Source organism: Numenius arquata, chromosome 9 (assembly GCF_964106895.1).
Source record: "Numenius arquata chromosome 9, bNumArq3.hap1.1, whole genome shotgun sequence".
NCBI lineage: Eukaryota > Metazoa > Chordata > Aves > Charadriiformes > Scolopacidae > Numenius > Numenius arquata.
In genome coordinates this window covers 49,328,056-49,472,234 of record NC_133584.1, presented here as the reverse complement: position 1 = coordinate 49,472,234, position 144,179 = coordinate 49,328,056, and the positions used below count along the sequence as shown (strand labels likewise).

General features: G+C 39.0%; 1 protein-coding gene across 2 annotated transcripts; it reads left to right on the top strand.

Moving 5' to 3' along the window:
- The first annotated feature begins 42,277 nt into the window (after nt 1-42,277).
- Nucleotides 42,278-102,599, top strand: CYRIA (CYFIP related Rac1 interactor A). 2 transcript variants are annotated; one of them, XM_074153147.1, is made up of 13 exons: nt 42,278-42,372; nt 60,119-60,169; nt 61,991-62,059; nt 80,554-80,633; nt 91,296-91,417; nt 92,363-92,468; nt 93,554-93,690; nt 93,775-93,852; nt 94,126-94,242; nt 94,338-94,417; nt 96,252-96,378; nt 98,990-99,060; nt 100,418-102,599. In XM_074153147.1, the coding sequence occupies exons 4-13, from the start codon at nt 80,564-80,566 to the stop codon at nt 100,479-100,481; spliced, it is 972 nt and encodes a 323-aa protein (XP_074009248.1). In that variant the 5' UTR covers nt 42,278-42,372; nt 60,119-60,169; nt 61,991-62,059; nt 80,554-80,563; the 3' UTR covers nt 100,482-102,599. The 2 variants fall into 2 exon arrangements, with proteins under 2 accessions (XP_074009248.1, XP_074009247.1); XM_074153146.1 differs by lacking the exons at nt 42,278-42,372; nt 60,119-60,169; nt 61,991-62,059; nt 80,554-80,633 and adding an exon at nt 80,822-80,895.
- The last annotated feature ends 41,580 nt before the right edge of the window (nt 102,600-144,179 follow it).

The window sequence follows — 144,179 nt, the reverse complement described above, 5'->3', positions numbered from 1 at the left end:
TACAGTGGGTGTTCTCGTTGAAAAATGTCTCCTCAGTAAGAGATGGACATCTTCCTTTATTCACGTTCCTCAAAATGCTCTCTACTGTCAGTCAGCATCATCTTCATCTTATCCAGTCTGTGTTTAAGGCATATGGTATCCTTCCAAGTAATTCTCTCTGCCAGATGTTAACTTGACTATCTTCCTCTGTGCAGGAGAAAGAGATATAGTTTAAATATCTCTCAGCTATAATTTATCTTACAACATCTCAGTGACATGAATATTCTTGCTGTGGGGGTGGAGAGGGAAAGAAAAATGATGGGGTAGAAGGGGTGCTGAAGGCCTGTTAAACCTGAAGAAACTCTTAATTATGACCTCTAAGAATTATTAAATAGTTGTCCAATACCATTTTTAAGGATCTCTTCAAGTAGAATAGATAAAAAAAATCAAGATCTGAATTCTGAAAAACTTGAATAAAAAATAATCATGGAAATCACAGATGGCAGAGGAGGCAACTCACCATCAGCACTGTTCCCTAGAAAGAGTCGGTAATTTTCCTACAGTATCATTTCTAACTTGTCTTGCAAGTGTACCTCAGCCATAATGAGTGTGATAATCTGGAGGAGGAGATGCTATCATTCAAAACAGTAGCAGCTCTAAATCCCAAACCCCTCAAAATTAACGCCTAAATTCCCAAGCATTTCCAACCCAACTAGGGGCTTTGCTAATGAAGAGTTTAATAAATTCATTTTGGCCAGTAATTTACAGGAGCCTCTGCACTTTTTAATACAATCTTTAATGCAAAGGTTTCCTGAATATAATGTAAATGCAATATAGTAGCACCAGTTGTTACTCTGTGCTTTCATTACATAACTTATTTTTAAGATGATAGACAACCCTAAGGTATTTTCCTGTCAAGAGTGCATAACTCTGGAAATCCCTTGCTATTATGTATATAGCATCCAAAGGCTGTGCTTTGAATTAGAAGGAGTTTCCAAATGTAGTTTTCTTCTTCATTTTGCCAGTATAGCAGTATATGCAAATGACACATCTGGCTGGGTTTTTTCACCTTGCAATTCAGTTATGACACAAATCTGCCTCTGGTTTGTCATTCTAAGTCCATAAACAGTAGCCAGTCACTCAAAGGTGGACATTTATATTATCTATAACATCATATAGCATTGCAGAACTGCAGGAGTAGGTGGATTCAACCATAAATTTCAAATTAAACAGCAGCCTAATTACCTTATTATTTTACTATGCCTGCAAAGCACATACAGTATCTCTCTGCCATATATAAAGCTATATTTAAACAAGTTCAGTCATATACCTTGTCTTTGCTTTCTATTTCATAGTAAATTCAGTTCATTCTATTTTGACATGATAACAAAAGAATACACTAATATCATATCTGTAATTAATGACAGATACATGTAAATTATGGGGTCAGGCCAAACAAACAGTATGATTTACTGATGCAAGTAATAATGGATGTACAGTAAATAAAGATTCTTTCTTGGCTGTACTTGAGTAAGTAAGGCTACTCTTAAAATACCCAGTCTTTTACTTGTGAGGTAAGTAGGGAAAATGAAGGAGGAACCTCTGCATTCAGCAGAGATATTTCCAACCCAAATCAGCTTAGTTTTGCCATGCTGTGAGTGGAGGGGAATTGATAATCTCTGCAGTCCTAAACATAGCTCGACTAAATTTGTCTATGATTACTAATCATAATTTTGTCTACTACAGAACATGTTCATCGCATGGCAGCAGCTCACTCCGACACTTACAAAATTGCAGGTGTTTTTTGGGCTGCATGAAGCTGAAGGGTAAAGTGCTTGTTATTTTTAGAAAAGCCAAGATTACACACTGCATTTTTAGATGTTTGCAGAATAAAGACTTCAGAAGTGATGGTCCACAGGAAGTGATTCCTCTTAGGCCAGATTTTCAGTTAAAAGTATTCAATAATTAGCTTAAATGTCACCCCCCCTTTGCTGAATGAGCCATCCTTCCCTCTGTAACAGATATAGTGGAACCGTGGAGGAAAACATTGATGAAGAGTTTTTAAAAAGGTTAATAAAAATTTACCAAATCATTTTCCAATGCAAAATTGGAGCTTTTGCATAAAAGTTTCTATTTTGGTTGTATCTTCTACAGAGAACAGGCAATACAAATCATTCTAGTTTTGTTCTGATATATTTGACCTTGAAACAAACATTCTTTAAACCTGCGGACCTGGTGTTCAACAGTACCAAAACCTATGCAGATATAGCAAACGAGGAGAGGGAAGACCTACACTTTGAAATGTCTTTGTGGAAGAATCATGCTCACTAGATAAAAATTGTATTTTTGTTACAAGATTTTCGTTAACAGCAGTCTAATTTTTTATAAGATGGAATTGAATAGCAGTAGAGCAGCTTCTGCTTTCATGCCACATTCCCTCACTGAGGTCTGAAAGAACTGAGAAATATTCGAGCCACTTGTTAGTGGGATCAGAAAAATACATTTGTTCTTCTGGGTGTATGCGAAGCCAAAAGAACCAGAATGGTACAAGGGGTATATGTGCAGTTAGAGGATTGATTTGTGACATCAAACAGGTAAGAAAAAAAGGGGAATCAAGAGAACGAAATGATATTGTTGTATTTTAAGTAATTATCTCTTGTGATGTTTTTTTCCTTTTAGTTCTTCCTAGGTACTAATCCTTCAGATATATTCCTTATTTTTTCTTTCTCCTGTCTGTTGATTTGGCCTTTATCTTTTGGAGGGAAGTTATGCAATAGTTGGTCTCTTATTGGCAAGCATGAAAGCTCAGTATTTTATCATCAGTATTCACTGCACTATTCAGATAAGAATTCATTCTGAATATAACCCTGTGTGAGGAGATTTACTGCAAATTACTGCTCTCTGCACAAGCCTACAAATGCCAATAAGATACTGGGGACTCAAAGATAATGCTCCGCACTCTGCAGCCAACATGCAAGGGTCAACTAGATAACTGAAAGGCAGATCGGTTTACACCACACTGATAATTTCCATTTCATTTGGCATTTTGCCCCTGCTGAATTATATACTTTATCTAAATCACGTAGAATCTGAGAAACTTTTTCATTAAGTTTTTTCATCTAAATAAAAAATAATTAAAATAATTTCTGTGGAAAAAAAAAATTAGTTTCTATTGAACAGATGTAAATAACAACAGTGAAAAGATCTCTCTAAATTGTCTGTTCTTCCTCTCAAAGTGCAAGAAGTCGCAACGTCAGTACATTTTACTTGCAGTTTCCTCACTCAGGTATTAGTGCTGTTCAATAGTATTCAGCTCCAAAACGGATCAAAGTAGTGCATCACCATCTATTTCCTTTCACTAGATGACTCAAGATTGCCATTGTATAAAATCTGCTTCCCCTGACTCCTCTTTACCCCAGGTAAGTCCAAGCTACATATATCATACGTAAAATCAAATGACAGTGTGGAGGGTAAATAGATTTGCATACTAAAGCACTTCAATCAATTACATGACTTCCCTGTGCTGTGGTAGAGATGGTGCACGGAGGGAGAGGAGCCAGCTGGGTTGACATAGAGGGTTGACACAACCTCCTTGTTCCATGTAAGAAATAGTGCAGTCCTGCAGGGAGGCTTGGTGGTGGTCCCTGCTGTGCTATGCATAGTCCTGGTGCGGGCTTGTGAGGCTTCCCTGAGCTCTTCTGTGCTGCATGGGTTCCCCAGAGGATGGAGAAATGGTCCTGAATCCTGGTGCATAGCTACGGGACTTCTGTCTCTGGAGCAGTTTTTCAGTGACCTTTGTTTATGCCAGTACTCTTCAGTGTTCTTAGCTGTAGGTCTGGCTAAAGAACACCTTGCTGATGATCAGACCATTTGTTTTCTGATTTGATGTTAGTTTCTGATTTGCTTCGCTATTGTTGGCGCTTACAATCTGCTTGTTCTGGACAATTCTGGACACTTTGGGTGGGACTCCTTGATGTTCTACTAGTTTTTTTCCTTGTTTGGCTATCTATTTCCTTGATCACACCAAAACTGTCCTGTTGTCTGAGACAGAGTGTTGATCATGTTTTCATCTACTTCTGCTACAGCAAGAAGTTGATTAAAGTTCACATTGGAACAATGGTATTACAAGTTGGACCCACTGGGAACAGTAGTGACTCCTAGATCTCAAGGAAAGAACATCTGAAAACATACAGATCATCAAAAAGGCAGAAGCCCTTGGCAGCTCCTATTCTATATTCTCTGACATTAATCTTAATGAAAATGCTTAGACCCTTGATTCATGATGAATGAGCATCTCACTGTCTGGGATTCAACATAGAAATATATTTCCCCCTGTTGCAGAAGGAGATTCAGAAATTCAGCTTGGACTATATAAAACTGTATGTTTTTACTCTGTGCTTGACTTTCAAATTCTAATGCCTTAAGGAAAGAGATTTGTAACCAAGGAAACATGAAGTGGTATTTCTCTTATTATTCTGTAAATTTGACACAAACTACAGAAAGCATCTATCCATTAGCACTCTGAAGCTAGAATGTTGTCCTGCTTCCTTTCCTATAATTTCTCTCTGCCTTTGATAAATGACTTATAGCTTCAGTGTCAGATATCACAGATATATAAACCATGGTAGGAAAAATAAAAAAAATAAAAATAAAAAAAAAAGCAATTATTTTCCTTGGCATATATGAAGAAAGACTTATGATTTCTGTTGCCTCTGTAGACAGGATGTTTCTTGCAGAGCTATAGTATATTACCCAGCAGTTCCCTCGGCAAAGGGTCATAATGGGGGTCAAAGACTCCAGAATGTTATAATTATCTCTGTTTTTAATTATTAACCATTTTGACAGCTTTCAGTCAGTTTTTTCTAAGAAAATACTGATAAGAATAGTGATGATGTTCTGATTAACGCACATAATAAGGACTGAGAAAACCAAAGTTAATCCTATAGGTTGGTTACAGAGTTCTCTGTTCTGTTTAAAGCAATGCTCAAGATTTCTTACAGCTATTTAGACCCCAGCCAGGCTAAGTATTGAAAAGATTATGAACATGGCTTTTTAGTGAAGCAGAAAAGGTGAATAGGACTAACTAACTAATCCCAAATGAACCCGTTGGCTTCCACTGCAGAATTAAAAAAAACATCCTTCATGATTTAAAAATGTAACACTGAATTTTCCAGTGTTTGGAGTTGTGTTTTGTATTTTTCACTGTTCACAGCAGTCAGAAGTGGACCAAGTAAACTATTCTGCCCATACTAGTAGGGTTATGCATGTTGCTGTCAACGATGCGTATGCAGTTTGGGTTGCAGACAAGAGTCATCCAACTGCCACTTGCGATGAAGGTGTTGAATTGTCAAGGTGCAAGGAGCCATCAAGTTATTTAGTGCCTTTTACTACAAGTATGTGATTTATTATATCTGTCATAGTACCAAAGCAATTGGTGGTTAGTGGAAAAAGGAGGAAGCTAGACTTGGTGCACATAGAAATTCAGATTAGACCCAAGTCTTCTGGTATAGCTATACCAGATTGGCAATATGGTCTGATTTATGATCTGTTAATTAAATCTACCTTCTCTGTGTCAGACTAAATACATGTCTATAAATATCTTTATCTACGCTGATAGCAGATAGCCAAGCTATAGCTTATATGGTGACTGTACATAGCATACTGATGAAAAACTAGACTCGAACAACTAAACACTTTGTAAATATGACAATAAAATACAGTCACAAGCAGAATAAATTCCCACTTGTCAGCTATTCCTAAATAAAATTGGGCATAAGATCAATAAATAATCCTTACATTTTCTGTAATCATGTAATGAAAATAATTTTTTTAATATATTCTAAGTATTTTATTAAGGTAGAAGTAATTACTAGAATAATACGAATTCCTTGATTCTAATAGGCTGCTAAAGTTACCAAAGGTAATTTTTTTTATTTGCTAATAATTTTAAAAATATAAAATATCTAATTTATATTGCTGTATTATGATTGATCTTATGGCTATGATGTGTAAAATATGGGAATTAGTTTTGCTCAGCAGATAAGAGTCATATCTGTGACATTCAATTCTATATATTATAATCTAAGCAATCTATTTTGTAAAATGAGTTGCGCAAGGATGCATTCCTCATCACTTGATCCATAAAAGAAAACAAATTTCACCATGTGTTTCAAACTTTGTGCTTTGAGCTCTAGAAGCTCCAGACAGAAATTCAGTACCATTACAACAAATTCTATATTTTCTTCTACATAGTCTCATCAACTGGTCCATAACTTCTAGTACACACAACATCATTGGACTCCATTACGAGAAGCAGGAAAATGAAGCAGTAGAATATTTTAATAGTTAATATGCAGAAGAATATTATAAAAAGTTAGGGTTTTGTGCCTTTCTAAATAAATGTGATTTTCTTGTTCGTTTGACTAATTCAGTTTTAATATTTATGACAGTTCAGATAGCTAATGTAACTTCTTTTTGCTGTAGTATTCTGTATTAGCACAGCACCTCTCTAAAAGGGTGACTACATGTGATAGTGTTGGTCTGTATTTCTCGTTGTCTACTATGTTACATCCTATTCAGAATTATGGAAGGCTTAACACTGATGGCATTGCAATTGTGCTATTTATCAACAGAGAATAATAGTGAAAAGGGAAAGGATTATTAATAAATGTCACAAAAGGAGACAGGTGAAATTTAGAAAGCATTCCATATTTCCAGTATTACTGATACCACATTTCTGTGAATGAAACTCAAAGTACTATACTTCACAATATTCACTGGTTGCAGTGCTATCACAATTATTTTTTTTTGTAATAAAGGACTTTTGTAATAAAGGATTTTGTAATAAAGGATTTTTTAATAAAGTCATCACCCTAAAGGAATCAGATAAATAATTCTGGAAAAAGAATACAGGATGGAATGAAGAATTCTTGTCTATGGTACAAAACTTTCAGCACATCTGCACAACGTTGCCATCCATCACATCAGTTTCATTGGATTCTGTGTGCTTTTGATTGGATTTATTTTGCCTGACTTGAATTTCTTGCTCTCTATCCAAAACAGAGAGACAACAGACTTAATTCAGTTGTCTGAACATAAGCATTCATGTCTATTTGAGATAGCTTAGAGAAGCTTTCAGCTGCTGCTACAGAAGGATGCAAGCGTCTGCCAAGTCGTGTGTTATATTTGTCAACCCCATGCAGATGTTTGGACAGAACAGGACATCCCAAATGATGCTAGACATCCTGTGTTCAGGCATCTGAGTTGAGACCACACATACACATATTTTCAGAATATAAATCATCCCATTTGTTTGAGCCGTATCACTCACAATGATGAAACACAATGAGAGGAAGTACCCTTTCTCTGCATTTAGTAGAGGCAGTCTAGGGACTTCATTCAGTTCACTTCTGTGGCCATGCTTGCCACTAAATATGTGTTCATCATAACAGACAAAAATGGAAAAATTAACTTAGACAGTGGTATTTCATAATATGGACTTTGAAAATTGAACCCAAAACAGAAGCCTCCCCACTACCCACCTTCCCTGAAAGTGTTAGCAGAGGTTAAGGTTATCTTTGCATTGTAAAACCTGGATCTTAAGCTAGGAAAAAGTCATTGGAGAAAAACTGGGAACTGTGAGGTCTCATCACCTATGGGAATGTCTTTAAAAAGAGGACAGGAACACTTTTTGTGTTGTTATTACTATTACTGGATATGATAACACAGAAGATAATGCACTTTGGGGAAGAGACCTCTACTGGATAATTTTGCAAATATGTTAATAAAATATACAAAAATTATTTTGCATGAAAGTATGCTGAAGTCCCAGCAAACAAGTATTTCTGATATGTTCCTTCCTTGTGGAACCCAACATAAAATCACCAAAGTCCTGAAACCTGTTTCATGATGAGGCCTTATTGGAATTTCAAGAATTCTATTTTACCCTAATGCTACATGAGGTACTTGATGCAGCGGACATGCACAAATCAGTGAGGATTCAGTCTGAGATTAAAACACCTAAACCTAGGTCTACTTGGGCTGAGTTCTTGTTACAGAGATGTAGTCAGCACAGAGAGTGGAGCTTGGAGGACCATACAGTAACAGCCAGGATGGAGCTATCGTCTGCACAGACAGGAGGAGCTCATCAGTAGCACAGGCATGTTACGTCATCTGAGATGTCCTGGGGTACCTAAGACCTTCTGCTTTAGAAGAGCTGAAGTACTGCATAGGCTCCACTGACGGGATTAGTCTTGATCTCCATCGGGTGTAATAGGAATTCAGACATCTCTAGCTCAATCCAACAGAACATGCATAGATGTCTAGGGCATTTGAGGTGTCTTAGGATGACCACAAGGCATCTACAAGGGGCTAATAGATATGACACAGGACTATGGAAGACGTGCCTTTCCTTCCACAGTTGCAGCTACAGACCTGACAGGTTGGCCTTAGACATCTGAAATGGTACTAGATAACTGTATAGGTAACTGAATTCCATTAACAACATTCACCCAGTAAATGTAGTGGTACTTTCCCTTCCCTTTTCCTTACTATAGCAACTCAAAAGTTAGAAAATTAACTAGAGTTTAATTTCTACCTCTGGTTTAGGACTTTTTTTAAAATTTGCGATAATGTGTTGGCCACTTGGATACAATATCCTTTTATTCTTTCCTGAATGATCTGTTCAGGTTTGTATAAACATCCTTTAATAGTCTTTGGAGCATGGATTAGAAAGTCAGTGTTTGACTTCTCAGGGGACTGTCCTAACCTCCAGCCTCCAGAGTTGATGCCCCATCTCAGACTGTGGCTGGCTTCCACAGCAGCTCCAGAATAAAATAAGGCTCCTGTACAGTCACTATAGGTAAATGCTATAATAACTCATTTTTAGGCAGTATGAGAGGAACCCAAATACTCTTTCTGCTGGTTTTGGAAGGAAGATTCTGTCTATGAATATTAAATCCTATGAATCCTGGTTTCCACTACTAAAGAAAGTTTGTTTTAGTACAAAACACATTTTTTAAAAAGCACACACACTCACAGAAGTGTTGCATCTTTTCAAGACATTTTCTCCCTTAACCTTCTTTGCACAGACATTTGCTATGATCCTTGTATGAAAAATCAAACACAAAGCAATAGATCCTGAATAGAATGTGTGATTTCTGTAGAAATACCTATTATTTCTTTCTTATATCTACATTCTTCAACCTTGCTATTGGACAATAATTTTAAAATCCACTACCTTAAGTTTTATAATGTGTTGTCACGTATTTATAATAAGGTATATTCACAAAAAAATGCAAAAGATTTTTGAAAATTCATCATATCAGAGATGATCATTTTGCTAAATCCAAAGCAATTACTCAAACAGCTAATAATCCATTGCTTATTAGTACAACATGTTTTTTTCAAGCATCTGGATGTGGGTGTTAAATCCCTAACAGCTGTTAGTGATTCCCTGCTGTATTCCTCTATTTTTATTATTGTAATCCATGTATCTCTTGAATATTAGAAGCATTTTAATACACAGAGTTACCAAGCAACTGCTCAAGACAGCTTTATTTTATGTTTCGTGCATGCTTCATGAGACTGCTCTGTGAACAGAATTATCAAAGCAAGAGAACAGAAGAATAAGCTGGAGAAGTAGATCAGCTAAAGAAGACAGCAATTTTAGAGGCCCGATTCCACAAAATTCACTCTAATAAACCTCAAAGGGTGTAGAGGCCGTTAGCTTTCTACAGATCCAGGCTTCACGCTCTGCTGTGGGAGGTTGGCTGCAAGCTTCTTACCACAAATAAGTCTTTCAAGGACTTAAGTCCTTCTGTCTTGGTCCTGAAACTATAGCTATGTGGAGCATGTTCTCAAACATACAACCTTAAATACAAATTTAATGACCACAGCATAAAAACTAGCTTAAAATGACAGAATTTGTATGTAGTGGTTGTACTCATAAAACGAGGTGATGTGAGTGCCCCTCATTTTATTTACAGTCTAGATTTTGCATCCTTTAGGTGCATCTCAGCATATTTTTAGGCCTTTTCTCCAATAACAAAAGAGGTCAAAGCTTACAGCTTTTATAAAAGCTGGATATTTCCTTTAATCACATGATTTCTTAAAACTGCCATGTTCAGAGGGAAGCAACTACATATATTTGATACACAACAGTCAGTACACTTTGGTTATGGTTAGACCGGCTACGGCTAGATTCTAAGGAGCTGGCATGCCATGGTGTTTTTGGAAAACTGTGATTTATCTACATGCTAACACTGGAACTTGAAAAAAATCCAATTTAATAAGAGATACAAGGAGAAGATAACAAATAATATCATTTTGGATATTCTCTCTCCTTCTGGAAGACAAAGTATTTCTGAGAATGATGGTACCAAACAGGACTATAGGATTAAAAAAATGAATATATGAACTCTTGTTCATTGTAAGGATTTTTGTTTTAAGGCTAAGTACTTATTAAGGCAACATGATTCGGCTTAGTCTAGAAAATGCAAACTGTGTTTCTTTGCTTCTGTACTTCTAACTCTGTGTGTGGTATAGCATTTTAGCATGAATTCTCCGTAAAGTTTTTTTTTCTAGAAATAACACCCACAAGAGGATCTGCAGGAGTTAGCACATCTCCTGCAGAGCTTGTGTTCAGGCAAAATTAATAAATCTTTCTGGATAAGAGCTGACATGGAATAGAGCCACGTGTCTTTTCCCTGTAACCTCTAGAACTCCAGCTTCCAGCTGCACAGCTTACTGCCGTGATAACAGGCTGTTACCCACAGGCAGTTGTCTTGGGCTTTGCAAAGTGGTTATGCTGCTAGCCTTGGAAGCAATATAAATGCATTTACATGCAACAGTGCTTGGACTCATAATTAATAGTCCAAGCAGAGCAAGCTCCAGTGTCTAATCTGCAAGCTGGATAAACTGCCTCTGGATAAATGAGAGTTTGTCTTTTATAAATGCTATGGTATGCTTTCATGTAGTTAATCATATGGGACGTAAATGCGCTGAAAAGCTGTAACATCCATATTTCCCATTAAAAGGATGCTCACCTTACAGTTTTAAAAAGTGAAAGGCTCTACATGATAGCTTGAAAAAACAGCTGTATGGTATTAGCAGGAGAAATCTGATAGTTTTTTCAAAGTATGGTTCAGGGTGAAATTGATTTCAGATTATCTGGATAGTGAATTCACATCAAAACCCGTGGCAATCGTTTCTTGAGCAACTCAGATCTGAGAGCTGCGCTAGTGGTTGCCATAAATTGCCACCGGGGACCAGGGAGAAGGAGGACTGAAGAAAAGACAGGATGACCTTTTCACCCCATCTAAAATCATTGTGGGAATCAGAGCAACAGCTGAGCATGAGAGTACAGCGTGTTTTCATATGACGTAAAGAACATAATAGACCACGTGGAGTCGGACTGGGAGCTTTTAATGTCTAAATGGTTTATCACAACATGCAAAGTTTAGTTTTATGTTGCAAGGTCACAAAGAAGATTTGCTTATCGGGGTGGTTCATTAGATCCAGTAGTAACTGGCCACACAATTTCAGACATTACTGACTCTTCAGGCATTATCTGAAAGATTAATCTTTGTTAATAAAGAGGTCCAGTGATTTTTGAAGATAGGCCAGCAAAAGTCAGCACTAGGAGGGCACAAAGCATCATATCGATGATGCTATTGCAGACATCTTCTCTGGAATTACACTCACCAGCCTTCCCCCAGCCCCCTGAGGTATTTTACAGGATAATGAAGATGATCTGGACTTCACTTCTTAAGGCTACTCCATTTTAGCTGGAGAAGGAACACGGCACTGTAGATAGAATATGCTCCTACTAAACTGTTTTTTGTGCAATATCTAAAAAAAGAAACCAGCTTTGTGTTTCCTTTTGCCTAATACATTAACACCCTGTCACCTATAAATACTCAGACTCAACCTCCTGTCAGATTCCATTTGTATTTCTATTTAATGTTTTGTTCCCCTCCTTTCAGCACACTGTTTGATACTCTGCTTTTTTACTGGCTTGGGAGCTTGTCTACACATGAAATTAATTCAGCAACTCCTTCTGATTATTCCTTTTTTGAAATAAAAGTATCTTTTTCACATTTAGGTTGATTTGATATCTGGCTGATCTGAATAAATGATAAAATACTCTAATGAAGATTTCTAAATGCATTGGTATTCAGGAATAACTACTGCACATTAGATTCATTCTCTACCTTAATCCAAAGTAACTTTTAACTCTGCTCTTAAAATAAAGTCTATTGCTATTAAGACTCATCCTAGTAAAATTAGACTCTGCTTGATGATGAAATTATAATTAAATGAATAATATAATATAATTAAGATAATATAATGTATAAGTGCTAACATAGTCTTACCACAGTGATCTTGTTTAATTCTACTTTAATCTTATTTGATATAATCCCAGAAGCTATGAATGATCCTGGTAACAGAAGACTTCTCATCTGACAGAGCTCCTACTTTCCACATGGATGGAATGAACACTGCAATATAGAAGTGTCCAAAGAACTTCTACAGTGAATACTTTTATTTTGATTAATATGATCTATTTAATTTATTTTGTTTCATCTATTCGTTGCATCTCTGGTCACTTTGAGACACTAATATGAGGGTCCTCACATCATTGCATTGACTATGGATGAAGTCTGGAGGGTTTGAGTCAGGAGAAATTTTCTCTCAGTCTCTGTCCTTTTTTATCATGCAGACTGCTGTACACCTTCTCAGCTCTGCTGGATTGCCCTCATTATTGGGACACTGAATCCACAGCTGCCTCCTCCTTCTCCATGGTGTCTTTATGTGTCTGCACCGCAGAACAAGGCATGTCCTGGGAGGGACGCTGAGCACTGGGACCCTTTTCCCACACTGCAGCAACGATCAATTCCCTGCCTTTTCCTGGAAATCTCCAACATCTCTCCAAGACAAATCCTCCAACATCTCTCCAAGACAAGCTTGGGGGCAGTATGTCCCCTAGGAGGCAATATCATTAGATCTACCTCAAGTTTGATTCCCTGTATCCCATCCATTTCTCTATCCCCAAACACCCCTTACTCTCACTCCTGTTGGGATGGCAGGCAGGCTGCCCTGTACCTGCTGTTCCTGGCAGTGCTGCAGGCACTCTGAACCAGGAGAAAAACTCTATAAAAATGTTGTCTCTGGGCCAAAGAGCCATCAAATGCAGACACATGGTCTACTGAGAGGCTATATGGCTGTGTGCAGTCTGTCGTAGAGGACCTAGGTCAAGACTGCGGGGTTTTGTTAAATAAATGAGTTTAATTTACTTTTTATTCTTACTCCTTCACCATCATCCTTCTAAAATAAATTTTTTTATAAAAGTTATTATTATTACCTACTCCTACCAGTGAAACTGGGCTGTCCTTTAAGAGACAGCAAATTACCTCAGTGCAATATTATATAAATTGTTAATGTCATTCCTGAGAATCTTAGCATATCATTTTGCTTGAAAAGTACATACTTGCATGTATACGTATATTACAACTGAGAAAAGCTACTGCTTAGCAAATAAGAGCATATTGTCAATGACAAACTTATCAAAATCCCAATTTTCTACAGCGTTTTATGATGGTACATTTTTCTACTAGGTTTTATATGCCAGGAGTGCAATTGCTGAGACTAGACAGATTTGGGGGATTTACACAGGTTAATTTACCTTATGACATTGTATGATTACTTTGGAACACAGCAATATATCTACTATACCCACTGCTTAGGTCCTAGGCACTAGCAACATTATTTAAGGGAAGGAGCTGTCATAAGGATTCTGCACTCACTTTTAGCCCTATAAAGGCAGGAGGAGCAAGGTCTCTGATTTCAGAAGATTTTTATTTAGTAAAAGAAAAAAAAAGAAATAACTTTTTTATTCTATGCTTTTTCTTCCTGTTTCTGCTATTTACACATCAATCTTTGTGTTAGGATATAGACCAGAAGAAAGATTTCTACATTTTAAATATAGTGAGATCTGAGATTAACCTGATTTCTGAAGGGAGAGGATTCAGTATCTGTTGTTTTATTATCAGTAACTTCAAGCATCTGTCTGTGATCTCTCCCTGGGCCTGGGATTATAACAGTTATTTTCTGCATTGGTGGAGGAGGAAAAGAAGAAGAGGAGCAAATGTCAACACACTGGTGTCTTTATAAATGGTCAAAATAAAACATGAAGTTAGACCCTCCACAGGAGAGGAGAGCAGTGCACCAGAAAGGGAATGACCATCCCTGAAGAAGTGTCCTGGTATTTCTGCACCAGGCCAACAGCAAGTAGTTTTTAACGTGTTTGCCAGCAAGGACACAGCTTCCAACATGATGTCTTCAGAGAGAGAATGAAAAGCCAGTCTGTGTCCTCACCATGGACTTCGCAGCACCACTCGGATGCCAGTGGCTCTGCACTGTCCCTTAGGGATGGAGATGTGACAGGTCCAGCCTCCTAAAAATCTTCTAGGCAGTTTCCAAGTCATTGTCATATCCCATTGACAACAGACCTCAAGGCTCTTTTTTCTTATACAAAGGCAAAACAAATATCTGAGATTTATCTGGCTTTGCTTTATAGTATCTAATTTGACTGGGGAAGCAAGTCACTTGTAAATATAAAAATATTTGACTTATTTTTACTATGTTTTCTAATCAATATCCCAAGGAATATTCTAAGGGTTTTTGTTAATACTGACTTCAAGCATTTAAAAGATGTGACTCCTGCCAAATATTATTTGATGTAGTATAGTGAGTAGTTTGTACTAAGACTAGATCTCTAAAGGATGTGCAGAATTTCTCTTTAAAAATCTGGTGCTTTTCCATGGCAATTAACTGTCATTTCTACTCACATTATGATGGAGTCTAATTTATAGGACTCTCAAAGCAGCCTGGATCCTGCAGGATGCCATTAGGGAGCTTGCAGAAGATCTGTCAACAGCTAATCAACACCACCTCACCTATCCACCACCTAAAGCTCATTACAATCATTTGTGAACGACATTGCAATATTAGCTGCAGGGTGATAAAACACAAAAAATGACACCAAAATAGCTGTTAGTCACAGGAAAATGTAAACAACAACAACAAAAAAAATGCTTTCCCTGATTCTTCTTTTTTTTTAATTTCTTTTTGTTAGTACTGAGCACCATCTGCTGGATGTTGCCAGCTTGCACTAATACCCATCCCCAGGGTGAAGAACAGATTATTCACAGACAAACGAGTGAGGCAGGTCTCTCCCCCTCATATAAAGACAACACGTGTTTTACATAAATATCCTCCCAATCCTCACAAGATGTAGGCGACTGACGTATGTTTTATCATTTATTTCTAAACGCACGAGAGGCGCTCAGCATGTCAACACATTGCATACCATGGCTGAAGTGCTAAAATAAATTAGTGGTCAGTGGCACAGCTGCATGCTTGTGTTTCAGGCACTCATCTGCTCTTACCACCAGGCAAGAACAGTCCAGAATATGCCTGTGGAAGGACAAGCTCTGATCTCAATTGTCAGCCTCGTGTTTACTTGTTGTAGAAGAAACAGATGTAAAAAGAGGTTTTTAACCTTCCACATTTGTTGTATGCTTATTACCCTGCCTTGTAACGTAGCAGCCATACTGTGGCATATTTGCTCCTTAGGAAATCCCAATTGAATTTCTCCAAAAGGTCTGGTTTCACTGACTCTGATACTTCCCCATTAAAGACTCTTACACTTGTATGAGGAAAACACAATCTCATCTCACCTTGTAATCCCCAAGACCCCTACTTTATGTCTTACCAACTACATGAATGTAAGCTGCGACATTAAAGAAGTGTTGCCACTGGCTTTTATTAGCTACTTCTTAAATATAATTTTTTACATTCATTTGGTAAAGATTAGTTTTATGACAGGCATGTCATGCAAATCATTAGGGAAAAATGGCAATATATTTTAATTATCTGTTCTGAGTCACTAATGTACAATTATTACCTGTGTGGAGCTGAGTACAGTTATGAAGAGAACTGTACCAAATATTTTTGAGCACAAAAGTAGCCTTGACTGAGCTACACCTTGAAGATGAAATAAGATAAAGGAGGAAGGTTCTCTTCCAGAATTGACTTATTTTTGTCACAACCCCCCTGATTTCTCCTGAAAATTAAGGCAACATGGAGATGTTGCTGAGGGCTAAGGCAAGACTAAGTTATGCAGAGGGAGGGAGCAAAATAGAGCCTGTCTAGAACCCCACTTGAGAGTGGTTCTATCTACATGCCCCAGAATTCAACCTATTTACTTCATGTGACTCCGTGTGACTCCATGGCGTCAAAGACATGGAGTCAAACAGAAATCGCCTCAGGAAAATTTTCATTTTTTATTTTTCCTTTAGTAGCATGGGACATGGAGACCAAATGGAATATACAGTCTACAGTGCTTACAGTAAATAAATTCCTTCTACTTTGGATTTTATTGTGAATATATCAAGAACATAAGGCTCTAGAGAATTGTATATATCTGCAAAGGATAGATCAAGAGCAGTCATTATGAATCTCAAAATATTTTAATATTTTCATCCTAAAACTTCCCCTTAATTTCCTTAGAGGCTTTGCTTTGTGGAATAGAAAATTGTTTGTTTGTTTTTTTTTTTTCTTTTCATCCCAGTGTGACTATTCCAGCAACCTGAATGATAATATTAAGAGTTTTATAAAGAAAGAAACACATTGCTGGGGGACAGAATAAAAAAGTGGGAAATTATCTCATGCCATTGATATTCAACAAATAAAATTAGCAGCACTAGAGTTATTAATGCAGATTGTGCAGATGGCACAGTGCAATTGTCATGGTGCTCCAATAAAAGTGGAAACAAAAATACTAAGATTTATGGAAACATGAAGAAGCCAATGTTCTTACTACCTGAGAAGAATGTTCTTGTAATTTCTGTTAACGTTAAAATGTGTTCATTGAGAAAAAATCAGAGCGTTGTGGAATAATTTAGGTTGAAATGGAACTTTGGAAGTCATGTGATCCAACTCCCCACTCAAAGAAGAGTCAATCTCATAGTTGAATCCAACTTTGAAACCATGAGGCTGCTCAGGGCCTTGTCAAGCCAAATTCTGTGTCTCTTTAAGGATGGAGCCTTTCTGAGACACTCACTCCAGAGTTTCATCACCTTCATTATGGCAATTGGTCTTGTCCTACTACACAATTAGAATTTTAACTGTCTGCAGTTTGTGCCCATTGCCCCTAGTAATGGAGGCTGTGCACCTCCAAGAGGAATCTGGCTCCATTTTCTCTATAAACACCCACTAAATAGTTGAGAAAAAAGCACTTACATCCTCCTTTGCCTGCTCTTCTTCAGGCTAGATGAACAGTTTCTACAACTGTCTTGATGTCAGGTACTCCGGCCCCCTGATCATCTTGATGGCCCTCTGCCATACTTACTTCAATTAATCACTGTCTTATTTGTACCAGGGAGCACAAAATTTGATACAGTTCTACAGATGCAGTCTTACAAGTGATACACTGCACAGGCAGCAGCAATTGCATCCTTCTTCCTCCCGGCTGTGGTCTTACTAATGCAGCCCAGTATGTTCTCAGCCTTCATCGCAATACATACATATCAGTTGCATATAAACTGAACAGTGGTAGGTACTTTGTTGCTGTAATACAATTGTAATGTTGTTGTGGTGTGTTGTAAGTGAATTTCCAGAGTAAAACTGGTTAACTGCAGTTATTATGTAATTAATAATTATATCATGTAAGCCATGGTATTTATTATTGAGATAATATCTTAATGAAATTCTATAAGCTGGAGAATCCCTCTTCTGGGCTGTACAGCAAAATATCATGCAGGCAGATGCGCAGCAAATGTAACTGCAGTAGAAGCACACACCACTTTGCACTTCCGTAGTTAGTGTTATCCAACACTAATGAAGCTTTGTAGAACTCCTACGGAGCAGGTAATTATTACATCCATTATGCAGAGGGGAGGAATTGAAGCATAAATAAGCAACAGGACTAATTTTAAAGTCTGCAGTGATGGCCTAAATGACCTCTTACTGAGTGGGAGTTTTAGGAATGATTTAATTAGAGGAGAACTAGGTCAAGGCCAAGTGGTTTTGAAAATCTCACACTACCTTTTCTAACTCAAGGTCAAGCAGAGAACAGAAGTCAAGAGAAGGCCCTTCTAATCCTTTAATTTATTTTGAGTGCATAAACACTCATAAACAGTGAACCAGGTTCCTCCTTCCCAGGTGCTAACATTACCATCAGGAGCACCACAGAGTAAAAAAGGGGAGAATCAGTTAGTTCCATGGTTCTGGGGGGAAAAAATAGCCAGCTGGCTAGCTGGAAGTAAGTGTAGATAGATTCTTGGAACCACCTCAATAATCCAGATATTCAGTGCTTTGACTGCAGTGCGTTGGTATCCAGGACACTTTTCACGCATTTTAAAAGGGCTATTTTACATGAACCCCATTTTTATCAGGGCAACGTGTCAAGCTACCCTTTTAACAACATATTTTTATATCATGATTAGGTAGTTTGCTTACTTTCAAATCTTGAAATGTCTTTTAGAAGAGGTAGGAGTTTTTTTCTTTTTATTTAACAATATGAAAAATTTTGTCAAAAGTGAAATAAAAGATCTCAAAAATGTTCCTGGGTGAACAGGGAAATTTTGTTTGTTTTCTTGGACAACATTTCAAGAATAATCTTGAAGATCTTAAAATTAGGGGTGCTCATTCTGAAAATGTTGACTTTATGAAGTAACATAACTGAAAAATCAGGAAATAGCTATATAACTGATGTGTGCCACAAGATGGCACTGTTTTATGGCACCTGATTTATTCTAAGTGTCCTAAAACAATAAAAAGATTAATTGGATTATAAAAACAATAAAGGATGCATATACAGGCTTATAAAAATAAAATGAATAGTAATAAACGAACAGGAAATATTAAAAAGTTAGCTAAATAGCAGATTCAGTAGAAATAGGGTAGAACTCATTCAGCAATGACACATCTGCCCCAACGTTATCAGGGGGCGGACAGGAGCTGGAAGTAAAGACAGCTGGTCCGGTTCAGATTAAGCACGAACACATCGATATGATTACCTAGAATTTAAACTTTCATTGTAAGCCTTCAGTTTCAGGAAATAATATTTTACAGTCACCACAGCATTTCTCAACCTTTTTCTTTCTTTTAAAGATAAAATTTACATACGCTGCTTATTACGGTCAGAAAAAAAAAGATATTTTACAAGAGAAAGGTGCGTGGCCACTTGTGCAGAATGTCTATATTAAAATTATTTGGAGCCCTAAAAACATTTTTACCCAGGCTTCCCAGAACAACACAAAGTACCATGTTTTGATCCTGGGGAACAGGAATTTGTTTCACGTTAGGAGAAAGGAGGATCAAAAGAGCTTCTTAGGCACACCCAATACACCCAGTTTGGTATTGCTGGTTGAAACTTAAGACAGTTGATGCTTATTCAGACCTAAAAAGCTGTGGCTCTCCTATTAGTGGGTTGCTCCATAAAGTTCAGGTAGCTTTCTTTTCCACATTCCTGCATGAATGTTAAGATCAATTTTACGTGGGAGGGCATGTCCTACACCTTCTCTGCATTCCTCAGGGAACAGATTGCTCCCAAAGGCATATGGAAGGCAGCATTCATTCCCACTGGCTTCAGTGGGAAAATGTAGGCCATTAAATCTTTGATTAGTACTCTTAAGTTCAACATACAAATCCTACTGGGGACCATGTCACACAATTAATACACAGCCTGTCTTTATATAAATACAGGTGAGGGAAAAAATTTTTACTTGTGGGAAAATGTCTAACTAGAGTAATTTTTTAGGCATATCTTTGAAAGACAGGCCCAGGACATTTGTGTCTGAGTTTTCAGTTGCCACTCATCAAAAGTAGATCTGTATCTTCACATAAAGCCAAAGATAATAAGAAAGTCCCTGAGGAATTTCAAGAAATCTCTGAAATTTGTCCGGTTTTGGATTATTTAAATAAACCATTGGTTTTTTTCTATTTCTGGAACATGCAAGAAAAGAAAATGCTTAGATACAAAATAACATTGCATCTACAGCAACATTACCTCAACAAAGAAACATCAACAACTTCACTTCACAACCCTTTCAGTGAAGAATTTTTTTCTAATATCCAATCTAAACCTCTAAACCTGGCACAATTTGAGGCTGTTTTGTCTGATCCAGTCACTTGTTACTTGGGAAAAGAAATCCACACCCACAACACCACCCACCATGGTGAAGTGCACTGGGATAGTCAGTCTTAAAAAGCCATGACTCCATTGATCAAAGGCCCACTCAACCCTACTATGGGAAAAAATCTTTGCAGCCGTTATTTTAGCAGCTTTTATAGAAGAGGAAAGCAGGAAAAAAAGGGGAGTAGGATGAGGGATTTGGGGTATTTCAATCTATTCAACTCAAAAAATGAATAATAAAGGTGTATCTTGGCAAAGGGTTTCTCAGCTAGGATCTTTATGTGTTTGCAGGGAAGGGAGGAGAGACAAGAGGAAGGAAAAAAAGCAGACACAGTATTTGGAAGACTGGCACAGGATCCTGACATATGTTTGTAGTGAGTTCCTATTCTGCAGATAGTCCAGTCTTGTTATGTCTCTAAGCAACAAGATCTATAATATGCATTTGCACTAACGCAGAGTAAATTGCCTCAAATGTGAATAAATTTTAAGCCACATCTGAATCTTTAGTGATTGCTTTATTATCACAGTAAGTAGGGGAATAAATATTGTCATGGGTTTAAGACCCTCATAAAGCTTATTATTTTTCATTATTCATATGAGAATAATATCTAGAAATTATTTCTATTGAGAGTTCTGACTAATGCTCAAAATTACTGTGTCAGCAAGGTTTTCACCTGTAATATTCACCTCAATATTTTTCAGAGGTCATTGATGGCAGAATGTAGAAAACTCTGGACTATGGGGTATTCTGTTGTGTTACACTTTTTTGTAAAAGATGCGGTTTTTTCCAATGCTTGCAATCTGTATGATACTAAAGATTATAAATAAAATAAACTATATCTAGAGATAACTTGGGTTGAATTATGAAAAAAAAAAATCTTTTGACATTCCATCAGAAGCAGACTTCTAAATTTCCACATGCAAACATGAAGTATGTTACCTGTATTCCAGGTGTTAAAAAACATAGAATCATAGAATCATAGAATGCTTTGTTTGGGTTGGAAGGGACCTTAAAGATCATCTACTTCCAACCTCCCTGCCATGGGCAGGGACACCTCCCACTAGACCAGGTTGCTCAAAGCCCCATCTAGCCTGGCCTTGAACACCTCCAGGGAAGAGGCATAAATTAGATTTAAATATTTATGGTAATTCATGATATTAATCATAAAATATACAGGCAACATGAGACAATATCTTAAAATGAGAAATCAATGCTTTGGAGATTAGAAACAAAAATGTATTTATGGGACTTGAAAAATTGACTTTTTTGCATTTTTATACTCTGCTTTAAGGTCACTAAAAGCATTTCAAAAACAACATGCTGTAGCACAAACAAGAAAGAGAGGATAGTAACGAGTCAAATGCCACATTAAAAAGGTGTGAATTTGGCCATCATAATAAAGCTGATACTATTGAAGAAAGAATATTGGTCATAGGAGATTCATTTATTCTTTAAATATGCCAAAGTAGACCTATAGCAACACCATGTTGCCCTGGTGACATTTGTGGCCAATGTGTAATTGATATAAATTGACATATGATCTTATTTACAGAACAATACAAATTAGTTGTGTTGGATAGGAACCTGAAGAAAGTTCAGTGCATTTACCTTACTTGATAAACTCTCTACTATTGACAGTTTTCTCTGAACTGGATAGTCTTGTTAAATAAATCTAAAAATAAATTTTACTTTAGATGATTGCTTAGATTTCATGAAATATTATCTCTCCTATTCAGTTACTGATTGGCATAATATAGAAATGGGATTCAAATCCAGATTTGGACATCCTCAGCTCAATTCAGTCATTGCAAAAATTGCCATCTGCTGCTAGTTAAGAAATGACATGGGACTTGTGGAAAACTTGTGGTTTTGTAGGGGTTATTGGGGGCGAGGTGTGATACCCTGGGCATCTCATACAATATTACCTACCTACATGCAGGGACCAAATCAAGCTTTGTCAACTATAACCAGATCTTTAGACACCAAGCACACATGCAGATTCCTACAGGTAGAAACATAAGCGTAGGTGTCTCCATCTGGAGCTGAATCCCACCCTAGATATCTTTTTACAAGGACAGTAGAGAGCTGATGTGGTTGCCCACACACTGGCATGTAGGATTGTTTGACATGTCTTAGAGTGTTTAACCTGGTCCCTACCTGCCACTACAAAATGGCCTGGATCAACTATGTTGTATTTGACAAATCTCTTTCAATTCTTTCAAATACCTGAGGCTTCTCAGAAAGTAGTGGATGCTTATGTGTGAGCAAGTGAATGGGGGATATTTGGTGTTGATGAATCCCTCTACAACACAAAAATGGCTCAGCAAGCACCGGACACCTATAATTTTTCCTGGCATTGGGTAGCTTTAAGATCCAATCCTTCCCCTCCCCACCCCTTCCTTTGTGGAATGTCTTACATAGTCTGGTCTCCGCTTTCAGATAGTTTAAATGGTATTCATCTGACCTATTTTAGACATCTTCATCTGATCGGGTCTCCATAGACTAATTTTATAGTTAAGGAGACTACGACACATTTCTAGACTGCAATTAAACTCATCCTAAAGTATGTGGCTAAAATAGGTCAGATGAATCATATGCCCATTTCTCTTCATTGTCTATAAAGTATGGCTAGCTCAGATGTAGACAAGTTAGCTCAGATGAATCATGTAATACGGTATCCCTCAAGGACAGAGTTGGAGGGAGGAGTTACATTCCTCCTGAAGTGCCTTGTTGCCATGTTGTCTGTGATTGTCAGATGTCAGAAAGATTAATTCTACTTACATATTTTTATAAAATATGATTGTCATTTCACACGTTCTTATTATTTATGTCAACATATGAAGAGATTCACACTGAGAAAATAGGTATATGATTATCAATACTTGACTGAGCATTTTTTGATAACCCAAGAATTTTAAACTGGTTTGGATTAAAAACAGGCAGATATTCATGCTTTCATGGAGTTAGTCTTCAACGTATGATACAAAATTTATGTTGGCAAATTAATGTCACATAAATTAATCATGAAAAGAGACTTGAACTTACACATCTGGTTTATAGTAGAATAATTATTATTATAATGTGTTTGTGACATTTTGATCTAGTGCTAGGAGTCCTAAACATAAATTTGCTATATCCTCTAAACAAAGACTGAGAGTTGAATAAGGCCTTGCTGGGATGAATATTTTACTAAATGCTTGGTTCAGCACAGAAGAATCCCCTTAATTTTTGCCCCAATTCATCAAATCTTCCACTGTGCAAATACACTTCCTTGTGAAGCTGGATTGTAACCAGATCAGTCAAATTATTGGAGTGTTGTGGTTTAACCCCAGCTGGTAACTAAACACCACGCAGCCACTCACTCCCTCCCTCCGCAGCAGGTTGGGGGAGAGAACCAGAAGACTAAAAGTGAGAAAACTTGTGGGTTGAGACAAAGACAGTTTAATAGTTAAAGTAAAAGCCGCACACACAAGCAAAGCAAAACAAGGAATTCATTCACTGCTTCCCATCGGCAGGCAGGTGTTCAGCCATCTCCAGGAAAGCAGGGCTCCATCCCAGTTACTTGGGAAGTCAAATGCCATTACTCTGAATGTCCCCCATTCCTCCTTCTTCCCCCAGATTTAATGCTGAGCATGACATCATATAGCATGGAATATCCCTTTGGTCAGTTGGGGTCAGCTGCCCCAGCAACACGGTCTTCGGCACAAATCCAAAATACAGCCCCATACTAGTTGCTATGAAGAAAATTAACTCTACCCCAGCCAAAACCACCACAGGAAGTTAAAAATAACTGGCATAATCTGCAAGTCCAGCAAACAGGAAAAGAAGGAGTAGAAAGCAGGTATGAGGATGAGTAGGATTTACTGTCAAATTGACTTCAGTGTGAAGAAAATGCCACATTTGCTACTAGGAAGCTAATAAATGCTTGTGGCCATGACAAAGGCAGATCTTGTTTCTAAAACTCAAGGGGCTGAACAACCATGTAATGACAGGAAAGTCAAAGCACCTTCCTGATAGAATTGACAACCAAGAATTCTGTAAAGAAAGAAAAGACACGGAGGACTGAATCTGAATATCCTTCAAAGGGAGTTCTGAAGAACTGTACCAGAGTTCAGGTAAGTACCAGCTCTTGCACAGTCTGAAGATTTAATATTGAAGGAGGTAGATACATATCCTTAGCCTGAGGACTGTGAAGCATCTATAAGTTAGTCAGATGAAAGATGAGAGAAATCTTTAGAATCTAAATATTACATAACTACATGTGCTCCTATATTTACATTAAAAACTGTGGTTTATAAGCCTTTATGGCAGTATTGTTTACCTTTGCTCATATGCCTTCATAATGAGAATACTGATCTCCCTGGCAGCTCCCAGTTGGGTGACCTGGTTCTGTTCCCTGTCCCCTAAGCCTGGAACTTGTAACAGTTGGACATCATAGTAACAAATCAAAGTTTAGCTATGTTTAACACCTTAGTATTTCACAGGAATTGAAAACAGAGAGACCCAGAAAATTAAGTTTCAGAGAAAGGAGAGGTAGGGAAAATAACCTGTGTTTTGCAGCAGTCAGGGAGGTGTGAATCTTCATTAAAAGTGATTTTACATGGCTTAGGACGCTTTTTTGGCTCTCCATTTAAGGTACATTAGTGATTATTGTAATAATGTAATATAGCTTTTTTGTTGTACCTCCATGCAGTCTGTATCTTCTATAACTATTGTATCTCTGGGAAAGTTATGAATATTGCAATTTTTTTTACTGTCTTGAACTGTGCACCCTAGATTTTCCATGAAAAACCAAGGGAACAAAGGGGAAAAAAAAAAAAACAAACAAAAAATTAAACAAGTATTCAAATGAAAGACGGTCTCTATAAAAAAGATCATCTTGAAATAAGCCAGTAGACCTCCCAGGAATGTTCTTTTACAAATATTGTTGCAGTTGGAATGAGTACGTCCTACAGCCTAAGCCTGCTACCATAACTGGTCTGACTTTGTTACAAGGCACTCGGAAAGGAAAGGGAAGGGAAGGGAAGGGAAGGGAAGGGAAGGGAAGGGAAGGGAAGGGAAGGGAAGGGAAGGGAAGGGAAGGGAAGAGAAGAGAAGAGAAGAGAAGAGAAGAGAAGAGAAGAGAAGAGAAGAGAAGAGAAGAGAAGAGAAGAGAAGAGAAGAGAAGAGAAGAGAAGAGAAGAGAAGAGAAGAGAAGAGAAGAGAAGAGAAGAGAAGAGAAGAGAAGAGAAAAGTTGAGTTGTGATTTTTAAAGATGTGTGATAATTCTTAAGGGCTATACTCATTGACTATGACGTCTAATGTTCCTAGTGCCACTTCCTACAGTCAGCACTGTACTACGTGAGTAATCTGTTGGGTTTTTTTAAAGAAGATCCTATTTCACTAGATCTTTTGTAAGGGCTTTATAGAACTGTTTACATTGAAGCTGCCAAGACCCATATTTGCCAGTTCTTTGAACAGTTAAGCCTTCTCTCAAGTGACCCCTTTGGCCGCAGTTGGGACACCAGCCCTACACTTTGTTACTTTTCTTTTAGCATGCTTATAAACAAAAGCTAACTGAAAGTGTATACCTATAAAGAAGAAAAGCCATACAAGGCTTGATGTACAACAACCTGCATGTTTACAAATGTCTACAAATATTTGATTTGTGATAGATCCTGCGTTACATCTGAATGGCCGTAGTGCCACATGTGGATCACTGAGGCAAAAAGCAGTGAAATGCCCCGACAAACATCGCAGGACTGCCAGAAACATCAGCCTCTGACAAAGATGCAGAACAGACTTGTACTAAAAAAGGTCCTAGGATTTTTAAATAGCTATTAAGAAAAACGATTACTATTTTCTGACATAACCAGTGAGAAGACAGAATTTAGGAGCTTTGCTTTCCTCAGAAAACTTTTTGCTCAAGCCCAGAATATCCTAGTTTCCACTAAAGTACATATTTCTTACAGAGGCAGAGTTGTAAAATAATTACAACAGGACTGAATGTGCAGGCCTTGGCCCTGCTGCAACGTGGCAGGGGCTATGACTGACCCCGATCCCCCCCCCAGTTCTGGCACTGGGGAGTGAGGGCACCCTCGGCTCTCCACACTCCTGCCCCTGCCCAGCACCCTGCTGCTCCCTGACACATTATTTGAAACGCAGATATTCCCAGCCTTTCCCAAGGCATCTTCTGCTGAAAAGGAATGGGAGAAGCTCAGCACTCCATACCACGTTCATAATTTGCGAAATACAAGTGTTGATGCTTGCTCTAAAATGGCAGCAATTTTAAGCAAAGGTTCAAAGCAAAACCGTAGGAAACACTAGTGATGAAATGTTGAGGTTTCTGTGAAATAAAGTGGGTATTTTGAGAACTGCTTTCCAGATTAAGCTGTCAAATTTCAGCCTTAACCCCAACTACCACAACTTGCATTGATCACTACAGCCACCACCCACATATTTTGAGATGACAGCTGTTACAGGAAGGTAAATTTCTATAATCATGTTACATTTTAGTCAAATACATTCTAAATTCTCTTTCCTTCATAACAGGTGTCATTGCTACTGCTATATCAATATATTCCCAGCCCATTATTGCTACTCTTAGCAACTTATCCAGCCCACCGCAGCCATTGTGCCTTACTGAAATGCACATGGCACAGCACAGTCCTAAAGCATCCAGCTGTGAATGGAAAAATAGAGATGAAGAGTCACATTTTTCTTTACTGCACGTAGGTACTCTCTCTGTAAGTAAAGAGATTGGAGATCTCTTTATCAGATTCTCCTGTAGCTCCCTGAAGTTCTGCTCCCAAGCTTCATTAAAACTTAATCTGTGCAGTGTTTTTCTGTGCAAGGTATATAAAGTACCCCTTGAGAACAACTGTTTGTGAAGCGATGGGTTTTTGTTGCTCTGTAAAATAATCCTAATATTTCTGTATATACACAAACACAGGTTATTTTACACATGCAAGTACTTCAGAAGCTGTTCCTTTAATTTTGTTTCAGCTACATCAGTTTATACTAGCATAAATTGGCCCTTGACAGCTATTGGATTATGTAGATACAGTTTTATAAACTTTGTAAGTCTTCAAAGATGAATTCTCATTACTGCAATTTTTTTAGGTTGTATTATATGCACAAGAAAAGGCTTCAGCCTAAAGGAAAGGGAATCAGAATGCTCAGGTTTATTTAAGAAAATCTAATAAATATCACTGTTCATTTTCAGCTCTTTACAACTTCATGCTTCATGTTTTCTATATAAATCTCCTCTTGGTATGTTTGTGACTTTTCACAAACATTGCAGTCTGAAAGTTCAGTGCCAGCTAACTTTGCCTTCTATCATTTTTTCAATGACAAGAACGTGCGCACATGTGCTTCCTGTCCGAGGTGAGGTTCATATTCACAGGATATGGAAAGTTAACATGACAAAAGCAATGATAGTGTAGAAGGAAATTCACTTTCGTTAACAGGCATCCTATTTACTCTACTTATGATATGTCGCATACCATTTCAGACACCAAAGTTCTTTCGGTGAAAACTTCCTGTACAGAAAATGGAAACTGACAAAAAACAACAATAACAAAACAGATATGGCTGAGTTTACCCTGGAAAAAAATTATATCAGTTAGATCCTTTCCTCAGATAATCCATTGAGTCCACTGGTCACATATGAAATTGAACCCAGGAGATGATATTGAATTATTCAGTTTAATAAAAAGTGTTGGAAAAAAAACCTTTTTTTTTTTTACCCACATCATCCCAGTCACTGAGAGGCCTGCCTGTCTTCAAAACTGTTTTCCAAAACCTTTTAATTATGAGTGAAGCTTAGTTTTTCTAGCAGTGGCTGAAGATGGATTCCCAGTCAGCAGTCAGCAGAAAAACATACAGGGAGATTGGACAATGATCCTTGGCAGCTATCTATAGGATTACTGTGGGATGAAGAAGGAAAGGAGTAAGTTTGCACTCATAGATCCTCAAAAGAGTGGACCCAGAGAGCCAGTCACTGAGTTAGAAATACCCCATTCAAGCCAGTGGCTGGATCCGCAGTGATGGGGGAACTGCAGCGCTGACTGATGCTCTGCCTACAGGCAAGCACCACAAGAGCAAGTCACTTAAAGGAAATCATTTTCCATACACTTAACACTCCCAAAAGACCTCTGTGCTTAAAAACAGTGCTCCACTTGATTGCAACTCAAAGCGCTGAAATTAGTATAAAACCAGCAGAAAACAGGAAAAAACCTGTTTATTTGAGTGTCACCAGAAATGGCATGCTTTACATTTTTGTTTTAAAAATGAAATATATTGGATGGTGATTTCACTCATGATTGTAATCACCTGCAAAACTTCCTTTGCGAAGGCTATAAAAAAAAAATTTTAAAAGGATGGAATTTACCCACATGAGAAATTATATTTTGTGAAGCAAGATTTGACCATAAGTAAGCTCATATGAATGACTGAATTGAGAGTTATGGAATAATATTCTTCTCTGCTCTGTGATGCATGAATTTAATTTTGCACAGTGATATGGATCACTGAAGATGATCATTTCCAGGGTTATGGAAGAGCTTGCCGCTGATTAGAAAGCATAGGGTGCAACTGAATTTAGGTACAAAAAGGCTGAGAATCAGTTTAAAGATCTGAAGCTTTAGCTTTTGAGAAAAAAAAAAAATGTGGGAATGGTTCACTGGTTACTAAAATAGACCAAGTGTTACAACAACAAGAGCATATAGACGTTACTTGTGCAATAAAAATATGCGTGGTAACAAATTATATTGCTGTGAAGAGCAGATGAGGAGAGACGCCTACTGAAACCTGATGCTGCCTTTGAACTTTAAAATTTTAACTTAATAAGCTTTCCACTGGTGCTGCTTAGCAAAGAGCTGTCACGAAGGGCAGATCTGTTTCACAGCAGAGTTGCTTTATTAAAAATCCTCAGCATTTCCATAAAGTCCTGATTCAGAAGCAGAAGGAGGAGTTACGCTGAACTCGACTGCTGACCTGACAGTGAGAATGGAGCTATTGTTCCCAGAACTGAATATGCATTTCTGTGCTGCTTCTTGCTCAGCTTCACACGGCAGTTCCCCTCGGAGAGAGAGGAACCCCTTACAGATCTGAAAGTTGCTGACTGCCAGACACTGAAGCTCTGAACCAGACCCTAGAGTCAGTAGGTCTCACAGCTGTTAAGAGGTTAAAATACAACTTTTAACCTTCTCCCTTTTTTCTCCCTTTGCTGTAGGGTAATCAATGGACTGCAAGCCCTGTGCAGCAGCATGGCCCGTGTTTTTATCTTTGTGCTATTCAGCAAACTGCAAGCTAGATGTTCTCAATTAATGGTAAAGATTGTCAGGGAAACAGAGCTGGAAATGCTTATTTGGTAATGCATGAATTGAACCTGCTTGTTTGAATAAAACACTAATTGCCTCACTTTGCATTAAGCCTCCTCTTTATACTGTGCTTTACTTGGTGGGAAGGTGTCAGTACAGTTCAGTACAAAACGTGACACAAACTAATGCCTGGGAAGGAAAAACTAATGGCACAGTATGTGGTGTTCATTGCATGGCTTTCCCTACTACTGCTGAACTTTCAGGACAAAGAAAATATCATCTGTAATTATTGGTCGCACAAACAAAACACACGAAAAGGAAACTCACTCCCTTATCTTGAACCTCAGCAGAAGGCAGAGCTCCTTTCTGCTCTGCATGTGGTAACAGGAAGACCAGCATCCACCTAAGTCACAGGTTTTTTTCAGATTTTAACTGAATTTCAAACTGTGTGATGAAGATAGATCTGCTTACGATTTGATCTAGTAATGATGGCAAGAAAAGCTATCTTGTTTGTTTTCTCCCCTGCCATCTTTGAGACATAGAGGCTAACTCAGGAATTTTTTTTAATGCTTTTTCAGTCTTCATCCGTGGTTTTCTTCTGTCTTCATCCTGATGGGAGCTGTGGCACAGTTAGACATTTTCTTGTTAAAGCTGAACTGAGATACAGCTCTCAGCTCCATCCTATAGCTCCTTTTAAAAGTGATACCTGCAGCAGTAAGCCATCTCTCATAAGCAAAGAAATATAGAAAATGCATTGGAAGACTTAAAGCAGGGTATGTGCTTCACTCCTGTAATAAGACCTATGAGGAGCTGACAAAAAGCTGTTCATGAGTTTCATTTGTCTTATGCAAAGGTAATTGTCCTACAATTCCCACTAACAACTGAACATAATTTTTGTCATAGGAGAAATATCTTTCTGTTGCCACCTATTAATGAGCTAGGAAAGACTGTTTGCATGTCATGTTGTCAGAGAAATACTTCGTTTTGCACCACAGTGACAAAGCTGTGTGACAAAGCTGAAATAACTGTACAAGGCAGAACTGCAGGATGTCAGACTAGGACTGTTGCAAGAAGCAATGCCAGCACAAGAAGCCACTCTTTCTGACTCCTAGAAACTTCTTGACACTACTGGCAAGCGAGGAGCTCCTCTCCCTAGAATATAAGCTCAAGGCAACATCATCATATAAGATGGCTTCGGGGTGAATGAATCCCAAAAGACATCACAGGGAGGGTGTCAGGGGATTAAGAGAGGTGGCATTATTGGGTAAACAAAAGAAAGCGAGAAGGAATAAGATATCTATTACCTACTCATAGTAATTGATGGGGAAAATGAGTCAAAGACTCATTTTGTCTATTGTATATCGCTATTGGGGGAAACTAACAGCAGCTTTCTAATGCGCATGAGAAGGTTATCAAGAAGACAGGACCAGGCTCTTCATAGTGATGTATGGCAAGAGGAAATACAATGCATATACATTGCAAAAAAGGGAGGTTCAGACTGGATGTAAGGACGAGACTTTTCAACACAAGGACAGTCAGTGGTAGAACAGCTTGCCCAGAGTTTCCATTCTTGGGGGCTTTCAAGACCCGACTGGATAAATGTGGGAGAATGGCTAGCTGAGAAGGGTCACGTAGACATGATCCAGCTGGCCGAGCAAAAGCTTGAGAAACATCGGATTCAGCCCCCGTAACTACTGGGCTGGTAAAGACACCTTGTCCTTGACTATAATTGTTGTATGATAACAGGGAGGTTGCAGCTGCTCAGGCATGGGAAAAGAGGATGAAAGTAACTGTAAAGAAGGAACCAAGGGCGGAGTTGATCTTTCTAAGAACTAACCAATCATGAGCTTAACTTTTGTAATATGTATGAGCTAATTATGTTAGAACATAAAAGGCCACTGTGTGAATCAATAAACGAAGCTTGCTGATCACTCATATTGAGTGGCCCTGTCTTCCCTCCGTCGCGACAAATGGCGCCCGAAACAGGGACCCTACAGAGGGCTGAACCTGCGAGCCACGGTCAACGGAGTCTCAGTGCTGGTCCTGTAAGCAGCGCAGGAGGCGAAAGGGATTAAAGGAAAAGGTCCCCGCGCCCAAGAGCGAAAGGGATTAAAGGAAAAGGTCCCCGCGCCCTGGAGCACCTATAGAGAGTGTCCTGCCGGCTACGCGCCGCCGAAGTCTGGAAGGCTGCAACAGCGCGCTGACGAAGGTATGAATAGACAAGCGGCGTATGATTTGCTCAAATGCTTTTTAGAAAAGCGGAGCATTTAGGGTATAGATAACGAAGGTATGAACAGACAAGCGGCGTACGATTTGCTCAAATGCTTTTTAGAAAAGCGGAGCGTTCAGGGTATAGATTGTAAAAGGGAGTTGCCTGGGTTATCAGCGTATGGAGTAGCGAGAGGTTGCTTTGATAATCCAGATACGGTTTTTGAACACGAGGAATGGCGTAAATATGAGGATAAATTGTTTGACGAAGTTATATGCGATAATAAATCAGCCAAAAAGTTGATAAAGCCATGGCGGGCAGTCGCTAACGCCCCGTTGCAACACCGAGCTAAAAAAAAAAAAAAAAAAAAAAAAAAAAAAAGAGAGTCCCTTCATATATGGGTATTAAGCAAGGAAGAGAGGAATCATTTGGCCTATTTATAGATCGAGTAGCAGACGCCATACAGGCGGCCGGGGTGCCCGATTATCTCAGAGGCACTATACTAAAGCAGTGTGCTATACAAAATAGTAATCCGGCCACACGCAACATCTTAGCTACATTGCCAGGGACATGGACTATCGAGGAAGGACTAGAAAGGATGGCTCAGGTACCGGTAGGGCCACAGGCAATGTTAGTTGAGGCAGTAAAGGAACTAGGGAATAGTTTAAAGGAACACGCGCAGGCTACGCAGAGTCAAGTTCTTGCAGCCCTTGCTCCTTTGCAAGCCTCCGTTCAACGATTAAATGCTACTGGATCACCTCGCCCACGATGCTACCGTTGCGGCGCTGCTGGACACATCAGACGGAACTGCGACGCCGGCTCAGTATGGTGCAGAAACTGCCGGTCGGACAACCACAATGAGACTGCATGTCGCGCTTCTAAACCGGGAAACGGACGATTCAGCGGGAAAAGCCGCCCCGCGCCGACACAAAAAGAGGCTGCATATCCGGCAGCACTCAATCCCTTCAGCTCAGACCAGCCACAAGCGGAAGCCTCGGCTTGGACCTGGCAACAGCAGTAGATTGTACCCTGTTGGACTCAAAGCCTGTCAGCATTGCTACCGGCACACAGGGACCAATCTGTATCAATGGACAAGCTGTCGGAGCACTACTTATAGGTCGTTCATCAGCCACCATGCTGGGACTTAATGTGTTGGTGGGACTGATTGATAAGGATTACCACGGTGAGATCCAGATCATGGCCCACACGTTATTTCCACCGCTCTTCATCGCTAAAGGCACCAAGGTGGCGCAACTAATTCCCCTACCACATCTTGCGGGAGCCCTTCCACCACTGCAAGAGCAGCCACAAGGGCAAGGAGCCTTTGGATCTACAGGACAAATGGCCCTACTAACTGTCGGCTTGCGCCAAAGGCCACAACGCCCGGTTGCTGTGCAATACGCCAACCTAACTATATCACTTGTTGCTCTTCTAGACACTGGCGCTGACATCTCCATAATCAGCACGCATAAGTGGCCGGCTCAATGGCCGACCTACGCGAGCAACGCCACGGTCTCAGGAGTAGGAGGATTGACCCTTGCTCGCAAATCACCCCTTCTACGATGGACCATAGGGGACAAGGTACCATCTGGGTTCCCAGCCGTTGGGTAAGGCCCGCCATCGACCACCCTGAAGTCGCCGCTGAAGGTGACCCGACTAATCACCGTAAACCAACGGACTGAGACCGCTGCGCCTGAGTGTGAACCATGAGGTCGCAAAGACAGAAATTAATTGTACAGTCTGTGGGGTCTGTAACCCCTAGGTATTATGTGCATGCTATTTGCTTAGAAGTTGAAACAGAGAAAATGGTTAATTTAGGTATAGAAAGCTTTATAGTAGTTGCCTTAGTTGTAAGCATAAGAGCCATCCCATATAGCGAGATGTTTGACCCACGAGAAAATGTGTGGATAACTTTAGCTCGGTCACTCAACACGACCAGCTTTTGTGCAAGCCTAGCAACACCCCGCTCCCCATTTACTACGTGCCTTATAGGGGTGCTCTTGGAGACTGATTGGGTCTGTCCGGATGGCTGAGAAACCTTTTACAGACGGGATTGCTAGTCTTAATCATTGTACTAATAGCATTGCTTTGTGTGAGTTGTGTGTTGTCTTGTATGAAAACCCTTGTGTTACGGATGTTTAACCAAGCCTATGTCATTCAAAATAAAAACGGGGGAATTGTGGGAGAATGGCTAGCTGAGAAGGGTCACGTAGACATGATCCAGCTGGCCGAGCAAAAGCTTGAGAAACATCGGATTCAGCCCCCGTAACTACTGGGCTGGTAAAGACACCTTGTCCTTGACTATAATTGTTGTATGATAACAGGGAGGTTGCAGCTGCTCAGGCATGGGAAAAGAGGATGAAAGTAACTGTAAAGAAGGAACCAAGGGCGGAGTTGATCTTTCTAAGAACTAACCAATCATGAGCTTAACTTTTGTAATATGTATGAGCTAATTATGTTAGAACATAAAAGGCCACTGTGTGAATCAATAAACGAAGCTTGCTGATCACTCATATTGAGTGGCCCTGTCTTCCCTCCGTCGCGACAGATAAACACTGCAGTAACTTGGTCTGATGTCACAGTTGACCACGTTTGGAGGAGGAGGTTGGACTAGAAACTGCCTAAGGTCCCCTCCAACATAAATTATTTTATAATCCTGCGATCCTGTGATTGTTCAGTTTATTGTGGAAACGGGTTTTTTTCCATCCATATAAATGAACTTTCCATTTATCGTTATAATCGACTTGGCATTAATTACTATTCATTATAAACATCTGCTTGACTGCTGACTCTTGACTTTTCATAATTACTGCTGTATTTATCTTTCAGATTTGTAATATTTTATTTCATTTACATATAGACTCAATGCTTACAAGAAGAGATGTAATGGTTATTTAGAACACTTGGGAGAATGTGTTTAGCTTTCCTAGTTTAGATGCCAGAAAAGCATCTGCTAGTTTACTCATAATAAGGACATTTACCTTTTTTAAGTAGTTTTAACATCATCTAGCAGGGGGATGGTATATGGGCTACGATTATTCCAGCTCTAATAAGCCAGAAAAAGAATAATGCACTTTTGGGAAGTGAAGAAAGTGTTATCTCAGTGTTCCTAACACTTCTATTGCTGTGCTATTTGTATTACAAACGAGACAAATGATAGTCTAAGCCTGGAATGCCTAGATTGTAGAGGACTTAAATTGTTTTCATGTTGGCACCATGTCAAATGGAACCTTTCACAGTGCTGTTACACTTAAATTTTCTTTGAACTTGTGACTAAAAGGGAGAAGCATTCCTTTTTAAAGAGGCGCCATTCTTGATTTTTCAGTTTTTAGGTGAAAAAAAAAAAATAATGGAATGTGGAGGGGGTTTGTCAGATGATTAAAAAACATAAGACAATTTTAAAATTATTTGTCCTCCTTGTTCTCAAATAAAAATGGAAAAGGTAACAGAGAGGAGCCAGTCTCCTACTGCCTTGCATATAGTATAGGTCCTCTACAATCTGTGAAATGTGAGTGAAGAGAAAAAAGAACCCTGCAGGAAAAATCATTAGATTTACATCTAGTGATTTATATCTACCCTGAGATTGGTTTTGACAGAGTAAACAGATAAATCCAAGTGCCTTTAATAAAACCTATAGCATGTGCTTTAAGGTTTTTGCTACATCAGAAGAGCCGAATAATTGCAGAAGAGAGAACGCAGTTTTGAATTCCTTAAGCCTGCTGAGCGCTAAGCAGATGCGCAGCCCAGGAACAACCTGCCCGTCTCTCCCCACATTATGCTGGAAGTTGTCACATTTACTCATGTCTTCTTGCAGAGTCGACAGGTTGAGCACATCGTAATATGATTCAGTGAAAATGAAGTGACCCAGGAAAGACCTACTATTTAAACTGTTTAATCTAACCTGTCTCATTTTGACTATATTAGCAAATCACCCCAGCAAATCATTGGGAACAATAAACACAGGCAAGAAGTTGACAAACAGCTGGGAGTGGTAATGTCCTTTACCAACATGGTGGAACTGAGAAGACATCACCCATTCAGAACTTAATGCTCCTACACAGGAGAGCCTGGATCCTGTAAATCCAAATGCAAGACAGAGTATTAGACCTTATTTGTTTTGATGTACTCCTTAAGCAATTGTGCTGCATACATAAAGCATGTGTTAAATACAGTATTTAAAGCTGCAAAGTTAAGATTTCAAGAATTAGGAAATATCAGAACCAAGATTTTAATACACCTTTCCTTTAGTCCAGTTGGGCACTTACCTCGTTTTCTGTCTGAGTTGGAAGATATGTGTGTTGATTTATAAACATCAGGCATTCATGTATATGGAGTTTGCAAAAATATCAAAGTGTATATGTATTGGGATCCATACTGAGATTGTACAGGCAATTCAAACCCTGGCTTTTCCTATTACAAAAGCTAAGAATCCAATTTAGCAACCCAACCATTGCTTTAACACACTTGTGTAATTTCCTGTAACAGCTGCTCATCCCTCCATATATCATCAAATCGGAATCTGGGCCTTTTAACTCTCCAACAAGGATTTGAGTCAAATGTAAGTTCACTGACTGTCATGTAGCAATGGGGTAAAATTAGATGGCTGAAATTTCCATTTTCATCAGCTATGTCCTGCTCTCCTTTGATAGAGCCTGGTGTACCCAGGGAAGGGTCTCTACTGGTTAGCTCGTGAAGCATGTTCTGAAAATTGTGTTGGTCGGGATGATGTATGAAGGTAAATTGAAAAAAGGTTCCTATGCCAGTTGAAAACATCAGCTGCTCAGGAGTTGCTTCAGAAACTGTTCAACCACTCTTGCTATATGTACGCTTAACGCTAAGGACAGGAAAAGTGACCGAAGACCATTTCCATTGACCAATTTGAATTTATTCTGGGTATAACTGAGTTGTACGGATGAGCAGTGGAAGATTATTGTCTCAGAGTGGAACAACAACAGCTATCATGCTCACTGAGGACTAGCTGGTAGGGTTCTGGTCCAGTTTACCAGCTGCGCTGCTACAGAAAGATTGATTTATTGTCGCTTCAGAAGGAACTATATAGGCCTGGCTGCTAGAGTATTCAGGTTCAGTGCTTTTGAACCAGGCTGAAAGCTCTTGAAGAACCTAAGTTAAAAAAAAAGGCATTAATTATTTTTATAAACGTTCTGCACTCATGAGGGTATATATGCAGCACATTTCTATAAAGAGAGCTTTGTCCCAGATGAAGTCCTTAGATCTTCTCAAAACAAACAAAAAAGGTTTTGATAATAATAGAATATACTGAAGATACACAGGTTTCTGTAAACCTTCTTCTATAGCAAATGCAAACAAATCATTCACACATACCCACCAAAAGCAGAAGACAGCTTTCTGAAAAATGTCCTTTCAATGACGTTCACACGAAATATGATAGAAACCCCATATATATCACTTAAACTTAGTGTTTGCTGTAGATACTGTATTAGCTGATCAAGTTATCAAATCAGCATGCATAGATGTGGTCAATGTTTGGAGCCTTTGATCTTCCTCTTCCCTCCATAAGTTCTATGTGAGTTTGGGGAAAGATGTGGCATTTTCAGCTCAGAAAATTACAAAGCAGAAGCAGGGCTGTGGTGTGGGATAATAATTATTTCACAGGACAAAGCTTGGGTTGCTACTGCTTTCCGTTATGGAGCAAAAGTATGTAAATCATATCAGATAAACACTTTAGCTGGGTAGATACATTGAAGGAAATGTTTAATGGATTATTTAAATAAATTAAAAAATAACTCACATAGATTCCTAGTCATCTATCTATAGCTCTGAACGATGGAAATTATCCATCTTGAATTCTCATGATTCTTCAGTATTGGTTACTTCATTTGCATAAAATGAATAGAATAAATTGTTACGAATCCAAAAATATACGGTTGCCAGGATACATCTTGCTAGATGCAAATGAAAATGGGTTTGTGCCGACCAGCTTAAAATAGTTTGGTACTTAGACATTTTCTTATTAACATTAATAGTGATAAATGAAACATTACATATCCAGTACGCTATTAAAATTGTTACTATTGGTTTTGCAATAGGAAGAAACTCTGAACTAATTTTTGTACAATGTAATTCCACTAAAATACCCTGCAGTTTCATTGTAGAAGCAGCATACAGAATGAACAAATATTCCATATTTCCTTCTTGATAAACTTCTGAATCCAAACTGTAAGCTCCCAGTTAATTTTTTTTATGATTTTCAGTGCTACAGCATTAACAACAAGCATCTATCAGTGTATAGGCACACTCTTTTTATGCTTTCTCCGTGTGTATGTGGATAAGGTAGTTACAGTTGAGAACCATACCCAAAAATGTCCTAGGGTCTAACCACATCCTTATACAATTACATAGACAAGTCCCATTACTTAATGTATATTATTCTGACTTGCTAAAAAAGGACAAAAATATAATTTATTTTTATTTTAAGCAGTGTTTTATAAATCTTGACTATTTTTCAGCTGTATGCGTGCATGTCAACATCTTTAAAAGCCTATACCAGAAGCTTAATCATACCACTTTCCTGAGCCAAGTTGTTTCATTTAAGACTGACAATGAAAATGAGTCTGCATTGAATGCCTAATGAAGATAATTAACGTATAAAATAAACACACTTTTATTGTATGCCACATACATATATTTTAAAGGGGATTATATTTCCTATATAGTTACTTCCAAATAGGGAGATAAACACAGGTCAGATTTCCAGCTGCATTCAGCTGAGACTCCTGTATTTTTGGTGAGCGGTGTAGCTGCTCTAATCTGCCATGGTTGGTCCCTTGCCAGCAAAAGGCTGGCTGCCCAAGCTTCTTCAAATGTCGTGCATCAGTGGATACAAGAAATAAACTGGGGGGTTACTGCAATAAAGGCTCAATGTGTGCTGAGAAAGAAAGCCCTTCAATCTGAAGATATCTACAACTGAGATGCGGAAGTTTTCTCTACCCCCTTACTAATGGTTGGTTCTTTGAGAGGAGAGAAAAATATTGACAAAACCACAGCAGCACCAATTCTCTCATAGGAAACAATTTCAGACACGATTGAGAGTTGTAAAATGGTAGATTAACTTCCTCCTCTCCTCTTCTGGTTTATTACGTCTCAAAAGTTACTGGCTTTACTCCTAATTTTCAGTGGTATAACTGAGAAGTAAATGATGTCCCCAAACTCCAAAATAGCACTGAGGTTCGTCTTCACCAGTGATGAGCAGCTACAATTCCAAACAACATCAGTGGCACTGTGAATTATGCAAGTGATGACAGGACCGTACTGAATATTCATATAATTTACTTCATAGAAGACATTAGCATTACCCTTTTTTCTGTGTTAACCACAAAAATAAAGTACTTCCAGACTGAGGAGTTGATTAAGGGGCTGATTCAATGGCCACTGAAATTGAAGACACTTCCCTTTGAATTTGGTAATCTCTGAACTAGGCGCTAAACCTTTCTTTTCTGAGAATGCTCTTTGTACCAACCTTCTTCACTTCAGTCTGCACAGAGCTAAAATGAGCATTAGGAAAGATGTCATTTTATTCCACAAATCAACTCCTACATGTAATACTTGAGAAAACTGCTAGATAAATACATTAGTTCTGCTTAGCAAGTTAAACATCAAAGGCTGAAAACTCATGTTCCCGTCTGTTTTGAGGTTGCTGGTAGCATCCAGATGATTGTTAGTGCAATTCTGCATAAAGCCATGAGATTCAAGACTTGCAAGGCACCATACTTTTGACAGAAGTCTAAACAACACTGTTCCAGGTAGATAAAAATTCAAATATTTGCCAACTTTGTAGATGACTTTATGAATCATTTCTGTTTTAAAAAAAATAATTCTCTATGTCACCATTCAAATTACAGCAGATGGTATAAGGCCAGCATCTAAAAAAATTGGGAGATTGCTGCTATGCTGCTATGTCCCTGTTAAGCCATGGCAACTGGTTGTATATACATTGTCATAGCTGTGAAATAAAATGTGTTAAATTCCCCTGAGAATGGAGATTGCAGATCGATTTGGATGGGACTCAGTGTGAAATTCAGACTCCTAAATTCTAGATGTCTGTATGCAGGTGTCTTCAGCTAGGTGTCTAAGTTTCCACTGTAGTGAAGACAGATTCACTCTGAGCCACCTAAGTTACTGTACGGGTCACAGGACCCACAGGGAATCTGGTGCTTATGGCAGAGCAGTAGAAAACAAGGCATCTTAAAAAGCCCTGAAGCTTTTTGCTTACTCCACCTGCAGACCAGCACCTGGGTCAATGGAGCCTGAGTAGCTTTGAGCTGTGATAACACAGCCTCTTAGCAGCTGGTCCATTGCAGACAATCAGCAGATGACTGATTGTAGGCACCTGCCTGCTTCTTGTGATGCGTGAGACGTTCATATGAAAGCACCAGATCTGGGCCCTACTACTGCAGGTAATGGGAGATTTAGACACCTAATTAATGTCTAAGAACATGCAGGTGTCTATATACCAACATTTAGAGGCACAATTCACCTGTGTATACACAAGCACATCTGTTCACCTGGGAAAGTTTAGGGTGTTTGAGGTACTGGGATGGGGCTGGTAGAGATGAGGTAGAACTTTATGGGAATCCTGCACCTCTCCAAAGCAAAAACTGGGCACTGTGTGAGATCCCTCAGAGTCCAAGTGATTACAGATTACTTTATTGTGGAATCTGAACTCTACCCCATGTGCCTCAAACTGAATTTGTCTCACACCAGCACTGGGGTAACAGTTTTGCGCTGGCAGTTACTGTAGCGTGGCTAATACTCAAATAGCCAGTTAAACAATTATTTCCCAATCTCTAACGTCATTGTCCAAAGCTGAGAATCTGAAATCTATCACTTGCCTGCCATTCCCCCTACAGGCTGTTCAACTTCCGTCTTATGGCAGTATGTGACGCTAAAGCTGTGTAGATGTCCTATGGTTCATTTCATCAATACATAACAGTCCCTTTGTTTTGGTTGGACTTTTCTAACTCCTAAATACTATCCATACCCAGAATCAAAATATTCTCTGGATAAGTTTCTGGTGCATTCAGTGCAGACTATCTAAGAGCATTCATAACATGCACTAATAGTCAGAATGTTTCCAAAGGATGGTGACAGCTGCCTCTTCTTTTGTAAAAGCATCCAGTTAAAGACATGTCCATTATACAGAAGGCATGCTCCAGAAAAATAAGTAAAAGGGGACATTAAGCTGCCAGCTGGGAATCTGAGGTTCAGTTCTCTCTCCTGGTTCAAGTTTTTCACGTGACTGTTCTTCCCGCTTGAAAGTGGAGCAATGCTATTTACTTCTTTTAAAAGGTACTTTGAGACTTGCGGATAAAAAACGCAAGCCAGCAGCTCAGTGTTCTACTAAACTGGGTGCTGCAAGGGTAGCTATATTAAATATGTGCTGCAGTAACAGACACCGAGCCTTTTAATAGACAAAGTATGTCACTCGAATTATTTTCCAACTAGAAAATTTGGAATTTTCAGAGCACAGAAGAACGCTTCAAGGACATCTGGAGACAGCCTGGGTAAAGGAAAGAAGTTCAAGCGCGTAAGTGATGCTGCTCTGGGACGCTTGCTCAGTGGGAGCGACAGGTCAGAGGGTCAGGTCTGCAGCAAACCGCTCGCCTTCACAGCACTTCAAAACGTGCCTTATTCATGAGAATCACACCTCTCCCTGCGCACAGGCCCTTTTTTCCACGCGTCTGCCCCAGGCAGAGCGCGGCTGTGAGCTCTCGGGTGGTGCTGTAATGGCTCTGTGGTCAGCATCATGGCTTCTCACGTTTAACAGGCTCGGCAAGCAAAACCCTGGTACGAACTAATAACCCGATATTTCTGTGCTGCACTTCCAATATTGTCACTCGTAGGCTTTCTTTTCTTTCTTTTCTTTCTTCTCTTTCTTTTTCCTGTAAATGACTCACAGACTGGCTTTTGGGGAAGGGGGAAACCAAGCCCCGCGCAGCCACTCTTGCAACTTTAACCTTATTTAACCCTCAAAAACAGCAAGAGGAAGTACAAAGCGTTTTCACGAGCTGTGCACGGGCTCAGATCTGGGTTTGACGTCTTGAGGAAGTGCTGCCTCCTGCAAAGCCAGAAATGCAAAAAATGTACTTGCAGTCCCGCTGAACTCAAGCATTTACACACGCAGCCCCGACCCCCCGCCTAAAGAGCGAGCCCACCAGCTGGGAGCGGAGGGGATCTCTGAGAAACGGGGCGGATTTGGGTCCCGGCCTGTGTCCCCGGGCGGGGGTGACAGCGGCACCTTTCCCTGCCCTTATTTCTAAGCGGACACCCCACACCCCCCCACATGACGGGCTGGGGGGAGCCCGAGGGTCCCCGCGGACGGTCCCCCCTCTCCCCGTTCCCCCCGCTCGGATCCGCGCCTCCCCGTCCCCATCCGCCAACGTCCCCTCATCCGCCTCCTGCCCCGGGGAACGGCGGAGGCCGCCCCCCCTCGCTCCTCAGCCCGCAGCGGAGGGGAGGCGGGTCCGAGGGAGCCGCGCCCGCCCGGGGCCGGCCGCCGGCGGGAGCCGCACGCAGCCACCGCGGGGCGGGCCTGCGAGCGTCGCGCTGGGCCGGGCCAGGCTGGGCCGCGCCGCCGGCTGTCTCTGAGGCGCGGGGGATGGACGACGGTCCCTGCAGCGACCAGCGGCGACGGGCGGCTCAGGTAAGCGAGGGGGGGGAGGCGCAGCGGGGCCGGGGGCTGCGCGGGGGCGGGCGGGCTGAGCCGCCTTTGCCGCTCCTCCGCGCACCAGCCCCGCCGGCAGCCGGGCGGGGACGGGGCTCCCCCCTCCCGGAGAGCTCCCCCCTCCCGGAGGGCTCCCCTGCCATGTCCGCTGAGCCCCTCGCTGCCGCCTTTGTGGCCGCTCCTCGGCGCAGGGTAGAGCCCTCCCCCGGCTGCCCCTGCCCCTCGCACCGCCGCTGCGGGGTGGGGCTGGCGGTGGCGGGGAGTGGGGGACACCGGGGGACGCGGCCAACTGTTGCCGTCCCCAGACCGTTTCCAGCTCCCGTAGCACCGGGGCGGTGGGCGCCGGGAGAGCTCGGCTACCGGCTGCGCTTGGAAAGGCGTCGGTCGCGGTGGGAGCCCCCGCGGAGGTTCTCCCGGTGACCTCGGCGGAGACGCTGCCCCCCCCCCGGGACACAGGCCCTGCGGGGTGGAAGTCTCCGGGGTTTCGTTGCCGGCCGGTGGATGCCGGAGCCGCTGCGGCAGCGGGGGAGGGCAGCGGGGGTGGGCAGCGGGGGTGCGGGGAGCTGTCTCCGCCTGCCCCCCCGGGGAGCCTGGCTTCACCCCGGGTATCAGTCAAACAACGGGACGTAGCGCCTTGGTGGATTAAGGACGTGGGAGGAGAGAGGGGGATTAAAGCTCACAACTTTGGTTGTACCCAGAACTTTCTGTTCCAGCTGGCGGTGGGGGGGTGGGGGGGTGCAGGGTGCTCGAGCGGGGTGTTTCCAGAGGGGATGCACCTCGGCATCGGATGAAAAACACGGTCTGTAATACCACGTCCATCGCCTTGTTTGAATCTCTGTCCGTTGAGATGTGTTACAGGGACCAGATACCACCCTTGCATCTCTTCTTCCTATTATTATTTTTTCCCCTAATTTAATTTCAAGACCATTTAGCTTTAACTTTATTTATCTGGGTTTTGTTATGCTAAGGTCTTGCTAATACATGATGCCACCGTGTAAAACCTAATGCTCCATAATTCACTGGCAACGCAGCAAGGCTCTTAACCTCACATGCTTTCAGTGGTGTTGCTAATAACTTGCCGAGGGTGGTGATGTGGCTTGGTTTCCAGCCTGTTTCTGGTAGTCTCTGATTGCCATACAGCCGAATTTTGCCCTCTGATTTTGTTTACCAGCTCCTAAAGGCAGTTTGTATGTGTATGGGGAAAGGGTAAGTTAAGGGGGACAGAGATCTTTGTGCTCTGCTTCTGCTGTTCTCACCATCCGCAAGGTCAGAAGAAAGCAGAAAATGACTTCAGCCGTGGACTCTTAGGTGGGGAGATCTGGGATGAAATGCTGTCGTGACATGAGGTGGCCTTGTGGGCAGAGAATTTCACATGATCAGCACTGCTCTGCAAAAATACCCCAACTCATATTACACGGGGAAGAACCAAGCTGATAACTTCCCTTTTCTCTGTTATGCTAACTGGTATATTTTTACAACGTGTAAGGAAGACTTAGACATCAGCAATGTACTTTGTAAGCATACAAGCATGTAAGGAATAAACTTTGTAATTTATCGCATTTGATTCTACTTTCTGTTCTCCTGTAATGCTCCTACCCCCCATCTCACCAGGCCAGAACTAAAAACTCGTGATAAAGCCCCATTACTCATGAATTTAGCTTTCCTAGGGTAGACTTTAAAAAAAATGTTTTAATGAAATGAAATTATGGACGATGGGAATAGCATGAAGGGTTTGACTTAAACTCATGAAAAGCATAAAGTAGCAACTAAGAATAAAATTCTTCAGCTTCAATTTGAACCACTATAGCATAGTCTATCCCATCTTTAAGGTTTTACTTCAATGTGGCATGTATAAGCAAGGCTCTCTGGGCTACTTATATGGTTTCTTAATGACTGCCTAGTATTTTATTGTGTCCTGCTCTGTACTTTTTCACTACCCTCCTGTGCTGTTTTTGCAATGATGCTTAGTTTTTTCCGTGAACTTCTGTTCTGTATTAAAAACAGAAAATAAACAAACCACAAGTGATTAAAAAGACAATGTATGCCAGTAATTAGAATAACAAAATACTTGGTTAATTCACAAAGGAAAAATGGTGATCATCTTGGATACTACTGCATAGTTACTGTCAGCAGATGTCATTTCACCATAGTAGTGAATCTATTAGTGAATCTGTTAGTGAATTTTACAGTGCTGGGAAGATAATTCATTGTTAGTGTGCTTAGCTTGTCTTCATGACATCATTTTTCGACACTGTTTTGTCAGGCTGAAATATCTTGTCCTCAGCAGTATGGTAGTCTCACAAAGACATTGAGGATTTGCATGTGCAGTATGTTGCAGATTTCCACGTGTTCTGTGTTGTACAAAAAGAGAGGTCAAAATGTGTGTCAAAAATACTAGGTACTTTTAATATGAATAACAATTCCCATACTTTAATGGAAATCATAGTTTATAGGCGTACAGATACTGTAAATAAGACCTCTTTAATCGGTCATATTTATATGTATTTCCAAATACCCTTTTAATTAGAGTTCTTAGAGAAACTGTAAAAGAGTTTTGTAGAATCATTGGCGTTCTTTAGCACTAGGTGCATAATGCATGCAGTAGCACATGAAGTTGACCATTCAGTTCACATGGTATACAAAAAAGAAAAATATTATGCTGTATCCAAAACCTGTATGCAATCCAGACATCATTAGGTCTCTTGTTAAATCCCTGGAGACAAACTGAGCATGTCAATGTGACCTGTAACATCAGTGGACAGGTGAATATGCATATTAATAATATATATTGATTTGAAGGAGCCAAAACCTCTCGGTGTTTCTTCCATACTGAATTCACTGTGTATTTTGGATCTGTTTCAGTATTATCAATCATTCTTTTAGCAGTGCTTTCTACTCGTGTTATCTAGGAATGCAAAACAGTAACATTAAATCAGAGAAAACAGTTTGAGAGGCATGAATTAAAATATGTAATGTATGGGGCAGCTTGAGAGTTGCAAAAAACACAGTCATAAATTTGAATTGTTGTTTAAATTAAAATTGTAATAGAAGCTGCTATGCACTCATGTGTGAATGATGATGGGAGCGATGTGAATGATGTGAGATGTACAGGTTCTAATCCTTGTGAAGTATTGAATTTCTACCATTCTTCTACTTTCACAGAATTCTAATTCACACTTCCAAATCAAATGAAAAATGTGTCTTATTTTCTGTCTTTATATACTGCTTGATACAAGTTCTTGATTTAAACTGGTAGTTTAAGAAGCAGTAGTTGCTTCTACAGGAAAAATAACAGTAATAGATAGAGGACAGACTTTTTAGGACAGATATGACCTCATGCAGCACTGACACACAGCTGCTTGAAAGATTTTTATATGTTATTGTGGATTTTAAATATTTAGAAATAATCTTATGGTTGGTATCTTCCTGTTTCCATTAAATTATCAGTCAGTTTACCTTACTTCAGGAATGGCTACTTTTGCATGCTAATAGCTGAAATGCTCGTCTAATTTATTAACTTGCCAATAGACTACGTAACCAGTGCTCTGTGGGACTTCTTTTTGCATTTTATCCTTTTCTTCCTGTCTGTGATAATACTTGTGTAGGGCTCTTTGCAGTGGCAGTTTGACTTGTAACATCATGGTTTGGATGAATGGCGGTGCAAAAGGTGAAGCTAATGCCTCAGTCTGAGGCTTATTTTTGAGTAAATCTGTGTAAGGAATTTGTGAGGTTTGTAAAATGTGCAAAGTTCATTTTGAAGGTTCCAGCAGCAGTGCCACTTGCGGTGTCATGTGTGCTTATCGCAAGTGCTAGTCCGGTTTGGTTAAAGTCTGAAGTTAATAAACATGTTTTGTGAACGTATGTCCCTCAGACCTGTTGAAGAGCATCGATAGGGCGTGGGAGTTGTAGTGTCTGGAATATGGCATGGAGCATACCGGGATTTTGAGTTTGGTCCCATTTATGGTGAGCTCTGGATGACTGAGGCATACCTGGGCATTGGAGTTTGCACAATTTAATAACACTGTGGAGGTGCTTTGGTGTTTTTAAAGGGATGTGTAGACTTACACTGATGCTTCAGATAATAGCCGTTCTGTACTCTCCTGTAGTTCCTTATAGGTTGAACTTAAAATTTAAGTAGTTGTTAGGAGCTTTTTTCATATATAATTTATAGGATTTTGGGGGAGAAATCCTTCTCCTGGTTGTAGTACAGCCTGAATTCATGAATTATTTCGGTGGACTATTTTACAATTAGATGCCTCAAAGCTAAGGTCGATGTTCTTAAAACTGCTGTCTGAAAGCACACCGTTGTCTGTATTTTTTTACTGTGAAGAAAATCAGATGCACAGACCTTCATTTCTGCATCCATCCAGAGCTGTTACCACTGTGACTCTTCTGGAGAGTGGCATCTCTCTCCCGCCTAAACTGCCTTTAGCATCCTGAGATGGGAATGTTCCCCCAGGATTTGAAAAGCTTGCTTTCCTAAGAAATAAGTATGTGTAAGCTATTTTATCAAACTTGAGGAAGAAGTGTTTACAATGATGTTTCTTTCTCCCTCTTCTCCTTATATTCGATGGTGCATTAGTTCCATCCCTTACCAAGTGTGTAGCTTGATTCTCTGTCCCCTTTTCAGTTTGAAGCTGTCGTTCATTTCACCTGCAACTGTGTTACTTTGGGGGGAAAAAAAAAAAAAAAAAAAGAAAAAAAAAAAAAAGAATTAATTAGGCCAGAGGGAGAGTGACTCCTGTCCTGTGATTGAGGTATTCAGCTGAGGTGAGGGAAATCTGGTTTGCGTGGGTGCTTCATTCTTTCATCCAGTAAATATTTTTCCACTTCATGGTTTCAGCAGGGATAGTCTAGGAGAGTCTGTGGGTTAGGGCGCTACCCTGGCATGCAGCGATGGGGTTGTAAGGCAGCCTCTTCGCCTGGGAAGAGCCTCCCGCCCACTTTTACTTCCTCTGTGGTTGCTTTCCTGATGCTCTTAAATTGCTGGATGGTGCTTGGGGGCATGCTCCTGCCTTCTCATCCAAAGCTTCAAAATTGCGTGACTCCTTTCCTCATCAGCTTGTGAAAGGGCTGACCTTGTATCTCGCTCCTGGGGAGGCCTGAGGGTTTTACCACCTTTTTTAATACTATAGGTATGTCTTGGGCTTACAGCATAGGTGATATTTAAGGTACAGCCTTCACAACTTTGTTTCCTGTTAGGTTAGATAGCTTCCTGCTTACTATCCCAGTTATATTTAGTTTCCATTATATACCCAAAATTATTGTAGCCATGTTCAAAATTCTCTTGTGAGCCCATTTTGTGCTTCTAGTCTCATGGGCTAGTAGATCTAAGAAAAGTGTGGATTTGGGGGGGGGATGAAGGCCAGAATTTGGCAAGACTGAGGTTTCCTTCAGAAAAGAAGGTCTTTATTTTGGGGTTAGAACACAATTTGAGCCTGGTTTGATACAGTTGTCCAGCATAGGCATCTCGTCCTTGCTGAGACGCTTTACAACATCCACTGTGTCCGCGCTGAGGTAGCAGATGCAGGATGGCCAGAAGACCCATGTCCTGCTTGGAGTAGCACCTACTGGGAAGACGAGATGTTTTAAGACATTTTAAGTACTCTTAAAATTGCCTCTGCAACTGAACTGAGCCCAGTAGTGTCCCAAGACTATTATTGTCTAGGCTGAATGTGGTTAGACTGAGAAGCGGGAGGAAGGGGTTGTTTTCTTGCTTTTCAAAGCCATTTCACAGAAAACCTGCTTTCTGTTCTATTTTCTTTATTGCGAGTGTATTCGGCACTTAGCCCTGCCATTATAATTTTCATTTTGCAGCTGACCCAGATTAAGTCTGGGAGGTTAGCTTGAGTTAATGGCTTTCTGGGAAAGGAGGGGAGAAACTTCGTCTTCTGGTTTCTCTCATGCATATTAATAGCGGTGTGGAGCTGTGGGTCAAAAATTCATTACTGTCGGTTGTTAGCTGGTATGGAAATGCTGAGTGATGGTGCCACTTGCGGACCTGAATTGGTTTTGGAGAAGAAGGAAAATTCTCTCTGGTAACTGATCCATATGATCCTATCTCCAGTAAATTGATTCCAGAATTGTGTTTAAATAGCCTCCATGAGAGATGTGCAGTGGTATTTATCTGGTACAGATGATTTGCTGGCCCTAATTTTTTGGAGGGGGTTCGTTTAGTGCTGTGGAAAATGGGGAAGGAAAGGATTGGTGAGAGGAAAATGTTACAATATTATTCCTCAGAGTTGTTCAAACTTGTTTAAATTTTAGAAGGCGAGATTGTTAAATTTGTCATGTTTTATTTCTGGGAACAGTCTAATTTTGTCTCAGTTACACTTTCTTCCACCCCCATATACATGGTCTGACTCCTTACACTGTATTGCTTTGTAATTGCACGGTGTTTTGCTTCAAGGATCATCTGTAGACTGTTGGTGACTCCTTCAGATAAAGATTTTATGATGGACATTGGCATCTTTAGAAGCTTCTGGAAATAAGTCTGTGATCATCTCCCTAATAATTGATGGCAGCAGAGGAAATGGGAGCTGATATTCTGTAACCGTTTTCCCTATGTTTTTATTATTAAAGCATAAATGCGCTGTAGGACTGGAACACTTCCCTCGCCCTCTCACAAGGCTGTGCTGCAGCAGAGCTCTGTAATTCCAATTACCGCGGGGACGGTTTGCCGTTCCAAATGAGATCATGATGGGGATGCTGGAAAATGAGTCTCTCTCAAAATGTGTTTCATGCTCTGAATACTTGAGAGATTTTGTTAGAGTGCGATACTTGGGCTACAGAGTTTTATGTTTTTGGTTAGAGAAGGTGTTAAAAAATCTACTTACTGTTTTGTGCCATTATCTCTTGTATTCAAGAGGAAAATAAAAAATATTTCCTGATCTTGATGTATTCTGGGAATATGTTGCCTGTAGAACTGCAAGCAGATTTCTGCAACTAGATAATCTTACTACTTTATTTTATTTTTTTCCCAAAAGACAGGGAGAGAGCACACATATTAGGCCTTAGAAGTATAGATAATCTGCTTGTCCATTTTCATACTGTGAGACAAAAAAATGATTGGGGTCTGACTACGTACGCCTTTGTTTTACTGAGGTTTTGATTCATTATAGCGCAGACAGTATCATGTTGTCCTTTACTGAACTAAAAGTAAATCCGCCAAAAAAAAAAAATCCCCTTTTGTTCTGCTGCTGAGGAACACTGTGGGCTGCCAAATCCTGGCAGTCTGAGTCACCACAATCGTAATAAAGTGTTTGTACTTTTGCGGTTGCTGTTATTCACTGTCTCCTAATTTATTCATAAGGCAAAGGGACACCTACAGGTTAAAATACTACTTTTTAAAGAAATATTCCATGTTTATACTGAAATAAAATTTTGTCAAAAGAGAATTAAATACACACTGGTAACACTTTACCATTTGCTCCTTGGAAGTTTTAATCTTTAACAATAACAAATACATATTTAACAAATTCCATTTTCTTTGTAAGAGCATGATGGGATTATTTTAAGCTCCTTACTGAACTCTGCTGTTTTGGCCATCTCATCTGACCTGATAATGATCTGATAACCAGGGAGACTGCTTCCTTCCTAAAAAAAAATATATATATATATATATATAAAAAAATAAATTTTTAAGGACAGAGACTCTGACCCTGGAAATGCCTATCTGTGTTTTATCTTTGATGCGTGGGCTGTGACCCAGCAAGCATAACTCGTGTAATTGAATTCAGTTGTTTTCAGGATCACTCCCAAAGAAAGCAGGCAAATACCAAGTTGCGATATCCGAATAACACTCAGAATGGCTGTAGGTAAAGCTGAGGGAATGCAAGGTGGTTCTGGATCAAGGATGGGTACCTGTAAGGCTGATGGATACGTTCCCTGGCTCCAGAGGAGATGTGTGCAGGTACCCTGTGAGTGCCTGTCTGTACACTGGGGGGATATGGAGTTCTTGGGCGGGAGGTGGGAGTTCTTACAAATGCTTGATTCCATCACCTGTACATGGAGAGTAAATGGATTTCCATAGAATTTCTCAATTCTTTAGCTATTTATGGGTAGGAGTCCTCATGATTTAAGCATTTAACTCTAATATCTGTTGGTGAGGCAGAAACAATGATTTCTTTCTTTCTATTGATAAAGAACAGCGAGGCTTTTATTCCTTTTCCCCCGATACATAGGGAATTATGTGTGTTATTTACCTTTCCCCTAGCATTGGGCTATTGAAATTTCTACAGTTCTCTCAAGGAAAGCCAAATTTGGTAAGTCAGGTCATTAGTGACTTTCCCTGAATCTCCAGTGACTGTCCCTGGAGCTGCTGAACGAAGGAAGGTGGACCAAGCTGGGTGTGGGTGGTGGGCACCAGGGCGCTGTGGGACACGTATGGAAGTACATGAGGCAGAAAGTGCTATCGTTTTAATTGCTGCTCTGAGTCATACTATCGCTACAGCTGTTTCCCGAAGAAGAGGTTTGCATGCTACTGACAGGACATTCACACAAAGAAAGGAGATGGTAGATAAGCAAATGCAAATATGTTACATGCCCTCTGTCCTTTGGTTTTGAATACATTCTCCAGTGACGAGTTCAGCGTGAAACACTCGGTGACATGTAATTACATATGCACTAAGTAAATGGCAGTTGATTCGTGGTGTGCCTCTCTCAGGGTATGTATTCTTAATGCACTGAGGTAGGGCTGGGTGAGTAGTAGGAGAGCTCTGAGCTTCTCGATTCATGTGGCAATGCAGTCCTGCTCGGCTGCTGACTTCCTTTCTCCTTTTTTTTTGCCCATAAAAGGAGAAAAATGCTGCCATATGACTCGCTTTAGAGAGAATCTCAAGGCGAGGGTTGGGGGGAGGTTATTCAGGTAGCTTTGTCTCTCCTACATGGTAGGAGACATTCTGCTTTCTGTGTTTAATGGGCTATTGCAAGCAGAGTATGCCGTAGTATTTCCTTCAACTGACATTGAAGTAAAACATTTCGTTCTTCTAATAACTTTTTTTGTCTTTTCCTGTATGGATGCGAGATTCTGAAGGGGAGTTGGATATAAATGAGTTTGGAAAGAAGATAAAAATCCCAGTTCTCAGGGATTAGGCTGTCCTCCAAACCTGCAGACACTTTCCTGCTGGTGGTTAAAGCACGACTGTGTGTGGTATTCTCCCATCTTGTGCCAGTGACTGCAGGTTGGCATGCCTGAGTTTATTGCTTCATTTTGCACTGTTAAAAAGTTTCATCTCCAGTTTTCCAGAAAACAGCCTATTCAGGTGATTCTCTGAAGGCTGACCCAGAAATCAAACCTGGACATCTTCGTGCCTTTCCATGTCTGGAGAATTCCTTGAGCCCACTTGCTCTGCAGTCTTACAGTGACTTTCAGTGTACAGTAAAGCGAGAATCGCCCGACTTCCTTCGACATACTCTGACAGAAAGCATAGCCCTCCCACTGATGAGGGTCACGTTTTCTCCATAGAGCAAAGGCAATTAGCAGTTCTAATTAAGTTCCACCCAGCTTCTGCAGTGGATTACTAGGTGGTGTTTGATGGGCTCGTGATTAGGCGTTGGAATGTGGAGGATGATCTTGAACTGTCAGCTTCAGCCATGCTGCCTGCTGATGTCCTCCATGCGCGTTGAAAGCCATCTCGGTGTCAATGATTCGTAGTATTGACCAGCTTGGCTTTAGTCAGCCTTGTACCTTGCCTTTGCTTACTGATGCTGTGAAACGATTTGACGTGGGGGCGTGTAAACCAGCAGTCTCTTGTCGTGCTCAGTGCAGCACAAGGTGTTTTAGAAATCACAGCAGAATGGATCTGTCTGTGGGAAACCAGACTTTTTTCTTTGGCAACTGTGAAAACAGTTGAGAACTTTGACCCAAACATCTACTATCTTCACAAAATGCTTCATTTCGTAAGGAGTCCAAAGGGAGCTGTAGAAAATTAAGATCTCTGTAATGAGCAGCCATTTCCTAGCATCATCCTTCTCTAGTGTCACCGTAGGTATCCTGGAAACAGAGCAAAAGGACCATACTAATTCTGGATCTAAAGTCACATTTTCTTTTTCTTTCTAGCTGGTTTACTAATTTTTTTTCCACATCAGAACTAGGATGTAGGCCAAGCTCTGTGAGAAGCAGATGTCTGTCTCATGCCAGCAGTGTTATCGTCACTGGGATTTAATAAATTTGTTACTTCATTTGTGTGGGAAGGATTTTGTTGTGTTGTAGGTTTTTGGTTGTTTTTCTTGGAAGATCTAATAGTGAGTGTTCTGGTTAATTGGAGTGATGGTCTTTAGTCGAGTGTTGATGTCACTGCTGGGGACGATGTGTCATCTTTTCATCTTTTTGAAAGACAGAAATTGTACCTGTAGTTCAAGGCACTATGATTAAAGTATTCCTTGGTAAATTGGGGTGTGGGAGTTCATCGTCTGGAGCTATTAGGTTGGAGCAGATGGTTATTAGGTGGACTCACTGGACCAGATTGGCAGGCAGTACTCCAACAGTTATAAATGGTTTGTCAAGGTTTTACAGAGTAATACGCAGTTTTGTCAGTACTGTGGTAGATTGACCCTGGGTGGATGCCAAGTGCCCACCAAGCCACACTGTCACTCCCCTCAGCTGGGCAGGGAGAGAAATTATAATGAAAGGCTTGTGTGTCAAGGTAAGGATGGAGAGATTATTCAACAATTATTGTTGTGGGCAAAGCAGGTTTGACTTGGGGAAAATTCAATTAATTCATTGCCAATCAAATCAGAGTGGGATAATGAAAAATAGGAACAAATCTTAAGCCACCTTTCCCTCACCCGTTTTTTCTTCCCGGGCTCAACTTCACTCCTGATGTTTTGTCCTTCCTGCCCCTGTGTGGCAGGGGGACGGAGAATGGGGGTTGTGGTCAGTTCATCACACGTTGTCTCTGCTGCTCCTTCCTCCTCAAGGGGAGGACTCCTCACAGTTTTCCCCTGCTCCAGGTCCCTCCCACAGGAGACAATTCTCCACCAACTTCTCTAATGTGCGTCCTTACCCCGGGCTGCAGTTCTTCAGGAGCAAACTGCTCCTGCGTGGGTCCCCCATGGGGTCACAAGTCCTGCCAGCAAACCTCCTCCAGCATGGGCTTCCCATGGGGTCACAGCCTTCTTCAGGAATCCATTTGCTCTGGCATGGGGTCCTCCATGGGCTGCAGGTGGAAATCTGCTCTACCGTGGACCTCCATGGGCTGCATGGTCTTCACCACAGGCTGCAGGGGAATCTCTGCTCTGGCACTTGGAACATCTCCTCCCCCTCCTTCTTCACTGACCTTAGTGTCTGCAGAGTTGTTGCTCTCACATATTCTCACTCCTCTCTCTGGCTCCTGCCCCGCAAGGTTCTCGTGGCCAGCAGCAGGTCCATCTTGGAGCTGGCTGGCATTGGCTCTATCAGAGATGAGGGAAGCTTCTGGCGTCTTCTCACAGAAGCCACCCCTGTAGCCCCTCTGCTACTGAAACCTTGCCACACAAACCCAATACACAATACTGTTACGCTTTTAAGACTACTTCAAGGTAAGCAGAGTTGGGAGTGGAGAAGCATGTAGTGAGATGATCTGTAGGTAAGCAGTTGTGAAAGGGGTGCATGTTTTTATAGTGTCGGTATAATTTTTCAGTACACTGCATAATCAATTTCATCTATACAGAGTTTCAAAAACAGTGATTCTTGCTAAGTATAATATTTACATCCAAGTAATATTTACACCAGGATAGTTCTGTTTTCCTTTGGAAAAATTTTGTATGCCTCTGTTGTGTTTACAGAGACTTGTTGCTTGTGTTTCTTTTTGTGCAAATTAAAGGTGAATGTTTTTGATTCAGGTTTGCATGAAATTTTTTAAAGTAAATAAGTTGGGATTTCTAACTTAGAAGAAGGAAACAAATTTGTCAAGACCTATATAAGTTTTGAATTGCTGAAAAAACCCCACAGATTTGTTCTTGAAATGCTAATCTTGTAAAGTGAATTTCCTCCTTGCTCTCCACCCCAACGTGGGTAAAATTTGGAGCAGCAGAGTCTCAGCTGCTGTGCATTGGGATGCTGTCAGCGGAGCTCTGCCCGCTTTGTACCAGCTGACAGTCAGGACCCATGTTCTGCTGGCAGCAGTCCAGGCTTGCTGAAATTAAGAAGTCAGATGCTCACCTTCAGTCTGTCTGAACACATTAAATAAATTCCTAAACCTAGAGAGTGTGGATTTTCAGGTGTGCTGCATGTAATACATGTGGAAACACAAATGCTTAACTCTGACATGGTTATTTGGTTCTGTTCTCTTGATTTTAAAGCAAAAACCACCTAGGTGAGGATGTGATATTAAAGCCAGAAACTATAATGTCTGGAAAAGGTGACCTGTTAATTCTGAAATGCGTTGGCTACTTATGGAATTAACTTCTAAAAATGATATTCTCCAGAAGCAACTGGGTACTATAGTCGTGATGCATGTTCGTAGTAGGAACTAAATAAGGAATGGTTGTGGCATGCGACTGTACTGTTACATTTTTAGTGCTGTTCGTGACACAGTTTTGTCCTGTGCCAACTAACACTCTCCGAGATAATGCCCAGGCATAGTTCTGGGGTTAGGAGAGACGGTGGACCATTTCCAAAAGGCTGTTTGGATCTGGCCGGGCTGTTTTGGAGGGATAGGATTTTAGTTGTACGGCCACAAGCTGTACCATGCTTGTTGGTTGCAAGCCCAGAGCATGGCTACATGCCCTGGTCTGTTTTATTTTCTGACATATATGTGGCCAGAGATTCTGCTTTCCAGGAAGCTGAAAATCCCAGAAGCTGGGATTCAGCAACTTCTTTAGGAAAGCAATGGTAGCACAGTCTTTGTGTGCTTTGAAGGATAGGGGGGGGAAAAAAAAAAAAAAAAAGATGTCACACCCAAAAGTGAGAAGCTGCATCTGGAAAAATAATCCAGACCAACGTAAAATCATAGAATAGTTGAGTTTCATATTGTTTTTGTAAGAAAAGCCCCGGGGAGTACACAGGTGTAATTAGCCATTTTGAAAGTGCTATTTTTTTATAAAACATCTATTTATGAAGAATTATGGCCTGGCATTTTAAATCAAAAATGAATAAATTAAATATAAGCAGATGGCATCTACAGTGCCCTCAACCAGAGAATGTATATCCTGACAGTAGTGTACAGTTTATCCCTGTCCTAAGCTTTGCCTTCTGTTAACTAAAGGAGCAGTAGCAACCTGCTAGCACAAACCTGAATTGGCATGATATTTAAGTTTTGCCTGGAAATCCCTGTGTCAAGCAAATGTTTCAGAATTCTTCTAATTGTCTGATTGCCTCCTATCAAGGAGCTGCAAGTCTAACTTTATATTTTACAAAAACTGTAGGGTGTGGGTGGTTTTTTTTTTTTTTTCTTGGGTTTTTTTTAAGTCGTGTTAAAGCTATTAGCATCCTAATCACTTCAAGGAGTCTGGTCCAGCAGACAACTTACAGGTTGACACTAGCCCGTGGAGCGCTTCCATCTGTCTCGCAGCCTCTCTTCTATAGGAGATGAGGAATAGCTGTGGGGGCAATGTAAGCTGCCTGGTGACCTGGCCCCATATCCCTCCACCTGGAAGTGGTCCAGTGATGAGGGAACTGAGCTCCCGGTCCCCATGTGGACAGTGGTGGGCCAAGTGCCATTCCTGGGTTGGAAATTCCTGGAGTGATTTGTGGTTTTGGGGGTTGTGGGGGGAGAGAATCGAAGCTCGGATTGGGATGCTGTAAGGATGAACTGCCCTGAATTACCTGTATTACCATCGGCATCTCTTGCATCTTTCTGCATAATAGTGAAATAGTACCAGCTTGGTAGTAAAAGCTTTAATGAGCCTGTGCTTTTTTAGTACATACATTGATAAGTGTGTTCTGCTGGTGCTCCTCCTTTTTTTTTTTTTTCCTATATCTTAAATCAAAATACAGATCTGTAATTTCATTTTGGAACATGTACTTTCTACTTTTTGAGTAAAGAACTTCTAAACCATGAAATAATATTGCAGTTGCATAATTAGGATTCAGTCTGGCCTCTGACGCACACATCATCTTATTTAACTCCTGTTTCTCCTTCGAACTACATTATGTCGTCCATTCTGTAACGCAACTGCACCTAACTCTTTATGTGCAAGCAGAATTAATTTACCATCTTTGCTCTTAATGCTTTGTTGAATACTGATCATACAGCCTTAATTATTTCTTACACAGCAGGAAACTTTCAAAGTAGCAGCTGTGTTTTGCCTTAAGTCGAATTGGTTGTGGACTAAAACTGCTGAAATCCCTGAGTGGATAATAAGCTTTACTCCCAGCAGGTCCCCCAGACTGCTATGCTGAGGGTACTGAGCTGACTTCTGCATTTCATTGTATAAATGCATTTTAACTAGGGATAAATTGACTTACTGGCTGTTGTCAAAACAATAAAAGAGAATTTTCTCTTCTGCATTAATATGTGATGGTTTGCCTCCTTGGTGACATCCTTCCCTTAAAAGCAGCATTAAGGTTTTTTGCTATGGTTTCCACTGTGTCTTATTTGTTTCTGTCCAGTTTTATCATGCTGGTGTTTAAGAAATGATCACTTTCCTTTCTTCCTGACTCAGGAATTCTCCCAAGGAGTAGAGTGGTTGCTTATAAACATATTTATTCACCCTGTGTTGAGGTCAGAGTTTTGTAAGGAGTATCTTGGTATTTAGTTATTTTATAAACAAGTGTTGTCCTTCTTGATTCTCCCCAGCGTTCTTATGGAAGACTCTGATACCAATCTTGGACTGTTTTTCTCCACTTTTAAAGAAATATTCTGTTTTAAAGACCCAAAACTGGACATTTGAAGCTCTTCCAGTCAGAGTAATTCATCCTCTTTCTCTCCCATGGCACTTGCTTCCCCACTCAGCAGCATCTCTCTCAGTCCAAATATCTTCCTTCAATGAACTTGCCTTGCAGCCCGTTCCACGCAGTTACTGCTTGCTGAGCAAGAATTGCTTCCTGGCATCTGTTTGTAGTCCTTTTTCCATGCCCGTTTCATACCCCTTTGTCATTGGGGCTTTACAAATTGGACCGACAGAATTTTTACATCCCATTTGAGATTGTTTTAGTTTGATTCTGGTTTAGACTGAAAGAAATGTGGATATCCAGGATACATTTCAAAAAAGATTAAAAAGCAGACTTCCAGAATGTAATGTGTATTTTGTTAAAAATCTCATTCAGTGCTAGCTACTATTTAAGTTGTGCTTAGGATAGCTATTCCATATAAATTGCAAAGTTTTTGTAATTTCATGATTCATGGTTTTTTGTTTCCAAAATTTAGTTTTTCTATATAAAAATGTGTTTGGACTTCCAAAGGTAACTGTGTTGTAGTCTACTTCCCAGCCATGGTCTGTAGGCTTTTTGTGAGTATATTTTGCACCTGTTATGTGAGAGCTTATTGTTGCCAGCAGTGTTCATTTTCTCCACGTGAGCCAACTCATGTAACAGAACAAACTGGTCTAACATAAAGATACCGAAATTATGATTGTAACTCAAGAAAATTCTGATTTCCCTTTCTTTTGCTCTATGTTAGATCTCAAGATTTTTAATGAGCCTCACTAGGCTTATGCGCTCTGATGAACATACAGTTTTTTAAAACAAACCAATTGTCTTGTTTTGCACTATACAAATTCTAAAATTTCTATAAAATACATTTTATCTTCTATTCTTGCATCTATTTCACAACTTTTATGCTATTTTTTTTCTTACAGCAATCTTTTATTTTTATTTTGTAGAGTTTTAGCCTGGATTTTTTTCTGTCCCACTTGCAATCGGTTTAAAGGTTTCTGGAAATTTTTTACCATAATTACACTTGTCTGTCTTGTTCTATAATTAATTAATTTTCTTGAAAAACATTTTTGTTCAAATACTTCTGTAGAATTTGGTGAGATATCTCCTGTGCATTTGAAGGGAATGTAGTAGTTGTTCGCTCTCAAATTATGATCTTTGTAGTCATATTTCCATTTAATACTTCCAGAAAAAAGCAGAAATTTAGTACCTTTTTTTCTCTTACTGAAGTCTTTTTAGTTCTGTTTTCTTTCTTATGTTAATGGGTTGTGAAATCAATTAAACTGTGTTGCCTGTGGCTTCAGTGACTAAAAACTTCTGATCTTTCCACATTGATTAACTCCTTCTGGAATGGATCAAATAAATGGGTCAAATCATGGCTCATATAAATAGAGTTCTGCAGGTACCTGCTTTGGTATGAGATTTTTAATTAATTTATTTAAGGAGTTTAGCTAGCAAATGCTTTCTGCCCCTTTCTCAAACTAACTTAGGGCCTTTTTTTGTGTCGTGACATTCCTCCAAAGCCAGCTGATGTTATGTCAGGATAGTCTGTGCTAGACTTGCCCTTTCAAAGATAAATTCCAATTATCTTAATTTCACAGGCCTCTTTCTTTACCTGCATTGTTTCTGTTTCTGTTCTTTCCGGTCTCCTCTTCCCACCTGTAATCCTTTCTCATCATTTTCATCCATGCTGTGGATCTTCACTTTCTCTCATTCCTAGTAAAAAATTTGTGTTTAATGTGAACTTTGCTGCTTTGTTGCTTAACCACTCTTTCCAGTTAACATTAATTACATGAAGCTTGGAAAATACCTAAACCTTTAGTAGATTGGGTGTTAATGTGGTCTGATAAGTGCAATACCCTCTTTGAAACTTTTGCACAGATGCTCATTTAATTAGTGCTGGCATTCCTGAGTCCTTCAGACTTGTCATTTTTTTTGTTGTTGGGTCAAGAGGAAGGGGTCGTAGAATGTTTCAAGTTGGAAGGGACCTTAAATATCATTGAGTTCCAGCCCTCCTGCCATGGGCAGGGACACCTCCCACTAGAGCAGGTTGCTCAAAGCCCCATCCAGCCTGGCCTTGAACACTTCCAGGGATGGGGCATCCAGAACTTCTCTGGGCAACCTGTTCCAGTGTCTCACCACCCTCACAGTAAAGAATTTCTTCTTAATATCTAATCTAAATCTCCCCTCTTCCAGTATTAAACCATTACACCTCATCCTGTCACTACACTCCCTTGTAAAGAGACCTTCCCCATCTCTCCTGTAGGCCCCCTTTAGGTACTAGAAGGCCTCAGCAAGATCTCCCCGGAGCTTTCTCTTCTCCAGGCTGAACAACCCCAACTCTCTCAGCCTGTCCTCATAGGAGAGGCGCTCCAGCCCTCTGACCATCTTCATGGCCCTCTTCTGGACCCGTTCCAACAGGGGCACGTCATGTTTTCATAAACCTTCAACCAGTAAATGGTGTAGAAACCAATGGTATCTAGAGCCGTTTTTTGCAACCCAGTAGGGCTTGGAGGGTCAGTAGTTGTCTCTTACTACATCACTACTCTAGGAAATGGTGGGTTTTGGAGTTCTGTGAGGGGTTTCCAGTCCTTTCCCTGTCCCGAGGTGTTCCTGCTTTGAACATTCTCTAACGCCTCCTTCCCGGCTTCTTTTCCTGCATCACTCTCCAGAGTTAACTAAGCGTCCTAAACATGGTGACAGTAGTTCACTATCCTGATGCCCTGTCCTGTGGGATTAATTGGCCTTTTGCTCTGGGCATAACACAAGATACCTTGCAGCAGTACTCATTGCCTTTAAAAAAAAAAAAAAAAAAAAAAGGAAATGACTATGTTTTGAAGGCATTTAAGTAACTTTTCTAATTTTTACTTAGTAATTAAAGCAGTTTCGTTAATAACAAATCTTCTAAACAAATTTTAAAATCCACAGATTGCAGCCTCTGTCTAAGTATCGGGAAGGCTCTGGATCATCTTCAGCAAGGTAAGAGTCGACTCCAGTGCTTTCTGTCTTGCACAGAACAGCTGTCTAGCAGATTCAAACATCATAAATGATAAATGAATACTCAGCCTCCCTTGAATGGCGTCCTGTTACGTAGTTTTATTGTTGCACCTGACGCTTTCAAAATGCTATCTGGGCATAATATTCTCGCCTTGAGGTTTTTATTTGTTTGCTTTTCTTATTATAGAACAACAACTGAGAATTCTTTTTCCCATGTACTTTTTTCATTTACTCCACTGTTTGTTTTGAATCATTTCACTGTTATTGTTCTGGTTTATGTAAACCCTTGGGATAGAATTGGCCTAGGCAGAGAATGGGATTTGTTCTCATCTCTTTTGAAGTCCCAATTCTGTAATTTTTTTTAGGCCTTCTGCTGCCTTTTTTTTTTTTTTCTCCAATCTTGACCAGCTTCCCATCAAAGTCTCTGAAATATAAGTTTTAAACACCCTCCACTGCTACAGAACTGAAGAGAATTTGCAGACAGCAGCAAAATAAAGCAATGCTGAAAATAGACTTTTTTCCCCTAGAGAAAGGGAGTTCCCTGACTTGACCAGCTACTAATTGGTACAAAGGTTTGTTTACACAGAGGAGCTATTCCTAATTAGTTCCCTATGTGGGTGCTCTACTTGAAAAATTAGTGTTACATTCTGATTTAATTTCATCTGCTTTTATAATGAATTGTTATAATTTGCAGTAAGGAATGTATTTTTATACAAAAAAAAAAAGTAAGTCTGCACCACACCACCCCTGAGTTTCAAAAGATAATTCCTCTTTAGGCCGTGATCAAGCACTCTAATTATTTGTAAATTAAATGAATAAAAATCCACCATTAGATAAGAAGCAGGTTTTAGTCATGTCTTTATAAATATAGCTGCAGAAATACAACCATGTGTTTTTCAAAGCCAAAACTTAATTCGGCTGATTTATGACCTGATGACTTGACCTCTGTTTTTCCGTAGTCGTGAGGATAGTGAACCAGAATATTTGGGAAGAAGAGTGTTTGTGGAGTTATATTAGCATTGTTGAGGTTATGGTTGGAAAGGAAGTTTCACTTCCAAGCTTTTCTGTGGCAGATTTCTTTTCCTTAAGTTGACTTCATCTTTGTTCTGGGAGCAAACTTATGTTGCTATAAGTTCTTTTATCTAGAGAGTTGAAAAAGTGACATAAGAGCCAGACCTTGAGAATGGCTGTCCCTAAAAATCCTTATGAAGGACCTGGTCCCCCTTTTTTTTCTCTCAGCTTTCCCCCTCCCCGCCCAACACTTTCAGAATGAAATGATCACTGTTAGGCATTTAAATTACATTCTTTATTTTGGTAGTTTCAAAAGATTGGACTGCTTTAGCCAGACCTCTTTCAGTGTAAATATTGTTTTAAATAAATCTAGCTATTACCATAAATGCTAAATGTTTTGGATATGGGTTTGCATTTTCATTATTTCATTACTGTTTCTTTTAATTCTTAATATAATGAATACCAGTACCAGTGAACATTATTTTCCTTTGGCTGTACCAGTCTTGGCAAGAGCTCATTATAAAATCGAAATTAAATTGAATCTGTTCTGCAGAATTATATGGGATAAAAATTCAGTTTAAGTACCTGATCATTTCAACCTGGCAGCATTTTTGAATGATATTACTTTAAAAGGTTCTGCAAGTTCCAGATTTCACTTTTAAAAGAATAATTTCAGTTTTCCATGGATATAATCTGGATATTTCCTGTTTAAAACAGAAAGTTTCATCTGAAAATTGCGAGAGGAAAAAGCACAGGGATTCCAAGTGTAATCTTGAATGTTTTTCGTGACAGACGGATGTTGAATGTTTAGCATCAACTCTTTGGATATTTGAATGTGAATTGGAACCACTGTATTTCAAGGTAAGACATAACCAAGTGTTTGTATTAAGTATCCACTTTCTTTTAGACATGATTTGTGAGAAAGCTAAAGAGTGCAATATGATGGACTTTACTTTGTGTAGAGTGTTTATGTCTTTGTTGAATGAGTCCATTGTTATTTGAGATTTTAAATAATAACAGTTCAGTTGTCCTATATTTTTTGTATTTCTTGAGAGAAGCCACACCAGCAGCTCTGCATGATCTATTTACGGCATTTAAATTTATGATCGAGTATGTAGTTATTTGATTAGCTTGTTGCCATTCAAAGTGGTGGTTCAGTTCGGTCTGCCCTGTCTCTTGCATCAACACCTGTATTCATCTGGGATGTGCTGGTTTAGGGAATTTGCTGTTGAAAATCTATAGGATTGCAAAGACTTCTTGGAGGATTAGTTTTCTGTCAGTTTTGACCTCTGCATGAGCTCACCATGGACTCAAACAAGCACTGGTGTCGGCACAAGGGAACTGGTGCCTGTACTTGCAACAACAAATTATGGTATTGGCTTTAAACATCTCTCTTCTGTCTGCTCCGGGGAAAGGTTTGATACATGAGGAAGACTACGAAGGGGTTGTGAACAGCTGCAGACTTCAATATCTGAGGAGGAAGCAGAGAGTGATAGAGAAGAGCTGGAAGGTTTTGATCTGTAGATGGGATTACATGAATATTTGTCATTGAGGATTACCTTCTTCCTCATAGTGAAATACTGGAGGTTGTGCCAATTTGGCCACTCATGTTTACCACATAGATTATAGGGAACAGAAGGGAAATCGCAGTGTCACACTTGACATGTGGCCAACTTGTGGTCAGCGTTGCAGCAGAGCTCCAAGGCTACAAGTCACAGACAACGGTTCCAGTGGTTCTGACCCAAACACGTTCCTGTTTGCCAGCCCTTTCTGGACTGCTGGGAAACGTGAAGCAGACGTGACATTTCTGCTGGGCGACTGCAGCATGTAACACTTAAAATCTGAAAGGGAATAATATTGTACTGTATTGTGGGAAGTAAGGCCGTGTGAGATGGTAGCTTTCATCCAGTGGTTTCTCAAAGAGATAGAAGCTATCAAGTATGAAGAGGGCTTTTTAAGCTAACCCTACGTTAGTAACAGTGAATGCTGTCACTAATTCAGCTGCCGTGAGAGGCATCCAACAAGCGATGTTGTGGGCAAATGACCACAAAAATCTTCAATTTTTTTTTCAGGTAGAAACAAGCCCAACTTAGCAGCAGCCAGACTGGCTTTCTATCACAGCAGGCTTGCAGTACCCAAGTGAGCCCAGGGATCTAAGTGGCAGTCTACAAAGTAAAGGTGCTTGCTAATCATGTGGATGGTTGTTCAAAAGAAGTAAAGGCACCTGCAGAGGAGTTTGGAAGGTGTAGAGATGCATTAATTTAAGGGCACAAAGGATTTGGTGAATGTCAAACCGGCGTGGTTGAAAGCCAGCAATAGTCCTGTTTTGTTTCGCTGGGCGGGTGAATGAACCATCCAGGAGAAGGTCCAAGGGAGAAAGTGGGTGTGAGGGGTGGAAGGAAAGACTTATAAAGATTAAACCATAGCTTTGACAGTTTCTGCAGTGTAGGAAATTATTCTTCTCTGCCTTATAAACTAATGATGGGATACTTGTAAGGACTGTATACTTAACCAGTGAAGCTGCTTTGTCTGTTTTATTTTTTCACTTTATTTTCTCCCTTAAAAGGCCTTCTAATCTTCTATTTTTTTACAGTTGAATGGAATTTAAAATAGGAATTATGTATATGACATTGAATTTAATAATTTTTTTAAAAATCCCATTACAATTAAAACTTAGGGCCCATTCTACTTTTTTAGTGAAGAAAGATCTTTTTGAGCTGGGGAGGATCTTAAATATAGTGCTCTGGATGGCCTTATCCACCCTATTGGGGAGGGCTGAGATGAGCTGACAGGAGACCTTAGAGACAGGACAAGTTGAGTGAAAAGATAGAGGGAAAAATGATAGGAACGGAGAGGAACACTCTTAACGTGAGAAGAAAGAGGAAGTGATGAGAAACAAGGAGTGTAAAAAGAGGAAGTAGAGGTTTGCTAAATTATGGATTCTTTTAAACTTAGTCTGTAGAAAGTTAATATTACTACAGTGTAGTTCACTGCTTTTATTAATTCCATTGGTAAGAACTGCAGCTGGTAGGGAAATATTTTAGTCTTTTTTTACCTGATAAATTTTTGAAGTCCTACCTGTTTACTAATAGAGAACTTTTACAGATGTTAAGACAAATTATTTTTTCAAAATGAAGCCTTTAAGGTAATTAAAGGCATATTTAAAGATTGATTCTTTCAGAAGACTTTGACAAAATATGGACCATAGGAGCATCTAAACATTTTTTTTCTAAAATAAAAGGTTCTGAAAATCAAATCTTCTTGTGACAATGCCAAGCCAATAATAATTTCTAAATACTAATGCAGCAGAAGCAATTCTCTGTGCTCATAGCTGTGAGCTGTTTGAGCTGTACTGAATGTCTTACATGATAAGCTTTTAAATTTCTCGTAGTGCAGAGAGAAAGATGGAATCTCTTAGGCTGTTTTTTAAATGACCAATATCCCTTATATCTGTTTTGAAAAGTATGACATGAAATATTGTTTTAGTTCTCCAGAATTTGAATTTTCTTAATCAGTTTAAGTATTTGTATAACCGTTTGCAGAAATGGTGTTGTGTGTACATATGCACGTGTATAGTGATCTATTAATGTTATTTTTTAAATGCCCTTAGGGGGCAGGAGAACATGGGGTGTGAAGAAAGTAAACTAGTTTTCATTTTCAGTTTCCTCTTTTCTAAGAATACATAGGAAAGTTTCTTAATTAACTAATATCATAATGAACATAAGTTGAAAGATCAACTATGATGGTATTACTCAGGTCTTTGGATAATAAGTATATTTTCAAAATAGTTGATGAGAATTAGGCATCATTTTCTACCAAAACTAGCATGAACTGTTAAGATGAAGATAGCAACGCAGGGAGAGCAACATCAAACATTTAAACTAATTCTGGCAATTAAATTGCGTGCCTGGAGTGCATTTGGGAAAGCTTCGCTAAGGAGTCTGGATTCATGCTTAGATGCCAGAATTAATATCTAAAGCTGGATCTCTGGAGTGAATCTGTATTTCACACGCAAATGTGTCTTTGGGTATCACCTCAAATACGGTAACTTTTACTAACTTTTGAGCTGCTTTTGGAAAAATGAAGAGCAGTGTGGTTGTAGAACTTCAGAATGCATTTCAGACGTTTTTTAGAAAATAATTCAAAGTTCAGAAACAAGATGATCACAGATATGATGACAATGATAATGTTTCACGTCTGTTTCTCTGCAGTCTTTGAGAGTGTTCTTTTTTATGCTCACAGAACATGTTGTACAGGCAGGCGTGTTCTGTACCATGTAATGAAATTTTCGGCCCGGACTGCTAGTTAATTCATTACCAGGTGTTTTACAGATAAAATGCATAAACTTGTTTCATGGAGAAGTGTGAAGAAAGGTACAGCCGTAACTATAGTTTGTTGCCTTGCGTTGTTGGCCAGATGTGTTTTCCAAAGAAATGGGCACACTCTCAATCTGGAATTCAGCTTTAGACCTGATTTTGGTGTGTAGTGATGGACTGTGACTCAGTCAGAGCCTAAAATCAAAATGCTTTTCCTACATTTTGCGTCCTTAAAGGAAGATGGTCTCCCAGCAGGTGTTAGTGATGAGGTGTTTGCTAATTTACGGCAGTGAAACTTCATGAAGTTCTTGAAATAAAGGGTAGAATTTTTCAGAAGTAACAAAACCTGCAGACTATTGACTTCTCCTGAAACAAAGGCTATAATTTTTCACCAATTGTGAAAAGTAAGGCTCTGTAATATCTATTTTTTAATAAAAGCTCTTTCAAAGAGATTTTTCTTTCATGAAAGAAGACTGCAAACATCTTTTTTTGCTACATTCACCTTCATTAAAACAACTTGCTGACTTCCTTCCTCAGCTGCAGTTCTTCCTACACTCAGAGGTCAGCAAAGAGCAAGATCAACAAGCCACACATCTGGCTGTCTCTCTTTCCAACTGGAACAAAGAAACGATTTTTTTTAATGGCTTTTTGAGTTAATTGTAAACAATTTGGTTTTGGAGTCGCTGACTTGCACCAAATGTTTGTCGTAGGCGGATGTAGGGAAAAAGGACTATGTCCTAATGTAATTCCTCTGTGGCCAGCGAGGGGGGAAAAAAAAAATCACACACAAAAAAAAGGAATGTCTTGATCCTTCTAGCATTGAAGTATGCTTAGAATTTTGAGTGCATGTGTAGGACATTTCACAAGCTTAAAATATATGCTTTGAAGAGGCAGAGAGACAGAAGTAGTTGCTCATTTTATTTTCCTATACTCTTTGTATACAGTGATACTGATTTATTTTTTCCCAGCTTTATTTTCAATAGCTGTTTATTTATGTACAAATTGACAGCGATAAAAGACCAGTCACAAACAACAGGAATGGGGGGGGGAAATATTTTGTAATGAGAGTTCTGTTCTAATACTTTTTTTTTGTATTTATACTGTTCCTAAATGCTTTTTTTCCTGTAAACACCAGGAAACTATATTTACAGTCATTAATCCTTAATTAACCTTTTGAAAACTAATCCTTTACTAATCAGTAAAATGTAACACTTTTTGCTTTCCCAATTATTGTAATTTTTTTAATACCTTCTTGCATCAGGTAACATCAGTTTATCTAATCTATTGCATTTAATTTCTTTTTAAGTGTTTTATCTAAAGTGAATACCTGGTGTGGCATTTGGTACTTTCATACTTCACAACAGGAAATACTAGAATTGTTGATGTACAGCACTTCTAAAGCTCCAGCTACTTTTAAAATACTTTATTATACCTTTATGTGTCTGATTTGAGCTCATACTACTCTGATATTTTGATTGCTTTGTTTAAGGTGCCTGGCATGATAGTTTTATTTCTAACCTGACCATTCTGCTAAATATTTACAAATGTCTTGATTTGAAAAGTAAATTGGTAATACCGGTTTAGTAGTACATTTGACTGTCTGGAATGATGCCCAAATTTTTGACAATAAAATGAATCATCCAAAGGAAATGTTTTTTCTATCAGTTTGTCTGTAGAAGAAAAAAAGGCACTGTACTACGATTATTTTTTGTCAAATTTAGGTGTTTGAGGTGATAATGCCACTTAGTGGATAACAGCCTTAACTGCAGCCTTTTTTCCAAACCAAATGAGGTGGCAGACAGCTATCTTGACTTATATTGGAGTTTTCCTCCTGGCTAAAATATGCTGATTGTAGCATGTTTTGAGAGAACCTTTTGTTATCAGTTCCATTTCGGGAAGTTTATGATTACCAATTCAGTTCATGGATGATATTAGAATGTAGGAATCTTTTATTACAGAATTTTAAACTTCTTATAGGAAAACAAGGATCTTTTTATTTGCATATTTAATTTGATTGGAAAGATTAAACAACAATCTTGGTCTTCTTGCACTGGTTCTTTAGGTTAATGAAATGTAATTGGCAGTATGTGATAATTTTGGTGGTTTAGGCAATGCTCGGTTTTAGCACTTAGGGTTGGAAGATCGATGCCTGGGCAAACTCTGAACCAGAACAAGCCAGTTCTTCAAGAACTGAATTCAAGAGAACCTGATGGGAAGTAGTCAGTGCCTTTTCTTGGGTGGTGTTGTGAAGGGCATACACAAGAAGGGGAGTATAGGACTGGTCCGGGCCCTGTTCCAGTTGGACTTTTGTAGACTTCAAGTAATTCTGTTTTGGATTATCAAAAAGGTGAGATAGACGCTAAATATCTATTCCACCACTGACATTTACGATTATTACTTCTTGAATATATTATTCAAGGGCTTTTCTTTGCTAAGTAATTTGGATGGTAGTATTAATAACTTTGATATAAAATTTAAATATATAAAAATTCAAACATTTTATCTGAGACCATTGTATATGTGCGTATATATAGTTTATACCTTCTATATATGTATATTTTTCTTCTAATATCAGTGTATCAAAAAAAAACCCCATTCTATAATGAAAGAGTACTGTCCTCTGCAGTTTAAAGGCTTTTTTCATCGGAAAGGTTTTTTGCACTGTTGAAAGATATATTGATTTAGGTCTTTCCATTCCTGTCCAGTCTTTAAACTGTTCTTTGAACTCTTTTTTTCCCATCAACCACCATAATCTTCAGTCATTGAGCATTTTTTTTTACTCAGTCTCTCAGGCTTTTCTGAAGTTTTCAGTTACACAGTTTTTATTAGGAAGTCAGTTGAATAAACTGCAACTAACATAATGATTGGCTCAGAGGAGAAGGAAGAAAACATAATTCAATTTCCAGCTATGTTTCAGTGCTGTATTATGAAATGGTTTTATTAATGATGAATATTACACATTTTTTTCAGAAAATGTTTATCTTCCATTTGTTCATCGTGAAATTGGGAATAATTGAGGGGGCTTTTCTGCCCCATCCCATCCTCCAGAGAACTCACACCATCCAAGTCATGAGCTGAGAGGAACCCGCGTTTTAAGACCCCATTAGTGCTGAAGTCACATGGGTGTTTTTCCTCCCCCTAACTCTGTACACCGTGCTGTTGTACAGCTGCCTGTGTCTCCAGACACCTAGAGCAGATGGCTTTGAGTCAGCAAACAGAGAGTTTAGTTAAGGTGGTGATTTTAATCTTGATTGCTCTTAGTGTTACAGTTTTAATCTTGATTTATCCTTTTTTTTTTTTTTCCTGTAATAAGCAACTATTTTGTAGTTCTTGGTTAAAGATGCTACTTTGCAGCTCTCTGTGTACATGTGTATATGTACATATATAATGTACATTTGTGTGCCTGCATAATTTTTACACAATTCAAATTTTTTTACAAGTTACGTGGCTGTTTCTTAAAATATTTTTAAGTGAACTGTTTAAATAGTTGTTTATAATTTGAATTTTTGTTAGAAAGTAATGAATGATGTTTTTATGAGGGCGTTATTTCTTTCACATTTGACTTCTGTCACCTCTATTGAAGTGTGAATGGGGAGTTGGGTGCAACTAAAAGTCAAACCAATAAGGCTGTTAGATCCTTTTTTTTGATGTAAAAACAGAACTCAAAGTTTGCTCTAAACCGAAATATAGTGCATTTTCTATAGTTTCTAGTTCTAAAAGGCTTGATTTGCCTTTTTAAACAGGAGTACTCAACAGAGGAGGTAAGAAAATATTGAATGTAACTACCTCGCTCCGTTTTTGTTTGCAGATAATTGGCATTTTAAAGCCAGTGTATCTCATCCTGAGTATCTGGGGTTTAGTCAGAAACTACAAAAGGAAAACAAGATTTCTTCCTTCTTTCAGCTGCTTCTTCACTTGAAAAGAAATAATGCTAATCGAAAACTCTTGGAAAAGGGTGAATAAAAATGGTATTTCTGTTTATATGGAGGAAGCAGGACTGCTGCCAGGGGCTGACATAGCATGCGTTAGATGCGAGACTGGGATGCCCTGCCAGGAATGCTCACCACCCCAGGACTTCACTTGCTGTTAGGCCCAGTTACCGCTACACTGGTTTATGTTCCAGTAGAAATGGTGGTTTTCATAATTTTGGATGCAAATTTACAGTCACAGTTTCTTTTAAATTCTGGGTTTAAGTGGGAGGGAAAGGAAAGCGATACAATTTTTTTTTAATAGTGTTGCTCATGCTGAAGTGTGGTTATTAAAATATTATCTGGATTAGTTTGGCTTGATTTAGAAAAGTAAGGGTGGAGGGGAAACTCACCCACGGATGCTGGAGTTTCTAGTCCCTGCAAAGGTCTGGGTTGATGCGCGCAGTGAGGTGGTGCTGGTGGTTGAGTGCAAATATAAACTCATTATTAGGTCCAGTCGTGGCCTTACCACCTTTGCTGAGGCGTGCAGGCAGTAAGCATTTTGGACAAATTAGTCAGTTTTGATTCAGAGCCTGAATTTTCCTGTGCTTTGAGTCAAAATCAGGGGCGGCCGAGTGGCAGCAGGGGGCGCCCCTGCCCTGCTCTGCCCAGGGCTGCCCTCCAGGCCACGCCCCCTCCGGCCACTCCCACCCAGGCCACGCCCCCTCCAGCCACTCCCACCCAGGCCACGCCCCCTCCGGCCACTCCCACGGGACCAAGGGCTGCTCCGCGAGGTTTGAGTTTTAGGTTTTTCCTTTAGCTTTGCTCACAGGGTGGAAGAACTCTCTGTTTTCTTCGTGTAAGGGGGCCTCCGTAGGCTCCTGCGTCTTGTAAAGGGGAAGGCAGCAAACTTGTGTCATAAAGGGGCTTGTGATTCATGGCCACCTGAGTTTGTCAATTAGCTAAAATTAGATTTTATAGCAAAGCAGGAGTGGCACATAAAGTCACTACTGTGCATCAATTTTATTGGCTTCTTAAAAAGTTATTGTGCAAATTTCATTGCTAAATTAGGAATAGCTTCCAGTAGTGATTTGAATTAATTACTGCGGAGCCTGACAGGGTCAGTATGTTATTTTAATTTTCATTTACACTTACAAGAAATCTAATTTTTAATTAAAAGGATGGTTTTAATTCAGTACGGTCCCCAGTTTTTCTTCCTTATTTGTCATCTTAGGCAAATATCAGACTTGTTAACATACCACAAAAAGTTGCAGTGGCTTTTTAGCAGCTCATGTTGGGGCACAAAAGCTTATTTGGCATTCTGTGTAAACAAAACACATTATATGAAAATAGGTTTACTAGGGGATGTGCTTCTTTAAAGTATTAGGCACAATGCAAAATTAAGAATCTCTTTATGTTCACATCATTAAGAAGGCTAATGTGCTTGCCTATTAAATAAATGCAATTTTCAAGCCAGGCTGTTTTCCAGAAAAATGCCATGGTCCCAATCTACCCCTGTACATCTTAATGAATTGAGTGTCTAATGTGAAAGAATAGGAGTTAATAAAATAATATCAGAAAGGATTAAAAAATGACACAAAGCTAATTAAAAAAAAAGGAGGAGTTTTATTGAAACTTATACTTTCCTGTAACTCCTGCATACTTACAGATTAGACTTCTTCTTGCTCAATATTCAGTCCCCTCGACCTTTAATTTGAATGTGAGAGCAGTCTTTGAAAAACTCCAGAGTTTAGCAACTTTCTTACCGCTTTATGTTTAATTTATAGTCCAGTAAAATTATTAATTTTTCTTTCCCAGTCTTTCTGCTAACCAGTCCATCTGCATTTGTGGGATTGATTTGGTTTTTTCCCTTGAGTGGACTATTTTACATTTCTGTTTACTGAATTTCTTCTGGTTAGTATCTCCAGTTTATCAAAGTGATTTTAAATTGTGATCCCATTTTCCATAATATTTTAATTCCCTTCTAGCTTAGTGCGTACCTCAAAAGGTTATTTTCTTCTCTGTCACTAATTAAAAGTATTGAACAAAACCAGATCTATACAACAGATACCAGATACTGTTTAAAAATACCATCCCCTTTTGCCAATAAACCACTGACAACTACTTTTTCAGATTTTTAATGTTGCAGTATTTTCTCTTTTCTCATCTCCAGTCATTTGTCAAATCTCCCTCTATTACATATTTCTTTGCTTCCTTCAGTTCTTCTGTATGCTTATACAGGCATATTGATTTCTAAGTCTCCATTTTATCTACTTTGTCCATTGGAATAACCTCAGTATTTTATACTGTTGAGTCTCTTGCACTCCCTTGCCCCTTAAATCAACTTTCCAAGAGACCAATTCTTCCATATACCTGGGATTACTGAAACTGCTTTTTTTTTTTTTTTAAATCATGATCTTTAGTTTGCTGTTTTCTCCTTGTTTAGCAGCCTCTGCTGTTTTTAATTAATTTCTCCTGTATTTCCATCCTTATATTCAGTTAATTCTCCCCGTAAGTATCAAACAAGTCTAAAATAGCCATTCCTCTGCAAACTCCTCTGTGTTCTAGAAAGAACATTTATCACTCCAGGAGTTTGTACGGGGAGGGTCAGTTAACCCTCCTCAGGCTTCTTGCCCAATTCTGTCACTCAGATGCCTCTGTAGTTCAGCAAAACCATCTTTACTACTTACTTAGGATTAGGTGGTCTATCACATTGCTGTCTGGGGATGATACCTGTTCTTTCCTCCTTTATGCTCACCCAGAGACACATGGGAAGTTTTTCTTTTACCTTCTCCGGAAATTTTAAATTAAAAAAAAAAAAAATATATATATATTATTCTCCAGCTTATTTAATTTTTGAATATTTTTTTTCTCCTAGTGGAACTCTTGCTATTTCAATCAACAGCATTGTAATGCAAATTGGCCGGCAAGTTTTCTTATTTTGTGTAATGAGATATTAAATAAGACCACTATTATACAAATGGAACTATTTTAGAGTAATAGCAACTAATCCCTACAAAGATCCATGTTTCATCTTTAGTTCCTCAAATCTTGAGCTATTGATACAAATACTCAGCCACAGCTGTCTCAATTCCAGTAATGTCAGTATGTTTCTCTGATCAGTATTAATTTTCTGCTTAGTATTTTAAGATACTGTTTGACTTCTCTCCCCTTTTCCAGAAAAGATTCCTTGTAAAGACTACTTCAGATCCACTTCATATAGATTATTACCCTCCAAACCAGAAATACAAATTTAGCTGGCAAAATGCATTATGTCCTTTGTACTGATACATTCAGAGCAGATCACTAGCAAATATGCAATAAGAAATCCAGTCACTGTAGGATTTATGTCTGGCTTGACTGAGATTAGATGTACTGGTTTTGGCATTTATGTATTAAAAAGAGAAGTAAAATAGATAAAGAACAAAGTTAACGTGCAAAGATTTATTACCATTATCAACGGCACAAAAAATAACTTGAAAATAAAACCACTCTGAGGAGTCTTTACCAGAGTTGTGCGAAGGACTGGAATGTGATGGGTTTCAACTTGTTTTTTCAGACACTTGCATTGGATTTTCTGTGGGCATAGTACAAAATAACTCCGTGTGGCATCGTCAGAAGCCTGAATAATTGGCAGTCATTAACAGGCAGAAAGGAGTAGAAACATTTTTGTTCTTGTCCTGATTTTTCACCCGAGTCTCCCGTTTCTGATTCTGTATCAAAGAATATATATGTTCTCGAATAGACTTTTCACTCAATATATTCACAAATGTTGAAATTGGATACCTTTTCAAATGCCCAAATCCTTAGATTTCCAAAATTGAGTGTGTTCTAAGATGGTTTATATCCTTTTTCACTATGATTTTGGCTGAGAGAAGACACAGATGAGGAAATTTTAAGCGGAAGAGGACAATGTGGCTGCTCCTCTTTCACAAGAGTTTGGAAGAACTATGTCAAACTCCACCTGGAAAAAAAATGAAGTGGTTTTGTTTTGAAGGAAGAAACACTTAAAGTAGCCAAACCTGTTCTGTTTCTGTTAAAAGTTTCTGTTTCTCTCCCATCTATCAGTTTGGTAAACACCAGTATCCTGCTTTGCTTACCTGACAGGATCAACAGATGGAGGCTCCATCTATCCTGTGCAGGGAAATTGTGTCCCTGTTTTGTGTATAAACATCTGTGCCCTGTGCAAATGAGGTTACTGTAGTTACTGTACACTCAGGTGGAAGGATCAAAGCGCAACAGTGTTTTCTTAATTTCAAATATAATTTTATTCTAATTACTTAATTTACTTCCATTCTGTATTTTTTTGTTGGGGTTTGGTTTTTTGTTTATTATGACCTGTGAATCAGAATCCAGATAATTTGGTTGCCTGGTTTTCATACTTTTATGATGGCTCTTGTGACTTTCTGCACTTTGAAAATATATATATAGGAGTTCTGTTCAAAGCATGTTCAGGTGTGAGGGTTGGCATGTAGAAAAATCCCCCCCTTGAATAAATTATAAGTTCATCTGAGGTGATCTTTTTTTTTTTTTTTTTTTTTTTTTTTTTTTAAACCTTTTGATTTTAGGCAAATCATGAGCCAGGATCTTTAACCCTGAGGGCTACAGGTACTAATATTGTTGGGCAGCTCTTTTAAAGATTTAAGATTAGTGAAAAATGTATTTGCCATTACAAACCATCTATTAACTCCCTTTGGCTTGCCTCACCTTTTTTGTAGGTTTTAATTGTGTCCTGCAATCTGCATATCAGTTAACAGCAAAAGCTCTTGGCTTGACGTGTTGCTTATCTAGGAGTTGTAATAAAATAATTGTTCAAAGCAGAAAGGATTCTTTTATCTTGGGTTACTTTCACCTTGAGCAACTTTCTTCTCTTATTCCACTTTCACTTCTTTATGTCTGTTTTTGGGGTTTGAGTTTTGTTGGAGTGTTTTAAGTCTGTTTGTGCTTCACCTGCGTAAGGAACGTGTGGCACTGGTGTTTCTTCACTTGTGTGTGTAGGTTGCTTCTTGGTGTATGTTATGCGAGTATGTTACTTGTTATGAAAATCTTATAAATGTAGTATTTGGAGGCCAATGTTGGTGATAATTTGATTTTTTTTTTCTGGAAAATGAATATATCTTGCCCTCTGAAAAGAATTTGGGTGTGTTTTTTCCCTTATCATGCTTTATAGAGAATACTGTAGGTACTTCACTGTGAAGTATCCTTGGTAGTTTTTTGCAATTAGCATCTCAAACACAAATATATGACTATTTTTCCTTTTTTTTTTTTTTCTTAATATAATGATACAGTCTCATGCTTATTTCTAAAGTAAAGTCCGCAGAGGAGTAATACCGCTTTTCAAAACTAACATCCATTTGCAAAAGTGAGACTATTAAACATCAGTTGTTATATTTCTCTTAATCATTGCAACTACAGTTTATAAAATTTAAAGATTTACCATTAAAACAACTGAAGATAATGATTCTACCATATCCATGAAAATATTCTTAACTATAAGAAAATTGGAGAGATGATTAAAAAAAAAAAACCCACAATGTGGAATTTGATGGGGAAAAATATAATGTACTATATATAACCAGGACTAATGAATTGCCAAAATGTAGAAAGGAAAGCAATTGATAAAATAAGCCTATGCAAATAATCTTTAAGGGACGTGTAAAGCACAGTTTTCTGCAAGACACAATTCCTTATATGTATTTGGCACCATACTCAGATGCATTTGGAGCACTGTTGAGTGACCCATTGGAATTTGGACCCCTTGGAGAGGTTGCAGAGAAGGGCAGTGCGATTGGTCAGGTATAATAAAACATGAACTATCATGATTGAACTTAAAGAGCTTTTTGAAAAGCTTTAAGAATAGTTCAGACAAACATCTGCACAGAATGACAGAGCTGTTGTTGCTGTTTTGGGATCTGGATAACCCCAGCTAACTGCAATGATGGCATTGCTGTGAACAGGAATCAAAATGCTTGACTGGTCCTGTCTCCAGCACTGCACTTCTCGCAGCAATAGCATTCCCAGTTTCTTACCTATGGTAATGTCCATTCTGTTGCCTGACCCTTGCAGAACTCAATTCCCATGCTGATGGTGAGAGGGATAAGTAGGGGATGTGTGTGTGGGGAACCCCTGTGAAAGTGCTCCAGTTTCTGCCTGTACCTTCACTCTGTGGATGACTCCAAGCACTCCAGCATTCCAATTTTCTTAGAGCTAGTCTTACACAAATACTTGAAGAGATTAGGCAGCTTTAATGTTTAGTTCATAGAAGAAAGAGAAGAACAAGAAAAAAGCAAAAACGTTAGTAATAGAGCAGGCAAATGCAATTAAAAATTATCTGTTATATCTTCCTCCTTCTCCCAAAAAAAAACCCGAGGCTTCCTTCAGAAGTAGATTATCATTGTTAAGAAATTTCTGCGTTTTTTAATCTTTATTCATTTTTTGGTTGATTTGTTAATAAAATGAAACAGTTTTCTGTGTCTTGCACTTCTGCTATTTCCTTACAAGAACTTCAACAAATTTTGTAGGTGAATGTCACAACAATTTAGAATTGTGCCTTTGATCTGAGAGATCATCTTGGGTTCAGATACTGATGGTTTTTTGGAACCACAGTTAATCATTCAGTAAGGTAGTTCTACTGCTTTAATGATGCTAATAGGTTTAGTACAATACAGTTCCCTCAGACTGTAGAATGGATGCTTGTCTCTTCCCATGTAGATGTGCCATTAGAAGTTTCTCATCATTCGTTGTCACTCTTGAACTTGGGAGTCTCTGTTACTCCTTAAACTCCCAATGGAGGTGCTCATGAGAACACTCCCAGCCTCACTTCATTAGGATCATAGAATCATAGAATGGTTTGGGTTGGAAGGGACCTTAAAGATCATCTTGTTCCTGCCATGGGCAGAGACACGTTCCACTAGACCGGGTTACTCAAAGCCCCATCCAGCCTGACCTTGAACACCCCCAGGGATGGGGCATCCACAACTTCTCTGGGAAACCTGTTCCAGTGTCTCACCACCCTCACAGTAAAGAATTTCTTCGTAATATCCAATCTAAATCTCCCTTCTTTCAGTTTAAAACCATTGCCCCTTTTCCTATTGCTACACTCCCTGATAAAGAATCCCTCCTTTAGGATGATCTAAATGTAGGTATTCTCTGATTCAGCTCATTTTGACAAAAGCTGATTGGACTCTGTTTATGTAAGTGGGCGCATTTAGGAAATAGTATTTGGCAAAGGACCACTAATGAGCAGCAAAGGGTTGAGCTGGTGAATGTCTCCTTTTTCACTGACACAAAGTTTAAATGCTTTGTCTGTCTGTTAAACTTTCAGTGTAGCTACAGTGACGGGGATGGTTTTGGGTTGGTACAGATTAAATTAGCCTTGTAAAGGAAGGAGAAATAAATTAGTACTTTGCTAGCAATTTATATAGTACTATAGCCAAAACTACGTTACAGAACTCCACACTTCAAATTTATGTAATCGCTTAAAACAGCGTGTAAACAAAGATTTTAAAGAAGAGTTAAATAACATGATACTTAGCTTTGGACATGCAATATTTAGTTGATAATACCCAGTTTGTGAATATTTACTAAATTTTCAAAACTAGATTTCAGTATATAAGAAATATATCTTTCAGTATATTTTCACTATATGTATGTACAATCCATGGCAGATTTGAAGGGTTGCATTTTGATTTGGCTGGGGGGGTAGTATTTGATTTCTTACAATTCAGAAATAAACTGATTGGTTTAATGGAGGAGAAGGAAGTTATCTTCCCATCCTAGATAATGCCTCTGGAATGTCAAAACTAAAGTAATTAAATTTTAGGAACAAAGCGATGTGTTAAAAATCCAGCCTGTGTTATTTTTTTCAAGGCTCAGCATTTTTAAATATGCTACTGGATAATGGTATATAAAATGCTAAATGTACCTTCTTGTTCATTACTGTTTTTACAGTTTATTTATGTCTGTGTGCCACTAATTAAATGTTGAGCATCAAAAATCGAGTAATGAGCTTTAAACTGTCAACAGTAGCCTAAAAAGTACTTTCTATATACTTATGTAATAATCTTTAATGGTTTGGAAAACAGTAGAAAACACGAAAATGCGAACATCATTGTCATGTCAACATGTCATCATTTCTGAAGCATACTGTTAAAAGTTGGAATTTTAAGGGACTTGGAGATCCCTTAAGAGAAGCTGCTATCATTTAGGAGTACTGCAACGGCAATATTTTTATCTATGCATTGAGTCTCATTTCAACATTTAAACTGATTTAACAGTAAGTGAAATAAAATGCTTTCCAGTTTAATGAAATGGAATTTTATGCTCTTAAGTTAAACCTTTCTAACTTGCTTCTGTATGTCAGCTGTTATTTGCATTTCTGTTGCAACCAGAGTATATCTGCTGACCTCCTCAGAATTTATCTCGTTCGTTAGTTTGAAGTCTCATTAAAAGTTATCCTGAAAGTGACTTGCAGTTCCTGAGGTTTGGAATACGTTATTAGAGTTTTCAGGGAAAAACAGTTTGGAAGATTCAAGTACTGGGAAGCAGCAAGCTATACAGGATAAAATAATTCAATTTGGGACAAAGAATTATGTTTATTAGCACTTTCATTAAGGTGAAGGTTGACCTTTTAATATGAAGTTTAAAACTTTGCGTTAAATGATGAGTTATAGTTTAAAGTGAAAGTTTCTTGGAATAGATCTTCTTTTTAGGTGTGGGGGTTTTTTATGGGAACCATAAAGGAATTATTTGAAATCATAAAGAAGTGTGTTTAGCAGCTGCCTGAACCGTATCTTCTAGATGCTGATGTTGAATATCACTGGTTTTTGGCTTGATGTACATTGGAAATAGCTGGTGTCAAATCAGTGCTTTCGAGATCACTGGAAAAACGCAGGCTGAAATACCGTGAAAACGGGTATAAAGTTTGTGGCAGGGTTCTTGTTTCATACTCGTGACCTAAATAGCTGAATCAGTGTCTACACAGGCATTGAAGGAGAAGGGGAATAAAATGAAAAAAAAGGCTAAGAAATGCAGTAAAAGTTCAGGAAAAATACTGAGAAATCTCCAGAGCCCTGGTGTGCGGTACTTCTGTAAGAAGGCTCAGAAACCGGAGCTTGGGCACATGACCTCAAGCTACTCAATGCAAATGCGGGCTCATATCCTCGGGTTTTTGGCAAAGGGAGCAGCTTTCTCGCTGTTCGAAGGATGCTATCAAGTCTCGGGCTGCAGTGCTAACTTTGGCAGCAGAAGAAATGGTTGGATATTCTCTGAAGATTGAAGGCAATGAGGTAAGATACGGCTTAAAATGAGTTGAAAGCAAAGAATCCAAACCGAGTCAGTAATTTAGATTGTGATAGTACTTCATAATAATATACATTGTTTCTTTCAAGGTTATGAAAAGGGAAATAAGTGTATGCACATTATCTTGTCCCTCCTACATGATGCTGATAAAATGTATTATACCAGCATGATGAAAATGTTAAATTGTTGAAGATACACGTTTTAATGCTGTATAAAAAGTATTTTGCTTTGGTTGCATGTTTTTCCCCTTCGTAGGCTAATCAGAAAGTCAGACTCAGTTAATACAATGCAGATCTTGTTCTGAAAGTAAAACTGTAAATTTTTTTTCCTGCATATAAATGTATGTAAGTTTATGAATAATGGAGAATGTTTCTTCGTGTTTCAGTGTTGTATATGCAAGATATTGCTAATTGTAAAGGGCTTGACAGTCTGCTCACTGGATTTGTTCTGGAGAGAAAATTTTTAAGAAGTATTTAAGGCAAAGCAAAGCCATTTGTTTAACAAAAACCTGGATACGTGAAGCTGCATGCTCTGAAAGGATTGTTGATTAAATTTCTATCATTTATGGAATGACTTAGAAATCTCCAAGCCTTACATTACCTTCCTAGGTTTTCCTGCTATACAGTATATCACTTATATGCATATAGAAATTAGGCTTGATGATACTTTTTCTTGTGTAATGCTTGGGGGAAAATTTGAAAAAACCTTTGTCTCCTCATAAGGAGCATCATCCATGTACATGCTTAGAATAATTTTTTTGTAGTCTGATTTCTTATGTGGGAAAAGAGTTAAACTGAAAAATAAATGGGCATCAGATGTGAGCCCCAAGAGGCACAGTTTAGAGTACTGAGAATATTTATCTTTGAGGCAAAAATCAGTTTTCAATCTGAGTTTTAAATCTAAAATTACATATTTCTATAGCCTTCCAGGCAGACGTCTTTATCCTTATATGTGCTTTTCATGGTTTAATTTTTCTGTCTGCTAAGAAAAGTTTTTTTGCCCAAGAAAGCTATACTTTTACATAGTTTTAGAATGTCTCTTCCAAGGACTGTACTGATAAAAAAAACTTTTCTTCATATGACCTTCCTTTTTGCCTTCCACAGAGACTTACTTTTTAGAGCATTGTTCACTTTGGGGAGTTTTTCATGACTTGAGAAGATTTCCAAGATGTTAAAAGATAGGAATAAAAGATAAAAAGGCGGAGTTTGTACTTCCCTTTTTTTCTTCCTTCTTTTTCTTTTTTTCTTTTCTTTTTTTTTTTTCTGTTTTCAAAATTGCATACATAAACTTTTAAAAATTAAAAGGAGCAAGCTTTTTAGCTTTTCTTTCTGATAGATTTTTATAGCCATATTTTATAAAGCCTTACTGATTAGAAGCAATTAGATATTTTTTTTCTTAAATTGAGTTATTTTCATGAAATGAGATGGATTTATGCTAAAGAACCCAAGTCGACGATTAAGACCTCTTTTTATACACTGGAATGGTATTCAGTAATCTTGAGTCCAGCAATATAGAGGATTTACAAATACAGATACTGTTCTGAGTTTGTTTCTCTTGCTAAGTAATAAACTCATAAATATCTGTCTGTACTTTGTGATATTATACTGATATTTAATTTCCAGTTTGCTGAATAGAATTATTTCTGTATTCATCCAAGGTCTTACACTCTCTGTCGCCATGCATAAATATCACAGAATTGACCACCAGAATGTTTCTCATGGTCCAGAACTTGCCATAATGTTTAATATATGATGCAGACTGTGTCAAGCTCTTAGTTGTAGTATTCTAAGTTTACGTATATAACTGTTTACGATTTTGTTGCATTTACTAGGTTTGCTGGGATGGGTAATCTTCTTAAGGTCCTTACCAGGGAAATTGAAAACTATCCACATTTTTTCCTGGATTTTGAAAGTAAGTTCAATTACAAGACAATGAGAGAATCTTTTCCCTGACTTAAGAGCGAACTGAGGAAAAACTTAAAATCTGATTCCTTGCAGTGTATATTTTCCAGCACAACCAATCTGTCCAAGTCCTTGTCTCTAAAATCATTTGTTCACTCAGGACTCCTTTTCTCTTCCTTTTCTATTTTTCAGGAACCAAATGGGAAATCTTTTAAAAGTTCTCACTTGCACAGAGCTTGATCAGGGGCCAAATTTTTTCCTTGACTTTGAAAGTGAGCAAAGCTTCTTGCCTGGCTTGCCTTCTTTGCTTATTATTTCTTAATAAACTGCATGCGCTTACGCATCATAAAGCAATTCAAAAGGGATTTGCAAACAAATCAAATTACACTTCGGTTGAATATTGCTTTTTGATAGTTATAAAACCATACAAAATTATTTAAATTCATTCTCAGCAGAGAAGGGGGCAGAATGATAGACATGCAAGTCAAACCTTACCTTGAATTAGTTTCAAAACATTTATGAGCCATTGTTAAATTTACATATGGATGAACTTCATCTCAGCTTTATTTAACAAATCAGGTTCAAAAAACCCCCTCTATGTTAATTCCTTGAATGGAAATATATATTGGAAATAATAAAAAATAAAGCTGAAAAAAGATAAGCAGTGGAGGTGGCACTACTTTTGCCTGGTTCGGTGGTGATTTAACTGGGATTATTATAGTTTCTAAGAAGTAGTGAAGTGTTCAAAGTGTATGTGCTTGATTGCATCTCTCTTAATTGCATGGTTATCAGTTTGCAAAACAGTGTTTCGCATTCTAATTTCCTTGTCACATCTATATCTGAATCAAGCTGTTTCGCTTTTGATGGTTACAGTTTCTCTGCATGTACTTCTAGACATTGTCTTGAAAACTGGTCATCAAACCAAACATGGGTTTAATCTTACTTCACTGCTTACGTGAAATGCTTTTTATTTAAAATGCTAACAGCGTGTGTTGTTTTGTCTCTTAATACCTTTATTCTAAAAAATAATAAATGAATAAACAGCAAAAAGTTTTGAGAGAAGCCAGTGCTTTTAAAATAACTTTGTTTTGAACCATGGTTTAAGAGAGTTTCATGTGATTAGACACACATTTTATCACCTTGAAATAGTTCTCTTGAATCATTAATTCCTGAATTCTTTTTTTCTGAAAAAGAAGTTACTGGCACGATATTAGACTGTATGGGTGTACACACTCTGAAGTACTGGTTCAAAAAGTCATTTAAATGCATACTTAAATCTCATGAAATTGTTCAAACATGCTTTCTTGGATGAGAGCTAGAGTGTAAGACTATAACTTTGCTCATATCTTAATCTTCTTATGTAGATCTTATTTACCTCATTATGAAGAATCAGTTTTAAATGATGAAAAAAAGTTAATTGATTAATTTGGTTTAGGAGAAGGTACTGCAACCCCTGTATCCCTTTTTCTCTTCTGTCTATACAATTTGAGAATTTCATTGTAAACCCAGGATGTCAAACCTTTATCCAAACCAGCACATAATTATTATTTTTTTTTTTCCTATCAACCTTTCGAGGGCTTTGGTAGTGCTCTGTGTCTTTGCCAAGCTATTGTGAACGTTTTCAGCTGCTCTGAGCTCCCAGGTTTAATCATTCCAATCGTGTCCTGGATGGTAAGAAAGTTCTCCTGACCCAGGCTGCAGCCTTGGCAGGAAACAGGTGGTCTGGCAGTAGGAAGCCTTGGCGGAGCGGAAGGGGTGGTGAAAGGGGAAGATATCTGTTTTATTAAAGCTTTGGCAGTGAAGGTTGGTTGTTTGTTTTTTTTTTCCAAAAGTGCATTGCCAAGAAGTGAGAGGGGTGAAGCTCCCTCTCCCACGGGAGGTGACCGGTGGTTAGTGCAAGTACATCACACGCTAGTCAGGCACATCGAGCTAGAGAGGAACAAAACTATCATCTCCAAATTTCAGTGATGAAATTGATACTCCCGAGTGACAGGTTAAAATGTTTTGCTTGTGAAATAAAGTCTTGGAGGGGTTTATGGCATGAAATCTGTATTGTGTCAGAGGGATGTGACTGAAGACACCTGTAATTTTGTGGTTTGGTCTCCTTTAATTAGATGTCGTATGGAGTAAAAGGACACTCTTGGTTAGTGGAGATAGGTAAGAGCCTGTTCGCGTGTTCGCTGGACTTGAGATGTTCTATGGGCTTAGTTTTCAGTTTGAGTTCATGCATGAATGGCCACCACAGTTGGCCATTCAGAGGACGAAGGGTACGTCGAGTTGATGTGTTTACTGTATTTCGTTGTTTGCATCAGGATATTGCTTTCTAGTTTTTTGTGTACTTTTCATTAGCCAAAAGCTGAAATCTCAAAGTAAAGCTGTCAGCGCTACTTCTGAAATGTTTACAGATTTTTTGTATACTGCTGCCCTGGTATTTTTTGTGCTGCTTTTCATTTAGTATGTATTGGACCTGAAGGGAGGGTGTAGGACATGCTTCTTCCTGCTGTGTGTACAATGTGCCACACAAATACTGCTTAAAAAAACGGAGACAACCTTTTTCCTCTTATGCAGGAGTAGAATATACAATCTGTCTCCATGCCTCGAAAATCAGAGGCTTTATCGGCTAATGTTGGTCAAAAGTAATACAAGTGTTTATACAAAGAAGTGGGAAAAGAACATTAAGGTGTTAGATTCATTTTACAGTAGATTTAATCTGTGCTGTCATCCCATGGTTGATGCTTTGCAACATAGTCGCGTACACTTAAGCTAGAATTGAAATGTACAAACACATGGTTGCACCCATCATGTATGATACTGTGGTGGGTTGACCCTGGCTGGACACCAGGTGCTCACCAAAGCTGCTCCATCACTCCCCTCCTCTGCTGGGCAGGGGAGAGAAAATAAAATAAAATGAAAGGTTCATGGGTTGAGATAAGGGCAGGGAGAGATCATTCAGCGGTTACTGTCATGGGCAAAACAGACTTGACGTGGGAAAAATTAATTCAATTTATTAACAATCAAATCAGAGTAGGATTATGAGAAATAGGAACAAATCTTAAACCACCTTCCCCCCACCCCCCCTTTCTTCCCAGGATCAGCTTCACTCCTGATTTTGTCTCCCTTCTTTCCCTGAGCAGCACAAGGGGATGAGGAATGGGAGTTGTGCTCAGTTCATCAAACGTTGTCTCTGATGCTCCTTCCTCCTCAGGGGGAGGACTCCTCACCCTCTTCCCCTGCTCCAGCCTGGGGTCCCTCCCACAGGAGACAGTCCTCCACCAACTTCTGGAACGAGTCCTTCCATGGCGTGCAGTTCTCCAGGAACTGCTTCAGTGTGATTCCCTTCCATGGATTGCAATCCTTCAGGAACAGACTGCTCCAGCATGGGTCCCCCACGGGGTTACAAGTCCTGCCAGCAAACCTGATCCAGCGTAAGCTCCTCTCTCCATGGACTACAGGTCCTGCCAGGAGCCTGCTTCAGCGTGGGCTTCCTGCAGAGTCACAGCGTTCTTCAGGCATCCACATGCTCTGGCATGGGGTCCTCCATGGGCTGCTCCGGCACCTTGAGCATCTTCTCCTCCTCCTTCTTCGCTGACCTTGGTGTCTGCAGAGTTGTTGCTCTCACATATTCTCACTCCTCTCTCCCATCTGCTGCTCTGCAGCAGGTTTTTTCCCCTTCTTAACTATGTTATCACAGATCTGCCACCACTGTTGATGAAGGGCTCCACCTTGGCCAGCGGTGGGTCTGTCTTGGAGCCGGCTGGCATTGGCTTTATCGGACATGGGGAGAGCTTCTGTCAGCTTCTCACAGAAACCACCCCTGTAGCTCCCCTGCTACCGAAATCTTGCTGTCCAAACCCAGTACAGATAGCTGTGTGGGAAAATGAACTTGCTAAGAACTAGCTGTTCAAAAAAAACCGCACCAAACTACCACTTATCTCTCTCCCCCACCTACTAAATACTCTTCCACTCACATCAGGGTGATGTGGATGACACCATGGTTATTTTCTTGTGAATTACTGTTCTCCTTTTGATAAAAACTTTGAAGAGGGTATCTTGTATTGCATCTTTTGAAAAATGCTGTTAAGTTACTTTTCATCAGTTGCATTCTCACTTTTCCCTTACGTGCTTTTCACCAACTTGTTCTTTTTGAAATTAGCCATAGTCCCTGCAATAAATGTCTTCTGTGCAATTCTTGAGGTTTGAAAATGGACGGATAAAAACAGAAACACTTTAAAAAAATGTTTTCTCACCTAATTCAAATTCTGTCTGGTGCTGTATTTGAAAGTAGGAAAGAATCATGGAAGAAAAAGAAATTAGTATGTTTCAAAATTTCGCCTTCCATTTTTTTCTTTAAAGAACTTTTCTTTTTTATTTAGGCTGAAAAAAAAAAATTGTTTAAAATCATCTCTTTGCCCCCCCTTTTCTGCCTCCGCCTTATCTGTGTCATCTGCTGCAATTCTTATGACACCTTTTTACTGGCATTATTCTTGATTCCAAACTGGGAACCAGGTTTCATAACTCTGTGGTCATACTTGAAAGAGCTTGAATCCAGCATTAATTTCAGTTAATGTTGTACAGCAAAAGCGGTTCTGTCTGCTCTCCGGGAATCATTTCGGAGTTAGGCAGTTACTCTGCATCTGTGCAAGAAGCGATTTGAAGATCCATTCAGTCCAGCCTTGAAAGCAAAGAGGGACAAATGGGAACTGTGGTAACTTCAGCGCGTGGTATGGAGAATAGTGTTCTCCTGTGCTGGTGAAGAAAGCTTTTTCTTTGAGGTGAAATGCAAGCTATATGCATTCAACCAAAATACTCTTTTTTTTAAGGTTGACTGAAAGCTTTACATAAAGAATCCCTTCATTCCTGGAAAGCGAACTGTATTGCTGTTTTACACTTGTATCTGGGTGTGGTTATTCTTATTCAAACTATTACTTATTGGATTTTACAATATACCACTTTGTCTTAATTCCTTTGTAGTTTTCAACTCAAAAATAATGTTAGGAAGAGTGAGTGCATGGCAAGTCTTGAGAGTTTGTGGATTTCAGGATTTCATGAGCCACAGGGCAAATTGTCTTGAAATGGATTTTGTCAGTTCAGGAACCTTTTTGTCTTTAGATATTTACCTTGTGTAAGTTAGTCACAGGTAAATGAATTCTGGGTATTTGAGGCTCTTTCCATAGCAGCTTACAAGTGCTCTTTTTTTCAGAAAATCTATTGTCAAATTACTTCTGCCCATAGAGAGCCTTTTTCAGGCAAAGTAAACAGATAATTCCACATGAATTCTTGGAAATAATTTGAAGGTTGAGGTAACAACAAATTGTTTTGAACCTAAAAGACTAAAGCTTATAGGTTATTGGGAGGAGATGTCCTTAAGTGACACCTTCAGTCTTGTCCTCTCTTCAGCTACAAATAGTTTTTATAAGACCGGATTCTCTAACCTTAACCTGAGCAGGTGTCCTTTTTTCCTAAATGTTAGCTGGGTAGGCTCGTTACCTGATCGTAATTTAATCCCACCTCCGGCAAGAATCAAGGACACTTATTTTCCAGGATGTCCCCCCCCATCTCCAGAAAGATTGATGAAATTTTCCGTGATCATTGTTCATGTGTGATTAAAAGTGTCTATTATTAGAACATATCTGGCAGCAGAGCGACTTCCCAGTTTTTGCGTAGTAGGATATTAATTAATACCCTTGCTCCACAGGCAGCAGGGCTGGAGATGTAGTCTGTATCCAGCCTGGGGGAGATTAAACTCTCGTCTCCCACGCTGAAGAGAGTCCCCTAAGTGAGAAGCTATAGCTCACTTGGAGAGAGTGTGTTCACTCCGTGTCTGCAGCGGAGCTGATATCCCTGGCACAGCACCGTGCCCGTAGCGAGTATTAACAATTTAGGGAGCTTCACTTTGTTCTAGCTAGTTTAAAAAGGATGAAATTCAAAAATCCAGTGCAGGCTTGATAGGGTGCTGTTTCTGCCTAATACTATTCTTTTTAATGTATGGAGTATAGCAGATTGTGACACCCTCTGAAATGCATTATTGACTGTAGTTGTAATGCCTCTTGTCTTTTTAAGGACATAAACTAGCTTTTCATCTAATTTTATCCCAGATTGGAATGGGAAAAACCATTGTTGTGGTGAGAAACCTGAAATAGGACTTTAGCACGATACAGTAAAATACAGATACTGCTCTCTAACTTGCTGTCAGTGGCTGGTGGAACTATTGGCCACGTTCAGCAGTGAACAGGGCAAGGAAAGCTAAAAGCAGAGCTGGTAAGACATCTCGTTTTACTTGCTATTCTTTTGCTGAGCTGTCAAGGCCAGGCAGTTATGATGTCTTTTTACAAATATGACTCCACGTTCACGGAAACGTAACCACTAACCAGCTTCAGTGGGAATCCTGTTAACCTGCAATCCCTTTGACTGAGGGTGGAATAAAGTTCTGTGCTTTCGGTATGCATTTCAGATACAGAAAGGTTATATGGCTTGGAAATACTTCTTTTAGTACTGCCTGTTATCTCTTAATTAAAATTAATTACTGAGATATTGTTACACTTGATTTTGTTTTGGTCAAGGCTTCATATCCATTCTTTTTATATTTAACCTTGTCCTATGAGTACTAATGTCTTGCCTACATAGCAGTTTCTATGCTTTTTCTAATGCATACTTAGCGAAGAATAAGGTAGATATGTTGTGCTATTACAGTTTTTGTGGAACAAACGACAGATATTTTTCTAAGAAAAAAAAAAAAAGATTATTCTACCCTCCAACTGCACCATGCATCTGAAATATTTAATGCATCCACAAATAGATTGTAGTTGGACCAGCTTTCCCCCTTTTTTAATGAAATCTGAAGCCCCATCCAAAACACGGAATAGACCATTGAAAGAGAGCATTTGTTTATGGAATGGATGAATTATCATATCCTGGTTATTTCTGATGGAGCCAATGGAATTGCATTTCTCTCCAGAGCTAAAATTTTTGCTTTCTAAATGAATATTTGCTGATAGAATCTCTATATGCGAGAGTCAAGCCTGGTCTGACTCTTGAATTAATTTGATAGAGGATTCATTTAGTTGTCAGGTTTAAGGTTCGCACTGGAAACTCTTGGGCAGAGGGAGGTGAAAGGGTTTCCTATTTCGTCTTATTAAAGACAGCGTACTGTGAGGTATGGGTACGGTAAAAACTCTGACTTGAAATGCAGTAGGTCCAGTGATTATGGTAACTTATTATTGAAGGGGCTTGCATTCAATATGGATTAGTCAGTGGCTACGGTTTTATTTATAAATGGGCTCAAATTACTTAAGCATGTGCTGTTTCTCTGGCGGAACAGGGATAAGAGGTGAGCACTGCCAAGCAGTGATTCCACACTGTGCTTCAGGAATGGCATTTTTTTTGCTTGGAACAGAGAAAAAAAACTTTGGTATTGTTGGAACAGAAAACCAATTTTAAAAGCTAAAATCCATCACGAAAAAGTCTGTAATCCTTTTAAATGTTGTTGTTGCTGTAATTGTTGACAGCAAGATGAAAACTTTTTCTAAGTCATCAATTACAGGTATTTTAGCTGACCATTTTTGGCAAGCTTTTTATGTAAAATCCCTTTTGAAACATGGCCATGGTCTTATCAGAACATCTGTTTGCATAACATATATTTCATAAGTAAAATGCATGTTTTTTTTTTTTTAAAAAAAAAAGCCTGAATCATCCTCTCTACCTTTATTTTTAAGCTAAATACTTTCAGCATAAATGTAAACTGCTTCTGCAAATGCAAGCTAGGCCTGTTGCTCTGTAGCCTTTGCAGCCCTTTTCCTCTCCCTTCCTTTTTTTTCCCCTTTTCCACCCATCTGCCTTCCTCCTACTTCCCCAGGTGCTGGGATACTACAGAAAGCTCAATTGGTTTCAAATACTCAACCTTCCCCCAACTTCCAAAAGATGAATTGGGAAAATTTGAAAAAGACTAACAATGAAGGGTGTTACTAACAGCCATTTTTAAGTCCTAAAGTGCTGAGCGCTCTGTAGTGTTTACATTTCTGTTAGGGGCCAATGTTTTTTAAAGCAAGTAAATTGTAAAAAGTAACATAGAAGTACCTTGTTAACCAACCCATGCTTCAGGTGACCTGAACATGCAAATTTTACACTCATGAATGTACTAATAAATTGCTTACTCTCTTTTGTGTCTTAATATTCACTGAAAATGTTATTTTAATTAACTTTTGTTTAGCTATTAAAGTATAGATATTGATTCATAGGTGACTCCTACCTTCCTACTCTGTTGTTCTATGGTATGTAACTGTTTTGCAAGATTACCACTTTCTTTATTAAACTCAGAAGCATTTACTGTTTTGTCGCCCTCTTTATCACAAGGTGACAGACCTGTTACAGTCTGTACCTGAGGTTTCTTGCAGCTTGGGGAAAGAACCAGTCAGTGACACTGTAAACTTAATGTGACCAATAGTTTAGTTCAACAGCTGGGTACCAGCTGGGATTTTCCTGTTTGGAGTAGTTTTTCCCTTTGGTGCTACTTTCCCTTGCTTTTTGGAGGATGGTGGAATTTTTTTAGTTACATCAACTATTACAGTGGATATAAAACCCAGCTGAGTAAGCTCAGCTTATTTTTACTTTTACTCATTCCATCTTTTAAACAAGATTAGGGAAAACGTCCAGAATAAAAGGAATATCAAATCAGTATCATTTCACATGCCCAGTCACGTGGGACTCATGGTGACTTGTGAATATAGAAAAGATTTTAAGTATTAATTGCTTCAGAGCTATGGACACGTAAGTCTCAGCCATTCGTGTTTGGTTGGTGCAAGGTCCATAGGTGGCACATTTAAACAAATTATACTATCCTGAAATGTCATGGGGAAGCTTTGAGAATGCCTGCTCTTTCCATACTCTCCAAGTTAAACCGCCTCATTTGTTCTAATGCGGGATGGGTATATGAATCCTGTACTGATGTATGGGTGGAAAACTGTGTCTCATTTCTTAATGAGAGTGAGAAGACTAAATAGAGAAGGTATTTTTAATATTTCTTGTCTGTTAATGTAGACATTTGTGCAGTAGCTTTTCTTAGTTGATGAGTTTTGAACTGAAGATACCTCATTGCTTTTAATTACCATAAGTACTCCTTAAGTCCTAATATTCACCTTCAAAGAATTTTTTTTTTCTTCCATAAAAAATTCTATCTTTACAAGCTCATACAAATTTAAGAAAAAAAAAATTGTGTCTCTAGAAATCTGTTAGGACAATGTGTCGTGGTTTAACCCCAGCCAGCAACTAAGCACCACGCAGCCACTCACTCTCTCTCCTCCAGCGGGATCGGGGAGAGAATCAGGAAGGTAAAAGGGAGAAAACTTCTGGATTGACGTAAAGGCAGTTTAATAGGTAGAGCAAAACCCGGGCACGCAAGAAAAGCAAAACAATGAATTCATTTGCTGCTTCCCTTCGGCAGGCAGGTGTTCAGCCATCTCCAGGAAAGCAGGGCTTCATCACGTGTAACGGTTACTTGGGAAGACAAATGCCATCACTCTGAATGTTCCCCCTTTCTTCTTCTTCCCTAGCTTTATAAGCTGAGCGTGACGTCACACAGCATGGAATATCCCTTTGGTCAGTTGGAGTCAGCTGTCCCGGCTGTGTCCCCTTCCAACTTCTTGTGCTCCCCAGCCCACTTGCTGTTGGGGTGATGCACTGTGTAAGCACTGCTCAGCAATAACTAAAACATCCCTGTGTTATCAACACTGTTTTAGGCAGAAATCCAAAACATAGCCCTATCTAGCTAAAAAAAAAAAAATTAACCCTGCCCCAGCCAAAATCAGCACAAAAGTGGTTGCTTCTACAAATATTGACTACAATTCTATATATAGGTCATCCAGTCTTCAGTCAGTGCTAGTCATCCTTATGTTTTAAAGCAAAAGAAGGCAGAATATCTCTGCCTTGTCTAATGTGTTGATACTCTAGGGATAACATCACTCCCTGGTGTCGCACTGCTTTGAAAATCCCATCAGATGGGATTAGAATGGGAAAATTGATCTACTTCCAAATGGCATTTCTCTGAACAATAAAGATTTACAAGTCACTCCCACCCTGAAAACTGATTATTGACAGCTGGATTTATTTTAGTAGCAGAAATGGTCTCTGACATACAGAAGAAAAATGAACAGTACTGTATCTGTGTTTTACAAAAGGAGAAAAAAATTACCCTGGTTAGGGAAGCCTGGAGGAAAGTCAAAGTGGCATAATATCCTACTGCTCCATCCACTGAAAGGCCTGATTTTATCCCCAAGCTGCAAGAAAAGTGAACAATTCTTTGTAATAGAGCTGTGGAGCTCGTGAAAGAGAGGGATGTTTTTACTAAAGGATTGATGCAGTATCCTATTTTCTAATAACATTGCTTTATGATACTGCTTCACTTGAAAATCCTGCATTTTTAGAAAAGGCATTATGAGCCATAGGGTACAAAAACAGTACAGCTTTTCTTTCCTTGCTATAGAAAGCAAAAACTTGGATGTTAACAGAATGGCAGTATAGTATAATTGTGTATTTAAAAAAAAAAAAAAACAGACAAACCATCAGAATAGAGTTACATGCAGTTGATCTGGATATAATGCGTTAAGTAGAACTGAATAATCTTCCCATTTGTATTGCAGCTACCTTTTGACTTTGTGCATTTTGCTTTTCTGTTTCTTAGATGCACAGCCCACAGATGGAGAGAGGGAGGTGTGGAATCAGATCAGTGCAGTTTTACAGGACTCGGAAAGCATGCTCGCAGACCTTCAGGCTTACAAAGGAGCTGGACAAGAAATTAGAGATGTATGTGTGTTAAAGTTAATGACAGTTCTTTGGAAGCAAAATCAAGCAAAACTCAGTGTGCTCCTTGCTTCTGTTCTGTATCCACGCACATTCTATGAAACAATATGAAAATCTTCATTAAAATTGTATTTAGAAAATATGTTACAGATTAGGTGTAATGTTGAATATAAAGCCCTAATGTCAAATCGTTAAATGGTGGCTGTTGGAACTTCTTTTAAGTTTACTATTAGTAATTATTTTTCACTTTGAGAAACAGCATTTCATACACCTCATTTCATATATCTTATGGTAGAAGTCAAAGTTGAGGAGATGGAAGAAATAATACTCAGATGTTTGAAATACACTATAAAAAAGAGTTGAAAATAGATGTTCTTCAGTGTAAGTGAAATAATGAAACAAAGTAAATTATAACTTCACATCAACTTTGCAGGCATCTTACTCTGTGAAATTGGTCCTGAAGTACAGTTCTGAACTGTAACTTACAATTTGGCTCTACAGACCAAACCTTGCCCTGCATCAGCTTTGCAGTTACTGTTTGTGTGAGCTATTCGTTGCTCAAGAACCTGAATATGTTGAAGATTTCAAAAGCATCAGAATCTTTATAAAAAGGCTATTTCTGTAACCTGTAATCATACAAAAGGTCTTCTTTGATATTTCTGCCATATTATTATTTCCCCAAATAATGTGTTAAAATGTATTCCTGTATGTCAGCAGTACATTTGAATGAATAATTGTAAATAACTGTGTTACAGCGGGAAAGGGAAGGTGGAAAAAATGGTATTTTTCAAACTCACTAATTTCCTATTCCTGTGCAATGTAATTTCTCCTAATTGTTCTATGGTTTGCAATATTTACTTTCTAAAATGGTGAACTAGAAAACTTCAGAACCATCCTTTGCTTATTGTTCCTGGATCACAGTTATTTACAGTAATATTTTCATTTCAGGCAATACAAAACCCCAATGATATCCAGTTGCAAGAAAAAGCGTGGAATTCAGTATGTCCTCTGGTTGTAAGGCTGAAGCGCTTTTATGAGTTTTCACTCAGATTAGGTGAGCCCTGTTTTTGTATGTCTGCTTATTAGGCTACTTTATATATAAAGAAATAGGAAGTTTATTTTTCTGTAGACTGTTTAAAGGTTATTATTCTTTCTGTTTGATAGCAACAAATATTTAACTGCAGTTATGTTTATCAAGGTCTACTTTTAATTTTAAATTCAAAGTTACCAATGTTTGTTAGTTTATCACTGAAAAGAAATCAGCACTATCTAAATAGAGTACAAGCAAATCACTTTATCACTTTATACAGTGATAAAACTGTATAAAGTTTTTCTCTGGTGCTTGCCACTCTTCTGTACTTCACTGGTCCCTATGGTACAAATGCAAGTTATTTTTTGTGATTTGGATCCTTCCGAGTTTTAAAAGAAATGTAAACCAATAATATTTTGAGACTTTTTAAAAACAGGGATAGCGGGGGGAGAAGGGTATCAGTAAACTCTCTCATGAGGTGAAAATCCAACATTGGGCATGTTTTACACTGGTTTTGTCATCCCTAAAAACCAAAACAATTATGTAATTGCTCCTTGAATTAGGACTCCGAAAGAGAACCAATGTGCAAAAATTTACGTATAAAATGGGAGGGCTTCCAATGCAAGGGAATTCTTCTACCCCATCCTGCTTACTAAGTCTTTCACTTGTTGAGTTATGCTAGTAATTATAGCCGCGGAAGCTGAATTACATTGCTATCAGTGCCTAAGAGTACACTTTTAGTAACAGAGATGCCGGAAAGTCTCTATAGTGAGCTGATGGCTAATTGGGGAAGATGAAAGAGAAAGACTTGAATATGTGAATGCAAGAAAAATGCTTTCTGTAGAATTTTTGATAAGGAATCCAGATAAAGGGTGATAAAAAGGGAAAAGAGGTCAGTGATACAAAATGGAGAGAAAATGGCAGAGAGCCTGAAGAGGCAGGTCTCTGACTAATGTTTCTCTGCTTAGAATAGTACAAAAAAGCATTTCTATTAGGGCTCTGTATGTTCAGAGGGTTCCTTCCCTTCAAGCAAAGTATATTTAGATACTTACTTTAAACTTGGTCATAATGTGGACTGAATAGAATTTGTGCTTCTGATTTTTATTCAGAGAAGGCCCTGCAGAGCTTATTGGAGTCCTTGACGTGCCCACCTTATACTCCAACTCAGCACCTGGAACGGGAACAGGCTCTAGCGAAAGAGTTTGCAGAAATCTTACATTTTACTCTTCGTTTTGATGAACTTAAGGTTAATAAAATCTTTTAATGCATCCTGATTTTTTCCATGTATTTTGAACCGAAAGTGATTATTTCCTATTTGTCTTCCTCTCAGATGAGAAACCCAGCAATTCAGAATGATTTCAGTTATTATAGGCGAACAATAAGTCGCAACAGAATAAACAACATGCATGTAAGTAAATAAAATCTGATCTGCTGTTCACACTGAGGTATTTATCACTATGCATTTATACCATTAGTGGTAATGTTTTCTCTTGTGGTTTGCTCGCTGTCATGTTCTCTCCTTCACACCAAGAGTTAATCAGCAGTCCGGATGAAGTGATTAGAGTGGAACTATTGGTGCTACAATCTGCTTGCTGACACGAGCGTGTACTGTATCTTTTATCTTGCTGCTGGCCAGATTTTAAAGAGTTTCATTGACTATTTTTTCTCATGTTTTTATCAGCTAGACATTGAGAATGAAGTAAACAATGAAATGGCCAATAGGATGTCCCTGTTTTATGCAGAAGCCACACCAATGCTGAAAACACTCAGTAACGCAACTACACATTTTGTGTCAGAAGTAAGTAATGGGGGAGAAAAGGTCTAACACAGACATTCTTGATTTTAATTTTACAAGGTGGTTTACTGAACATTGTCTGTTTTTACCCCTTCTAGAACAAAACATTACCGATTGAAAATACAACGGACTGTCTAAGTACTATGGCTAGTGTATGTAAAGTCATGTTGGAAACACCGTAAGTTTTACCTTAAATCTTGTTTTTCTTGTATGAGAGATTTTGTATTGTATTTTAAGTAGCCACTTGCGATAAACACATTTTTTTCCAAAGGAATTCCGGTATGTTTGCCTTAAGTTATCACATTTGTATGCAAAGCATGAGCTGGTATTAGAAAACCTTGCCCCCTGTTTTAAACACCTTATGATATTCTTCATGAATCAGCATTGAGTTTTGTTAGGGAGAGCTTACATGGTCAGCCTGTATTTCAACAAAAGGTTAAAATACAAATGTAATCTTACGCTCTTACAGGCTTCAGTGTCTCTGTCTTGTCAAACCGGGGCCGTAGGCCAACTGCTGTCTCTTGATTGCCCGTGCTGCTGTTATTAGCACGCTGGGGGGCAAGATTTTGGCTTTCCCAAGCAGTGTTTTCACAAATGATACGCAGGGATTATTTTGAGGATCATTTGAATAGATCTTTTTGGATGTAGCGAACTTACTCTGGGTGTAAGAAACTTCAGATATATGGAAACTGTATAGTTGTTTTCATAGCTGCTAGCATGGTTACAGTCAGTGGGGTTGTTATTGTTTAGCTATACGTTTAGTCAAGTATTTTTTAGGTTAGATATCTCTTTGAGTGGAAAACACAAGATAGACCCAAGGTAGTTTTCCTGTCTTTGAATTGTTTGTTCATGGTGCCATGGAAAGGGTAGAATTCCTGAGGTTATTGTGTTTGTTTATGAAAATTCTGGAGAACTATATGTAGGTGGTAGAACTCATCTCACAATGCAGGGACATCTTGGAAGTAGTCACTGAAAACCAACCTTACGTGTGAGCTCATCTTTTGGCAAAAGTAGAGAAACAGAAAGTTGTGAGTCATCTACCAGAAGATTGTCTGATACTCAGTTCTATTGTGGGATAATCAAGCGTTTTCACATCAAAGTGACTGTAGCCTTTACATCTGTTCATGTTATGATGCTGTGTTATTTAAACAGAAGGATAAAAGTTGAAGTCATTGTAAACGGAGAGGTAATATAGTACAGATTTTAGTATTTTTAATTATATGTTTAAGTGAAAAAATCAAGTTTTATGTTGAAAACTGTGAATGACAGTAGACAAATCTATGTATTATCTACTCATAATATTTATTAGAAAAAATGTGATAATTTCTGTTTTCAGGATTTCTTTTTTTCTTTACGATAGTTCATTTTTCATTTCTTGGTGATGGCTTCAGAGATTCGAGATGATAGAGACTGTCTTAACTGTGCCATCCATATTATTATTTTGCAATTGAAAAGTGAAAAACTGTTTAGAATGAGTTCAGTCCACATTTTACACAAACGTGGGGTGTTGAAGTTGCGTATGTACTTGGGGGGGAGAGAGAGAGAGACCAGTGACTATGATCCACCTAGGTGAAGCCCTGAACTTAATAGCTGCTGAAATTAGTTCCCACCTAAATTTTAAGTGTTTCAAAGTAGGAATTTAAGCAAAAACAGTAGCTTTCCTTTGAGGTCTCAATATTCTGAGGTTCCTAAGATTAGACAGAAGTACAATAAATCTCCATCATATTTCATGAACTATGGAAGTCTTCTGTGAAGCCATTATTTTAGGCATTTTGCTGAAGTGAGGATTTGAACTGTGAAGGGTTGTTAGAAGGGGTTTTTGTATCTATTTGCTTTCTAACGTTCCTGCTAAATTAACAAGGACTTACGCAATTCAAAGATCCTTAAAATCTGACTAAGATTCATCTTCAACCTTAAAATACAATACTCAGATTTCATGTGCTCATAGTCTAGCTTGCAAAATTGTCCAGTAAAAAGTCAAAACTGTTTGTTTCTTTTGTTCTGTTTTCCAGCGAGTACAGGAGTCGATTCACCAGTGAAGAGACCCTTATGTTCTGCATGCGAGTAATGGTGGGAGTTATCATTCTGTACGATCACGTTCATCCTGTGGGAGCTTTCTCAAAGACATCAAAGATTGATGTAAGAGTGACTTTTCTTTAGTACTTTGAAGGCTTGAGAATACTAGTCTGCAGATTTTTTTCAGCCCAAGCTTATGACTTTGTATAAATAATTTTAATTACTTTTGAATGGCAAAATTTAGAATTTATCTTCACTTGTGTACTTTAATATATCAGCTTCTTTGAAATTAAAAAAAGGATCAGTCTTTTTTCTTTGTATTTTCTTCCAGACACAGATACTAATTTGTCTTTGTTAGCTCTGCTTTCCTGCCAACTTTATGGTTACACTACAATAATTTTGTATTACACCTACCCTGGAATAAGTTCTGTGGTCGTAATTTTTTATTAATCATGTAATTTATTTATGCTGAAAAGCTCATCTTTGGTAGTAGTTCTGCTGTAAATAAGCAAATATTCCACATTGTCTCTGCTTTGTCTAAGATCTAAAGTAGCAGAACTGAAATCTTACTGTTGTAATGTTGATAATGAGCCTTTGAACCTTCAGTTTTAGCGTTGGCATCACTAGTCACAGGGAAATCAACATTATTTTTACATCTGAGATATTGCAAACAAACACAGAAAAAGTACTATTATTTGGGCTACGTGTTTTTACAAACCTAAATCTCATGCACCACACCTTTCAGCAGAAGTAAACTGTAATTCATGGAAAAAAGATGCTAAATCTTTCCCTTTACAAAGAGAACCTACTTCGAAAGAGAAAAAAAAAATATATATATATTATCGTGCCTCATAGCACTAAGTCTTCGTTAGCGTTTTTCATCTGCACATATCAGTATTTTACCGCGGCTCCTCTTTGACTCTGTTTTACAGAGGGAAAGATATGTCACAAAGAGGTGAATTGATTTGCTCAAGGTCATGCAGCAGATAGAGCCTGGGAATTGAATGCAGACTTCCTGACTTCTAATTCAGTCTCTTGCCTACAGGGACTACACAAGTAAAGTTTTGATAGGACCAACTCTGCAGTGCTTGTACTTTGTTTCTCACCTTTATCATAAAGCCCTGTAATCTTACAGGGTAGTTAGCTGGATGTAAATGGGAGACAGGAGATGGATGACTCAGTTTTTAAAAAGGAGTACATGGTCCCAAATTTTAATTTGCTTAATTAGTTAATGATTCTTCACTAATAACGAAAAAATCTTATAATATTTCAGATGATGAGTTTGTTTTACTGTGAAAAACAGTTATTTTCTCCAAGCTAGTCACTTCTTGGGAGCCGTTTCAAAAAAATTCCAGGGACAGTGGAACAAATTACACTTTCCTTACTCTTTCAAGACTGGGGACTTTATTTCAAGCTGTTAATTATAGTCTCCTAGCTTAGACATCCTAACAGCTCCTCTATGACTATTTCAGGGATTCTGATTCTAACAAAAAAGGAAAAGAATTATTTGAATTTTTATCTCCTTTGAGTTTGATCTGGTGAAGTATGTAAACCTGCACTGAGTGATTTGAATATAGTCTTGAGTTTCTCTATTTCAATAGTAACTGTGTCACTTAAAAATACATGCTGCTACCCTGAGAATTTCATCTGATCAACTGTTTGCTTTAGTTAGTTTTGTCTTCCAGGTAAAAGTGAGCTAACTGAGCAGCGATCACTGATTGTTAGGCTGGTCATTGTGCAGGAGGGTGCAAAATTATTTTCCAAATAATTTTTAATGGCAAATACATGGACCCTGACTTCAGTTATGTATTTAATCATCCACTTTCATAATAAGGCAGAGTTGCTCCTTAGCTCAAAGAAAATACTGGCATGTAGATTTAGTACTGTAATTTAACTTGAGAATGTTAAAATTTTGACTCTGCCATTTCTTTATCTGTTATTTTAAATTCCTCTAGACTAATTTCTGGATAGCTGTTAGATGTCTTCATAGCAATGGGAAGAAATAGGTACTTGTGGAGTACAATTCACTACATCTGAAAGTATATTCTGAATAGGTTAGAGAATTTCTTATCTCTCTGTTGACTAGATAGGGAGTTTATATAGTGGGTCAAATGAGTTTTTGCTTTCTCTGCTTCATTTCCTCTTTTGTAAATTTGGACAGAGTTTCAGCCTGTTTTTTACAGTCTCCATGAAGATACTTGTTCAGTGTGGTGTTTAAAATCAGCATGGACCACTTATCTCAGATTGTTTGTATCCAGTAGGTATGAAACAAATCATAAGTCATCACCAGTTAGGTTTACAACTAAAAACTGGATACTGAAAATTACTTCCTTGTGTACAAACATAAAAATAAAAGTCTAAGTTGAAACATCTCTTCTGATAGTTGCTAACAGCAATGACGTGGAACTGTCTTCCAAAATCTTTTTGTAGCTTTTATCAGCTGTTCTTGGTATTTCTGTTGGAATTGGAGAAATCATGTGCAAGTTGAAATATATACATTTGATACATAATTTACTATCTACAAATGGTTATTGAAGTAGATATTGTTTTCTCAAAAGTTAGGTTTATAACAAGGTAATTTTTAATAAGCTATAACGCTTTTATTGTGTCATATAAAGCAGCGTTAACACTCAGTAGGAAAAAACCACTGCCTGTCTTTGGTGAAATTTTTCCTTGTTTTCAGCTAGTGCAATTTATATATTATTGTTCAATAGTGGCATGCTTCTGTTCCCAGATGAAGGGATGCATAAAAGTTTTAAAGGAACAACCACCTGACACTGTGGAAGGACTTCTGAATGCTCTCAGGTATGTGTGGAATAATTGTTTCATTCAGCCTTAACAACTTCCTCCTTTATTTCTCCCAATCTCCTTATATTTAAGACTTTTCACCTTAGAAGCTTGATCTATTAAGAAAATTGTTCTTTCAGGTTTGCCTTTATCATCTGGGGTTTTCTTAAGTAATACTCGTTTCTTGCGATTCCATTTCATGTTGATAAGCAATGACTATTTATATTGGAATTCATGATATCCTTCTTCAGACATACTTGAGGTTTGTTTTATCACCTAAAACTTAGCCATCTAAGTGGTAAACAATACATCAAAGACAGACAACATCTCTAGGCTATGATTTGTTATATAAAGTACCCCAGCAACTAGAACATTTTCGAAGCAAAGAGTAGAATTTCTTTTTCTCAAACCTTTGATGCTTCCTTTCTCTCTTGCCCTGTGATTTAATAAGACTTTTTTTTATTTTATTTTATTTTGCTAAATGATACCACTTCAGGAAAACAGCAACCTAAATCACAATCCTGTAGCTAAGTGTTTAAGGTGCTGTCTGGGAAAGCAAGACAAAAGTGTCTGACACTTCTCTGAAGCTGAGAAAGGAGTCTTAGTACCAAGTTTTTCAGAGCTGTATTGTATTCTGTAGCTGGATAGAGTGAGAACTGCAGCCATAACCATGCTTATCATGTCTTTGGAATTGACATAGAGTTAAATCCTACAGATACCAGGTGTGCTTTGGGCTTGTGATTGATCTCCCAATGAACATAAGCAGTGGAGAATGTTTGGGTTTAAATGAAAAAAAACACACTAAAGCTCTTCAGTCCTCCCAAGATATGCCCAAAAGTGGAACTCAGCATCAAACAAACTGCTGGTTACAAAATCCAAAGGAATAGAAACCTCTCTGTGTGATGGTACCTTGTAAGATGTAAAGGTACAGGACATTTAAGAAAGCTGCTTAAAACTAGATTTATAGATTATGCCAAAATTCCATCTAGATTCCGAAGTCCTTTTAATGCTTACCCCATTTCTTAAGTCTTTCCATATTTTGTACTTCTCTTCAGGCTTTTACCTGGAAAAAAAAGGAGATAATTTTGACCCAAAATTATTACAATGCCATAGACAGATGGCAAACAGTATTTAGCCAGGATTTGGTCACAATTCTCCACCTATTAGCAGGGAATAATTTTATTGCAAGAGGTATTTAGAAGATAAAGAGCGCCAGAGTATTAGTTAAATTCCAGTGATCAGTGACTAGAGGAACATTTAAGTACCTCCTTTGTGTAATTCAACTGCACTGTTTTCAAAAACAGGCACTGAGCTTTTTGAATTTTTCTAATCCCTGTTCATTTTATAAAATACTGTTTTAACTTGTAATTTCCAGGTTCACTACAAAACACCTGAATGATGAATCTACTTCAAAACAAATTCGAGCTATGCTGCAGTAGTATCCTGAGACAACTAGATGTTTGTATTGATCACAGAAGATGTGTATGTTTACATAATTTAATACAGTTTGATGTTAATACTTGTGTGTATTTACATAACCATTTTCTTCACATTGCTAAAATATATGAATCAGTTCATAACCTGACTGACTTTATATAGTGCAGCCTAAGTTTTTATTCTAGCCTTTATCTTTTGACTTCTAAAATACTTTTCTACTTAGATACTTCAGCTACAACAGTTTATCTGTGCATTTTAATCCTTAAACACCTTCTCTATCAGAGAAGTAAGTAGTAGTGAAGACAAAATGGTAATCAAAAAAACTGAAACGTCAAAGATAACCCAGAAAAGGAACTTTAAAGACAGAGAAAGTTAATATAATTCATTGGATATGTTTTAAGACCATGTGCACCGTTTTTTAGTTAGTTTTAGGACCTCCTCAAACTTGTATGAATAGGAGAATACCTGAATGTTCATCACTCTCATAAAATATGTTGTCTTTCCTGTAATAAGTGGAGATCCACCTAATTTTAAGTATTATGTGCTGGCTGACATCCAAAAACATATTGCAAAGAGGTTATTTCACCTCTTTTATTAAGTATAAACTGTACCTTTCAACCACTGAGGAAATTAATATCCTTTTTCAGATTCAGTATAAGTAAACAGAAAATGTGTTTTAAGACCATTGCTACATTTTGAAAATTCTGTATAATTTTGTTATATTTGAAAAGGAAAGGGAAAATGATAATGCCTTGACTTAACTAGAAGAGGTTTGTCAGTGTAAATATACCATGATGAACATTACCACTCAGACAGCTCTACCTGGTAAGTAATTTTTTTGCTGATATAAACTGGTATAAAGCAGAGCACTCTTCTGTAGGAGCAAACTTCCCTTGTGTCAAATTGGCCTCATCAGACTAGGAATAATATAAATAAGTTTTAAGAGCTGAGCTGTTCTTAGGTAGTCCATCAAGTTCCTTGATAGTATTATGCATTAGATGAACCAGAGTCAACACAGAAATGTATGTGAGCTGACTGCTCTTCATTGGTTTTTGAGATGTGATTGATGCTTCAAGGAGTTCAGTTCCTTGGTGAGTTCTTTGTTCTTATTTTCTAGTCATTTTTCCAGTAAACAGAATAGAAATACTTTGCCAAAAGAAGCAAAGCTTGTACTCTGTTAAGTGTGTCTTCTGGGTGGTCTGCAGTCGCTGTACATATTCTTGCAGAGGTCACGTTCTGAAAATGTGTTCGATTTTGTGTACTTTGCTTGCATGTATGTGTGAAAACGCCAGTGCTTGTGCACAGATTCAGATTTGTATTTGCTTATTCCTGTGTACGTAAATCAGGGTTTGTGTGCTCTCACTGGAATTTTCATGCATATCACTTCTAAAAACATTACCATAAGACTTTGAAGATGCATTTGGTCTGCTGAAACTCGGCTGTGCTGTGACAAATTCAGTCATTGAACTCAGTCCTTAAACAGTATTAATATCACAAATTCTGGGGAGTAGGAATTACCTTAGAGTTTATTTCTGAGCAGAACTTAACCACTATGAGGTTTCTCAAGCCTGGTGAGAACCCAAAGGTGCCAACGTTACCCATGTCGTGATACTGGACAGCACCGCAACTCCAGCCTTCGTGTCACACATCTGCAGTTGTAGCAGCAGATCACTATGTTGTTGTCAGGAGCAGAATTAGAAATCACACTCGTTTCTTTCTTTTTCTGAAAGCAGTGATCGCACTGTTTTTCGGCAGTAGTAAATCCACTGTTTACAAACTCCATTTTTGATGGGGGGACATTTACAAATGTATATTAGGGGAAATCCTGCTTCGTTTGTATTCACTTCCAGTTAGGTAAATCTAGGTGGATGACACGTCACTCTGTTGAGCTTTGGTAACTGAAGTTAATACATGCTTACCTGCGATTATTTGTCAAACAATTAAGTCTTATCTTTAAATAGCCCAGACAAAAGCTATTTGTCACTTGTATAATAAAAATGTAAACCTTAAAGCATTCTGTGAGTTGTCACGTGCTGTTTGCCGAAGTCACTGAATTTCTTTGCTTGCTATGATGTTTTTGTACAGAAATTTGTTTGAAATAATAAAAAGTTTGGTACAGTAAGCATTGGGGCTGTCTGTATTTAGAGACAACATAAAAGGATTGAGAAGTATCTCATTTAAAGTTTTGGATCTGAGGTATAGTAGGCTCACCTTTATGCATCCAGTTTATAGTTTAGTTTAAAAGCATTTAAAATATTTCCCTTGTATGCCACAACAATCTAACCTCACGTCACTTAAACAATTCCTGGGTTTTTCTGTTGATTCTTGGCACTTGTCTGTCATCCTGAGCAGTTGATGCTACTTTACAGAGTGACTTTTGACAGAGCGACTCTGATTTTTATATCTTCACATTAGTCATCCTAGGCTATGGTGGCCATCTCAGGTTGTATTTATAATCAATAAGGTCACTAGAAGATGATTCATCTAATCTTAAGTGCAAATGAATTGCTCTCTGAAGAAGAGCTATATAGACTAATGGTCAAGGTTATTGATCTCCATTTTGTCAGTGGTTCTTGTTATTTAGGCTCATCAGGATGTAAGAATACGTGTTTGTAGTATGGTATAAATATCTAAGCTTCCTAATGACAGCATTTCAGAATGCAGATAAATGAGTTGACAAGTTTGGGTCAGAACAGCCCTAGAAAATTTGCTTGTTTTGTAGTGGATGAAAATACTATCTTAAGGTAGTATGAATTTGAAAGACTAGAATTTGCTGCTGCAAATAAATGAATGAGCTTGAAACATAATTTATGACTTCTCAACTTTCTGCTGCTACTAAGTCATGAAGGATAGTTGCTGAGATTATATTTACTGGTATGTGATAGACCGCATCACTCAGATTATCTAATGTTTCCCATATCTACTAAAATTTACAAAGCAACAAAAAGTCTTCTCTGCTACCTTCTTTGTTGTATTTCAGCTAAATTTAAATGGGAAATATTAAAGTAGTATATAAGATAACTTGCGATTTTACATTTACTCTGAATTAAACAAAGTAGAGCATAAATTCTTCATATCAAATGATCACTCTTCTCTCTCCCCATTTCCTTCTTGAGAAATTTAATGGAATCAATATATTCTTACAAAAATACAGTGCCAGTAGGTGGATGCGAACACTTGCGAAATACTGCGTCTTTTTATATCCCACATCTGGTTTGGGCTATATAGAGCTTTGTATTCATGTTTAAATATCTCTGCAACCCTGGTAGGAAACCCATTTGAATGTGGGCACGTATCCTTAGTGTCAGCTTCCATGTTTGCAAAACAGGGCTTAAAAGAACAATGAGAAATGTAAAAGAACAATCTGCTGTTACAACAGAACAATCATCTTCATGGCCCTTTGCTGGACATTCTCGAGTAAGTCCATGACTTTCATGTACCAGGGAGCCCAGACCTGGTACCAGCACTCCATATGTGTCTTACCAGTGCTGAGTAGAGGGGAAGGATCACCTCCCTGAGCCTGGTCCTGATACTGTTTCACCCTCAGTTGGGATGGGGAAGAGAATTGGAAGGCTAAAAGTGAGAAAACTTGTGGGTTGAGATAAAGGCAGTTTAATTGGTAAAGCAAATGCTGTGCATGTAAGCAAAGCAAAATAAGGAATTCTTGTAGTACATCCCATCAGCACGCAGGCGTTTGGCCATTTCCAGGAAAGCAGAGCTCTATCATGCCTAACGGTTAGTTTGGAAGACAAATGCCATGACTCCAAATGTTTTCCCCCTCTTCCTCCTTTTTCCCCAGATTTTATTGCTGAGCATGACCTCATATGGTATGGATTATCCCTTTGGCCAGTGGGCTCAGCTGTCCCAGCTGTGTCCCCTCCCAACTTCTTGTGCACCTCAAGCCTACTCGCTGGTGGGGAGGGGTGAGAAATAGAAAAGGCCTTGGCGGTGTGTAAGCACTGTTCAGCAATAGCTAAAACATTGGCATATTATCAACGCCGTTTTCAGCACAAATCCAAAACATAGCAATAGGATGGCTACTGTGAAGCAAATGAAGGTCTTGATGGCCTTCAGTATACCCGTAGAAGCCCTTTTTGTTGGCCTTCGCGCCCTTCACCAGATTTAACTTCAGAAGGGCTTTGGCTTTCCTAACCCAAATGATGCATGTTCAGTGTCTTTATATTCTTCCTGGGTCTCTTGTCTCTGCTTCCACTTCCTGCATGCTGCCTCCCTATGTTTGAGTTTAGTCAGGAGGTCTGTGTTCATCCATGCAGGCCTCCTGCCATCTTTGCTTGGTTTTGTTTGCTCAAGAGGAACTATTCTTGAGCTTGGAGGAGGTATCCTTGAAAATAAGCCAGCTCTCTTGGGCTCCTCTTCTCTCCAGGACTGTAGCCAATGCAGTTCTTTCAACCAGATCCCTGAAGAAGCCAAATCAAAATTCCTGTATTCAGTCTTTCCTCTAAATCATCTTGTGGCTGTATAGTCAGGAATATGCTTTTAAAATTGCATGCGTTCTAGTACTATTAGAAGTGCACGATTCTGTGAACATCCAAAGTCAGGAAATATAAAATCTTGCATATCCAAAAGTTTGTTAATAGTTGCAGATAGTTGGAAGAGGTGGGGTTTTGTGTTGTTGTGTATTTTTCTTCAAAAAGTAGGACACAAATTACTATTCTTTTGCCTCAGATGAATCCTCTGCTGTAAAAATTATAAGATCTATGAATTCACACACTGAAACAGATAAAGCAGTGAAAGCCAGTGAGCTGAAACGGTGACGTTAATTTGACTTGCCAACAAGAAAATAAAGCCCATTTTGGTTAAAAAGCTGATATAGCAGATGTAGTATTTTAATTTAGTAGTCTGTAAGGCTTCCTGCTACAGACTAATAAAGGTGAATTCCTGACTGCCACATAATCCAAATTCTGCAAACACAGAATTCTTTCACGCAGATTTGACACAAATATAACTCAATAGATTTCAATAGAGCTGTTTCTGATTGACATGGGTGTAAACGATACCCTTTGTCTTTTCTCAGTCGTGGCCTTTGACCTAAGTTGCTTATTACTGAGCAAATTGAGTCTTCTGCTAGTGCAGATCAATGACGTAACGTGATAATCTTGCAGAGATCTCTTGCGCTTGACTGCTTTGAAATTAAAACTAAAAGGAACAGTGCAGTAGGTGTTCTAGAAAATCAATAAGTATGTAGTTAAAAAGTAGACCAACCAAGTGCTAATCCCTAGTTTAAGAGGAAGATATATCATGATTTTTCAACAGATCTTAATTTGGGGTCCAGCTGGAATTAATACAACTCTCGATATTTGCGCTGTGACAATTAAATATTTAGACTTGTGTATTAAGAACTTGACTTATCTCTTGACGTAACAGAACTTAAAGGTTAGAATATTTGTATGTGGCTTGGATCAAAATTGCTATTAAAGCTCGTGATTGTTCTCATTCTGATTCTGCATTCACTTCAGTGAAATCCTAGGGTTTAAAGACATTTTCCATGAATTTTAATGAAGTGGCAAACAGCTGCTCTCTTACTGCCTTGAAAACTGTGGAAGAGTTTGTCTATCTTCTCTAAACACACAAAAGAAGTTGGAAGAGGACAGTGGGAGGTGATCAACCTCAACTGGTTTAGATCTTAATGAAAAGAGGACAAAGCATAAGACCTGACATGGATGCAGTCCCTGTGCAGTTCAGAAATTACCCTGTCCTGTGGGTTGTGTGACACGGCAATGCCTGAAGGTCAGATCATGTTAGATGGGCCAGGAACTTCTGGAGGGCTTTGACCAGGAAAGGATTCTTCCCAAAATGAAGAAACTTATTTCTTTACAGACATGATTTTAGGATGCCACGGTAGGAGGAAGCTTAAGGGCTTTTACTAATCTTACCTCCCATTCTGTGGCAGCAGCACAGCACTGTGCAGTGCCTCAGTTTCCACTCCGGTTGCTGCTTGAGGGTCCACCTCAGGCTGTAACCTCTGCTCTTGGGTGCTTGGCTTTATCCTTAAAGAGCATGTTGAGGGAATGCAAGGTGGCTCACCTTAGCTCGCCCGTATGCAGCCTCCATCTGCTGTCTGCTCTTGTAAGTGGAGTCTTCCCAGGGAATTCAGAGATGGGAACTGAACCTCATTTTTGGTAACATTTATGAAAAGGTTATTGAAAAAAGTGATCTTATATTGGTTTTCTAACAGAGATTAACATTTGACAGTGTAGGATATATTTCTAAATTGAACGCTATGTTTTTTTATGATTTTTTTTCTGCTAATTTTCTATGCGGTTCCCGTTTGTATGTTTATAAACTTATAATAAAGAAATGTCTGACAGTGAAATACAGCAGTTCCACGATCTTTTGTATTTGATTTGGTTTAGGGTGGCTGGGAAAAAAGGCAAAATCCATTTAATGTCTTTTTTTTTTTTTTCCTTTCTATTGCACACAAGGCTGTGATTAATTATAGACACTTTAACTATTAAACTCGGGCTTAAATATCATGCAGCATCATAGCTCAAAGGCTCTTTAATAGAAACCTTCCCAAACAAGATTCCTTACAGTGAACTTGAATTAAGATTCTTAGATGAACTTCACTGAACAGGTATACATGATCCTATTTACGGAGATACTGAATATATCAATATAAGACTGAATCAGGTATTACACCTCTATGAAAATTTTTAATTTGGAGAAAGAAAAGTTGTGTTATCTAGCCTGACTAATGAAAGGATTTTGTGGAGATTTCTGTTATGTGTATCAGATTAAATGTACACACTTGTTCTTCTGGTTAATTTTGGATTACACATACTCAGGTATACCTTCATAATAATATTTATGATATTTATACAACGAAAGACTAGTTATAACCAATGACTTAGCCAGTTCTTTGCAGCTGTGTTTTAAAACTACAGGGTGAATGCCACATTTGTGGCTTTCAAAGTGACATTTGCTTTATTAAATTTGGAAGCTTGAAAAGCTAATGAAGATTCCTTTTGTTCAGTGGTTTCACATTCACATTGAGAACCACTACTCTGATTATATGTTGTACAAGTGTAATTACTTTAATTCAGATATGCAAATAAAACCTTTTTTTTTTTCTCTGTCATTCATGATATAATTGGCTAGATCTTTAAATAATACAATCCAGTGTAGGTTAAATGAAATCAGGAAAAGTACTCAAATGCTTGCTGTCTGAAAATTAGTTTCAATTAATTTGTTGAAAAATATTACTTCTGAGACAAGATTATTTTTCAAACCAGTAGTCCTCCTTATTTTATGTATTTTCCAAATAGAGACTGGAGTTTTCCTGTTACACTGTGCCTCTTGATTCAAAATTCTGTAACAGAGCTGAGAAAAAACAGAACAATTTTGGTCGATTTTGACACAGGTGCCCAAGCCACTGCTCATCGTTCATGTTGGAAAGTTCAAAATCCCTCAGTTCTTTCATACTTTCAAAATAAAATTACAAAAATACTTGTCCTCTTTAACACTGACCCCAAGAACAATTTGAAATGCCATATTTAATAAAAATCAGCCAATAAAGACTAACAAGCAAACATTCTTGGTTTTTAGCTCTGAGAGGTACAGGCTTCAGTTTAATTCAGATTATTTTCATACCGGGTAGACGTGGGGCCATTTCTGTGTAAAACAAAGGGCCATGAAATAGCAGGGGTTTGGCCTCATGTGGGAAGTCAGTCTGGGATTTGGAAAGTTCATTTCTCCTGGGGTGTTGATTCAATTGTATCACAATTGTGTTAGAAACTTATGCTGAAATAATTCCTCTGAGACATCTTTTATTGACTTCATGGGTCAAGAAGCATAAAAATGAAAGATAGCGTTCTAGACTTTGCAGTGACAGGTCATTTACCTCCCCGATCTTGAAAGCAGAATGAAAATAATTCATGGTCAGAATACTTGCATTGGAGGTGCTAAAGGGGCATCCTCTCACCTTCTTTTTAATGGCATTAATTTTTCAATATTTTTTATAATATCTTTTCAAAATTAGAAAATACATCTTTGCTTCCGTTGAAGCAGATGAATTCTTTCACAGCTTTGTCCATCTTGACCTGATGTACTGTTTGAAGCATAGACTTTTGAGTCCTGCCTGCTAAAGATGTCTTGAAAATAAGGGTGGCAGGTGTTCTAACCTTGATTTTCAGTTGGCATTCCAAGGGACACCACTTGCAACAGGCACGGGGTTTGCCTAAGGTAGCAAATTTTGCCCTGTCCTTCTCTGTGCAGTCCTCCAAAGACTGTGGAGAGACAGACTGTTAAAGACCCTTGTTCTTCCTTGAACTCTGACGTTGGGTGGACTGAGTCATCCTCAGAAATGCCTCCGTCTCTTCATTGTGGACTATGGAGATCCTGAATTGTTAGCTTGGACAAAACACCAACTCTTACACTGATCCTCAGGAGAGGTAACTAAGCATCTATTTCTTCCCAGTATCTGAAAGGTTTTGTTTTGAGTGGTGTCTAGTGCTGTCGTGTGCTGGGATTTCTGCAACTGCAAGAGAGAGGCAACACAAGCAGCAATATAAAATAAATTACATGGGGTTTATTCTGATTTAGTTGATTTTTGAGGAGCTGATTCAAAGTCGATTCAAGTCTTTAGCCTTCAAATTGCCAAGCTGAAAACAAACCAAAAAAACCCCAAACAAAGCTTCTTGGTTATTTGAGGTTGTAACTTTTTCTTCACATGCCCTAATAAATCATCTTTTCTGTCTGGTAGCACTCAGCTCCTGACAGCATCACCAGCGATGCTAATTTCCACATCAGGGTTCAGCAGTTCAACCTTACTGGGTTACTAGAAACTCCTTTTGACTTTCTCTGGTCTCTTCCATCTGTATCTACTTTGAATAAATGTCCCCTAAATACCATGTTTTAAGACGTTACCTTACATTTGCCAAAACGTGAGTTTCGTGCTGTGCCACAGTAGTGGAGTTACCCAAAATTTCCTTAGTAACATCTGGGTGTGAATCTGCAAATTCATCGTACAGTGTAATGACAAGAATCATTACAATTATTCATTTCTTTTATACCATAAATGACTGTTCAGTTAGAAATATTCAATAGATACTTAAAGAAAGCATTTACATCATCAACAATATGCAACAACGAATAAAATCACAGAGCTGTTTCATCACACACATTCTTTAAAAAGTCTCTGCTTCCAAAACTGCAGCATTTACTAAAATAAAATCTAAGAATAAATAAACCCCAAATAATACATATTTGTATTATCATATTCTGGGGCGTTGCTTGCATTTTAAAATAAATGTCCACCATTTTATGCCCAGTAATGTTTCTGCTTGCTTTGAGATAGGAGTGTTTGCTGATACAGTTTGTGTATTCTAGAGCACACAGAGGAAAGATCTGCTCCTGAAACCACTCCAAAAGTTTTGCTTATCCAAGCAAAAAATAATAAACATTAACCTCAGCTGGAGATCTCAGCATCAGAACAAACCACTGTTCAATAAGGGCTTTCAAAAACATGTTGATATTTTGCTTTTGAATCCATTGAAGAAAATTACAAACTACTGATGGGCAAACAATTAACTGACTTTTAATGATTAGCCTTATTTCGAAGACAGATCAAAAGCAAGTTATAGCTCTTTCTCATTTAAAGTTTATTGCAATGATATGAGTGAGAATTAGTCCGAGTAAAGTTGAGGGACTGGGTCATTTAACCAAGACTGAATTTGCTTTCATTGTTTACAGTTTTCCGTGAGTTAGACTTGATTGCTATAAATTGTTTTGACTTGCAAACATTCTGAAAACTATGGGCAAAAAAATCTCTACTGGTATAACCCTAATAATATAAGTGTCCTCGACATAAAAAATAGCTTTTTATCACTGATATGATACGTTGCATGAGGCAGAAGTCTGTAATGTGCTATTTTCACATCATCAAATGCAGGACAGCGTAGGGAAGGACAGAATTTGTCCCTTAGTTTAGTCTTGTTAGGCATTTTGATTTTTCTTGGTTTTCATTGCAAGGCGGATTTCTGCTTTATTACTAGTGCTACTCTGGCAACGTTTTTTTCCTGTACTTATATTTCATAGACTTTTTTTTTACTTCTAGTCAGATCTGCTTTTGTCTTACAGGGAAAGAAAATAAAAAGGCCAGTCTGTTATCTCACATTTCAGTTAAGTCTAACATATATTTGCTTAGGGGTAAAAAAGGTTGAAGAAAAAAGGGAAATGTCAAAAATGAATAATAAATGGCAAATAAACAGAAGCAGATTTTCTGTGATACGTTACCTCTGATAAACTTGATAATGTTTCCCAAATGTGTTGCCTTGGTTCAGATCCAAATCTACTGGTCAGGTTTTATGTGCTATTTTTAATTTTACTGCTTAAAAAACTTTACATCATCTTGTAGGAATTCCCTCCTACTGCATAGCTGTATCTAGTTATTTGTAGGTTAAAATTCATCTTAATATAGATTCATATAAAACATGTGTTACCACAGAGGCAGCAAAAAGTCAGATCTGGGTGGGTAAAACAAGCTGGATTTGCAAGGAAACTCTTTTTTCTTTCTAGTGAAATATGTTTTCCTTTGAGGTCACTCTGCTGTTTGATATTGTAGACTCCAAGGTCTTTCCATTCCGTAAACTTTCCTTGCCCTTTAAACAGTGAAATCAGAATGTGAGAGGCGAATACAAACAACCAGGGGCAGAGGGACCTGGAAACATTTAGGATCCACAAAAAGCCTCTAGAAGTAGGCAAAGAAATCAAGAGGTATTGCAAAACAGCTCAGCTCTTTGCAATATTTAGAAATAGAAATTGTTTCCTACAGGTACCACTGCACTGACTCAGTGGAGTTACTCTACTCTAGGCTGATATTAGTGGAGATAGTTTTAGAGGAAGAATCTTTCTCAACATAAAATATTAAAGATGTGGAAGCATTAAAATGGACGGAGAAATTAAAGGAATGGTGCTTCCAATGGCATAGCACTGACAACACTGACCGAAGAAAACACAGCCCTAGAAATGGAGAAGCTTTGCAGTGTTACTTGCTGATAAGTCCGTTAGCTAACGTTTTCTCACCATTATCCCATAGAAAGTGGTAGATATACTGCAAGTAACATCCTTAAATATTGAGCTCATGCTTCAGTGCCCCAGCCTTAGCTAAATTTAGTATTTTGGAGTAGATTGGGCCCAATGAACTTCATCTTAAGGTATTTGATGAACTGACTTAGCACAGACTGTAGTTATATGTGATTTCTTCTAAAGAGAAGTGCCTGCCCTTAAAAATCAGGAAGGGGTGTGAAAATAAGAGCCCGATTGGATAACGGGCATGTCAGACCGCATCAAAGCAGTATAGTTTCCTTAATGGAGAGGAAAAAGTAGCAAAGGGAGAAGCAGCAATATCAAGTCATTTGCCTCCATGAGGTTTTTGATACTACCCCACACTGATTGCCTGTGAGTAGCCAAAGAGATGGGATCTAGATAACTCTGTTTCAGGGTGAATAAAAGCCCTTCGTTGAACGCAGACACACCGGCTGGGCCACTGAGACCTCTCAGTGCCTGGCATGTTTCAGTCCCACCCTGTACCCTGGTACCCGAGAAGGTCACCTACAGCTCGAGCCTTTGCTCCATCAGTTGTGACAATGCTGGTTTGGAGGCAGAGAAGGAATAAGGGTAAATCTTGAATCTTACCCCAGATAACTGTGGTTCAAGAAGATGGAGATGCTGGATGGGGAAAAATATGGTTCATCAGAAATTTGTTTGGTATTACATTATACAATTTGTGTAGTTATTCTTTAAACAAGCATTCAAATACGTTCATTTGTATTAAGGAAAATGATTAATTTTATTAAATGGTATTATATAAAACTATAGCTAGCTGATGAAATGCGAACTCTGCCGTGCAGTCTGAAATATGGGGGACTTATATGTCATCTCTCATCCCCTGCTGAAACACCATAATTGATTTCAAACGTAAGAATTTATCCTGATTGAAGTTTGTGAACATTAAGGCAAAATGCTAAGATTCTAACATTAATGTTTTTAAAGCTTCAGTGGAAATTAATGGATAAGATATCCCTATGCTGGCTCTCAGTAGGAAAGCCACCTTTTTGCCTTTGTTTACCAGTTCATATAACAGGGATAATTGTGCAAGACTAAATCATTTAATCAGTGGGTTAGCAGGGCTTGCATGAGTACACTGGAGTCAGAAATTACATTTGTTTTTCTTCCTTATTTGAGTGCCTTTTAACTATAAGAGTGGTTTGCTAAAGCCATGAATTATAATTAATATAATCTGAGAAAGGTGAAGTGTAGCATAATTGAATATGGGGAAAATGTTAGTCTCTCTCTCTTATGCCTGCTATAGAATTATTATCAGCAGATAGACAAAGTAAGTAAGAAAAGAACAAGAGAAAATCTAATAGTTATAATGATGGATTTAATAACCACAGGTGCCAAACAAACGCCAAATTTTGTGAACCGTTCTTTGTCTCAGTTCCATCCTTCCTTAATCTTACCTGGAGAAGAAAAGACCCTTCTTTCTTTTCACATAAGCTGTTGAGCACAATATTTTGGAAGCAAATTTAATTCCAGTATTACGCATTTTGTGTTTTCTTTGATATTTTTTTTTAATACATCTGTGGGAGAGGTGGGAGTCCAAGCTCTGCTACATCCTGCAAAGAGGCCAAAGAGGGAAGCAGGACACAGCAGCAGTAAGAATAAAAAGAGAAAAATGGGCTGTGTATAGGATTGGGGGGGAGGGAGAAGCAGCAAAAACACAAAAAGCCCTCTGAGTGAGTTGGAAGGGGGAACAATACAGCGTTATACAAACCACGCTCCATGGAGAATGATGTGTGTGCAGCTCAGAAAAATGGTTTCCTCACTCAGACGCCTATGTAAACATGGCTTAGGAGCCAAGTCTCTTCTTCTACGTATTGTTTATATTCTAGTGTAATTCCATTAGTTTAAATGACATTAGAAAGTAATTAAAAAAAAAAAAAAAGTTTTACTTTAATCTAAATGCTAGGAAAAGAAATTATTATCCCCCCGATAAAAACCTAAGAAAAGAAATCTCATGTGTTGGATATACATCATATTGCTCCGTTCATAGTGGGAAGGTAACAAAGGCAATATAGGAAACTACATAAGCCTTGCACCCAGTTGAAGTATAGAAGGGCGCAGGTACATCCTTGGGGTGCCTGTCCATAAAAGCAAATTAATATAAAGCCTAAATATAAGAGAGAATGATATCTAGAGAAGGCAGCTGAGATCTCTGGTGAGCTGAACCCTTCAGCAAGGTTTTCACCTAAGGACTACTTGAAGACTGAGGAAAGACCTCAGTGTTGGGTTTAGCTGTGGATATACAACACAAGAGATATGAAGCCTTCTAGCCACATTATTTAGGTTGTGATTTTCGCTTGTGAGAGCAGATTTTTTGTTTGGTTTATCTCCTGCATTGTTTGAAAAGGCAGAAACTGGGGGCTGTAGGTGAAACAATTGTAGAACATAAGAATTACTTCAGATGTTATCTGAGTATCTGCTCACTGACTTGTAGAACAGCCTGCTCTCTGCTTTGCCCTAATACTTGATCATAACCAAACTGGAAGGGCAACCCAAAATTCTCATAGGTAACACAGAGGCACCAAATCAAGGTGGTGCACTCAGAAGTCAGCGTGGAAATAAAATAAACTTCAAAGGGGGAACTGCAATCTTGCAATTCACCTACAATGGCCATTTATATTACTTAACTACAGTACTTTGCTCCTATCCTTTTTAATCCTATTTTCAGTGAATTTCCCATTTGCTGAGATTATTTTGAATTTGTATTTCTGGCCTTCGGTGTATTATTGGGGTTCAATTGCAGGGTCCCTTTACAGTGGCTGTGGCTGAAAAGGGCATCTCCCCACCCAACCCCAGTTCTGTTCACGCATTCCCACCCTATTCCTTGCTCTGAGCCAGGTGCCATGTCACCTTGCAGTCTATAATACACAGTTGAAAACTAAGCCTTTTGAGGGTTTTTGGTCAGATTAGTTCCACTGCTACATGGATGATTGTGTCTGAGGAAAAGAGTGGCCTGGGGAAAATGGGTCCATTTTTCAGTAGCAAGCTGTACCTGAATGTTTTTGTTATACTTTCAGTCCTTCCCACATTGGTATTATCTATCTAGAAAAGTAATGAAAGTATTATCTAGCCAATTGTCCTGGACTTGTATAAATATATTGAAGAACACTGGGCATTAGGACAGGCCTTTGCAAATCTCCTTTTGATACTTACCTTCCTTCTGGCAATGAACTACTGATGACTCTAAGTATGTTTTTCTTATATGAGGCTCATTTAAGTGAATTATTTTGGATTAACCTGGATTTTTTTTTTCCATTTTTATAGACAGGTTTGTCTATACAACTGTGTTCATGCTAAGTTGGTAGTCTGTAAGATCTCTACTAGATTAATGGATTTAAAATAAATACTTCCCCTTGAACATCCAGATGTTAGACTGGAGAGGTAATTCTTAAGCCTTCACTCCTATCTGGAATTAATGCTCCTGATATGGACAAGTATAGGATGTGCAAGTATTTTAGAGTGTCCACAGGAGTTTTATAGATGCAGAGATTTTAAATCAAGAAATTCTCTGTAACAAATGCAGGGAATATATTCTTTCATCAGTCTTCAAGGATGCTATGTCTAATTTCTAGAAGGTGTTTCTTCACATCATATCAAACCATCTCCTGAAATGGCACAAATCAGAATAGCTCTATTTAATGAGCAACTCTAATTTATCCAACTAGAGGATGTGGCCTTACCGAGCACTGCATTCTGAGGCAAAATACTGGCAGTTTACATTTGAACCCTGTTTAACTACATTGTCTTTGTAGAAAGATAGGCTTTTATTTTTGATCTTCAGCTATAAAACTGAAAAAAAAATAGTAGAAGACAAGGAAGATTTCAGTGTGAGCTGAGGCTAAGAGGCAATTTTTACCTAATAGAGAGGCCACAGCACCTACAGAACTGCCAATACTAGAAGCAACGATCACTGGGACCCATGGGCATCAGCAGCATCTTCCTCAGTGCCAGGAAAGCAAAGCAATTTACAAACTATACACAATCTGCAGGATGGAGTTGAGTTGCACTAGTTTTGTGCAAAGCATGGAGTATTTTAGCTGTATTGGTCTCTGAGATCAAGTGTTAGGTGCTGCAGACTTGAGATGTACTCACACACTTTGTGGTCTGGTCCTCAGAGTAAGAATGGCAAAGTAAGGGATGGGTACACCGCACCAAATTCCCAAACAGGAATATAATTTCATCATCATGTTTTATTCCACCAGTCTTTGCCAGGGTGTAAAACAAGTTCAGGAAGTTTTTGTCATTCCCATGAAAAAGAGCTGTAGTAGCACTACAGTGCCACTCTTCTGAAGAGAGAGGATTTATCTGGCTCTGATAGAATTTTTCATTCAATTCTCAAATTAAAAACATTAAAGTAAACAAGCAAACAAACAAAAAGTCAGGAAGTGGATGAGAGGTACGTGCAACTTCACTACAAGGAAGAAAGGCTTTTACCTGAGGAGACCCTGGCATTGGAGGGAAGAGAGCTTACGTGTATGGGTGTGAGCCAAGCTATGATCTTTGGCATGTTTTATTTTCAAGCATAGGCATAGCCTGAGGTCGTCAGACACTCATTTCCCACTTACTTAATATCCAATCTGCAGATTAAGTCGAGGAAATGTGAGTTGCATTTACCACCTCTTCTCTTGCAAACAAGACGTGCGTGTGGTGGGGGGAGGACGGTTGTGGCTTCTTTTGCAAACACAATAGCCCACGGCTGGATCTAAGATGAGGGCAAGTGACATGAAAGAGTTTGCATCCATATACAGCAGGCCCCATGGTAATAATTAAGCAATATATTTGGGGTTGTCTGCATTAATTTTTTAATTTGAATGAGGGGAATGGGGTTTTGAAGCAATTCTCTCGCCTGTGTAGTGGAACTGTCTTGGAATATACAAAGCAACTCCTTTTCCCCAATAGGAAACCAGGAGGTGTGCTCCAGAAGTTCACTTCACATCTCTGGGTGCTAATGAACATTCAGTCCATGACACCATGTCATGGTTTTGGCTAGTTTGGTTCACTCTCACTCTGAGAGTGAACAGTTTCTGAACAATATACTGTTAATTTCAGAGTTTAGTTATAAGAGGCCCAGCTAAAAAGTAATATTACTGAACAGAAAATTGGTTCTGTTTTTCCTCAAACCAGAACACACCATAATGGTGACTTAGGTAAAACCTCCAAAATACACATACAGGAGACATCATGTCCTCAGCACCAAGAGTTTTGCTCTACAGATCCATTCCTCTTGGGCCACACAACTTCTTAAATTTGACATAACCCAAGGATGAGCAGTTAACATTTTTTGACTTGGTTCTTTGGCTCTGTTTAGTACAGACATTATGACTAGGAAAGGGCCAAATTCCTTGTTATTTAATGCTAGTCAGAACTTTACTATACACGTCCTTATTGCAACGCTTCTTACCACTATCAGCAGGACATGGTGGTAAAAGGCTCGGCATCTACCCTGATTTCCCAGAAATCATAGGAAGATGTAACTTGCATCAGTATTCACCTTAAGGAAACATTTGTATCAAGCTGACCGGAGCTGCAGCATCTCAGACAGCATCCAGCAAAAAATCCCAAAGCCTCTCAGAAAACTAAAGCAAAAACTTGCAAAGCCCACCTTCCCTCCAACCAACTGAACTTCTGCCTCCAAACATCAGTTGATAAAGCATATTGGTGTGCAGCATCTTACTTCAAAAATAATTTGAGAAAAATAATCTTCCCTTTTAAATCCCTACTGTTCCAGTGTTGCATAATAAAACATAATCAAGAAGTCCTGTAAAAATTAGAATTCATAGAAAACCAGACTGAATTTTTACCTGTGTGTTGGAAGGTGCTCCATTGGATACAATTTCACTCAGGTGACTGAGTTGGGATCCGGTTTAGGATGATCATTCCAAGGTGCCAAGAGTAATTGGAAGAAAAAAAAAAATCTCTCTCCACTTTTTCCCGTGTTCATATTCTTGTTCCTAACAGTTGCTTGTAATAATTTCCAACTGTGGGAGCCTGTTAGGGTGAAACAATTCAGATTTTTTTTTGCTTTCAGCGGCAACCTGAACTAATTCTGCTTTATTAGCATTATGCAGGATAATTTCTTGTGGAAGGCTTTCTTGGGAATATTTCTGACAAAACGAAGTTGGTTTCATCATGAGAAAAAGATGTTTTCCAAGTTCTGTTCTGGATCTTCTCTGTCTGAAATATTTAACAGAGAATTATAAACTCATTAGGCTATCTCAGTAATCCAAAATTAATATATGTGTATAGAAAATTGCTCATAGCTATGTTTTGTGTTAGTAAGAACAGTAGGGAACAAGTGAGTTAAAGTTTCAACACACGGACAGCAACAGTATATAGAAAGATCAGATACTGTATGGAAACATATTATCAGGGCAATTTAAAATAAATATTGTGACACAGCTAACTTTTATCAGCTGAACATTAATGGCACAATGTTATATTATACAGTAGCATTCCTCAGAAAATGGGATAAATGTTGCACAATTCCCCTATGTGAATAGTTTCATTAAAATCATCAGAAACACATGTATGACAAAGCAAGCAGGTTTTTAATGTTAATTGAAGATTTTGACTATGCCCAGTGCCTCTCTGAGTCACAGTGTATGGAAGTATTCCCAGGGTTTCTGTTCAGCTGTATTCACTCATCCAGGCCAAATTCTCTGGACCGAATCCAACAGCTTTACACAAGTGGAAGTTCTGCCTGCTGGAAATATCAAGATCACCTGTGATTTCAAAGCAAAACTTAATGTGCTTGCAAACAGTTGTGCTCCACTACCCCTACAGCCTCATTAAAGCTGGTGTCAGGAATGCAGAAATCACAGCACCAGAAAGTGAGCGAGTTAAAGGAGGGTGCAGGAGGGAACCTGCAAGGTAACAGAGAACTCCGCCTGGGTCTCAAAACAATCTCTATTCACTAATCACGGTAAAATACAAAATGTTTAAACCATTTATTAATTAGATTAGAACTATTCACGCTTTCTGCAAAGTATCACAGAAAAGTTTTCATAAATACTACCAGTTCATGCCTTAAACTGAGCAGAAGAGAGTATTTGCACCAACCAAATTCATGTAACAGCAAGCCAGCAATGGTTGGAGAACAGGCACAAACCTTACTGGCCATCTGAAGTCATCCATTCCAAGTTACAGAAATAAAGGAATTGTAGGGTTTTTTTTAATTTGTTTTTGTTCTTTTTTTTTTTTATTTATTTAGATAAATCCATATGGCTTGCATCAGGATTATTCAATGACAAGGGTAACATTTGGTACACAATGGCAACCAGAGCTTCATTTTTTTAAAGGTGTCTCTAACATTGTATCAAATCCCAATCTTTGTAATTTAAAATAGTAGCATCACATCTTAAAATGGCTCCTCTTTAAATGGTCTGTTTATGTGCTGACAAAATCTAAATAAAATCTGTTCATCAGCAATATGAAGTGCTTCATGAAATTAGTAAGAGCAGGTCTGTGTGTTTTGTGAGGTCAGGAAATTGCTAGTCTTAAGAAGCAAAACAATCCGAAAGCTGATAATCAGGTTTACCTTTTTACCTTTAAAAGCCACAGCAGTTCACCTCAACTTTATATCTTGTTGCTTTTCCAGTCCATCTAGTTATCATTTATATTAATGCTTTCTTGTTAAACCTTATATTATTATTATTCAGCTTAATGGCATGCATTCTTCATTGCTCACCTGAAGTCTTGAGTTTATAAAACTGTCAGCTGTATAACTCTGTGGACTCAAAAGCCTCTGTATTAATCAGGTTTGCTGTGTTTTGCTGAAGTATTAGTTTTTGTGTATTGACTAGTAACATAGGGAATAGCAGGCACATCAATCAAGGTCTATTGGGAACAAGCTCAGACGGATTCTCATTGCTTCCCCAAGCTTCTTTCTGTGTCTCTGAATCACCACCTACAGGTGCAATGACTCCACCGTTTGTGCACATCGAAGACAAAACATTTTCTCCTCTCTGTGATTTATCCCTGAAGCACAAAAAACTGCCAAAAATCAGCTCTGCTCAGTAACTGTGTTTGCAGGGAAGGCATACCCTTATGCTGATGCATAAAAAAGGCCACGGATGTGGTATTTCTATGCCTGTGTTAACGATGACAGATATAAATATTCTAAATATTGTACAAATAACCCTCCATTAAATTCATCTCTTCTTAAAAATCACTCATTCTTCATTTGATCTGTACTCCTTCACAAGCCCAATTAATTACACTATTGTCTCTTTTATAATATTTGTACTTAATCCTTCATGATCCTTCTTGTCTCATTATCTGAACTATAATAGAAAGTGAGTGAAGAAATCCAGGTTAAACTGCAGGGAATTTCCTGTTTTCTAATCAGAGATCTTTTTTTAGCTTACAAAGTGGCACTACTGCTGTGCTATCAGAAGTTTTAAAGCTTATTTTTTTTCTTAGTTAGTAAGTATGAGTTTGAAGCACATATCCAAGAAGACTTCAGATACTTTAGAGCATCTTATACTTTAGACAATTTTGAGGGAAGTGATTGAATCACAGATTTAAATGTTTATATCACTGGAGAGATAAACAAGCTGCTGTAAAGGTGCTTAATGGATATTTCCTCATATAGAAGCAATTAAACTGAAAAGTCTTGACCTGTCAAGCAGGTTAGATGAGAGTTTTTATCTTTTTGGACAAGCACAGGCTAAAATTCAGCTGTCCAGTGAACAATGGAGCTGGAGGAATCCACCTCTTGTGCTCCTGTTCCTCTCTAAATGTCTCCCTCTGGGAACCTTGAGGTATATATTCCATAACATTTGCGCAATGGTCACATCTGATGGCAATTATGAACACATAGCATATGACCACCTAAAGTGACAGAGGACTGAAGAGGGGGTTTATTGCCTTAGGTGGCTAAAAGCGTGATTGAGGTGATGGCAGCAAGGACTCAGGAACACGGATCACTGAAAGGTCTGCAGGCTCGGGTCCCCTCGCCACACGCGGGCAGAGCAATGTGGTGTCCAAATGGCAACGTCACATAGACACACACACAGTGCAATGTGGTACCCAGACAGCAATGTCACACACACACAGAGCAGTGCCATGCACGCACAGCAGTGCAATAGGTAGCAATCCAACACACACCCACACATCCATGCCACCCACACCCGTACACCCACTGCCTGCCTGCTCCTCACCCAGCCATGGCACTCAGTAGGTGTCTGTCTGTTTCCTCCATATGGTCCAGCCACCTCCCCACTCTCCTGTCCCATCATGGCCGGGTGAGGGGGTGGCGGGGCGGCTGGCGGGGAGAGAGGGCTGGGGAGAGCCGGAGGGGACGGCCGGGATAATGGGCGCAGTGTGTTGGGCCATAAACTGCGCAGTGTTGGGGACGACACAGGGAAGCCGTGTCGGTTTCTGCTCATCCATCACCTGTCAGGGCTCCGCTCCAGCAGCCCCGAGATGAAAGAGCCTGGCTTTGTCTATTGTCTCTCTCACCGGTCACTCTGGAACCGTTCCCGCGCCAGAGCCTTGATGTTAATCCCAGTGAACCAGGGGGCTGTCAGGCCAACATGCCAGCAATTTAGTAAAAAAATCATTTTTGGGGTAGACACTCCACTGAGTTATCTTCCCTGTCGTGTTGCTCTGTGTCTTTGCAAGCCACGCTAATCTTTTTCCCATCAGTGACAGGGCTCTGGGGACTTGCTCACATGTGCCCGCAGCCTCCACCCCTCTGTGGGATCATTGACATTACGGACTGTGAAAAGCTACACATAACTTCCTGCAAGGTTAGGAGGGGGCAACTTTTAAGTCTCTAAACCTACAGCAAATGGTCGCTTTCTGAGCAGGCATAGATGAGAAATGAATGTCACATCTTCACTGCATGATCCATGTAGTTTCCCTCTTTACATTTATTATTTTCCTCTTTACATTTTTTACTTACATGCTAAACACTTTTAGCATGCTTATTTAAAAAAATAAAAACCCACTCTGCCTCACATCATCTTTTTTTCCTAGGGCATGCAATTTCCCTGCTTACCTGATGTTTAACAGTAAAAGCTTGGCACCTTTATCTTTATCTTGGGAATCTTAATTAAAAAATAGAAATAATCTCTCAACTTTGGAGAATCAAAGCTCAGAGTTATGGAGAAGTTGTAGTTGCAGAAATGTTAACCTTTGCCTTGGTAACCAGTTTAGGGCTTTTTCTTGTCTCTCAGCTTCTTAGCAGATGAAGGTGTTTACCATAGCTGTATTACAGGTAAATACCAATGTGCTAGTTTTTTGTTATTCTGTCAAGCAGATAATAAACTTCAAAATTATTTGTTAGGCATATACTAGTAAAGTGTCAGGAGCTGTATCTGAAAACTGAAGTTCAGTCATCTGTCTGTTAGACCTGAGCCTGTTGGAGGCATCTTCCAAACGATTCTTCAGGAACAGCTTGTCCCAGTTCCAATCTGAACACAGGCAACCTGTTTTGGAAGCATCAAGAGTGGTGATGAGTGGTGTCCCGCAGGGGTCCATACTGGCACCAGTGCTCTTTAATATCTTCATCAATGACATAGATAATGGAATTGAATACACTCTCAGCAAGTTTGCAGGTGACACCAAGCTGGGTGGTGTGGATGGCATGCCTGAGGGACAGGATGCCATCTAGAGGCACCTGGACAAGCTCAGGAAGTGAGCCTGTGTGAAACTCATGAGGTTCAACAAGGCCAAGTTCAGGGTCCTGCACCTGGGCCAGGGCAAACCCTAGTATCGGTAAAGGCTGGGGAATGAAGGGATTGAGAGTAGTTGGACATGAGCTGACAATGTGCACTTGCAGCCCAGAAAGCCAACCGTATCCTGCGCTGCATCAAGAGAAGCACGACCAGCAGGTCAAGGGAGGTGATTCTGCCATTCTACTCTACTCTCTTGAGACCTCACCTGGAGTACTGCATCCATCTCTGGAGCCCTCAGCACAGGAAGGACATGGACCTCTTGGAGCGGGTTCAGAGGGGGGGCCACAAAAATGATCAAAGGGATGGAACACCTCTCCCGTGAAGACAGGCTGAGAGAGTTGGGGTTGTTGAGCCTGGAGAAGAGAAGGCTCCAGGGAGACCTTCTATCAGCCTTCCAGTACATAAAGGGGGCCTACAGGAAAGATAGGAACAAGCTTTTTAGCAAGGTCTGCTGCAATAGGACAAGGGGTAATGGCTTTAAACTAAGAGAGGGAAGATTTAGACTAGATAAAAGGAAGACATTTTTTACCATGAGGGTGGTGAAACACTGGAAGAGGTTTCCCAGAGAGGTGGTAGATGCCCCATCCCTGGAAACATTCCAGGTCAGGTTGGACAGGGCTCTAAGCAACCTGATCTGGTTGAAGATGTCCCTGCTCATTGCAGGGGTTGGACTAGATGACCTTTAAAGGTCCTTTCCAACCCAAGCTGTTCTATGATTCTACGATTCTAAGAGCTTAGATATGTGGACATAGTCAGCTCATGCCAGTTGACTTGGGAGCCCAAGGAACAGGCTTTAGAGTAGTTTAATTTCTAAGTACAGACACCCTCTAGTGCCAAAGAGAAAAAAAAAAAAAAAAGAAAAGCACGGGATTTTAGGTCCTCTCATCTCAGAAAAACCATGCATTTCTATTCCACATGTAGTTTACAGAAGGAGTTAGACATCCCTGATGAGATGTAAGGGCGATGGGCATGACACCGTGTGGGCACAGTCAGTGTTTCTGACTCGAAGCAGCCACTAGAGACACGTCCTCAAAACTGCCTGTCAGGCATGACCATTGCAGGGCTACTTCATGCTCCTGGGATCCACAGCTCCAAGAAACAGGCATGAGCAGGGGACAGAAAGTGAGGCTGCAAAAAGTCACTGCTCTTGAGTGCAGGCCCATAAGAATACTCAATTCCCTTAGAATACTGAGGCTGAATTGTATTACACAAACTGCTCAATATCAAAATAAGAACAAATATAAACAACCCTAAGTCATGTTGAAGTGCCACATTTGAAGCATGTATTTCAGGGAAGGAATTCTGAAAGCAACGATCCAGCGTGTCTTACACTGCAACGCCTGGTGGCCCATAGAAACTTCTGTCCTAGCATTTGTGTTCATAATCTTTCGATGATCACTGTAGCGTAGCATATTTACCTGATTTCCTTTGCAATATGTTTTTAAGAGTGTTCAGTGGCTTCTGCCTCTTGAGGTCACCAAAAATACCAATTGCCTGCTAGTGTTCTTACACCCTGCCCCAACTGGCTGGTATTATCTAAAAGCAAAGCATTTCTTTTGGATAGGCTCCATGTGCCATTTTCTGCAGTAGCAAAAAGAAAACCCAGCAAAACAAAACCACCTCCAAAATCCAGAAAGGCCACTTTTCTCAACAACCTACCAGGCTTGTTTGTGTGGATAAACTTAAAAATGTATTAATTAAAAGCTAAGCTGTGCTGCATACTGAATAGGAGAGAACAAGAGTCTTACCGAGATGGAGCTGCACTGGTCTGCAAACAGTCTCTTCATCCTCTTGTCAAGAGCATGGTGACCGTGCAAAGGAGTCCTGGTGAAAAACAAGCTCTTCCGGGGTGAGGTACAAGTTTCTAGGGTGGAGAGAGAGTTTAGGAACAGAGCTCCTGTATAGGCAAAGTCAAGGTAGTGCTCAGCATATCACTGTGGCTGTTCTCCTGGCAGCTGAAGGATGTCTTTTTTTAAGTCAGTAGATATTTGCTAGTGCTTTTTCTACCATACTGACATTTGACATGGCATTTCAGAAGTGCATGAGCAGCTTCGATGAACCTCACTACTGATTTCCTTATATCCCCTGTGACCATAGTTTCATGAGTTACCATGTCAGCTGAGTGGCAGTAGTTGGCTCTGGGTGTGTGTGTGTGCGCTTTTAGTTTGTAGCAACTGTAGATAAAATGAGTCACAGCAGACCTCAGTGAAAAAGGTAATACTCTTAGGTTATCCTTGGCAGTAGCAAAGGGCTGCAATTAAGTATTCAGTGAGCTGCTGTGGTTCAGCTGCTGCGTGGTAACTCATTAATATTCAATACTTTGATCGTGTGTCACAGCCCTCAGTTTTCTTTAGCTCCTTTAAAAAGTCTTAGGCAGGAATTATGCCTTGGGAAGGACCTTCCGCCTCGGACAGGTATGATTTTCCCAAGAGTTTAAGCCTGTAGCAGCTGGGGGATGTTCTGCCCTTGAGACTCTGCTGTGAATCACATAAGTAAGTACGAAAGAAATTCAAATGCTACCATGGCCTCTGGCTGGCATAGTAAATCTGTAAAAATCACTCCAGCTGACAGGTATGGATGCACATAGACCTATGCAGCGTGTAAAGCACATAATCCTGAGAAAACTGCCCAGACTGCATAGGAGAGGAGCTGTAGCATGCCCAGAATTTGTAAGAGGGACATGCGCAAAGACAGACTCTTCCTCCCAAAGGTGATTTGTGAGAGTTAACATTTGGTTTGCGAGAGATTTAACCACTGCCTTCTCCCCCCTCAGTCTGTTTGATAATGACTGGAGGGAAAGGTGCAAGTTGCTCCTTGCAGCATAAAAGAACATCAGAGCTGGGTGGCCTAGGCAAAAATAAGATTTACAAAGCAGATTTTTAAAAGTAGGCATTTAAAACCAGGGTATTGTACCCTTCCTGTCAGCTAAAGTGGCTTTTTATGGATATCAGCTCATGGGGCTTGTCTGAAGGTATGCCGGGAATGCTGGATAGGTCAGCTGGGTGCTGAACTGACATGTCCTAAAGGAGTGAGACATGATCCAAGAGCAATGCCAACATTTAAACATGTGTTAGGGTGTGTTAGGACAGAAAATGATCAATATCTACTACTTTTAATAGTCCTCAGTTCTGCGCAGCAGCAGTGAGCAGTCCATGAGTTGTTTTATTGATGACACCATGGGATGTGAGACAAGCTCCATGGATAAAGATTTTCAGGTTTGCTTTATGGCCTTTCCAATAAGGAGTAATCTTTTTTTCAATAAGATAAGAATTATCGGCAATCCTTTAAATTATAACAAATGCCTGAAATATACCTAAGCTAATTTAGCTTTAATAGGAACATAATTACAAAGCCAATACAGACCTATTGATTTCTACAATTACATTTACTGGACTTCATCATCTACCTACTGTTACACGCACACAGTCTGCTAAATCTTTCAATTCATAATTTAAATTCTTAGAGAGGAACCTGTATCTTATTAAGGTTAAAGGCATTGCTGAGCACAGGAATCCATTTTCAGTTGTTCGGTATTTCCTCTATTTTCTAAGCTATTATTTTTTAAGCCAAGCATCTGCTTCACGTGGAATTCCGTGCGTGTCCATAAAAAATTTTGTCCAAAATTCTTCAGCTGTTTCAGAAAACTAATATATCACTTGAGAAATGTATATGATTTTGTTCATGTTACAGAGGCGATTTACTTTAAGTAATCCAATTACTCACATGCCATGGGGCTTTAAATTTGGCAGGGAGGGATTGTGCCGGATGTGCAAGATGCTGCCTTTTACAGCCTCCCAGTCCTCATTTTCCCACAACAACATGTACCCTATTTTCTCTGTAAAGTCATTCCTTTTTCTTATTTAATTCTCTGCACTTTTACAGACTCACCAGTTCTCAGGCCAAGTTTATTTTTTGTGCCTGAGCAGGACGTTTGTCCAGAGACCTCCCAAAGCCCCCTCCCAGGTGGCTGGCTTGACCTCTGATTCTCCATCCAGGCTCAGCTTCTTGCCGGCACCGCTTTTCACATCCTGCTCACATTTTCTTCCCAGTCTCCTGCCACAAGCTGCTTTTTTTTTTTTCACAGAAACCTGGTGTCAAGTTCGAACCCTCATTCCATATTTCTAAAGCTTTGCTGTTCCTGAACTTTACTGTGAATTCTTTTTCCCTATATTTTTTTTCTTGTTTTTACTGGGACCTTTTCCTTTTCTGAAGCTTATTTAACCCTGTCTGGATGCTTCTAAATTCCTGTAGTACCACACTAAAAATACAGCCTTTTCCCTACAGAAGACCAAAAAGATTGCAAAGACTGGAGAAGCTCCTTGCAGCTTCACCCACACACCTGGGCAAGGGTGAGGCTCCGTTTGTTTCCTCGAGGCTCACTCCTCATGACCTCATTCAAAATCCTGACTCAGATAAAACTCCCCTTGAAATCGATGGCTATATAGACTAATTAAGAATTTCTGGACTGGAACCAAACATCTTGTTGGAAGTCTAATTAGGGATGATTATAAGTTGATTGTCTACAGTAAATAAAATAGGCTGTCTTGATTTTCTTTTCTGCTCTTCTTGGAAAGTTGAGAATCACTGCAGGAAAAATGTTTGTGTTGTGTTTTGTGCAGTGCTCTATGTAGGTGGCCAGTCTTTGTGAGTGTTGAACACTGTACCAATCTTCTTGCTTAAAAAAAAAAAAAAGAAACTTTTTTTTAAAAAATGCTAAAATTCACAAAATTCTTTCAGTGAATGTGCCTGGGTTTATTCCTCAGGAGACAGGGTATAAACACCATTGCTTTACCCAGCTGTAACTTAAAAGTTCTTTTGAAAGGAGTGGTAGAAAAATTAAATTACTACATGAATGCTGTATGAGATTGTAAGTCTGGTCTTATGCTTCATTTCCACTGCTTTTTCAGTTCTTTGAATTCTGTAACAGGCTGTTGGCTTTAACTTCCCAATGGGATGACCAAGCCACAGTCCAAGCATCACCAAAGTCACACTGAAAAACTCACAGGGAATTTCAATGAGGATTGAAACAGTTTATGTATATTGTGCTTTTTGTTAGACTCTGGAAAATAAGATTTCATTGGGAATTAAAAAATGGCAACATAAACAGCCATATGTAAAGAATTCAATAATAGATGTGATAAATGTGTATATTATGGTATAGTTCCTGTAAGCACAGAAATTGCATATCTAGCCCTTCGATTATTATTTAAGAAAACTGTTGTTCTTCAGTATCAACAAATTAAATTGGTTTGTTCTTAGCCTGATATTATAGAGGTCTGACTGCTGATGCCAGGCAAGATAGCTTGATTATTTTCACTACAAACTAAAATATATGGATTGTGTGACAACTTTTCAATGAACAATACCAAACCATTAAAAATTGTCATTTATAACTTTTTTTTCTCCCACCATGACATGTAGAATTTCATTCATACTGACATTCATGGACAGCAGTTTTCCAAAAATAAGCACAGAATAATAGGGGTTTTGTGCAATATATTTCAGATGTGGTAATCTGTTCTGACTCCATTTCTTTCCTTGACCAGGTGGGGGTGTTCTTGGCATAACATTTCTCAAGAACGAGATCTGCAAGTATATGGCAATTCTCTGCTGACACCTGGGAAGAGTTGGTTTTAGTCTGTGTTCTAGCTCTGACAGCAAGCAGATGGGATCACCATTTTGACTGGATCATAGGAATGGTCTTATGCTGAGAGTCTTATTACCCAAAAATCCACAGCAATGAGTCTGGGCCAATGAGCAGTTCTGGAGCAAGCATTATAATTAATATAATCATTGGACACAATGTGGAATAATTGCCCTAACAAAAACATTATGTTTAGTGTTTGAGTCTCTAGCTGGGGGAAGATTGAGGGTGGGGGGGAACCTTTGGGGTTTTTTGCATTTGTTAAAATTAAGGAACAAAATGAGAATTCTGCAAATAGTTTTCTGTAGTGGATGAAATGTTAGCCCTTTTTCTGAATTCAGTTGTTTATCCTCTACCTGTGAGTTACTAAGTAGCTCCAGAACTGTATTAATTTTAACTTAATATTTATATGGATGTATATAAACTTTTGTGCATAAGTACCTTTATACCTAAAAAGAGAAAGGAATAGTAGCTTACAATGACCCTGTTAGACAGTGAAGAATTTTATAGGGTGAAAAATGGTACAAGATTTCAAGTCACATAGAAAGGCTGACTTTTCGTCAGGAAATGAAGGCAGGGTAGTGCCAAATATAAGACCATCTTTCCTGTCTTATTGTCACTCTTACTCTTACACTCTTACTAAAGTTTACTATAAATAGGAGATAAGTAAGTAGCTCAGAGAACTGGTCCACTTGTTCCAGTGTCAAGAAGAACCAAGTGTCACAGAATCACAGAATCACAAAATTATACAGGGTTGGAAGGGACCTCTGGAGATCATCTAGTCCAACTCCTCTGCCAAAGCAGATCCATCTAGAGCACGTTGCACAGAAACATGTCCAGGCGGGTTTTGAATGTCTCCAGAGAAGGAGATTCCACCACCTCTCTGGGCAGCCTGTTCCACTGTTCTGCCACCCTCAAAGTAAAGAAATTCCTCCTCATGTTTAGATGGAACTTCTTATGTTCAGGTTTGTGCCCATTTCCTCTTGTCCTGTCACTGGGCACCACTGAAAAAAGACTGGCCCCATCCTCTTGACACCCACCCTTTAAGTATTTATAGGCATTGATCAGATCCCCCTCAGTCTTCCCTTCTTCGGGCTAAAAAGACCCAAGTCCCTCAGCCTTTCCTCATAAGAGAGATGTTCTAGGCCCTTAATCATCTTTGTAGCCCTTTGCTGTACCCTCTCCAGCAGTTCCCTGTCTCTCTTGAAATCAAAAAGAAAATTCATTCAAATTTTGCAGACCTATACATTAAAGCTGCAGATTTTCTCTTGCAGGTGACTTCTGCTTCCCAAAAATGAAAGTGCTGTCACCTGAAATAGCTGCTCCCTGGTCACATAGGTGAGATACCCAACAATCAACAGTCATTGCCGTCATCATTGTAAAAGGTGAGCATTCCCCAGCTGGAGGGGTATCACTCCATGAAAATGTGATGTGAAATTAACAAAGAGGATAACAATGTGGTGGAAGGGACCACACTTACCCACTAGCCTGTACTGACCCTTGTTAAACCAAAAGGAATGTGACTTCAAGAACACTTCTGTACTCACTGTTGTCTCAGTAAACATCATCACCTTGATAGAAGGCATGTTTCATTTTTAACTCACAAGCCAGCATTACCAAGGAGATAATATCATAGGTCCTTATACATACATTTGCAGCGTTATGATGTTCCCTGCGGAGTGAGCTCTATGATATTATACTGCTTTTGTGCATATGCAGGCCTCTGTGGACATAGGTCCACCCATCGTTTTCATCTACATCCTAATAACTTCTGAATCACTTAACTAGGTTCAACCCAGTATAACAGAGGTTAGCAGGAATTAAATATCCAATTTTGTAGGAATAGGTGGCTGAGTAGGAAAGAGAGATGTCATTAGTGGTCTAATTGAGTCAGACCTTCTCTTGATCACGAGGTTGCAGCATGCTCTCCACCCACTGGAGAATTCACACAGAAGACATCTATTATGGCTGCCCCAACCACAGGAAAAGTTTAAATTGGTACTCACACCAGAGAACCCAACCACAAGACACAAATCCATAAAACCCCCCAAGTTTCATTAGCTCTGCTGCAGATGTAGCTGCTTGTCTCTCCAGGAACAACTCTTTACCTTATTTGTGGCAATTTCACCAACTTTTCATGTCCCATTTCATTTGAGCTAATTGGTCTCCATAGCAACTGGCCTGCTGAGCTCTGAGGAAGAGATGCTTGAGGTCCCTGACTGCTGCTTGGTGAACTCGGCTTGGACCATTTCAGTGCTAGTGCTGTGCTGTGCCATTCCTCCTCATCCACTCTCTTTCTAATCTCTAGGTTCTTTGAGCTGTCACAATCCAGCTGTGGATCTGTGAAGGTTTCACAAAGAGACCTCTTACATTTATGAGGGAAAAGTGTCTGCAACTCCTTTGTTTGACATCTTTTTCCAAAAAGACCACCTCTGATTTCCCAATATGAATAAGTGACCCAGTGAGCTGGTTTTGGAACAAATGCATTTCATCCCTAAACTAACTCTAGGCATCTGAACAAGCTTGGTACAATGTCCTTTTATCAGTAAAGTGTTTTTCCTGTCTCTATAAAACCCAGATTTTTTCTGTCTTTGTGACTTGCCTAGAGGATGACCCTCTACAGAGAAAGACAGGCATATCTGAAGAGAAACATTCATGTCAGCTATTTTTTGGACATTTTATAGGCACTCTTTGGCAGTGCCTATATGTTTTACTGATACAAGGGGGAGGTCTAGATAAGTAGATTAGATTAGATATATAAACTTGAACAGGGCTGAAAATGTGTTGCAAAAACTTATTCAAAATACATGGACTATAACCTATCATGAACATAACATAAAGCAGAACATAATATCCAGTTGAGAAAGGAGATTTAGAAGTTAAGTGATTTTTTGATGACAGCCCAATCCTCATTTGAAATAAACTGGCATCAGCAGCCATCAAAATCAATAAGGTCATGTTAACAAAACAGGAGCTAAGGATGTGGACTTAAAATAACATTATTTCCACTGAATAGAAAATGCTGGGGAGGCAGTTGTGCTCTAGAGAAGAGCCAAGCAAGTTGCCATACTTTCTCTGTGCCCATTTCCTCTACCAGCAGGGGAAGAAATGTTGACACATCAAAAGTCTTATGAAGTTTAGCATGCTAGAGAGGACAAAAATTCTAAAGAGAAAATCTCTGTTTCGTCAATCAAGGGCTGTTCTAGCACCAACTCAGATGGGCGAGATGCCAGTGAAGTCGGCCTGTTTCCACCCCAGATGGGAACTCTGTTTTTTCTTTGCCAAGAGTGGACAAGAAGACAGAGTCCTGCGTGATGACCATAGGTCCACAGAGATGTTAGATGGCCCTTCACATTTAATTTGTAGCTGTCTTTACCTGTGGAAGAAGGGAAACCTTTAAGCTGTCGTTCTGAGGCTCAAATTAGATGTGCTACTTTAACTAGTAGGTTCTTAAAATCCTCCAAGTGCTTGGGCACTTCACATAAGTTACAAGGAAGTGGAAACACAACAGTTAATGTTTTCTCAATGTTATATCTCATCCTTATGAGATCTAATCAATCCTTTACATCTCTAATTATAATACATCCTATTTTATATTGACACGTAAGGCTTTTTGATTCAGATTACTTTCCTAATTATTATAAAAATTATGGACCTCTTGAATATAAAATTCTGCAGTATTTTACAAGTGCATGACAGTACCACTCTAGACTTTGAGGCAAGCTATAGGACAAAAGCTATAAAATACTGAAATTGCTGGGAAATTTCAGAAGACTGCCTATCCCCAAACAAATTTGGCTACAGATTAATATCCTTTGGATTTTGAAAATATGCCTTGGAATATGCAAAGGCCTCGGTCATATTTTTATATGTCACCCAAGGGCAACAGCATGGAAGGCTTTAGCACAGTTTAGGAAAGCATCATCAGACTTTTTGAAAGTATTTCTCCTCTAGATACAGTTCTAGAAGTCCTTGATTAAATTTATAGATCTGACGGGATTGGTGAATATAGTGGAACATATTCCATCATGTGTGACGTGTGCTCTTCTTTCATAAAATCAGCTAAATGGAAAGGTGGAAAAAGAGCTACCACAGTAGCCCACTGGGAATCCTTCATGAGCTATCCAGGGATATACCTATTATCTTTTAATTTTCTGAAAATCTTAGAATACCAGAATTTCTCCTTCTAACATCTTCACGTGAATGTCAAGAAGGAAAGAATGTCACTACTGGCAGATGAACAATAATATTTTTCTACCTCCAATGGCTACTTGTGTACCTCTCAAAACCATGTGCACGGTCTTGGCAAAGTGCCAGACGTTTCTCTTCTGTTGCATCGCAGCGCTGGCAAAAAGCCAAGGAATCAGCAGTTTTGGTTTCCATCAGGAAAAAATTCCTCCCAGGGAATTCGGATGTGATGGGATTTTAATGTGATCCAGGATGTTTCTTAGGTCAGCGAGTCTTTTCTAGGTGGTGAAAGGAAGCGTTATGAAGAGGAAGGCCCTAAAACCTGGCATTCAGGGTGTTTTTTTGAGGTGACTCTACCCCTGTTCTTGGTTTGTTGCCCCTCGCTGCATGCAGGGAAACTGTATTCAGTTAACAATATCCATAACTGAGGACTTCATAGAGTTTTGACAAATGCAGCTGATTGCTTTTCTCAGGCTTTGCTTGCTCTGTTTTTCAAGGACAGATCAGCTGCTGGTATATCGTTCTTGCTGTAAGCCACAGCTTTTAGTACCGAGGTGCTACTTCAGCCTTTTCTGAGCACATCAGTTCCCCCAGACTGAAAGCACTGACACTGTACAGGGGCATTTGATTCATTTTCCTTTTGCATTTTAAACAGTATCTGTTAACATCCAAATTATTCTCTGCTTCCTGCAACGCTCCCTAAGATAAGCGCGGTTCGAGGATGTACGTTTGTGGTAATTAAACCATCGTGTAAGTTGCAATATCAGGAAATATACGATTCTTCACTCCTTTTTCCCCTTCTCTTTTTTTCCCTCTTGCCAGCTACTTGTCTATTTATAGAAATACACCTCACCATTTACTTAGGAGGCAGTGACATGGAGAGGCAGATAGTTAGAGGAAGTCCATTTGCTTGACAAAAACATCCATTACCTTTATCACCAGTGGAGACCAAAAAAGAATCAATTACAATACTTCACTTGGGAATGACTAATTGAGTTGTGAAATATACTGACACTCTGAAGTCACTGCGGTAAGCTAAATACCAGTACTCATAAAAGGCAGGAAATGTTGTAGATAAGGTGCTGATTCACATGATTTGAGACTAGAATGCTTTTTCAGTTTGTGTTGATGCTCTAAGCTTGTCTAATTTCCGCCTAGACTTATTAATCAGGGGTCAGGGGATTAGCTCAGAAGAGAGAACTGCAGAGGATTTGCACCTGCTTGGTTCAACTATGAAATTAACTCCATGCTAAATACACTGCATCCCATTGTACAGTCAGAGATCAGCTGTTAACTCCTTGTTCAACCATAGAACCACTTAAATTAGTCATTTGACTGGCTTTAGTGGTGCATCTGTCATAGGTATTGTCCTGCTCCATGTGTGCTAGTACCTTCAAATCCTGCAGAGAACATAGGCAAGGGTATTGCTGGATGGCATGACTGGGGGCGTGCTCTGAGTCCTCATCCAGCAGCCGTTCAACTGTGTCATGTATTACTATACATCGTATAGCTCCACTGAACATCCCAGGGACTGGAACTTCATCATCTGTGCTGTTAAATTGTTAGGAAGATCCTTGGCATGTCTTTAGCTGAGGTCAATCTGCCTACCTCCGATGCCTCAGAAATGGTTTAGAAGTTATCACAGGGCAAATACCATTTCCAGTAGGCAGTTTGAGTGAGTGTCATCCATTTGGGCATTCACATTGCGTGCAACTGTCTCCATGCAGATTTTACTGTGTCACTTAACCTCAATGGCAGAGAACAATATGGGCTACATTTAATTTACTAGTGCTGACACTGTTTCTGTGTTGCAACAAATAATTGTTCAGCATAAAATATTGGAACTCAGGAAGTCTAGCCCAAGAAACTGAAATTGTATAGATATAATATATACACACACATATATATGCTGCGAAATTAATCAAATAGTATGTTAATACTATTCAGTTAATTCAGATATAAAAAGCTGCACGTGGATATAATACAATTATTACACTTACTTAGCAAAAATCTTCTGATTCATTACTGAAGGAGACTTGCATGTGTTCAGGGGATCCTCTTTTTCACATTTCCCTGAGCTCCAGGAAGGCAGGGGTGACCTTCCTGCCCTGGTGGAATCAACCCTACAGACACTTCCAAATCAAAAGGCGGCTTTTATTTCTAGGGCTTTCTGAAAAGCTTCTGAAGAGGAAAATGCTTTGGTCTTTGCAATGTCCTAGGGGCCTGATCCAAGCACTTTGAGAGCAAAGAGAATTGCTGAGTTTGCTAGAGAAGGTGAAATCTCAGTGCCAGTGAAATAAATGCCACAGTCCCCTTTGTACACTGAAGTTAGGATTTCGGTCCATAACATTGAAGAAATGTACCTCCGTATCTCTCTTATTTAACTCTTTGAAATAGCAATAGTTCAGCAACGTACTTCAGTGGTAATGTACTCAATGCTTTTTTTTTTCCGCAAAGGAAATAAAAGCACATTCTACAGACATACTTAATTGAAACTGGTTACTAATTGATTTTTCTAATATATTTTATTTAAATGCTGAAAAGGCTGGCCTTGTTTACAAAATGAAATAAAATATTAGATTCTCTGGGTTCTCCCTCCTACATTGACTCTGTCTCATTTGTATCTAAGTGATTTGTGATTTATTCTGGTGTCAGGAAGGAATGTCCCTGTTAGAACTGTTCAGGTTATTCACTATAGCAGAAGGAAAAAAATTCAAGAGAGAAATGTGTGTTTATGACTTGTGATCTGAAGAAGATATGGTTTGAGCAGTAGAAAGTAAAAGACTATTTCTATTACTAAGCTCAAGGTGGAGGTGGATGGAGGGAGGAAGAGGCGGAGAGGTAAAAAGGGTAATCTGCTACATATTTTTAGTGCTTATTTACATTGCTAGATGCTTTGATGCTGGATGTCTCATGAGAAATGCTACTTTAGGTATGATCTATCAGTGTGGAATAACTGGCATGGGTACCTTGCCTTTTTCAGGCAAGACCCCAGTGTAATTTTACATACTGAACATTAAATAACATATACATGACCCACTGGATGTCATTGTGCTATTGAGCAGGAGCCAGTGCTAATTCTGTGTCAAACACTGCTGAAGAGAGCAGTGCCCATAACTTAAACGAACAAATAATAGAGGAAGAAACAGCTGAAGCTGAAGTAACTTGCCTATGGGCAGACAACAGTAAATTGGCAGGATTGAGGATTAAACCTGGTTTTCTGACTCTTAATCCCATGCCCTGCTTGTTCAGTGATAATGGGCAGAAGTATAAAAAGAAACAAAAATTGCAACAAACTTCTGTATCTCTCTTTTCCCTTCTCTTACCCTTTTCTTGCCACCCTATTGGCTTAAGGTGAAGGTTTTACTTAGAAAATTGCTTCCTATCCAAAAGGATGCCTTGAGCCTAATAAAATAAACTTTGAGTCAACCATGATATGATTTTCTGTAGATAATTATTTATTAGTTATTTCTGCTTGTATAGGATGCAACATGTTCATTAATGTATAGACAAAGCTAAGAGGACAAAATGTAGCTTCAGAAAAAGAACTTAAAACAGACTTGCTAAATGGAGAGGCCAGGCCATTTGTGTACACAAATGGAGGGGACATAGCAACTCTGTATTTTAGAAACAGGTTTTCACATATGGTTTGGATGCCTAAATGCACACATCTTAAAGCTCTTGAAATTCAGCAGGGTTAGAAAACTTTAATATCATCCTGAAAAATCAGATTTTTTTACAAGGAACTTCTCAAAGTGTATACAAGAATGGATATGCATTTTTTCAGTCATGTCACACACAAAAAATGACACTCACTCCAATATCATTTCCAAGGGTTTACACCACATATTTTCAGTGCACCTGCTATGCAGATAAAAATTGCACTTCCAACTGAAATTTTATCTGACCATGTCCACATCCTGTAGTAAAAGTTGCCTTGCTACTCAAAAGTCAAACACTAGAGCCTGAGAATGGTACCAAAGAAATGCTAACACAAATCCTCACTTTTCCCATATTTTCAGTTATGTAGAGGATGAGCTTCTTGGATGAACTTAATTTTGTACAAAAAGGCAGTCATGAGTATAGATGCACTGTGTGAAAAGGAGTCTGGCCAATGAACTGGAATGAGATGGCCAGGAATGCAAACTGTAACTCCTTCAAACTCCTTTGGCAGCATCTAGTTATAAGTTTATCAGAAGACTAGAATGATATTTGCCACAGGAAAGTCTGTGTGTTTGTTCTCTTAGTGTAAATCCTTATGCTGGCATCAATTTGCAGCACTTCCATTTCCTGAAAAATTACCTTCAGTAATCTCATCTGGGACTTACAGTCATGTTGCTGTCAATATATTTTATATTCTCTGTAAGTGATGGCAAATGTGCAGTGTGCAGAGACCCCAACAACTGCTTAGAGCCTTGACAACTGCAAAACAAAGATGTTCTGTGCTGGCCTAAGCTTCTGAGAATGAGAGAAGTGCTGGAGCCAACCACATACTTTGGGAGTTGTCCAACTCTGGCAGTAAAAACTTCTTTTTTTCTTTTTTGATAACAAATGGCACTAATGAAAGCAATGGATTTCAGTAATTAGGTTAAGAGGCTTAAACAAACAAGCTAACTAGAACAATGAAAGATGAAGATGGGAATATAGATTATTGTAAGCTTATTGTCATTGTAGACTGATAACAGTTTAGTAGGCTACCAGCATTATACTAATTCATTTCATCACAACCTTCATTCCAGAGCTGCCCATTTCTCTATGTGCTCTTCAGATTTAGAAAGAAATAAGCTGTATGACAGAACTGGAAGAAAGTAAATCTGAGAGCTGCTGGGTGGTGAATTGAGTGCACAGGAAGTAAATTCCTTGTTCAGTCAAAGAACAGTTGTAGTTTTTAAAGAAAGGGAGCTCAGTCCATGAGTTAATAGCTCGAAGCTTTTGGAAAACAGTGTTCAAATCCCTTCTCCGCTGCATGTTTTGTGTATGATCTTGAACAATTCACATGAACCTGTTCTAAAAACTAGAACTAAGTTAGCTAAGAAACTACAGTAAAAGACAGAAAAAAATGTGTCTTGCAGCAGTGTTGCAAAGCCCATGACATACTCCAATAAGAGGTAATGAGTTCATCTAAACGTCTTATAAACCACTGTAATATTTTACAAATTACCCTACTAATTGGCTTTGGCTGAAACCTGAAGGATGCTCAGTGTGAAGACTGCCTTTGCATGCAGGTTGGTGTTTTTGATGAGGAATCAGGTTTTTCTTTCTCTGCTAACACTTGTTCAATGGTCCTTTACGTGTGAAGTGGCTATACCTTTTCCAAATTGGCCCCTTTTTTTTGCTCTTTGCCATGAAATTTCATTTTTAGAACAGTTAGTAGAGAAACTAAGAGGGATACTTCTACTGAAGTGGGGACAACTTCATTTTATTCTTCAGGACAAAGACTGCTGTCATTGTAAAAGTCAACATTACTGATAAATTTCTTCAGGAACAAATGGAGTTTCTTTCCAAGCTTTCAAGGTTCCATGGCAATGTAACAGGATGAGTTAAGTGACAGATAAGTCATCTTGGGCTGCATCAAAAGCAGTGTGGCAAGCAGATCAAGGGAGGTGATTCTGCCTCCCTACTCCGCCCTGGTGAGACCCTACCTGAATTACTGTGTCCAGCTCTGGGGCTCCCAACATACGAAAGACATGGACCTGCTGGAGCAAGTCCAGCAGAGGGCCATGAAGATGATCAGAGGGGTGGAGCACCATTTCTATGAAGACAGGCTGAGGGAGTTGGGGTTGTTGAGCCTGGAGAAGAGAAGGCTCCGAGGAGACCTTTCAGCAGCCTTCCAGTACCTAAAAGGGGCCTACAGGAAAGATGGAGAAGGACTCTTTATCACGGAGTGTAGTAATAGGACAAAGGGTAACAGTTTTAAACTGAAAGAGGGTAGATTGAGATCAAATATTAGGAAGAAATTCTTTACTGTGAGGGTGGTGAAACACAGGAACAAATTGCCCAGAGAAGCTGTGGTTGCCCCTTCCCTGGATATGTTCAAGACCAGGCTGGATGGGGCTTTGAGCAACCTGGCCTACTGGGAGGTGTCCCTGCCCTTGTCAGGGGGCTGGAACTAGATGATCTTTAAGCTCCCTTCCAACATAAACCATTATATGAGAGGAGGGATTGGACAGGAATTCTAGGCTGATAATGCATTTTGCTTTAACTTATGTTTGCTACGTACCTAAAACTTCCAATGATTCACATCCAAGTCTCTAAATTTATTAAAAAAAAAAAAAAAAAAAAAAAAGCCTGGTTACGTTAAGTAAGGCAACATTAGTAAAAAAAACCCACAATGATGTATAGTATGTAGAAATACTTATGCCTGTAACTTGGAGGTTAAAAAAAATACTGAAAAGAGGATGCGAGAAGCCAGAAATATTGCAGGAAAATGTCAGCATGATAAAATGTATTTTTTTAATGCATATTGGAAGAAAAGTATGTCTTAACATAGAATTGTCATGCCCTGATGTTGGAAACAAATAATCAAAATTTTATTAGAAGACACAGAATAGTTAAAATTCATGAAATAGCTGGAGTCCTGGAAAAAAAAAAAAACAGATGACATACTTCTACCATAAAAGAACAGCAAAATTCTTTCTGGCTTGTCGTGGTCTGAAGGAAATATAAAGCAACTTTAAGCAGAATTAAGCACTTCTAATTCAGTGAACACAGATGGTTTGCACACAAATTGCTCTAGGAAATCTTTACTCCTCATTTTTAAAAAATTCTGCAATACTAGGAAAATTCCAGAAGACTGAAAGTGAACTTGCAGTGTGCCAATATTCCAAAAAGTCTGACAAGATGACTGGAGTAAGTGTAGGTCAATTAGTCTGACATCTGTTCCAGAAAATATTACGGAAAAGCTGGGAAGAGAATCAGCTGAGAAATAATTAAAGGATAGAAATAAAATTAATTCCAGACAACATGGTTTTATGAAAAGCAGATCATGTCAAAGAAATCTCACTTTATTCTTTGACGAAATTGCAGGCTTGTTTGAGTAATCTGATTTTTGTAAAATATTTGAATTTAGCAGCACAGGATGTTCTGATTTAAACATTGGCATCATATACTATTAATAAAGCAAACGTTTTATGAATTAAGAACTGGTTAAGTGATAGATCTTAAAAAGAGATTGTCTCCAGGAAATTATCAGCAGCTGAACATACTTATAATGGAGTTTCATGGGGATCAGTAGCAGACCTGATACCATTCAATGACTTCACTGATTGTATTTGAAAGTAAATAATAAATCACTTATGATAACATTTGTAATTAAAGGGGGAGGGGGGAAGCCCTTGGTAAAATAGTAAATAAGGATAAGGCAACGAGGCAGGATGATCTGGATCTTTTCATAAACAGGACTCTGGAAAAGACCTAGGGATCAAAGTGAAGGAGCAACTTAATGTGAGGTCTCAGCATGGTAAAAGTGCTGATAATTAGCTCTAATTGTAGCCTGCCTGCAAATACAACTACACTGTTCCCTAGATTCAGGCTCTTCAGAGTGCAATCAGCTCTGGTGTCTCTGTACCACACTTCTCTACACTTCCTTTTCTGCTGGTTAGTATAAACTGAGACAGCTCAGATGCCTTGGATGCCTCTGCCAGCATGATGCAGTTTTGCCCTTGATCACAATCACAGTACTTTCACAGGGAGAATGTAATGGATATTAAATAACCCTTCAGTGTAGGAGAAAGGAAGTAACAAGAATCAATGACTGGAAGCTGAAGACATGCACATTTGAGTTAAAATGTATTATAGTCAGTAGATGCACATCACTGGAAGAAATTATCAAGGGAACTTCCAGCTTTAGTCAACTCCATTCCTTTGAAAGTACAAAATTTTGTGAAAGGGGGTAGCTTTCCAGAAGACCTTGGTGAAAAAATACCATATAACTCTCTCACTATTGTTTTTAGGAACAGTAACCTGATAGTAATTTTTATTTACTGCTCAGAACGATCAGGTCGTTAACACTGGTTTCAGACTGGAAGAAGCTGAAATATCATACTCATGAGCAGAAGAATATACTATGTACAGAAGAATTTGCAAAGCAAAAGAAAGTTCATAATAGAATGTGCTAAAAAGTCAAATCTAAAATTCTCCTCTCAGGCAACAAGGCTGCTAGTTGAAAAAAAAAAAAAAAGTCCTAGAATGGCCCATGGTTAATGCTTTTCAGATGACAGAAAGGGTATGACCTTGAGAGGTCATCCCCTATCTTAAGTCAAGATCAACTCCACTGAAAGCTGATTAAGAAAAAAATGAAATGCCAGTAATGTTAAGCTCACAGGTATAAAAAAATGTCTTTGCTGCAACAAAGTCAATGGTTTCTAATCCAACTGAACTCCCCGCTAACCCAGGCATCTCAGAGAAATAATAGCAGCTTCTCATACAACCTGTGAATGCGTGACCCTTCCAGAAGAATCCTTAAAATTCCCCAAATGTGCTGTTTTCTCAGATACTGCAGTCTACAAAACCAGAAGGCACTGCAGCTAAATCAGTGTGCTTGTAAACTAGTTTGGGTCAAGGATTAAAGAGTGTCCTGACCCTGATTCAGCCCAGCTAGTGTGGAAGTGCTGAACAGGTTGTATTTCAAGAGCAGCAGAACAATGAGATCAATTACAAGTGACTGAACTTCTCAGCACAGACAAGGATCCTTATTTGGGAATATGCTCTTTTAAATTCAGATTTATAGGAGGATTCTGGTGTCAGCACCCTAACCCGCTTATAACCCTCCTTCTGTCCACTGCCGAAACAATAAACCTTCAGGATTCTAGTTCCCGTAGGATCACTTACATATCTGAGGATAGTGTACTTAAGAATCTTTAAATTAAAGGTTATTAAAAATCTTTAAAACCACATTTGTTTGCAATTAAAAAATGATACTATAATATTTTCTTGGTAAGATGACCTTAAAAATCCCACCTTTCCCAGTGTTTTTTAGTTTATGTGTGTTTGTACTATATATATCATCAGTACATTTTCATTTAGGGAATATTGCCGTAAATTGGGCAAACTAAGGGAACATACCTCAGGCAGAGTTCATTTTCCATTATGAATTATTATGGTATGTAGACTAAAACTCTCCCACTAACGATTTTCAAAGCTGAATACAAGAAATACTGGCATAGATATCCTCCATCTTTCTAGATAACATAATGTAAGAATTAAAAGTGTTCTGATACAGCTACTTTGGGAAATATCTGAACTGTTACTTGTGTGAGACAATGATTTACACAGTCTACTCAGATTATATCTTACACACCCCAGCCAAATACCCTGAAATTGCACAAGCTAAAGAAATGTAGTATTTGACCATATTAGATCAATTTAAATAAGAAAAATTATCTAAAAATAGTAATACCATAGGCCCTTTCTGTTCCCACTCACTACCAACCATAGTGGTGTCAGTTGAGAACAATATATTTGGCTCCACGGGTTTGAATTTGCAAAGACTAAGAAATTGAAAAGACTTTTTTACATTTTTCATTTGTTATCATAAAGGCACTTGCACTGGCACAAGGGATTAGGTGGGAAGAAGAAGTCAGAGTAGGGAGGGAGCAGGATTAGCCCATCAACACAAGCGTAGACTAGCTCAAAGAGGCTGTGAAACCTCACCTGAAGCCTTTCTCTCAGGTTAGTCTGCACTGGAGCCCAAACTCCTTGATGGCCTAGCTCTTGTCCTGAGCAAGCAGAGCATGTCTCCAGGCAGGGGCTCTGGCTTACATAGGAGTTCTCGCCATACATCTGGTGTAGCTCAGGCCTAGGCTTGATCTCGAGCTGCTCCATCAAGCAGTACAGACATCATGGTGCTTCATGGACACTCTTCTTGGGCTGCATGTGATGCAAACACACAATGAAAAGACTGTGCCTGACCCAGTTATAAGGATCTTAAAAGACAAGTCTGAAGTGAAAGACGGGAGGTGGCAGAAACCAACAGATGCAGCACAGACAGTGAGATGCGTGGGAATCACCACGAGAACAGCGAATCACTCGTCCTTCCATTAACAGCTATTTATACACAAGGTGAGAATCTATCTTTAACAGTTAACATACGGCACGCAAATCACTTTTCAAACTCATCTCACAAGGATGGTGGTGGTGTTTTGTCCTGAGACCAAGGGCAGTGCAGCAGCAGCTTGTGTGTCCATAGTGCTTTCTCTAATGGACATCACAAACACTTTCCCTTTGGGATGATATTCACATCTCCTGTTGTTTGTTTTGCAGTGCCAACCACACTAATGGCACTCAATAAGCAACTGTGTGTCAACAGGCTGGAAGCAGTTTGTAATAATCTGTGGGCATTGCTTGATGAGAAATATTAAGAGGTTATGGGTTCACTACCTAAATTCCATATAGAGTCATAGAATCATCTAGGTTGGAAGGGACCTTCAAGATCATCTAGTCCAACCATCAATCTAACGCTGACAAAAAAAACTACAAAAAACAAACAAACAAACAAAAACAATAACAAAAAAACCCCATCACTAAACCATGTCCCCCAGCACCATGTCAACCCGTCCTTTGAACACCTCCTGGGGTGGTGCCTCAATCGCTTCCCTGGGCAGCCCATTCCAATGCTTGATAACCCTTTCAGTGTAAAAATTCTTCCTAATATCCAGTCTGAACCTCCCCTGGCGCAACTTGAGGCTGTTTCCTCTAGTCCTGTTGCCTGTGACTTGGGAGAAGAGACCAACTCCCACTTCTCTACAACCTCCTTTCAGGTAGTTGTAGAGAGCAATAAGGTCCCCCCTCAGCCTCCTTTTCTCCAGGCTGAACAACCCCAGCTCCCTCAGCCTCTCCTCTTAAGACTTGTGCTCCAGATCCCTCACGAGCTTCGTTGCCCTTCTCTGGACCTGCTCCAGCACCTCAATGTCTTTTTTGTGGTAAGGGGCCCAAAACTGGACACAGTACTCGAGGTGTCTGGATGATCAGGAGGATGGACAGCAGCCGAAATAGCCACTCCCCAAAAACCGTGGTGGATTACTTCTGCTCCTTTGTGGGCTCACCAGACTGTGTTCCCCAGGATAATAAACACAGATGGAGGAGATCAAACTGATAATGACGGAGGAGAGGAGTTTAAATAGTCTCTCTGAAGGAAGAGGTGCATTGCTTTTGCTCAAATAAAACAAAACCTAGAGCCTAATATATCAAAAGAGAGGAATATGCAAAAGACCTCATGTAGAAGATAGAAGCATTCTTCTAGACCTATGTTATATTAACCCTTTCTCTTTTTACTTATGTGGAGATTAAATTACTCTTTGCTTTGAGAAAACTGTGTTGGCTCATCAATGGCAGGCCCTGAAGGGAATCCTTTAAGATGACTCAGGACATGTTCAGTAAATGTATTTCTCAGTCCTCTGAAGTGTGGATTGAATTTACCACTCTGTTCCTCTTCACAGAGGTTACCTAAAATATATTCCTTAATAAATCTGTTGGAACATGACTCACATTTTTCTATAAGCACAATTTTATATTGCTATAACTTTCTGAGGAGTTATTCTGGCAAAAACTCACATACAGTGAGTGCACAATATCAGCATATTCTCGTGTCTACACTAGCAAACCTCATCCAAACACCTCTATACCAGCACTTCTTCATTGCCTTGGATTGTAGCCATAGTGTGCTGAATACAACACTGTATGCTATGCCGCTGCCTTGCCTGAGGCAAGAATTAACCCTGAATTTTTAACTTGAACCATTAGAAGCCAAAGGTGTTGAAACTGCAGAATGACAACTTTTCCTCTACTCCTCCAACTGCCTGAATCACACTTAGCTTTATAGAAGTCTTTGAACTTATAAGGTCCCTTTGGTGTAATGCTCAAGTAAAAAGAGATGAGGCTTCAGCTCTGAGTTTTCTTACATCTGCAGACTTCAACAGTCCTGAATGTTTAAACTTTACTAAAAGTTACGCTGTTTATTCACTTAGTATTTATTAAGCGTAAATATAAGAACAGTAGTAAGATCTTGCCACAGAATATTTGTATTTTCAGTGCAGGCTTAGGGCTTTGGTACTCAGACATAATCGTTGTGAAACCAAGATAACTGCCAGCTCAGAAGATGAAGG

Bases quoted from the DNA above. Each gene is read 5' to 3' on its own strand.
- CYRIA (XM_074153146.1), top strand. From the start codon at position 80,823: ATGGGAAATCTTTTAAAAGTTCTCACTTGCACAGAGCTTGATCAGGGG. The intron at 91,418-92,362 runs GTATGTGTGTTA...TTTTCATTTCAG, and splicing joins CTGGACAAGAAATTAGAGAT to GCAATACAAAACCCCAATGA. The intron at 92,469-93,553 runs GTGAGCCCTGTT...ATTTTTATTCAG, and splicing joins TGAGTTTTCACTCAGATTAG to AGAAGGCCCTGCAGAGCTTA.